Source organism: Lissotriton vulgaris, chromosome 10 (assembly GCF_964263255.1).
Source record: "Lissotriton vulgaris chromosome 10, aLisVul1.2, whole genome shotgun sequence".
NCBI classification, from domain to species: Eukaryota; Metazoa; Chordata; class Amphibia; order Caudata; family Salamandridae; genus Lissotriton; species Lissotriton vulgaris.
In genome coordinates this window covers 137315819-137459997 of record NC_141698.1, presented here as the reverse complement: position 1 = coordinate 137459997, position 144179 = coordinate 137315819, and positions in this window count along the sequence as shown.

The following is a 144179-nucleotide window of genomic DNA, read 5'->3' as shown; positions in this document are numbered from 1 at the left end:
CAGTAGTGAGACAGCACTTTATATGATAAACATGTTGTTTTATTAGACATTCCCATTTGTCAAGTCATGATGATTATCCTGCCTGCTCTGCTAACATATCTCAGCCTCCACATAAAATATTGTGGGAAATCATTGATAAATAGTCTTCTTGCATTTTACTCCCTGTATTCCAGAGGTGTGAAATTTTGTAGGACAACCTCTGCTGTGCAGGTTCACATCTTTGGAGTGACAAGGCAAAAAGTGCACAACTGAAGGGACGGTGGTCCAAAAACATACTATCACACTTACACACAGCACTAACTGGCACAGGTAAACGCAGTGGGGCGGGGCAGGGCGCGGTGAGGGGAACTGACAGACAATGGAATAGGTGTTATTTATTTATTTAATTATACCTATTCCATCGTCTGTTGACTTCCCCCTGCTCCCAGCCCGCCCCTGCCTGACCGGGCTTACTAGTGTCGGCAGCCACTGCTTACACAGTTTGTGTTATTTTCAGCTCTGATGGATTAATGCTCTACAAAAAGGCAAGGATCTGCAAAAACTTCATGCAGCTTTCCAAAGCACACCAAAGCCAATGACAGGACCTATTTCATGCTTACAGTGTGATTGACATTGCAGGGCCTTTGTATGCCAGCCATTATGCGTGTCAAGCCACATCTGGCTGTACTACAGGTACTGAGCTGTCAGTCACAGTGTAACCATGAAACGTGGCAGGACAGGAAATGGAATTGGAGTGGAGAAAAGCGCACCAGAAGGCAGCCCCAGTGGGACTTGGAACAAAGTCAGCCTTAAATGCTGGCTTTGTTGTCTTCACTGCCTCCACTGTGTTTACAGTAGCATATGGGTGGTTCACAACTCCAAGAGTCCAGTCGCCAGTGGACCTCAAGTGTATCAGTATTATGTCCTAACACAATACTGAATTTGTAGCAATAAAGGAAGATGCATTACATTTCTTCAAGTACACAAAAAGATATTTACGAGCCCCTTGCCCCGCCGGAGCGCCACTCTTTGTGATGCTCTGGTGGCGCAAATGACAAAATCCTATCTATGAGACTACGCAAAGCCACATTGATATAGAGTAAAACAAGGCAGTGCAATGCACTGCGTTGCCTTACTCTGCGCTTGGTAGGCATTTCATGGGCGTTGCGGTGGGTTTTCCCATGCAACACCCATGGATTTTAATATTGTCCCAGAATCACAGGAGCGTGTAATCCTGGGAAAGTGCCAAAACCTTACGCGTCCCGAGGTGAGCCAAGCATGGCTTTTGTTGTGAATACATAGCCTCCACATCCAATATGGCAGCCGCCCACCCAGCACCACAAGATATCCCCTTGAAGAAGTTTCCTTTCAAATAATATATCCCCCAGTGACACAAGTGGATACTGAGTCATTCATCCACTTAGTAAAATCTGGATCACCTCAGGATCATATGCCGGCAAAAATTACTGCTTCTCTTGCCAGCCACCCTTCCCCCCTAGTTTTTCCTCTTTCTAAGTGTTCTTTTGTTGTGATTACATAGCCTCCACATCCTTACTCAAGATCAAACAGCCAAGAATGGCTTTTGGTGTGCTTACATAACCTCCACATCCAAGATGGCAGCCGCCCACCCAGCACCACAAGATATCCCCTTGAAGAAGCTTCCTTTCAAATAATATATCCCCCAGTGGCACAAGTGGATACTGAGTCATTCATCCACTTAGTAAAATCTGGATCACCTCAGGATCATATGCCGGCAAAAATTACTGCTTCTCTTGCCAGCCACCCTTCCCCCTAGTTTTTCCTCTTTCTAAGTGTTCTGCAGCATGCAGCATGCATAGAAAGAGAAATGCGCCTGTTAGGATTGTTTCTGTGATGGAAGGTTTCTCTTTCTGCACAATAAACTTGCCTTAGGTTCTTCTTTTATTTTTTTATCTTATTCAACTAACTTTTCTCGGCATTCAGTTTTTTAACAAAAACATTGTTTATTTGTCTTGAGAACCTCACTTAAACATTATTGCTTTCTTTTTTTGCTGAACTCTGTAATTGTTAAAGCAAATTAAAATAAAAATCTTTCATCTGTTATTGACTCTGTGCTTGTTTAATCAAAATAAACAATGTATTTTTCTTGGTCACATATCTGTCATTTCTTAAGCAAAGTAATCAAAGTATTTTTGCTTTTTGCATGTCTCCGCAATTGTTGAAGCAAACTAAATAAAGTCCTTTTCTTTTAACACAACTCTGTACTTGTTGAAATGAAGTAAATAATTTCTACTCTTTGCACGTGTCTTTAACATATTGGGTATTTTTTTTAAATTAACATTGACCTTCCTTTTCTTTGGATTTCTCTTTTTGTTGAGAACAAGGATCAAGTGCTGGGAACTAGAAGTCCAATGTTCAGACAGAATTCAGGTTCGCACTGACTCTCCTTTTCGGGACTGCAGATACAGGTAAGCTCAACCAAACTGGATCAATGTTCAATTATAGGTGTGTGAGAATTTGAGTAATTTGCTTTCGCGTTAATTGCATAAATAGCGGCAAAATTATGTGTAATTACATGAAATGTAATTCCACAATTTCACTGTATATTTTAGGTTTAAATCATTTTTATTGAAGCAGCACAAAGAAACAGAACATACATTGCATATGAGATGCAGATCTGCAATGGCCAGAAGCGCACGTAAGGCTCGGAAGCCCTCCTGCTGACAGTTCAAATGTAATCTAGCCAGCAGAGTTATACCGGTATAGGCAGTGCTGCAATAAAGGATGAAACTCTCTCCAGAAACCCCCCCCAACCCCCAACTCCCCAGCCCCTCCCACCCCCCTCCCTCCGTCCAGTGCTCAGGTCTATCTTACCCCGTTTCTCCCTGCCCCCACCTTGGATGGGCATCCCATTCGGTGCCGCACTGTATATTTTAGAGCAAAATGTATCCTTGTGTGTGTCATTTTGGGGTTCTAGGATACGTTTAAGCAAAAGCACAGTAAATAATGGAATTGTTCTGTTGTTCCCGGGCCTTCGCTGTACATTTTTACTCTGAATTGCATCATTATGGGTACATTTTTACCCCGAACGGTGGGTAATTGTAAGAAGTGACATAAGAGCATAATTTCAAATTGCACATAGGCAGCGTAATGCCAAATTCTCATAATTACAAGAATTACACTGGTATAATTTAAATTTCACCCAGGCTTACTCAAGATCAAACAGCCAAGCATGGCTTTTGGTGTGCTTACATAGCCTCCACATCCAAGATGGCAGCCGCCCACCCGCACCACAAGATATCCCCTTGAAGAAGTTTCCTTTCAAATAATATATCCCCCAGTGACAGAAGTGGATACTGAGTCATTCATCCACTTAGTAAAATCTGGATCACCTCAGGATCATATGCCGGCAAAAATTACTGCTTCTCTTGCCAGCCACCCTTCCCCCCTCCACTGCACATTTCCTCAATCTCTACCTGCGAGAAGGTTTGGTCCCTTTGGAATGGAAAGCAGCACATGTTATGCCTATCCGAAAGAACACCAAGGCCCCACGAACTGAGTTTTCCAATCACCGTCCATTTTCTCTCCTCCATTTCCTGGGCAAGCTTTTGGAGAAACAGATGAATACTCATCTCTCTAACCATGTCGAACGGACGGGCAGTCTTGATTCATCTCAATCAGGCTTTCGCCCTACACACAGCACAGAATCAGCCCTACTAGAGGTAACCGACAACATCAGGATGAGCCTAGATAGAGGCAACTCAACGATTCTAGTGCTGTTGGATCTGTCTGCCGCGTTAGACATGGTCTCCCACAGGATCTTGCTCAGGCGATTGAAGGAGGTCAGACTTAGAGATTTGGCCCTCAAGTGGTTGATGAGTTTTCTTTCCTCTCGCTCCCAGGCGGTTAACCTTGGTTCATATCGATCAGCCGCAACAGAATTGTCCAAGGGAGTCCCACAGGGGTCTTGTCTGAGTCCAACGTTGTTTAACATCTATGTGGCTCCCTTGTCCAGTCTGTTGAGGAACAGTGGGCTCATGCCTGTTTCTTATGCGGACGATACCCAACCGCTTTTACCTTTTGCAAAGTTTACTCCATCGGTGAAGGTCACCTTCTCCCTGGGAATGAGAAACATCTCTCAGTGGATGAGGAGTAACTTTCTTCAGTGCAATGTGGGGAAGACGGAAATAATGCTTTTCGGGGAAGCTCAACTACTGTGGACCCCCGATTGGTGACCCTCAGACCTAGGCACTCCCCCTGTCCCAAAAACCTGTGTGAAAAACTTAGGTCTAAATAAATGCTCCCTGGCAACCAGGTATATTAGAGGTCGCAAATTATGCCAACCTATGAAGACCTAGAACCGGACCTACTTGATACCTGGGAGAAAGAACTGACAAATAATTCCAGGAATTTGATTAATATTCTGGTAGAAAATGCAGAGAGGAAGAATAAGAAATTGCTTATTGAAATTGAGACAGTTGAGGATAAGATTAAACTACTTAATATACCGGAGGCAACAATGAAGAATTATACGATACTAGATGAGATCTTAGTAGCCTTACAAGAGAAGGAAGGCAAGGAAATTAAAACGGGATGAAAATGACTACCTAACAGGGAGCATATTTACATTTGCACGCCGTTTTGATTACCTTATGAACAAAAATCAACCCCCGAAGAAGAAGGTTGAGACTTCTAGTGTAAGTGATGCGTACTCCTCATCTAGCAATGTTTCTACCAGTGAACGGACTATGATAATATATGATCAAGGATTTATGGATATCTCGCAAACGTATGTTTCTTTGTGGATCATTTTCATCAAATGAATTGCTTAATTTGTCTGTGCTTATTAATGATTTTGAATTGCTTATATTGATGATACTATTTTGACTTTGAATTTGTAATTTAGGTGCTTAGGGAGGATCCTATATTTTGAAAAACGTAGGTGTTCGCCTTGAACAGACCCTCACTATGAAAGAGCATGCTGCCCAGATAGCTGGCTTGTGTTTTCATGAGTTGGGTCTTCTGCGTCGTATCCTTCCTCTGCTTCCTGATTCATCTAAGAAGACGCTAACCCACACGCTTATATTAAGCCACCTGGATTATTGCAATAGTCTTCTGCTGTCTGCTAACGAGGCCACCCTTGACAGGCTACAGGTTGTCCAGAACACGGCCGCACGTCTGATTCTGAATGCACCACCAAGGTCGGCTTCTTGGTCCCTGCTCTGCCAGCTCCACTGGCTCCCGATACGGAAGCGTGTACAGTTCAAGTTTTACTATACCATTCACAAGACTTTGTCCAACTCTGGCCCCAGTTACTTGGCAGATAAATGTATCCCCTACATTCCTCAACGGCTTCTCTGCTCAGAATCTAAACACCTCCTCACAGTGCCTAGAATCAAACGAGCCAGAGAAGGTGGGAAGGCCCTATCTTAATGGGCCCCTGCTACTGGAACAGCTCCCTGTACAGCTAAGACAATGCACGGACCATCACCTCTTCAGGAAACAGCTTAAGACCTTACTGTTTACCTCCGATCGTTAGCTGAGGCCCGATTAGAGCGCAGAGATACCCCTTCGGGGGTCGTTTCTGGTGCTTTATAAATAAATAAATAAAATAAATGCTGTTAATGCTTACACCCACTGAAGCCAAGAGACAAGCTGGTCTTTGCTCTGCTCCTGTATTTCATTGCTCCTTGCTGCTCGGCACCTGAAATTGCTGGGGGTTGCCATTCACTCTGGTTACCCGTCGGGGATTGTGGGCAAGCCGAGAAAGGAGCAGAAGAAGAACTGTACCCGCATTTATTGGGGAGCCAGTTTACCATACAGAGGCGGCAACAGGTGGGCGAAGGTGAACCATCGGCACCCTCCGTAGGGCACCTGAGATGCAGGTGGTAGTATTCGGGGCTAATTGAGGGCTGGGCTAAAGGCCTAATGGACAGTAAAACACTAGGATGCAGGCACCGACCACTGCACAGAAGCGGCTAGTGTTAGACCGGAGAGACTTGTGCTCGCTTAGGTGCTCACTGCTGCCACTCGAACATTAAGCCCTGCATGCATGCAAGACTGTGGCTAGCATTTAATAAAGCCTAAAATGCCCAGATACCCCCCAAGCCCTACTTTACCTAGCCACCAACCCCAAGGGCGGGGGGTGCAAGGAGGCAAACAGTGAAAGGAGGCTAATACATAAGGAATAGGACCAATGAGAAGAGGAGTGCAGGTAAGGGCATGAAACTGTGATCATGTGTAATCTTTTTATCGCTTTACACAGCCTTGCACAGCATTTGGCGCTCTACTGGATGCCTGGCTTGGGCACCTCGAAACCACTTTAGCACAGAGTGAAACAGTGATAGGGCGACTTGTAACCAAGGTTTTCTCTCTCCTTTTGCCTTTCTACACCTTACGATCAAGTATCCTTGGCCCATGTTGGTATAGTCCAATCTTTATTAAGGTCAGGGGACATTTGACGATCAAAGTGGCTGCAGCTTGGAGACTGAAATGCACACTTGAAACTCACTTCCCTTGAAAGTCTGGACCACAAGAGCATCAAGGAAACTAGGGGCAAGAGCTACCTGAGACAAAAGGAGACGGGGAGCTCCCCTATAATAAACTTGACAGTGAAACAGTGTTCGTAAAATCATCTTTAACGGATCCAGAAGAAAAAATGTAGATGCACATATGTTCTCCTGAAGGAATAAGAAAATATTACAATTCCAAAAAGTCCGAATTGCCCTATCACAGGCTTTCCTGCCCATCCGCAATTCCCTTGAGGCTAGAAGATAATCAGCAATATCTCTATCTGTCCCAAGACTTAGTGGCAATTATGGGGGCCGAGGGCCAGGGGGGGCTCACATCTGTATATTTCCAGTGGTGAACTTATTCGACCAACAAGAATGGGCACTCCCAGCTCTCCAGAGCTCTTGGAAGGGCTCCTAAAAAGGTATGCGGTAGCACCTTTAAGTAGTGACCTCAAACTGGCCATCCACCAAGGCACCCATTTGATAGAATTGCATACCAGTCGAGACTTTACAACTAAAAATCAAGCCGCAAAATTGAAGGCTGAAGATTTGTCTAGGAAACCTAGGCCCCTTTCTCCAGAAATCATACTAGTGCCCATTCTAATGTTAAAGTCTGCACTGGGGGGCGGCAGTGGCCAAGGAGGAAATTCCCTTGGAGACCACGGAGCAAACAGCTCACTGCAGATCTAATTGTGTTCTCCTTCAGCCTGACTGGGAAACTGATATAATTGGTTCTCCAAACTCGTTTATAGGTGTGCCTAAGCCAGCCGTGCAACTAGCAGCTTGCAAATCTACATCTTTTGCGAACACCTACAGAGAATTCCAGGACAAATCAGAGGAGCCCTATATAGGGGACGAGGAGATCCTTTATGTAGCGAACCTGTATGTCCCCTATATTCAGCTATCAAATTCTGCTGAACTCACTCAGATGCCTATAAGATCCTTCAACCTCAAGCAGACACCAAGCAGTTATCTCCTCTATTTACAAGGGTACAAATTTCATCCAGCAGTGTACATCCAGTGAGACTCTCTATCTTGCTAAATAAAACTCAAATTCAGACCAAACTAAAAGCAAATACATATTCATAATTCATCACAGGCAGAATACACTGCTGGAGGAAATAACTGGTGCTCTGATGTAGACAATACCCTGACCACGATGAGTCATGCAGTGATAAAGCATGCAGACACACTAGATATGCAAACATTAGTCCTCCAAACACTGGCAAACTACGTTAAAACAATTGAAACATGGCTAGACAATTAGAACTCTATAATAATGAAAGCTCAACAAATAGCGGATAAGCCCTCCAATCCGTGCTTTTGCCAATTTCTGCTAAAAAAGATTGCAGCTTTGCCAGGGTTAATGGCCGATCTAGTGGCGGAGTTGAGTGTAAAGCACATAGAGCTGGTTCTATGTAAAGACATGAGTCGGATCCTGTTGCAGATTTGGCTGCAGAGGACTTTGAAGTTAGAGCCCGCCGCATACAAGCAATGGTCCGGATCCTGTTACAGAGGACATTGAAGTCAGAACCTCGCCATGTACAAGCAATGACCCTCAATATGAATGGCGACCATATGATCAAGAACAGGAAATTCCAAAACCACCAGATTGTATGCTCTTGGAGAAGGATAGAGTGGACTACTCAGTCTTTGAATTATCCAGTCTAATATCAAAACCAGTATCTAACACTAATGTCACTTACCCATAGCCCGGGAACAGCTGGTCTGGCGGGCGTCGACTAGGCTGGCCGGACAGAACAGACCTATTCTTTTGCACATAAGTATGCCTCAGTACTCTGCCCAGCAGGTAAGAACATTGGATCCCCTGGCAACAATCAGGGAAGCTGGTACCTGGCCAAGTAAGGAATTCTTGGACACCCTGCCTGCACCTATTTCACAAGATCCAGAGTTTTAGGAAGTAGAGGCCATGGAGGCCACTCTCATATCTCACCTCGAATACATCTCCCGTGGGAATGAAGACATCCTGAACAGAAGTAATTTACTCAAACTTCTCTCTGTTTTGCCCGGCTTCAATACCATTGAATCTAAAGCTCTGGTCTCCTTCGCATTCATACCATGGAACAAGGATGCTCCAAAGGAAGCAACTAAAGTCATGTTCCATGAGAAAGAAATAGTTAAAAGAGTGCAGTGCCAATGTAAATACTGGCTGAATGGGGCATTAGAATTAGCAAAATAACAAAACCAAAATATACATGGCTCCTAGCCAAAACCAACCATTATCATCACTAGCGGGCCTCCATTCTTTGCTGCCCAAAAGACCCACAAAATCCAGGAGTAGCAGTAGAGCTGATTCTGATCTCAAAGGAACATGCCGCGAAAAAACAGAGCATGCTGGCTGGCATTCAGCATTCATTGAAGACCATCAATCCATAGGGAGGATCATTGAAACGCAAATCAACAAATATGACTCATCTCACCCATGCTCTTGTACTGCAAATCTGCTCATGGAATAATCGAGGCTTAAACATTTAATGGCTGATAAGGATTCATTGGAAGAAATATCCAAAAGGGGCATCATTTGTTTTCACGAAACGTGGCAGCTGGCCACTACAAATTGGGCGGAACATTTTGAATTTGCATCAACAGCTGAACCCTCAGTTAAAGGGGGACATCCCTCTGGTCGAGTCTATATTCTTATACACAAATCAATGGAGCTGGAAGCAAAAGTTCTAGCGAGTGGACTTGAGCATACATTTTTGTACAGGCAACAACCACAAACTACAAGCATTTGCAATGCAATCGGTCTCGCCTTTATGACCTTATATGTATTTAGCTATGCAGCAAATTTGCCTGAGTGCTGTTCTTTAATATGCAGGGAAAGTAAGCACCATACTGCATGACACGCCAGGTATGGGAACACATGGAGAGAAATATTTCCTTTCAGCAGGAAATGGTATAGTCCAAAGCTCTGTTTTTAATTTAAAATCAGGGCCTTGGGTGGTCATATCACTGAAAATACAAGATTTGAAAAAAATATTATTGTCTACTGGTGCTCGTGGAAGACAATTTCTATGGACTGGGATCTAGAGAATGCTAAAGTGATTCTGGTATTTTACTGACCTCTGCTGGTCATTTTCTATCAAGAAAGTTAAATAGAGGGAGTTGCCTGAATTTTTTTTTAAAGTAAAGTCCCTCAGCAGAAAGCAATTCTGGTAAGTGGCTCATTAAGATGTGGGGTGAAAAGCCTCCTACCGACAGTCGGAATCTCCTCTAACGCGTCGGAGCCCTACCGATCGGCTCGGTTGGTTTACATTCCGACCGCCCATTTACGATGTTCGCGATCGGAAGGTAAACTGTGCGGTCATTACGAATCAGTCCCGACTGACTCGCAGAGTTTTCATTTAGGTCAGAACCGCATTGTACACCCCTATGGACAGTGTTTCCGTCCTCAGGATTACAATGTTGGTTTCCAACAGCCTTTCTGCGTCGGCCTGCCCAACATGGAAAGGCTGCCGGAAAGTGACTTTGGGGCCTTCGGCAGGGCCCTCTAGCACCTACGGCCTATGGTTGATGGCCAAGGGTGTACCTACGGGACCCCCCTGTCAAACTCTGCACTATGTGGCAGGCACCATGGGGTGCCTGCGACAGGGTGCAGGGTTTTCCGTACACACCCTGTTTCCCCATAGAAGCCTATGATATGACCGATTGTCGAGCTGAACACGAGCTCCCATAGGAAACAATAGGAATCCAACCAAACAGTGTTTGGTTGCATCGTAATTCTGCATGCGAAACCACCAACCGCGAGTTGGTCGTCCCGATTTCGAGTTGGTGTGAGGCAGAGGGTTTCCACTCAACATCATATTCGGCCCCTTAGTTTCTTTGGGAAAACCTAGTGGGACTTACACATTTAACCACTTGCTAAATCCAGAATTTTGTCTACTTTTCAGGAATCTATAGCTATTTTTGATCCCCCATAGGCTTCACACTGGTTTCCACCACAAACTGGAAGAAGGGTGAGAGCACAAAAAATAGGAAAATGGGCTACCCCATTGAAAAATGCCAAAACTGTGGTAAAAAAAAAAAATCTTTTTTTTATTCCCCTCTGCACGTTCCAGAAAGCTGCGACAATGGTTCCTTTACCACAGCAAATCGTTTGTTGATTCTATTTTTATGAAGAAAAAATACAGATAGTGTTTTCCAGAGCACATTTTTTCTGTTTTTCCCAACAAACTCAAAATGTAGCTTTATTTTGGCAATTTTTGTAGTGAAAAAGGGACACATATTTGGCATAGATAACTAATCTGGACAAAAAGCTATGGAGGCCCAAGAGCAAACTTCCCCAAATAGCCCAAAAAAAGGAATAGCACTGGGGAAGGGGAGAAAGGCCTATCAAGAAAAGGGTTAATTTATCTTTCATTTGTTGTCGAGTTTTTGTATGATTTTTATTGTTCTTGTGTAAGAGGGTGAATGCACGAATGAGTCAGTGAGAGGAAGAATGTATACATGAGTGCAAGGATGAGTGTGAGAATGCATTTATGATGACTCACTGAGTACCTATGGAAAGACTGAAGAACTTTTATTTCTAAGCCAGACCAGACCGATTGAAATTGCCATTATTGTATTATTGATTTAACCCAGTCCGTGTGGTCCCCAAAGCCAGATAAACAACTGCAAAAGAGCTTTACAGTAGAAAATCGTTAAGGAATATATGCTGTTAGGATCCCACGTGACATGCAGATGGAAAGTCCGCCGGGAGCAGCAGCAGCGCGCCTCCACTTTTTTTCAAAGGTTCAAACTGTCGGTTGATGAGAAATTGACTGATATCCTACCTGTCGCTGTTCAGTTCTGAGAGAAAAACATACTTTGATGTCGAGAGAACAAGGCCCGCCTAACCCCCGCTTTGCAAAAATGCGTTCACATTTCTCGCCACGTGAAACTTGATTGATTAACAGTAACAATCATGAAAGGGCTTCATAGCCTCTAAGTGCAAAAAGCAGGATTCATGTGCTCGAGTCCCGGCGTTAATTGCCAGTCCGCTTGATTCATAAAAAGCGACGACGGCTGAGAGGAATAATAACGGGTCAGCAGTTCAATTTCTCGTGTTTGAAAGACAGCGATCAACGCTCAATGTTGCGCCGTCGTGGATGACACCGAACGAAACATTATACTGTAGAACAAGATGGACAGCAAGACTGCGATATTTCTTAAGAAGCTCGATCAAAGGCAAGGGGGGAAATTGCTATTTTTCAAACTGCTGTTGAAATATAAGGACGTTTGAGGAAAAATACGGGAGCTCGTGAAAGGAATGCATTGCTTTTATAGCGCGAACTAGGCCCAAGAGAATTGGAGCGCTTTCCACGACCTCCAATATCTTTACAGAAGGTCCAGTTAATAGTTTGTAATGCGGGGGGGGGGAGAGTAGGGAGCGCTGGGTAGGTGACTTGCCCAGAATCACAAGCAGACGCCGGGGCTCGAAGCTGGCACGCGACTTTCGAAGTCAGCTGTTCTATCCGAAACACCACATCCTCTGCTTGCATTTTTATACAGAACAAGGGGGGTAAGTGTTAAGGAGGAAACGGAGCAGAAAAAGGGTCGCAGAAGACAAAATACAGAGTGCAAGGGGAAAGCAAACTGAAGTTAATATGGGAAAAATAAATATTAAAAGGTTTTGGTAAATAAAGTGAGAGAAAAGACAACACAGGTAACGAACTATAAATTATTTGTATTTGAAATATTTATCTAACGACCATTGTTATAAACAAGTTACAAGATACTTTTGTTTGTTAAAATGGGGCAGCCAAATTGAGAGATTGGTGGCAACGAAGCAATGTTATTTATGGAAAGCGCTCCAATTCTCTTGGGCCTAGTTTGCGCTATAAAAGCAATGAATTCCTTTCACGCGCTCCACTTGGTAGTCTTTTTGAAGCAAGGTGTTAAGGCTTCTCAATTGCTTTCAACTAGAAGGGTAGCCTACAAGCAACTTTGTCCTTCCAGCCAACTACAATTATTGGTACTGTCTCTCCCCTATCTATGTCACCTTCGACCTGACTTCTAACTCTCGCCTCAAAACAAACTTTGTCCATTTTGCACTAATCCTAAAATCGATGCATTTACTCCCAAATGCCACATTGCAACATTGACATCTTAGCTATGTAGCAAGCATAACTTTTACAGTCATTAGTGCGGAAAGGTCCATGTGCAAATCCCATTTATCGTCCTTTGTCGGCTCCTGTCACAGAGTCCGCTCACATTGTCTTTCCTCACAACCACAATAAGCGTGGACGTGCGCGCTTCATTACATTTCGGTACTGTCTCTCCCCTGCCTACCTCACCCTCACTCTTCCTTCTCAACCGTCTCCTCTTACACAACTTTCTCCATTTTGCATTCCTCTTTCTTCCTATCCAACTTTGTCAATTTTTCACTATTTCTTTCTTCTATGGCCCTACTCTACAATGCTACAATGCTACATTGACATGCTATCTTTCTAGCAAATATAACATTTACAGTCAGCCCTGCTCCAATGTAAAACTGTAGCTGTTGCATACGCACACATTTCTGCGTAAAGCTCCATGCGCAAACTCCATTGAGCACCCTGTCTCGCCTCCTGTCATGGCGTAGGCTCATATTGTCATTTTAGCCAAGTACAATTCGCGTGGCCATGCATGCTTGATTATATTTTTGTTATGTTTCTCCCCGGCCGCGGTCACCCTCTCCTGCTTCTCAACCGTTTCCTACCCTCCCAGGCATATTTTTGAAAACTTTAGTAAATCATTTTAAAAAACGATGTTCCTCACTGTGTACAGACAGGCATATAAAAGTTGCACGCATTAAAAGGTCCCAAAAAACCCCCACAATATTTATTGTGAATACTTTTTTAATATGGACGGTCAGTTGTTCATAATGCTTTCTTGATCATATATATGGTAACAAAAATTCTTCTAACACTTCTTTATTGTAACTTTTCAGCATGCTGCACCCTTCTATACAGCAAAGACTAAACACATAGGCAACGTCAATATCTCAAGCCAAACACTTATAAGGTCCCAAAGGGGAGACCTATTGGCTATGCCAATGCTTGTTTTCATGTTGCCTGGGGAGGTGGGGAAAAGCTTCCCCAACCTCCCCAGGCCTATTTTTGAATTTCATTACAATGACGATCGTGCACATGGCGCGCTATCCTCATTGCAATGAAATCGAAACTGAAACTTAGTTTCAGTTTCTCAGTTTCGGTGTTTGTGGGGCTATCTCAGACCCGAGCACCAAAAAAGATGGTAGAGGTATCGTTGGAAAGGGGAGAATCTCCCATTTCAAATGGTACCCTTCCCTAGTGGATCCCTGCTTGGGGATCACCCCAGGAGGGAGATCCCCAAGCAGGGATCTACCCACTAGCACCAGGGAGGAGTGAGCGGCCCCTTGGGCAAGGGCCTTTGCTCCCCCCATATTTGTTTGGTTGCAACAGTCTTTCTGCCCACTAGAAACCAGGGATTTTTTTTATTGACGTTGAAGTGGGGGCTGCCAAAAAAGGGCATGGCAATTCCCCCACCACCCCCCCAGAGAAATGTCAGTCTTTCTGCCCCCTGAAGACACAAATCATTCTAAAATCCAGGGATTTTTTTTATTGACGTTGGGGTGGGGGCTGCCCAAAAAGGGAATGGCAATCCCCCTACCCCCCCAGATAAATGTCAGTCTTTCTGCTCTCCCAGGTGGCAGACGGGGGCAGTAGCCCCCAATATGCCCCAGGGGTAGAAAGCCCACTAGAAACCAGGGATTTTTTTTATTGATGTTGGGGTGGGGGCTGCCCAAAAAGGGCATGTCAATGCCCCCACCCCCCAGAGAAACATCAGACTTTGTCCCCCAGGGGGGCAGAAAGCATTCTAAAATCCAGGGATTTTTTTATTGACCGGGTGGGGGCTGCCCAAAAAGAGCTTGGCAATGCCCCCTCCCCCTCCCCAGATAAATGTCAGTCTTTCTTTCCTGTTCAACAAAGCGAAGTGGAGCTGTTCCTCTGGAAAGGGGACCAACCATCAATCAGTGTTGAGGACGGTGGTGAGGGTTAAGAAAGAAAGTGGAAGTGGGATGGTGGGATCCCGCTTTAGCGGAACTAGGGTCCTCACACACCCAGCAAGCTAGGTGTCATGCTTCATCATATAGACCTGCTCCTCGTTGGACCGGCACTGCAATGTCCAACGGGCACCCGCGAAGGGGCTCTTTATCGGAGATCTTTTGTTCCTTTGCCATATGATGAAGTGTGGGTGTGTGGGCCGTGTGTAAGTGTAGATACTAAGTGGTACAGTGAGTGCGTGCATTGTTAAAATAGGTGGGATATTCCAAGTGCATTCATTTACTCTGGCTGGTAATCCACCTCGTTAAAAACTAGAGTGGCAGATCCCTGTGGTGAGGGTTTTTAGTTGTCATACTGCTCTACTCTCTGGGTCAACATGTTTCTTGCCCTTGTGGTTAGAAATACCGTGGCAATTCTTCAGGACCGAAAAAGTATAAAAGCAGTGGAAGTGTTGGGTGATATCTAACCTGTATGGTGCTATCATGATATGCTACCAATCAGCGTGGGCAGACCCACGCTGTCTGCCCCAGGACCACTGCACCAGCGGTCCAGGGGCAGACAGCGTAGGTAGGTCTGGCGGAGGAGACTCGTGGAGACTCAAGGCACCTACTATTGAGGCGCCTATATTACCTGTCTACCCCTGTTGAGGTCCCTCTCACCAAGAAGAGAGGTACCCTATTTTAACAACTGCATGGCTTACTTGACCTGTAGCAACTACTGATTGGTAGCATATCATGATAGCACCATACAGTGTAGATATCACCCAACACTTCCACTGTTTTTATACTTTTTCGGTCCTGAAGAATTGCCACAGTATTTCTAACCACAAGGGCAAGAAACATGTTGACCCAGAGAGTAGAGCAGTATGACAACTAACAACCCTCACCACAGGGAACTGCCACTCTAGTTTTTAACAAGGTGGATTACCAGCCAGAATAAATGAATGCACTTGGAATATCCAACCTTTTTTAACAATTCACGCACTCACTGCACCACTTAGTATCTACACTTACACACGGCCCACACACCCACACGTCATCAAACGGCAAAGGAACAAAAGATCTCCGATAAAGAGCCCCTTCGCGGGTGCCCGTTGGACATTGCAGCACCGGTCCAACGAGGAGCAGGTCCATATGATGAAGCATGACACCTAGCTTGCTGGGTGTGTGAGGACCCTAGTTCTGCTAAAGCGGGATCCCACCATCCCACTTCCACGTTCTTTCTTATCCCTCACCACTGTCCTCAACACTGATTGATGGTTGGTCCCCTTTCCAGAGGAACAGCTCCACTTCGCTGAACATGTCCCAGGTGGCCACGGACCTTGGACCTCTTTAAAAAGCCCCCCCTCTTTCCCTCCATTTTGTTAAGGAGTCTTTCTTTCCTCCCTGGGGCCCATTAGAAACCAGCGATTATTTTATTGATGTTGGGGTGGGGGCTGCCCAAAATGGGCATGATAGTGCCCCCACCCCAGGAAATTCCAGTCCCCCCCCCGGGGGCATATGGGGGCGGTAGCCCCCAATCTGCCCCCGGGAGGGCAGAAAGCCCATTAGAAATCAGGGATTTTTTTTATTGCTGTCGGGGTAGGGGCAGCCCAAGATGGGCAAGCAAATGCCTCCACCCCCCCCAAAAAATTCAACAGTTTTTCGGCTCCCCCAAGGGCAGATGGGGCAATAGCCCCTGATCTGCCCCCGGGGGGCAGAAAGCCCATTAAGCATCAGGGATTTTTTTTATTCAGTGTTGAGGGCAGCCCTGAATGGGTATGCCAATGCCCACACCTTTTCCAAAAAATGGCACAGTCTTTCTGCCCCCTAAGGGCGGATGGGGGCAGTGGCTCCTGATCTGCCCCCGTGGGGCAGAAAGCCCAGTAGGCGCCATCGATTATGCTGGATTTTTTATGCATGGGGGTGGGGGCTGCCCAGAATGGGCATACCAATACCCCTACCCCCAAAAACATAGCCACAGTCTTTATGCCCCCTTGGGGGCATATCAGGGCGACCCCCCAATTCCCCCCCTCAGGGTGGCAGGAATCCCACTAGGCACAGACTTGTTTTTAGCAATGTGCCTACCTGTGGATCTTGGAAGACTTTGGGGAAAGCGGGCTGGGTTGAATTTTGTGAATTCACACAGATTCCATAACTTTCCACCACAGAAATGCGAGGAAAATATTTATTTTTTATTTTTATTTTTTACAAATTTTGAGGTTTGCAAGGGATTCTGGGTAACAAAACCTGGGGAGAGCCAGACAAGTCACCCCATCCTGGATTCCCCTGGGTGTCTAGATTTCAAAAATGTATAGGTTTGCTAGGTTTCCTGAGGTGTCGGCAGAGCTAGGGTTCAAAATCTACAGCTAGGCACTTCGCAAAAAAGGGTCCCTTTTAACCATGAAAATGTGTAATGTCCACGTTCCGTTGTGGGCCGTTTCCTTTCAAGGGCACTAGCCCTACCAACACAAGTGAGGTACCATTTTTCTCGAAAGACTTTGGGGAATGCGGGTGGGTGGAATTCTGTGGATCCACGCAGATTCCAGAACTTTCCAGCACAGAAATGTGAGGAAAATGTGTTTTTTTTTACAAATGTTTAGGTTTGCAAGGGATTCTGGGTAATAGAACCTGGTGAGAGCCAGTCAAGTCACCCCATCCTGGATTTCCCTGGGTGTCTTGTTTTAAAAAACGTATAGGTTTGCTAGGTTCCCTAGGTGCTGGCAGAGCTAGGGCACAAAATCTACAGCTAGGCGCTTTGCAAAAAAGGGTCAGTTTTCACTGTGAAAATGTGGTGTGTCCACGTTGTGTTTTGGGCTGCTTCCTGTCTTCGGCACTAGGCCTACCCACACAAGTGAGGTACCATTTTTATCTGAAGACTTTGGGGAATGCGGGGTAGGGGGAATTTTGTAGATCCCTGCAGATTCCAGAACTTTCCACCACAGAAATGTAAGGAAAATTTGATTTTTAAACAATTTTTTGGGTTTGCAAGGGATTCTGCGTAATAGAACCTGGTGTGAACCAGTCAGGTCACCCTATCCTGGATTCCCCTGGGTGTCTATTTTATAAAAATGTATAGGTTTGCTAGGTTTTGCTAGGTACTGGAAGAGCTAGGGTTCAAAATCTACAGCTAGGCACTTTATAAAAAGGGTCAGTTTTCACCGTAAAAATAAAGTGTGTCCACGTTGCATTTTGAGACATTTTCTGCTGCGGGCCCCAGACCTACCCACAAAAGTGAGGTATCATTTTTATCAGGAGAGTTAGGGTAACACCGAATTGTAGAGCAACTGTTATTACCTTTTGACCTTCAATGCATTTCTGCCTTCCAAATGAAAGACAATGTATAAAAAAGAAGTCATTTTAAAAAATGACCTATAATTCTCATGCTACTATGGGTACTCACAATTTCGGAAATGTGCAAATATCTACCGTTTCTAAACTCTACATTTTGTTCTAATTTCAGAAATAAATAGGTGTCTTTCATACCGATTTTTCCATGTATATATTTCCCCAAATTAATTGCTATATTGTGGAAAGTGAGCCCATAATTCTATCGATGCCCAGGCTGCTGGCGCAAACCGCCTCTTAGTTCCCATTCTGAATAGTTACCAAATAAAGAGACGGGCGCTGGAAGCAGGAATCAAGAACAGAGTTTATTTCTCATGAGGAGAGCCAGTCATTTCGGACACGAAACACAGTGTCTTTCGGGAGGTGCTCTGCCAAGTGAGCTTGAGACTCTTGCTTTTATACTTTGCAAAACATTTGATGGTACAATCAGGTCAGTATGTCGCAAAAGGAAGACATCCCTATAATCCTCGTGATGATCCTACTCCACATACGTTCACAATGGGGACCCTTGACCTGCTGATAAGAGGGGAGGGCAATCATGCAGCTGAGTGTTTCGTAGGATGTGTGCGCCTGATCATGGCCCAGGGGGTGGGGTGGCTAGGCATACAATAAGGGCAGTAAATGGTATCTCCTGGCTTAGGCGATGGCCTCGGACATGTGTGGTCAGCCGAACTCGGGGGAAGGGGTCATCAAAGGAGTGGTATTCATGCCTGCGTGGACAATCGAGCGTGGAGGGAGAGCTTGTCAATAGAGGGACATTCAGGGAAGGGAAGGAGGTGCTGGTCAGGCGCGGCCGTGACTCTCAAGGACAGGGCTTTGCGGAAGAAGAGGGTTTATGACTTGCTCATATGAGGAGAAGGAGGGGGTCAGGGTGCGTGCAGGGCCAGAGTCGCGCAGAGAGAGAGAGAGAGAGATCTTATGACCTGTACATGAGAGAACAGGGGCAGTCAGATACAACTGGGGGGGGGGGGGCTATGTCAGCTGAGGCGAGGGATGCTTCTTCGAGAGGGAAATGGGGAAGGCCTGGGTCAAGCAGGAGGGTTATCTTTTCACATCAGGATCGCGCAAAGGGAAAAGGGTTTCATGGTCTATACATGGGAGAGGGGGTGCAAGATACGCGCAGGAGGGAAGCTGGGGATTCCACTGGGTAAAAAGGCCATGGTGCCTAGAATGGCTGCACATACGCATAGGGGTACGGGTTCTTACTGGCAGGGTGATACGGTCAATAATTTACAGTATCCATGGTGCCCACAGGGAGAGGAGTGGGAAAGGAAGGGAAATGAGTGCTGTCTATGTACATCAGTTTCGTCAGATTTTACAGTCGCCCCTTTTTACATAGCAGCAATCATTTTTGCAGCTGATGGCATTACAAGTAGACAAGCATTGTTGACGAATTAGCACTTTGTCGATACTAACATGTGGCGTACAATCATAGACAGTCAAGGTGATGGGAAGAACACAGTACATAGGAAATTACTTTTTCGTTGTGTTCCGGGCAATTAAACGCACTACATAGCATAAATCTTTCTGACTTAAAAAATGTGACCAATGAACAGGTTTGACCAGATAGTTGAGAGCGAAATTCAGTTCAATACACAAGATCTCTTCGTCACAGTGTCTTTTATCAGCGAGCCATCACTGGTAGGCTCTAATCCGGGTACTTTCGTTGGCACTGTTGAGCACCGGCGGGGGAGCTATAGGTCCAGCTCGGTTCGATCCTTACGCGTTGCAGGGTGTGGTCAGTCCTCTGCTGTTAGACCACAGTCCTGTTCCCTAAACAGTCCGTTTGGCGGCGCCTTATGCTCGGCACCTATAGTTCTGTGGCAACACCCTCCTCCCATATAATTGCAGCTCTTTCCTTTGGCAGAAAGTCACGTGGGAAGGTGGGTGGATGTGGTTCAAATAGTCGATAGGAGAAAGAGTGAGCGGAGTTGGGTCAGAGTTCCTGGGACACACAAAAAGGGACCAAGGGAGCAAAGGATAACAAGCAGGCAGGCCCATCAATCGGGCCCTAAGAAGGCAGACGGAGACTCCAGGCACACGTGGGTTAGCAGTCGGAGGGCTTCGAGGCGGCCCGTCATTTTTTTTTTTCATTTTCCACGTTGAAATTGCGGTCTCGTCCCGTGCCTTGTTGCTCTGCAGCTCCACCTCTGGTCGATGTCATACGTGTCCCAAGGTCTGCAGTCAGGCTGAACGTCACGTCTGACCCATCTCCTCCGGTGATCGTGAATCTTTGAATAGGTACAAGACAACGTTTTAGAGAAATGGCAGAAGAAGACATCTACGCATATGAATTCCTCCCTCAATTCTCCGCATTTGAGATTTTATGCTCATTGGTCACAGTCAGAGGTCTATTACCAAGCAGTGCATGTGTCAGCATTCCTACTGAGTCTATGGCAGGTTTATTCATTGTCCTATTTATAACTCACATGAGGATAAATGACATTTCCATCAACTGTGCGTTACATCATATTCAATATTACAGAGCGTTTCCCTTCAGGAACAATCATATTTTCAGACAGGGTGGGGGTGCTATCGTCGAGAGTCGGGCAAAACAAGATTTCCTCAAGGGTCAACAGCTACCCATGGTCATTACGTTTATACCCGGGACAGCAGAAGTGGTTCTATCAAAAATGGGGCGGGGATGCTTCGGGCGCTTGCGCTTGGGTGCAAAGGGGTGAGGCAATCTGGGTATTGGGTGTCAATCTAGACGTTGGCGTTCGTCTCTGAAGAACAGACATAGGATGCCATTGACATACAGTTCCCCTATAAATGGCCTGATTTGGGGGACTTTAGTCGTCTTACCTGTCCTTTCCTTCTCAGCCAATTCAAGTTCATTCATTTTGCAGAAAGGAGAGGCAGTAACATGGCGAGATACAATCATTTTAGTTTCGGTCAATTTCGCTGAACACCTTCGCGTTCAAATATGTATCAAATCAGACTGGTGCCGGTGGGGCACAATTTTACCAAAAAGAGGGGGAAAAATAGGGAGACTCTCATAGAGAGTGAGAGTCGTCCGCAATCTAAACGAGCCATTCGGTACACGCATGACATGTAAGGAGAAGGAGAGAGAGAGAGAGAGAGAGAAAGAGAGATAAAAAGGAGTGAAGAGAGAGAGAGACGTGTACGAAAATAGGTCATTTAGTGCGCTCACAACACAGAACGGCAAAGGTCAGGCGACCCGCAGATACAGACAGAGGGGAGACATAAATTCGTACGTTACACACACACAAACTCAGACAGGGAAGACGGCACATATATTACGCATGTACAAGACATTCACGACAAGACAGGAAACAATTGTTAGTCTACAAGATCTGTTTTTATATTTTCTACATATCGTTACTATCCTATTTATCTACGTGCTTAGCTCTTTCTGCCCTTCCCCCCTTTCCCTTCTCGCTTGTCATGCCTGCGAGCGTTCCCAATTACCAATACTCACACCTCGGTTGGTCGATCAGAAATTAACCTGGTTGCGCTAGTTACCCATGGTTGGATCTTAAACCATTTTTCTGTTCCCTCCTGTGGTGGGAAGTTCTCCAGGCTGAGGCAACGGCAAATATTGATCGGGAAAACAGTCGGACAGCTTGGCTATATCTGTAAGAGTGTGAGAAAGGGGGCAGTGCATTTTGAACATCGGCAACATTTCTAACTCCCTAGGCGGGTGGTGCCGTGGCAACCCTTACCCGTATATTTTTCTTTGTCCTCTCCCTACCTAGTAAAAACGTCCAGTTATATTATTTAACGCGTCGTTTCTAGTCAATTTTTTCTTTTTCCCGTCATTCAGTACCTGTCCAGTTTCTATGTCAGTCCATCCTCCCAGTTGCTATGTTCTAAGGAGGAACAGTCATGTTTAAGTCTACGTCTTTAAAAAACTTTTATTTGTCATAAGGACCATGCTCATATTCCTTTCTTCCCCTTCTCATCGGCGGTTCGGTCGTCGTCCATCTATACATCAGCCAGTGTCTCGACATGACCTGCAGAAGGGAGGAGAAAGAAGGGGTGGGGGAGGCAATATTCAAACCTCATCAGCATGCAGTAATCCGGAAATGTTTTTACCTACCACATACTCGACCTATTTCCACGTAGTGCATTTCCCTACCATTACGGCGTTTAAGCCCTAATGGACCAGGAAGGTCAGACAGATAATCATTGATGATCTGTGTATCTACATGAGTTACTTGGTCGTAACCCCTTTCGATCGGGTTCAAGGGTGGCGATCAGGTGGCATTTCTGTGGTGTCGTTTTAGGGCTTCCAAAGCACTTTTCCGGCTGCCTGTGACACATAGCGCGGTTGCTAAATATCGGGTCCTTTTTAACCTTTAACCTTCATCATACTTTCTCGTTGTTCACAGTAGTAATACATTCAAAACTCATTAATGCAACCGCTACAACTATGCTTTCGTTTTCAAAATACTTTTAATAAAAAGTGTTGACACATAAATACAGGCCTACAACCCAGTGGACTAGCCACGGAGCAGATTGGAACTGTACATAAGGAGAACAAAGCTGGTGGCAGTTCATTGCATAAAGTGCGGCAGTGCAATAAAATCGTATTAAACTCCCCTACAGAGCAAGCATGATGCATGTCAGTAATTCATCTTTAACAAATTCATAAATACATTATCCAATGTTCATTCATTACCTTAAATTACACCAATTCATTTTCCAACTCATAATCGGTACCCACCCTTAAGTCAATCCATTGTCCAAGCACATACTCAATATCCTTCATATCTACTTTCATTATCCAAACGTTATATATATCTCGGGGTAAAAAGCTTGCGCAATCAGGGTGCAACAAAGTTCATTAAAAACGTCTCATTTTGTGTCGGCGCCATTTTGGGTGGGGTCGGGCAAGTTCCAGCACAGTCAGAGCATCTCTAGTCTCGCATGGTTGGCCCAGAACTTTCCATTGGCAGTTCAGAAAGTCTCGTGCAATGAGGTTAACAGTCTAACAATATGGACCACGAATCAAAGAATGGGAAGGGCGGCAACAATTTTCCTACCGGGTCATTCTGGTGTTCCTCCGGAACTGAACAAGCCTGTGCCGTGGCGGCATTTTAGCCATTTCCGATCCAAGTCTGGTGCCGGCAGGAGTAGCACCGATGTCGTGGTTCCCAGCGAAGGGGGCGGGGGCACCCATGCAGGGGGTCGGGGGCCCCCCGGCTCTTATAGAATCTTCAAGGTCGAGGAGAGGCGATATGGAGCGAGTGCCCGACCTGGGCAGAAGACCGCTTTTTGAGGTTGACCCTCTTTAAGCAAAGAGTGTTGGGGTGTCGCTGGAAGCCTCCACCTGGAGGGAGGTGGGGGAGGGTCGTTCGCGCCGCCTCCCCCTTCCAGCGACCCCGCGCCGTTCTTCGGCTCCATCGTTTTCGACATTGGCCGTGCCAGCCATTGATGATGGGGGGGGGGGTGGTCGGCGGCTGAGGCAAGACAGCCCCCCCCCTTCCCTTGTTGACATGTGGCGGGACTACCTTCAACTCTCCAGGGAGCTTGGAATGTGGCGGGACTGCCTGTACCTATGCAGGCGACGGCATGCGGCGAATTTGGCATGTGGCGGGACTACTTGATTTGCCGCCGTTCTTGCCTTGGCTTCGGCTTTTGACAAGCAGGCGATGGCATGCGGCGAATTTGAAATGTGGCGGGACTACTTGATTCGCCGCCGTCCTCGCCTTGGCTTCGGCCTTCGACAAAAAGCCGGATCGGGTGAGAGAGAGGGGTGGTCGGTGGCCGAGGCAAGACAGCCCCCTCTCTCCCCGCGGCCTGCAGGGCGGCAGAAGAGAGAAGATGGAGAGGTCCTTGTCATCCTTTGGACCGCCTGCCCAACATCATCTCCTCCTGACCGTGGCCAGGCGACTCCCTCGTGCCTCCAGGCCTCGTCTTCCGGATGGGCATAACCGCGGACCTGTTGCACTTCGGGAGCTTCCGGAATGGGGGTAGGTACCTATTGAGTTGTTTCTATTTCATGTGACCGTTATTTGGGCGGGGCGGGCAATGAGGCAGACATGTTGGGAGCAGGAACAGGCAGTGAAGCCTAGCTACCACGTGGCTATGTTCTGCTATCAAATCTTTTCGCCATTTTACATTTCTTATTACGAACTATTTCTAATGTTTCTTATTTTTGGTGAAGTCAAAAGCTCATCAGGGGGTTACTGACTTAGCCTGATTTCTTTTTATTTTTCTTTCTCTTCCTTAGCGTGTTTCGAGCTAAAGCTTTCTGTTAGTAGGGAACGGTGATCGCTTCATATTTTTATGTGTCCTTTTCACTAGGGGGTACATCTGGACGGACCAGACGAGTCCCCTCCAATAAATGGTCCGGGGTGGAACGAGATTTATCGATCAAAAGGGGAACATATATTCCTTCATTAGGGTATCATCCTGGACAGACCGAGCGATGTACTTCCACTTACTAGGGTAGCCTCCTGGACGGACCAGTCGGTCTATTTTCTACTAAATGGCCCATGAGTAGAGAGCATATGTCCTCCATAAGGGTAGTCTCCTGGGCGGACCATGCGAGCTACCCCACAATTACCAACCAGTGGGGAGTGGGTAGGACTGACGAATTCACAAAGGGGCATAACCTACCCTTTTCTACTTGCAAAGACTAGACAGAGTGTTTCTATTTCACGTTGTTTGCAAATAGAAAATACCTCAAACGAAACAATTCCTGAGACAACAATGTCCAGGCAACCAACCAATCAATGGGGAGAAAAACAGGCATGACGGATTACAACGGGGACAAATGTCTGCATTACCTGCCCTTCGCTATCCATAAAGGGAACAGAATATTCCTATTCGTCTCTGTTTGTGGACAGGGAAGATCTCAAAGAGCAACAATCGATTATTAATCGACTTCAAACAATCAGTGGGGAGAAAGGTAGGCATGACGGATTACAACGGGGACAAAAGTCTGCATTACCTACCCTTCTCTATCTGCAAAGAGGGACGACGTTCCTATTCGCCGCTGTTTGCAAACAGAGAATGTCTCGTTCTCAAAAGAGAACCAATATGTCAAGTAGCCTTCAAAGCTAAATGAACCAATACCAACCAATACAATATCAGTATACAAATACCGATTTCAATACAATCAATCAATCAATCAGGTGGATAGAACCACCCTACCAATCAGGCGTAAAAACACCCTACTTAATCTTACCCGGACCGGACCATACGGACAGTTCTTCGACTCCCTCCTCCAGCGCCCGATCGTTCTCTTACTCCATGTAGCATTCCTGTGGGATTCCAGTCAGGACAATAGGTCACTCAAGAGAGGTCCGTTCAGAATTGGTGAAGTTCTGTCGATCGGCAGCCGGGCTAGGGCCCTCTCAAGGCAGGTATACTCCGATCATTTTAGACGTTCACTTCTTCGTCTGGATCTCTCTTACCGAACCCTATGTCACTGATGGACCCCGCGTTGGGACGCCAATTGTGGAAAGTGAGCCCATAATTCTATCGATGCCCAGGCTGCTGGCGCAAACCGCCTCTTAGTTCCCATTCTGAATAGTTACCAAATAAAGAGACGGGCGCTGGAAGCAGGAATCAAGAACAGAGTTTATTTCTCATGAGGAGAGCCAGTCATTTCGGACACGAAACACAGTGTCTTTCGGGAGGTGCTCTGCCAAGTGAGCTTGAGACTCTTGCTTTTATACTTTGCAAAACATTTGATGGTACAATCAGGTCAGTATGTCGCAAAAGGAAGACATCCCTATAATCCTCGTGATGATCCTACTCCACATACGTTCACAATGGGGACCCTTGACCTGCTGATAAGAGGGGAGGGCAATCATGCAGCTGAGTGTTTCGTAGGATGTGTGCGCCTGATCATGGCCCAGGGGGTGGGGTGGCTAGGCATACAATAAGGGCAGTAAATGGTATCTCCTGGCTTAGGCGATGGCCTCGGACATGTGTGGTCAGCCGAACTCGGGGGAAGGGGTCATCAAAGGAGTGGTATTCATGCCTGCGTGGACAATCGAGCGTGGAGGGAGGGCTTGTCAATAGAGGGGCATTCAGGGAAGGGAAGGAGGTGCTGGTCAGGCGCGGCCGTGACTCTCAAGGACAGGGCTTTGCGGAAGAAGAGGGTTTATGACTTGCTCATATGAGGAGAAGGAGGGGGTCAGGGTGCGTGCAGGGCCAGAGTCGCGCAGAGAGAGAGAGAGAGAGATCTTATGACCTGTACATGAGAGAACAGGGGCAGTCAGATACAACTGGGGGGGGGGGGCTATGTCAGCTGAGGCGAGGGATGCTTCTTCGAGAGGGAAATGGGGAAGGCCTGGGTCAAGCAGGAGGGTTATCTTTTCACATCAGGATCGCGCAAAGGGAAAAGGGTTTCATGGTCTATACATGGGAGAGGGGGTGCAAGATACGCGCAGGAGGGAAGCTGGGGATTCCAATGGGTAAAAAGGCCATGGTGCCTAGAATGGCTGCACATACGCATAGGGGTACGGGTTCTTACTGGCAGGGTGATACGGTCAATAATTTACAGTATCCATGGTGCCCACAGGGAGAGGAGTGGGAAAGGAAGGGAAATGAGTGCTGTCTATGTACATCAGTTTCGTCAGATTTTACAATATACCCGGTACATAATAAAAAATGCATTGCAAAATGCTGCTCAGTTATTAGCTCAGGGTTTGTCTGGTTCTTGGTGAACCTACAAGTCCTATGTATCCCCACAACTAGAAAGGTCCGGCGGATGTAACGGTATATTGCTTTCAAACAGGTGTCAGAATTAAAAAAAGTGACAGGTGAAAACGTTGAAACAATGGCTGTTTTTTTCAACTAATTTTCAATTTGTCCTATATTCAACGGTTAGTTTCTATAAAGAAACCTTGAAGGATCCATTATTGCTTGTATACCCCTTTCTACTATTAAAGCACCATAAAATAGCAAAAATAGGCTATGTCCCAGAAAAATGCCAAAACTGTGTAAAAAATTTTGGTTTTCTAACAAAGGTCTGCTTGTCCCTGAAAGCTGGGAAGATGGTGATTTCAGCACCATAACCCCTTTTTTGATACCATTTGCAGGAAAAAAAGCAGACGCTTTCATCTGTAGCCATTTTTACCCATTTTCCCCCCAAAAAATGTTTTACCTGTATTTTGGCTAATTTCTGGGTCCCTTCCAGGGAAGTCCACAACCCCTGGGTACCTTTAAAATCCCCATGATGTTGGAAAAAAAGGACACAACTTTGGCGTGGATACCTTATGTGGTCAAAAAGTTATCCGGGCCTAAGCACAAACTACCCCAAATAGCCCAAAAAAGGCTTAGCACGGGGGGAAAGGCCTAGCAGCGAAGGGGTTAAGCACTCACATAAGCACGCTGCTCACACACACGTACACTGCTCACTAGGAAGGAACAGAATTGGACAGATGGTTGCATAAAAGGCACAGGTTGATTATCTGGTGCATCTGTCCGCTGATGCCATTCGAAGCTGTTAAGCTACACTGAAGTTTGAATTTCCACCAAGATAATCTAATCTCCTATCATCCAGACTTGAACCAGCACTGCAGGCTCTGACTCTGATATTTGTGAACTTTTTTGGAGAGGAGTCTTGGCATCAAAAAGAGTCCCACTTGCCTTCTTAAAAACATGGTGGGGGTTTTCGCTGTAGTGCAAACATATGGTACAATAAATAAATAATGAAAAACAAAAGAAAGAAAATATGCCAACTACATGTCGAGGGCATGTGCCTCAATAAAAAGTAAAACCTTGCACTAGTCTGCCATCTTGGAATAGTAAAATATTATACAATATGTAGACTACAGTTTCAAGTTGTTGGCATGATTTGCCTGGTGCTCTGCATAAGAAAGTTGTGGCCCAGTACCAATTGCAGCGGTGCTACTTGTACCCTCATTAATCATACTCATTTCATTACTCAATTCGTACTCATTGTAGTTGCAGGTGAGCTGCAGGGGTGAACTAAAGGAGATACCTTCTGAGGTCAGAGCTTTTTTGGATACAGAGTAACACAGAGTGAGCAGACAAAATGCTGTTAATTAGACAACCTGACTAGCCAGCAGGGATGTCGACTTCCTATAACCCGACGCCCAGGACATATTTTATGGGGTCAAGGGCAACAAGTTTTCATGTGTATTTTGTCCTTTGGACAAGTAGGCCCAACCCCCTACAGCACAAACCCTTTGGCCGCCAGTTTGCAGTACCACATTATGGATAAGAAAAGGGGACTGTCTGCAGAAAAGGTAATATTTTTGTCCATATGTTAATGCTGTTCAAACTTGTATTTATGGTTCATTATTTGAAAACCTTTATTATTAGGGTGAGCGCTAAAAGTAATTGTTGTAAGTTCTGACTGCAGTACTGACAGTGGTTCCAGTATAAAAATGTATACACACGTTTTTAAAGTTTAGCAATATGAGGCTATTTATAATGCTCCCAGAATGCTCTCTGCTTTGATGCAAATATTTGCAGAAACTTGAAAGCAAGATTGATGATCCTTTGCTTTCAAAATAAAATGTTAATAAAAAAATTAAAGCAGGAAAAAACAAACATTTTGTTAAACTACTGTAAAATTTCAGGTACCGGTTCTTTGCAGCATCATTTAGTAACATGTATGATGTATGCTAGTTTTTCCCAAAAATATTCATAATGGATAATCAGTGTAACCAGTTTCAATAAGATTATGGGAAACAAAAATAAACAAGCATTTGCAAAGCCAGTAGGTCTGAAATTGGTGATCAGCCTTTTAGTTTTGTCAATGTGTGACTTGTTCTGGCATGAGTTTTGCAAAACCTTATTGGTGTGGGAACTGCCGGGCTCTCACCATTATAAAAAACATTGGCAAAAGCAAAAATAGGTTTTGGTCTTAAAAAGCACACACTGCCATAGTAGTTACTGGCACTGAAAAAACGACTTTGTGGGCCGATATGCTCCTTGTGAAACAGCAGAATGCTGTCACTCACAGTGAAGCCAACCGATACAGAGAGAGAGAGAGACAGAATTTTAATAAACCTAAATGGTCATGGTCAACACCAGACTAAGGGGCGATTACGATTGCGGTTTTCCCGCATACTCCGGGCCGGCGGAAGCCACAGCCGGCCCGTAGGATGTGGGAAAACCGCAGCGGACCCACCAAAGACCCACCGCCACATTAGGATGGCTGGTGGGTCCTGGGTTCCATCCGCAGCTTTTCTGCTGCGGTTGACTTACAACCAATGTTCCCTCTAATTATTTTCCTCTGTGTGCGGCAGAGTAAGGTCTGTGTGCGCTGCAGCCAAGGCTATGTGCGCCAAGGGCCTGACCGCGTGTGTAGACTAGGGCTTTGAGAGGGATGGAAATACTTTGAGATCTTTCAAAGGGGCGTAACCAATGCAATTAAGGGTGTGGCTTAAAGGCAATTACACTAAAAATATGTGCATCGCATAGTGTGCCACCCTACCGATATTTTGCTGCTTCTGTCATTGCATCCAGATATATAATACAAGTAACATTACACCTACAAAAAGCCAAGACTATTGGCTTAGTCAATGGTTGTCTTTTGCATCAAGTTGTAAATAATATTGAAAATGCTTCCGCTCTTATGGTTGGGGTTGTGGCTAATGCTCAAGCTATCGATTTAGGAGATGGGTTTTTAGTCTCTGGTCAGCCTAACCTCCTGCGATTCTGCAGTTTTATATAGCGCAAACTTTACCCGAAGGTGTCAGAGCGCTTTACATAAGAACCAGTTGCAAAACATAAGGATTTAGGATTACATGCATTACACAAAAGATACAAACAGAAAAAAATGCAAATGTACAAGATGTAAAGTCACACAAGGAAGAGATACAAAGTGAAAGAAAAATTGTGAATGTACAGGTAGTAAAGTCACTCAAGGAAGAGATACAAATGGCTATACTCTAAGAGTCACATAGGAATGGTAGACAGTACAAAGGTATACTGCATATGCTAGTGATTAGAGTTATCTCTATATACACATAGTAAATTTTCTCAGGTCAAGAGCTTTCAATGCGTACCAACACGTATTTGTGTGTAAATAGAATAATTGAAAATGCTGCTCATCACCTCAGACTTAGTTAAAAAAAATCAGTAGCCACTTAAAATCTGAGTTTTACTCACTGAAATAGATCTATATAAATGTACTTGATGGAAACTGTTCGATACTCTATGAGAATATATAAAATCCTACTCAGACACCAGGCAACAGCTAAGTGACAGAAACTCACGATAATATGCCAGTAGAAATCTCAATATGATAAATTTACAACATGCTTTTACTAGGCTTAGTGCTTTGGCTAATTTTGCTAAGCATGCTTTTCATGCTTGCTTGAATAGTGTCTGTGAAAGTAGTGCAAAATCCTCGGTGTGGAATAGGTTCAAAAAGACCCCCCCCCAAAAATTGGACACTGGCAAAGTCGCTGTCAAGTATATTCTTAAAGAATCATGCGTAAATACAAGTGTATACTAAATGCAGAAACGGAATGAAGGTCAACAGGGTACTAGATCAACCTCTTGGCGAACCAAGGAGTATAATAATAAAATCATGTTAAAAAAACTTTCTAACTCGTTATAAGATATACCAAACATTGAAAGCATCTATTCAGAAGTTATATTTCTGAACATTTACAATATCCCTCTTTACAGTGTTGGGTCAGTACCCCAAGAAACCCCTCATTCGCCTAAATGCCGTTCCTGCTTTTCTAATGCTGCCATGGATGACAACATCTGCATTAAGGAATCCAAACGGAGAGACGGTCCTTTGGTTCACGCTCTCCGAAAAGGAATGGAACACTTAACCTCTGGGAACATACTTAATACCGGACAAACCATTTACAGCGTTATATTCAGGAGAAATGGTACAGGTCGCTGCTCGAGTCAACTTCTCACTCGCATCGTGACTTATTCTAGACCACGTCTCGCCTTTCTCCAAGCACGGAAAGCGTCCTAAATCTCCTCTGAAATAATTAAGGAACGCGCGTGGGGAAAAGGAATAGCATAAACAAGCTGCCTGATTTGGTTTCAAGAAGTAGGCATATGTAGGGTAAAAATAAGAAAGAAGCAGCAGCATACGTAGGGGTGGGTGTGCTTTTGTTGGTGAGAGTTGACTGAGGATGCACAGGAAGGGTCTGGAGCTGGTAGTAGGAGAATGGAGCATTGTCTGAATGATCCTTACCAAGCCTCCCGAAGGGTAGCCGGTTCCTCTCTCCCAGCATCAGGTTGAATCTGGGATTGTCCCTCTTAAACCTCTTCCACTGACCGGTGGAGAGGAGGATCTTGGAACCCTCTGCATAGACGCTGCTGTTCTCATCCCGCACTACAAATGTATCCATGGCTCAAGCTTCATTCAGTTCCCTCGGACCGCGGCCACCACTGCAGGATCAGAGGGGAAAGCTCTGCAGCAGCCGCACAACGGAAGTAGTAGAGGCGTGCGGATCCCGAGCCACAGCCATCAGCAGCTATTGCATGGGCCCTACGCTGGCACACCGGCTGCTATTCTCTGCTGGGGCACAGAGTGGCAGCTGCACCCGCTCTGTCATACCAGGCCCAAAAGCACCTGAAGAGTGTGCTTACACGTTGTGCTTTCAGACGCACTTCATTTCTTTTCTACATAGAGAGCAGCAGGGTGCTGATTGTGGGCCATTGTGAAAATATTCCTGTTAACTGCAGCGCATGATGGGCGCTGTAATTAACAGGAATCCTTTCACAATGGCCCACAATCAGCACCCTTCTGCTCTCTATGTAGAAAAGAAATGAAACACGTCTGAAAGCAAAACGTGTAAAGCACACGTTGTGCTTTTGGATTTGCTACATGTCTTTTCTCAATGGCGAGAGGCTGCGGGATGATTGTGAGCATTTGTGAAAGTATTCCTGCTAATTGCAGCGCCTGACTGGCGCTGTGATTAACAGGAATACTTTCACAAAGGACTCTGGCAACGAGTAAATTGCCGTTTTTCGCCGCTCGCGCTTTAAAAGCGGGCGGCAGCGAGAACGTTTGCGCGCTTCACTGGAGGCACTGCGCGCTCCGTGCCTTAAAGGTGCGCGCGAGCGCAGGCGCGCAGGTTAGAGGGAACACTGCTTACAACCGCGGCGGAAAAGCTCTAATATGGTGGTGGTGTCTCACAGACACCGACAGCCATATTAGGATGGGCTTTAAAAAATGCTTTTCCGCGGCGGGTTTTCCGCCGTTGAAAAGCTTGTGGAACCGTTGCGGGCCCCCTGGGTGAAGGGGGTGTGGGGGGTGCACATCGGGCGTTCCTATGGTACCCCCCTGCATTTGTATGCAGAAATCGGCAGGCACCGCACGGTGCTTGCCGCTTTCTGCATACAAATGCAATGTATGCATTTTTACCTTTGCGGCGGGTGCAGCTTGAAGCCGCACCCGCCGCAATGGTAAAAATAGAGGATGTGACCGCCAGGGTGGCGGTCACATCCTAATTGGACAGGAGGCAACTCCGCAGGCCATGCGGAGGTTCCTTTCTCCTCTATGGTCGCCGACGGACTCAAGTCCGTCTGCGATCATAATGGGCCCCTTAATTAGGGGCCCAATTATTAAAGAAAGTCTCAAAAGTGCACCCATGGTATATGTCCTTGCATTAAGTGCAGCTATACGGCTTTCGTGAATTCCCCAAAATTTACAGAAGTAGGACAAGAAATAGCACTCCTAGAAAATATGTGTGAACTGCATTTTAGCATGAGCAAATGTGCATGTGTAGATTTGCTCATGTGAAAATCTGAGTGTTTACAAGTTCACTTTCCCTCCAACCACTTTTTCCCAACTCTGGAAGAAGGTTTAAGTCTGCCATTATCAGGAGTAAATTTCGAATATTTCTCAGTATGGGAAAAGATTAGAGAAGAGTTGTTGAAAACCGTTAAAACATGCAAGTTAGTAAAATGGCCTTCTAACCCTGGAACTATTGCTTAACTACTACCTTCAGCACCAGCATGTAGATCTGCGGAAAAGTGACAACATAAGGGATTGTTAGTATTCAAACACTACTATGGTATGAGCCCTGGCATAATTAGAGAGGCTATATCAAATCTCTTATTTAATGAGATTGCTGCCATAATTTGTTGCCGCACTACATGGCACCAAAGAGACAAGTGGATTTTGTTACAGGACTAGTAGATTTGTGAAGCAACCTGCCCCATGGACAAGTAGATATTTTATCAAATTCCACACCCTTGAGGTAGGGATCAAACATTGGCAACAAAGCCAGTAGCTGGAGAGGACCTATGAATTACAATCTATCTGATAAATAAACAAGTGGGATTTCCCAAGCCCATTTTCGGTAAACAAGATTTTGTAATATTTTTGAGAACGCATAATGCTGGTGAGACAGCTAAAAAACCTTTTGGTCATATCTAAAAAAAACAAGAAATAGATAGAGCATAGAAAGCAAGAGCACAACAGGTACTTGGCTCACACACATACACAATCTTTCCTGAAAGTCACGGAACAGGTGTGCTACTGCAGGGCCCGACAATGCAAGCTTCCTCTGAAGACATTAAACAAATGTGGATCTGCAGTGCCAGTGCAAGCTTCATTCAAAGACATGGAACAAATGTATGCAATTCCCTCACAACCGTAGAACATATACTAATCAAGACAGAAACAATGTTAGCTTCCTCTGCATGCAGAATATGGATAGGATCTTGAGCACCATTAAGCACACACAAAAAGTGCAGCATTTGAAAGCTGTGTAAGTTCCCCTCACACCTCACAGGTACAAGATGGTCTGCAGCAGTGCATGCTAAGATATCCTCACATGCAAAACAGTTATCTCAGTGGCAGCAGTATCTAAGCTTATTTCACACATAGATTACCCAGAATAAAGTAGCGAGGTGGGTGAGGCACTGAAGGCTTGAGCCAGATGCCAGCCTCTTGCTCAGCTTGAGGCTTCTTGAGCCCTCAAGCCCCGAATGAGCTAAGATTTCATGTGGCTTCTGCCTGCTACCTATGCTCTAAGCTCATGCACCAAGAATGAATGACAAAGCATTAAACTTCAGAATTCCTGTCTTGCTCCTATTTGGCATCAATCTTAGACCCAAAATATATAATATGAATACAGAATACCTTGAATCAATCCCTGCTAGGCCACTTGACCAAATTGTATGATTCTGGGAATTATCTTATTTTTTCGTACCTGATATTTTTTCCATTATTGAATATAAGAGAACCTTGAAATATGTGAGAATGTGTGCTGTATAAAAATCCCCCTTGCGTTTGACTTAATGGACAAAAATACTTCTTTGTGTAAAATAATACTACATGTAGGGTGTACATGACAAATGGCTTGTCGCTTAGTTCACAAATGGTATTCTTGGGGTGAAGGGTGGGGGCTTGAATGTTTTTAAGTTCTGTTAAAAAACTTTCACTTTTAATAAGTGCCCCTCAATGCAGTAAAGTAATTGAATGTACAAAGGCAAAACTCTTGTAAAAAATATATTTTTTTGAATTTTAATGATACTTTATCATATTGTGACATAATATTTGTTGCACAATTTCCATGCCAAAGTTCTCATGACTCAGCCCATGGTTGGTCCCTTAGAGCCAAGACCGCCTCTTAGAGCCAAGATAGGCCCTTGTTTTAGTCTGCCCTTTTAATTTGCTGGCTCGTCCACCCCTACTACAGGACTGTGTATAAGAATTACCAGAGTTGACCCTCTCTCTCCACAACTTATTTATCAGATAGATTGTAATTCATAAGCCCTCTCGTTCTGGGGAGCACCATCTTGTTTTCCAAGATTCTGGCAAGATTTCACGATTCTCAAAAAGATAACTATTCCTACTTCTGGTTTTAATAAGGAAGAACTGTACATTTGCGGCCCCAAGAAGCTGTTTTAAAGCTACCTGTGCATTTCTATTATCATAAAATTAAACGTTTACATTTAAAATACTTCATTCGGATAAAAGCGTATCCATAAAAGAACAAATCACATTTCAACATGCAAAGTTCATAATTATATCATAATATCAGATATAACATCAGATACATTAAAACGTTGTTCATAAAGTGCACATCGTATTGCGGGCACACACAGCGGTTTTAAGAAAACCACCTACACAGTAGGCCAGTTCATCATCTTCCAGGAGAAGAATAGATCTATATGCAACTTCAAGGTGGACAGGTGAATTATTTAAAAAAAAAAGTTATTAAAAGTCATTTAGTATACTTTACATAAAACTTACAGAAAAATAAAAAGGGTAATATGGTTTGCCTGCTCTGGCCGTCACACGGGTGGGGCAAAAGATCAAGATTAGCATAAAAACCAAGGGGAAAACAGAGTAAGAATTTCACAGTGCCCACTCTTAAGCGAAAAAGGAGTCCCCTCTCCCAACGACCTATAGGTTTTGTAAGGTAGCTAGTCAGCTTGTGAGAAATATTCTTGATTGACATAAAAGCAACTACAGATGGTTTCTTAGACTCCCTATCTAGTCTTGCCTTTCTATAACGTGCCTAAAGTGCAGTTCGAACTTCTTTTTTGATAAAGGTGTCTATCTCAATTGGGCTTGCAAAAATATAGTTCACCCTGCTTAGACTTAAATGCACCTCAGCTTGCCACGGGATGTCCAATCCCTTTTCACATTTAAGGCAATCTCCTATAATCTCTCGTGTAAGGTTCGCAGCTGGATTTCTCCAGCTGGCTAGGCAGAATAGGGTTGGACGTGCCTGTATATAGTATTCAATGTCATGTAAGTTCAGGTCGCTATGGCAAGCATATTGGGACGTGGAGATGGGTGCACCTAAAAATTTCCGACAGAACCTTTTTTCTTCATGCTGGATACTGCAGCTCGTTAGGATGCCCCAGACCTCTGCACCATAGGTTGCCATGGGGATACATTGAGAGAAAATAAATAAATGGATAAAACCGCTCCGTCATCCTAGGTTGTGGTAGGCTAAGAACCGAGTTAATACCTTTGGAGAACTTATTCCTACAGTATGCCATGTGGTCAGACCAGGAACCATTAGCAGCAAAGACTAGCCACAAATAGGGGAAAGTGCTAGTGCATTGCAGACTTTGATTTCCTATGGAAATGAAGTTTAAAAGATGCTTCCTCGGTCCACAAGCCTTAATAAAAGATTTTTTTATATTAGTGCTTAGATCTAAGGTGGTCATAAAATTGGCAAAACCCCATAATAAAAGGCGTAGAGCATTAGGTGTGTGGCCCATTAATACTTCATCATCGGCGTATAATAGAGTGGGGAGTATATTGCCATTAACTCTGGGGACATCATTGGTTAGATCGATCAGTGTTTTGTGTAAATTATTGATATATATATATAATGAAGAGTAGGGGGGCTAGAACCCCTCTGCCAACCCTGATGTTACTAGAGACCTCGTCCCCTATATCAATCCTAAACCGAGCTCTCGATCCTTTGGCGAATATGCTAAGAAATGTACTAATGCAAAAACAACAGTTGATGGACAGAATGCAGAACAATGTCATACATTCCCCCCAGTACAGAGATCTGGGCCTAAATCCATCGTTTTTTTGCTCACCATGCCGTTCCAGTTTGAACCCAGCCATATGCAAATCAGTCTTGACCCTGTGCCCCATGGGAACAGTCCAGCCCGAACTGCCAAGCCAGTTTCTCTCTGGACTGAAAACAAGCATCCAAGGACCGGTTTCGGGCTTTCAGCCCTCATCAGCCTAAATAGCTTGATTCCAGTGGCATAGAGAGCACGGGACTCACGTCTGAGCATACCCGTCCCACTCTGGGTGACAAATGCAAAAACAACAGTTGAAGGACAGAATGCAGAACAATGTCATACATTCCCCCCAGTACAGAGATCTGGGCCTAAATCCATTGTTTTTTTGCTCACCATTCCATTCCAGTTTGAACTCAGCCATATGCAAATCAGTTTTGACCCTGTGCCCCCTGGCTGAAGACGGCTGATAGCCAGAAACCGGTCCTAGGATGCTTGATTCCGGTCCAGGAAAGATATGGCTTGGCAGTTCAGGCTGGACTGTTCCCATGAGGCACAGGGTCAAGGCTGAAATGCAAATGGCCATGTCTGAACTGGGGTGGTGTGGAGAGCAAAAAAACGATGGATTTAGGCCTAGATCTCTGTACTGGGGTGAATGTATGACATTGTTCTGCATTCTGTCCATCAATTGGTATTTTTGCATTTGTCACCCCGAGTAGGATGGGTATGCTCAGACGTGAGTCCCATGCTCTCCACACCACTGGAGTCAAGCTATCCTGGCTGAAGACGGCTGATAGCCAGAAACCGGTCCTAGGATGCTTGATTCCGGTCCAGGAAAGACATGGCTTGGCAGTTCGGGATGGACTGCTCCAATGAGGCACTGGGTCAAGGCTGATTTGCATATGGCCATGTCTGTACTGGGGTGGTGTGGAGAGCAAAAAAACTATGGATTTTGGCCCAGATCTCTGTACTGGGTTGAATGTATGACATTGTTCTGCATTCTGTCCAACAATTGTTTTTTTTGCATTTGTCAACCCAAGTGGGATGGGTATGCTCAGACGTGAGTCCCATGCTCTCCACACCACTGGAGTCAAGCTATCCTGGCTGAAGATGGCTGATAGCCAGAAACCGGTCCTAGGATGCTTGATTCCGGTCCAGGAAAGACAAGGCTTGGCAGTTCGGGCTGGACTGTTCCCATGAGGCACAGTGTCAAGGCTGATTTGCATATGGCCATGTCTGAACTGGGGTGGTGTGGAGAGCAATAAAACAATGGATTTAGGTCCAGATCTCTGTACTGGGGTGAATGTATGACATTGTTCTGCATTCTGTCCATCAATTGATATTTTGCATGTGTCACCCCGAGTGGGATGGGCATGCTCAGACGTGAGTCCCATGCTCTCCACACCACTGGAGTCAAGCTATCCTGGCTGAAGACGGCTGATAGCCAAAAACCGGTCCTAGGATGCTTGATTCCGGTCCAGGAAAGACATGGCTTGGCAGTTCAGGCTGGACTGTTCCCATGAGGCACAGGGTCAAGGCTGATTTGCATATGGCCATGTCTGAACTGGGGTGGTGTGGAGAGCAAAAAAACGATGGATGTATGCCCAGATCTCTGTACTGGGGTGAATGTATGAAATTGTTCTGCATTCTGTCCATCAGTTGTTATTTTTGCATTTGTCACCCCGAGTGGGATGGGTATGCTCAGACGTGAGTCCCATGCTCTGCACACCACTGTAGTCAAGCTACCCTCGCTGAAGACGGCTGATAGCCAGAAACCGGTCCTAGGATGATTGATTCCGGTCCAGGAAAGACATGGCTTGGCAGTTGGGGCTGGACTGTTCCCATGAGGCACTGGGTCAAGGCTGATTTGCATATGGCCATGTCTGAACTGGGGTCGTGTGGAGAGCAAAAAAACAATGGATTTATGCCCAGATCTCTGTACTGGGGTGAATGTATGACATTGTTCTGCATTCTGTCCATCAGTTGTTATTTTTGCATTTGTCACCCCGAGTGGGATGGGTATGCTCAGACGTGAGTCCCATGCTCTCCACACCACTGGAGTCAAGCTATCCTGGCTGAAGACGGCTGATAGCCAGAAACCGGTTCTAGGATGCTTGATTCCGGTCCAGGAAAGACATGGCTTGGCAGTTAGGGCTGGACTGTTCCCATGAGACACAGGGTCAAGGCTGATTTGCATATGGTCATGTCTGAACTGGGGTGGTGTGGAGAGCAAAAAAACGATGAATTTAAGGCCCAGATCTCTGTACTGGGGTGAATGTATGACATTGTTCTGCATTCTGTCCATCAATTGTTATTTTTGCATTTGTCACCCTGAGTGGGATGGGTATGCTCAGACGTGAGTCCCATGCTCTCCACACCACTGGAGTCAAGGTATCCTGGCTGAAGATGGATGATAGCCAGAAACCGGTCCTAGGATGCTTGATTCCGGTCCAGGAAAGACATGGCTTGGCAGTTCAGGCTGGACTGTTCCCATGAGGCACTGGGTCAAGGCTGATTTGCATATGGCCATGTCTTAACTGGGGTGGTGTGGAGAGCAAAAAAACGATGGATTTAGGCTCAGATCTCTGTACTGGGGTGAATGTATGACATTGTTCTGCATTCTGTCCATCAATTGTTATTTTTGCATTTGTCACCCTGAGTGGGATGGGTATGCTCAGACGTGAGTCCCATGCTCTCCACACCACTGGAGTCAAGGTATCCTGGCTGAAGATGGATGATAGCCAGAAACCGGTCCTAGGATGCTTGATTCCGGTCCAGGAAAGACATGGCTTGGCAGTTCAGGCTGGACTGTTCCCATGAGGCACTGGGTCAAGGCTGATTTGCATATGGCCATGTCTTAACTGGGGTGGTGTGGAGAGCAAAAAAACGATGGATTTAGGCTCAGATCTCTGTACTGGGGTGAATGTATGACATTGTTCTGCATTCTGTCCATCAATTGTTATTTTTGCAAGAAATGTAATAAAGCCTGATGTCAGACCCATAAAAGCCAAATACCTAGGTAACCTCTGTGCGGTGGTGTGTTTCCCAATATTTAAATTGATGTTTAAACATTGCTCGATCGTGCCTACTTTACTCCTAAAACCTAATTTGCATGGTTGTATAATAAGGCTGTCTTCAGACCAAGTTTTGATCTTATTATATAAAACCCTCCCTAAAATGTTCAAAGTGTTGTAAATCAGGGAGATGGGTCTGTAACAGCTGGGTTGGGAGCGGTCACTCTCTTTAAAAATTGGGACAATGATGCTAGTTGACTAGATAGTGGGGCATGGGTTAAATTGTTAAAAACATTCAGCAAGAGTGGAGCCCAAAAATCGGGTTTGTGCTTAATAAGGTCAATAGGTAACCCATCAAGGCCGGAAAACATCCTGATCAACTACTCTGGAACACCGAGTTCTGGAGTCACGCAAACGGAACAACAACTTGCCCAAACAACAGCTCAGCCTTAACCATGCATGTGAATGGTTAGGCTGAGTTGGACAGGGCGGAATTCGGAGGAGTGTCGCAGAGGAACAGGCAAGGGGGATTAAGTTTTTGGGTTGGGGAGTTTAGGGTTAGATTTTAGGGGTTGGGGTTAGTTTTTAGGGGGTATGGGTGTTCGTATTTATTTAAAAGGTGAGTGAATTAATTTATACGGCATGGAGATCAATTTAAAGAGGTGGGGTGATTCTGATTTTTTTTTTCGGTAGTGGGAAATTAGTTTTATGGGGTTGAGTACGGTTATTAAGGGGTGTCTGGGTGAAAGTGTTTGTTAATAGGGTGGGGGAATTAGAAATTAGGGTTTAAGGGGGATAGTGTATAATTTAAGAGTAGGGGAATTAGTTAGTTGAGGGCGGAGGTTTGGGGTTAGTATGCAGAGGTTGGGGGGTTTGAGGTTAGTTTTAAGGGGTTGGTGTTTGGGGTTAATTTTAAGGGGGAGAAGGTGATCGAGATTGTTTTAAGGGTGTGTTGGTAATCGTGTATATTTTTAGGGTGGGGGAAATAAGTTTAGTGTGTTTGGGTAATTGTGTTTATTTTTAGGGTGGGGTAATTAGTTTTTAAGGTGAGGAGGGATCGGGGAACTAGATGGAAAGCATTGTTTTTAACACGCATTCCTTTACCACGAAAAATCATGGTAAAGGAATGCATGATAAAAAATATCTTGGTTTAGACGAGGTCGTGGTTGCGACCTCATTGTTAAGGAAGTCGTGCTTGGCAAACTCGTAGTTAGAACATAAAACCATCAGGGCCAGGGGCTTTATTGCCTGGGCTCTGAAGTATAGCTTCCTCGACTTCGGGTAGGGATATTAATACCCCTGTGGGTGCTTGAAGCCCAAACAGGTCTTCTTCATATGTAGGAGCTGTATACATATTTGAGAAATTAGCCACCCAGCTCTCGCTGGTTATGTTACAGCTGATCTGTGTTAGGGATTGTCCCATTGCTCTCATGTCCTTAATGGTAGTCCAATTTTTTTCCCATTCTTAAGGCTGGCAGCGATGGCAATAGCAGCCCATCGGTCATTTAATATTTTGTCCTACCTGTGGGATATGACCAGCTTGGATTTCTGTCTGAGCTACTTCATTAAAAAGGAGCACATTGGGTTAGTTGATAGGGCCTTCCGTTGTTGTCTATTAAGTGCTAAACACTCTCTATTAAACCATCTGGATCCGTGTTGCTTAACGGCAGCAGGTTTTAATAGCACAGAGTTTACAACCTCACAAAGTTTAGCAAATGCGCTGATAACCTCAGGATTGGGTTTCCGTCCGGACAAACAACAGTAAAAAAGTTCCAGGTTTTCTCTGACCACCATGTGGTACAGATAGGTGCTATTAATCCCTAACCACACTAGTCTTAATTTGTCTGTTGAGGATACCACATCCCTAGCAATACATATTATTTTATATGCGAGCTCATTGTCAGTTTAAGTACTACTTGGATCAGGTTGTGGTCGCCGTGGTGTGTCGGTGAACGACCGCAGCTTTCACTAAAAAGTCTTCGAGGGCATGGTAAATAAAAACATAATCGATGGTGGTTGCACTACCCCTTCCTCTGAATGTTGGGTCGGGTGGGTTGTTATCATTAGTTACGGTGGCAATGTCCATTACATTACACAAAGAGTGGTTCCGCAATAATACTTTAACTCCATGCCCCTGAGGGAGATTTGTCCTCTGCTCTTTAGCCTTAGGGCCACAGCGTCTTCACTGGGGACCTTAGCATTACAGTCTCCACCCAGACAGATACCGGCTTTTGTGTTGGAGCTATGGCAATTTTTTAAGGTGGCAACAAAGTGAAATACATTAGTAAAATTTATGTTAGGGGAATTATAAAAATTGTTGTTATACAAATTAAGTAAATAAATAGATACCCGACTTTTGTATAATAAAGCTTGGAATTTGTCGCTATAGGGATGCAGGACCTTAAAGCTGCCCCCTGCAGCAATGATATCCAAATAGAGAGACCGCCAGATGGTTGACCAGATTTAGGAATTGGGGCCAGGACATTAAAGCATTCAAACCCTTCAAGATATATATCTTTTGTAGCCCATGTTTCTTGGAACATCAAAATGTCCTGCTGTCTAACCAATTCCAGCCAATCTGCTAGATCTATTTTTGATTGTAGGCTACGACGTTCCAGCTGAGCATATTCAGATCTGGATTGACACAAGCCTTGGGGATAGTTGTAGTGATGTGATCGTATAACTCAAAACAAACAGCGCTCAAATAATACATTTTGCCAATTCCAGCACTCTGTCTTAAGTAAGTTTATGTTCTTTTACTAACCACCATCATCTGTCCTCCACCGTCGGACAGAATGCAGTGATTACTGTCACTGTCTTGTCTTTTAGCCATGCAGTAGAATTAGCATAACTTCTTTTTTGACCTCTGCTGACAGCATGCTACCAGGCCGAATAGTGTACTCTGTCTTTACAAAGGGTGAGCATGCTCACTGCTTGCCACTTGATGCATGTACAGAGAGACCTGAGCAGTGCACCCGCAAGTGGTTCAGTGGATTCTGCTGCACAGAGTCTCACTCCTAAAGCTGAGAGAATTCAGGTAAGGCTAACAGCAAGCTCCTGATGCTGTAAGAGAGTCTGTGTCCTAGTAGGCATTGGTGGTGGAACATCTTTCCAGACTGGGGATGCTGCCATCAATTGCCATCAAACTTACATCACTGAATTCACAGGAATTCTGAAAAATCCAAGCATCAGACAGAGGACAAATGCTTCAAGTAAGCCATGCCCATTGAGCAGGTGTAGTGCTAGAGACACTCTTGTGGTCTGACACCACGTGATGACATTTGGCTACCATTATTTTCATTGTCTTTTGACCCTAGCCTGAATGTACGACGTCCTGCATATGCCTTGTTTCTCTTGAAGATTTCTTCTCATAGGTTTGAAGTGGGAGCTGTCAGTAGAACAACCTTGCCAAGAACAGAACATGTGGGATTTGCATTTGAAAGCATGAGAGAGAGAGAGGGGTTTGGAATGTACTTTTTGGTCTCTAAGTGCAGTGTTATGAGCAGTGGTGCACACATGTGCATTGTGTTGTACATTGAGAGCTGAAGTATGTGATGCTATAAGCAGTGATGCACAAATATGCATTATGTTGTACATTGAGAGATGATGCTGTAGGCAGTGGTGCACAAATGTGTGAAGTATTAGGAAGTTCTTACTATTGGCTTTGACATGGCCTCATGTCATCCTGAATTCTTACTCTACCTTTCTTGAGCTTTCCTGCGCGCACAGACAGGCCCCCAGAATGTTTGCAAGTTGCTTGGGTTAATCACTGGAACATGTGAGAATGTAGAGGGAGCGTGGGAACTCCTTTTGCCCTGGAATGCTTGCATGGAAACTGGCCAGTTCTAGTAAGTTTGCTTGGCGCAGAGGGAAAGACTTGCGGACCTTCTAGTGTGTTTTGAGACTATAAAGCTGAGGGTTGTTGACTTAGAAACCGGGATTTTCGAATCCGAATGGGGACGGACTCGTCTACTTCAGTACAGCAGAACCCTGGTTGCTGAGGCTCTTATCCCTGGCTGATGAATCCCCCGGTCTGGAGTGGACTAAGATGTAGTGTTTGCACCAGGTGAAATGTTTGAGTTTTGATTATTGCCATTGTGATGTGTGGCCAGTGGCTGTGGTCATTTGAGGTGTTTTCTTTGTGATGTGTGAGGGAGTCAGAGTGCACATCCAAAGTAATCATTTGATGTATTTAGTGTATATATCTTTCTGATTTCTTGCAGGACGTCCAGTATTATTTGCTGCTTATTTATTCATCATTATTATTCATGAATTTAACCGTTGCATTTACCAAGTGTGTTATTATTGCTTGCGTATAAATATATATCTTCATATACATTTGAATGTTATTTATTTGACATTTGGGAAAGTCTTTCTGTTAAAGAGTATTGCATAAATAAAACCCCAAGCCTCATTCTAAAAAGAGAGTCTATGATGTCTTTCATTTTCTAAAGTGAAACCACTTTTCTATGTGGTGTTGTGTTTTATGTATGTTTTGTTGTGTGTTAGAAGAAAACTACAGCCTACAGCTTTTCTTTTCACACCAGCAAGATCGTCAGTGTTCACTTTATAAAATCCTCACACTTTTCAGTAAGAGAAAGAAAACACTAAAATCCAATGTTAAAAGAATAAGGAGTCATTTTTCAGAAGATTAGACTGACATTTGACCTCTGTGTTAGAACTCACAGCAAATGCAACAAGATGAAAACAAATTTTAGTCATCTTATTAATGCTCATTCCCCTTTGTAACTCCAGCATGGTTATTTTAGTGTCAGTGGCTCAAAGGACTATTGTAGTCGGGCCCCCTTCCAACTCTTGGCCCCCATGCATTGCACTGGCTTCACCCTTGGTAGCTAATATCAAAAGCCCATAAGGCAGCTAGGAGCTACTAGAGTCCCAAAATCAGGACTCATCCAAGGTAATCAGCAGAAAAACCACCACTGTAGCTAAGACCCAGAACACACCGCAGACCTGAAAGGACAGGATAATCAAAGAAGGGCACAAACTCCAAAAGAGGGACAAACCAGAAGCACCTATCCATTGTAAAAGGCCCCCACATACAAGAGGTGAGGTGTTAAAGGAGCAAGAAGCAAAATGGTAAGATAAAAAAGCCTACATCATACTGCACATCCTGAGACAAACAGCAACAAGAGGAGGAAGCAAGAACTAGCCAGAGTGCCCAAAAAGGCAAAGTCCCAAAGTCCAGGGAAGTCATAGTGCTCCCAAATACCCAACCTCAAGGAAGAAACGCGAAACCCCGGCATAATCCGGCTAGAGAATCAGGAGCAGGGAAAGATAGGACGTAGCAGCCAGTAAAGCAACACCTTTTGTGAGAAATTGAGTTGTCTTTTATGCCTTTGTTGCAGGGGGTTTCAATGACTGCCAGAGCCTGTGTTTTAGGCGTAATGAGTAATGTGGTTGTTTCTTCTTTCATCGTAACACATACTGGGCAGATTCATTGATGGCCAGCTTTCCACTAGCTAGAAAAAGCTTAGTTGCTCCCTTTAAACACACAGCTAACACCGTATGTGTCAGCATTCCCTGCACCAGTGCCATCCAAATGGAAAAACAAAAAGGTGAGGGTGGAATGCTTGAATTGATTGCAGCAACTGGTAATTACTTGGGACCGCTTTCCAATCTATCAATTTTTTGGCCAGCAAGCTGCCTCAAACAGGAACCAGCTGTATGCGAATCAGCATTGGCCCTCTCCAATAGGAACAGTCCAGTCTCAACTACCAGACCAGGTCCCCTCTGTACTGGAACCATGATGATCTGCAAATGGCCAGTTCCAGTCAGAAGTGGCTGTTCAGCATTAGCAAACAGAAAACAAAATAGCTGCAGATGCTGAAGAGCATCTGCGAAAAAGTAGCCCCAACTTTCTCGAGGTACAATTGTGCATGCGTAATCGCAAATGAAAATGTAGGCATCATGACGTTATGGTGACCCAGTATAATTATATATGTGCACATGCACACGCACAGACGTGCTACCACACAAGCGTGTTCTTACATCATGACCCAGCAGCCATTTTTTCTCATTTACCTTTCCAATATATTGAACGCCCGTCTTGGAGTGGCAAATAAAACATATTTAATGCATGTGAAAGCTGATTTAGGGAGATGATCAGCTCAGTAGCAAATTGCAGCTACTAGATCCTAATAAAAAGTGAAAACAATTGAATAAAAAAATGCAGAGATGTCAGAGAGCACTAGACGAGCCGCAGCGGGTAATAAAAAAAGGAGAGCAGGAATGGGAAGGATGAAATAGATGAGGTGTGTGGGGGCAACAAGTACAGTCTTTGAGGGACGGGATTGTGATGGATGAAGCAGCACTCAGGGGTGATGAGAGAGAGCAAGGAAATGCATGCACGTCTGTGGAGTGCTGAACTCAAAAGAAAAGAAATAGAAGTCCCTTGCCTGAATATAAGTACTAGAAGGATACAAGTTATCCGGTCAAAATATGGTAAAGGAGCGATTCTCCAGGGGAAGGACAAACACAAGAAAAAGAAGGACAGGTGTTGAGTAAGAAGCAAGCAAAAAAGACTGACAAGAAAGCTTGACAAGAAAACTAACCAATGATAAGCACTGTGGTACCCAAGTATTGGCATTGTACACAATAGTCCTTTTAATAACACAAAGCTACATCTGTGGCTAGGTGATATATATTGAACACCTGGCTGGTCTCAGAAGCAACATATGAAATACAACATCTGACCACCATTTAGTAGTGCCATCTGTCTTGCATGTAAGACATTAATAATGAAAAATATGCTCTATGACCCATACAGTGAGGAAAGAACTTCTCAACCCCTAATAAACACAGATATGAAGTTGATAACTACACTTGGCTCTTTGGTTTACAGGCGGGCATATCCTTGCAGTGTTTTTCAGCAAGTCGCCTTCATGTTGCATGGACATTTCTAGTCTGTTTCACTTGTTGTGCCATATTTATGTAGTGAGCACAGATGTTCCACCTAGTGCAAGGACAGGGGTCAGGGGGACAGGGGTCCATAATATGTATTTTGCCAGGACACCATGGTCTGATCAGGATCCTCAGCGGATGCAGAAGGGCTTACCAAAACATAGGACTATGAGCCACAGTTGGCGATGATCACAAAAGAAAATGATAGCCTCAGAAAGTATGGTGTAAGGAGAGAGGTGTAAGAATCTGAGCCTTTGCTATCCTTTCGAGGGAATTATATGGTTCATCTTGTACATGGATTCGAGCACAAAAGTCATAGCATTATATATACACTGATGAGCAGTAACTCAACCATAAAGCCAGGAATTATGATGAGTCACTGACCCAGTAGTACAGGTAGAAGGGCCAATTGACCTGCTGGGATCAAGAAGATTATTTGAGTTAGCACAAATTGAAAAAGTTTATTTTATCAGAACCAGAGTCGGACTGGCCTGCACAGTAGCTAGGCAGTCGCAGTTAGATTTGACTGAAAGGTCAGTTTGTTTACTGTTTTTTTGGGCTGTTTATGCGACATTTTATGTTCTGCTGGGCCATTTTTTACTGTTAATTTACCTGATATTAAAACAAATATTGCCTGCAGCAAGCTCAAATCCACATAGTCTTCCATACCCTGCAACACACATACAAAGTGCCTCTGCCCAGGCAGAACTCAGTGCAGGTAGGGGCTCGAGCCTCAGCTCCTGCCTAGGTCGAACCCTCTGTTTTTGCCCTCTTGCCCCGCTGCCTCTATTGTTGGGCTTTTCTCTTTTTCCATTTTGTACCTTGTTTATTGCCTTGCTGTGCCCTTTTTTATTTAAAGTGCCTTGTTGTGCCTACTTTTTTATTTACTGTGCCCTGCTTGCTATTGTGCCGTTCCACCCCCTCTGCCTGTTTTTCTCACTTCCCACTTCCCCACCCGCCGCTGCTGGCCCTGCTGCCCCTCCCCTCCGCTATTTCCCACTCCTGCCTCCCAGCTGTGCCTCCCTCCCCCTCCCCTATTTATGCCAGCCGTTGTGCGGCCGCGCCGCTTGCACGCTAAAGACGCGCCTTAGGCAAGCTCGTCTGCGCCCGTCCGCGACCCGAACGTGGCCAGCGCTAGGAACCCTGGATCTCTGATCATCCAACGCTATGATACCACCACCCTCCTCAACCCCGGAAGACTCAGGGAATGCCAACAGGCCTCGCTGAACATGACCCACTGCCAGTTCTCCTGCCTCCACTGCTGCCAGACCCTCACCGCCACCCTGGCCTCCAACACCACCAGCGCCGGCAACACCATAAAATGCATCCTCCTCAACGTACGCTCCTTACACAATCACTCCACGGAAATCTGGAACCTACTTGACTCCCTCTCGCCCGACATCGCCTTCTTCACAGAAACCTGGACCAACGCATCCTCCGCCCCCGACATCAATACCGCCATCCCGGACGGATACAAGAACTAGAGGAAAGACCGCCCAACCACCCTGGAGTGTGCTTCGCCATCGCCCTGAGGAGCACCCTTCGCCTCACCACCTCCAGCAAAACCTTCCCCTCTGCCGAACACCTGCACTTCCAGATCTAGACCACTCCCAAAGCCACACTGAAGAACCCTCATCTACAGGCCCCCCGGCCCCCGAGTACCCTTTGTCACCACCAACACCGACTTCATCGCCCCCCACGCCATCGCGCCAAAAAACTACATACTCATTGGAGACCTGAACTTCCACCTCTACAACCCCAGCAACCTCAACTCCCCCACCTACGGCTGTCAGGTACTCTAGTTACGACCTGCTTAGGCTAAAACCATCTCGGCTCCCATGTCACTTTAAAATCTCCCCGGAGGATCTCTCTCACCCTCTATGCTGCGGGTGTTCCCTTGAGGGCTCTGGGGGCTCCAGCCTCCCTCCGTCACCCCACCCATCGGGACACTACATTAACAAAAGAGGCAGTACTGTGAGAGAAGACGGCTTCCTCATTAAGGCTCGCTCGCTAATCAAGCATAATATCGCTTTCAAGGATTTTGTGCTGGATAGAAAGCCCTCGTGGGTATTTGCCACTGAAACGTGGGCAAAGGATTCTTCTGGCCCAGACCTTGTTGAGGCAGTTCCAGAGCGCTATTTTTTGGCCCGGCTGGATAGAATAGGTCGGGTAGGAGGAGGGCTGGCTATCCTCTATAAAGATAGCTTTCATTGTCACACCTTACCTTTATCGGATCCTCAGGATAACTTCCAGGCCCTGTATTTCTCTCTAAAGGGCGTTTACGAAACCTCATTTAATGGGATCCGGATCTACCGTCCCCCCGGCCCCAGAGATGATTTTGGACAACAGCTACTTCACATCCTTGAACCCTATTTTGGCCGTGAACATCTAACGGTCTTGGGAGATTTGAACTATCACTTAGAGAAGTTGGAGGCTAGTGATGCTCTCTCCCTGCTGGATGCCTTGTCCGCCTGTGGGCTGAATCAGCTTGTGAGAGACGCCACCCATCAAGCGGGCCATACGCTCAATGGGGTCTTCTCCAATGATGGCAGGTTGGTTGTAAAGGACCCCCTTCCCCTCTCGTGGTCGGATCACTTTGCTGTACCGATTGAAGTGACCTGTCTGATTGTTGTCAGGAACGAAAAGGTCCCGAGTAAAATGGAATCACGGAGGAATTTAAAAAATATCTCTAATAGCTCCCTTGCCCCCTGGATTTCCAGTATGTCCACCTCCCAAGAGGAAGACGTTCATCTGGTGGTCTCGCAGTTTGAAAAGGCCGTTACTATGGCATTTGACGAACTGGCCCCTGCCCGCTCGCGTTATTCGGCGAGGAAAAAACCGTCGGCTCCGTGGTTCTCTGAGCACCTAAGACTCCTTAGACAGGGAGTCAGGAGACAGGAGCGTCTCTGGCATACCAGCTGGGATCTAAGGGACAAAGAGGCGCATAAGATCTTATTGAGGGGCTACAAGGTGGAGGTAATAAGGGTGAAACAGGAATATTTCACGGCTCTCACCATTTCACTTTCCTCCCCGAAAGAGCTCTTCAAGATTGTTGACTCTCTGACATCCCTGCAGATCCCGGACCCTGTTATTGCCTCTCAGCAACTCTGTAACAACATAGCTCTTTTCTTTCAGACTAAGATTGCTGATATTTACTCAGCTTTAGCGCTGCAGAGGACTCTAACTACTGAGCCCTCTGCCCCCTCTGTTTCCGCACCAGTTCCTGCTGAGAACTCCTCCTTGGGGCGCCTGGCCTCCTTTCCTCCTCTTTCTCTTCAGGAATTAGAGAACCTCCTGAATAAAACTGGGTCTGGCTCCCCATTAGATGCCTGTCCACTTAAGATCCTCAAGCAGTGCAGGGAATCTCTCCTGCCCCCTATTGTTGAGATCATGAACAGGGCTATGAGGGACGGCATCTTTCCTCAGCAATGGAAGAGGGCAGTGGTAAAGCCGTTGCTCAAGAAACCATCTCTCGACCCTGGGGTATTAAAGAACTTCCCCCCTATTTCACTGCTCCCTGCTCCTGCGATGATGCTGGAAATCCATCTGAATAAGCATCTCGCGGGCTCCGTGGAAAGCTCTGGTCAGTTGGATTACTCGCAGCATGGCTTCAGGAGGGAACATAGCACCGAGTCGGCCCTCACCATAGTGCTGGATAATATCCGCACACAAGCTGATGGGGGCCAGACCCCCACCTGATCCTGCTAGACCTCACGGCTGCCTTGGACACCCTTTCTCCCTTGGTCTTAACATCACGCCTGAGGGAGATTGGGGTTGAGGGGTCTGCCCTGTGTTTGCTGACCTCTTTCCTCGACCAGAGAGAGCAGAGGGTGAAGCTGGGGGATTTTCTATCTCCATCCCTGTCTGTGCATTGTGGGGTCACTCAGGGGTCGGCATTAAGTCCGACCCTTTTCAACATCTATGTGACCCCTCTTGCCAGACTGATTAGATCTTTCGGGATAGAGGTAGTCTCCTACGCCGACGACACCCAGATCCTCGTCTCTCTCTCCCAGCCGGCCAGCTCGGCTGCCTCCAATTTTAGATCTTGCATGGAGGCAGTCGCTCAATTGATGATCCACAATTCATTCAAATTAAATGGGGAGAAGACGGAGGTCATGGTGTTCGGAGGAAAAGAAGAGATATGGTCGGTGAACTGGTGGCCGGACTCACTGGGAGCTTGTCCTGTCCCTGCTACATTAGCTAAAAACCTAGGAGTCCTGATTGATCCTACCCTCAGCATGCGTCAACAGGTCAATAGAACAGTTTCAACCTGCTGGGGCATAATCTATGTACTGAGGAAGATTAGACACTATCTCTCTCAGCAGGCGAGAAAACAAGTTGTGGTTGCCCTCATTGGCTCCCGTCTGGACTATTGCAATGCGCTGTATGTGGGACTAAACAAGGGTCTGCTGCAGCGCTTGCAAATGTCCAGAACGCGGTGGCCAAATTTGTATTAGATCTGCCCAGATGTGCCTCGGCCACCTCCGCCAGAAAATCGCTACACTGGCTCCCCATCGAAGATCGGATCCTCTTTAAAACTATGTGCATGACCTAGGGGGCCGTGGCCAGAGGCAGTTCTACTGGGATCGGATCCATCCTGTCTCCCTATAGCCCCTCCAGGAACTTGCGCTCTGCCAACAAATTTCTGTTATCAGTCCCCCGCACCCGTAGAGCTAAATGGGGTGGCAAAGCCTTCTCCACTCTGGCACCTAAGTGGTGGAATATTCTTCCAGTGGAACTTAAGTCCCTTCCCACCATGCAGTCATTTAGAAAGGCTCTGAAAACTCGGCTTTTCGCGAAGTCATACTTGTAGTTGTGTTCTGCCTTTTTTGTTTTGATTTGTTTTTGTTAGGCGCCTTGATGCCTTCGGGTTTAAGTTGCGCATTATACATTTTATTTCATTCATTCATTCATTCATTCATTCATTCATTCATTCATTCATTCATTCATTCATTCACCCTTTGTGACAACCTCGCCAGCATCGGACTCTTCAACACACCACATCAAGTGAAGTAGTGTGGCTCACTGGTTAGAGGCAGCAGACCCGAGAGCAGAGGACGGCCCGGGACCAGGGTTCGATTCCCGGCGCGGCAGGTTTCTGGACCAGGGTCAGCGGACTCGATAATTCTCTCGCCTCGGTGCCCACTCTGATCAGCGATCACACTCGGCAACTCTGGGCATTAGCTTGCCTCATCTTCACTTACGGCCCCACCAGACCGCCGGGGATGCCTGGTCTCACCCTAGAGATACCCATTAAGGGACCATCTCTCAGGGAAGCCAGGAAGGGTTTCGCAGCGGTCGAAGCGCCTTGGGACCCTACGGGTAAGTAGTGCGCTATATAAATGCCTATACATTTACATTTACATTTACATTTACATCAACACACCAACCCACAGAGCAGGACACACCCTCAACCCCATCTTCGCGGCAGGAAACAGCGTTCACTTCAGCCACACAATACAACCGCCATGAATGGACCACCATTGCCTACACTTCACAGTCGATAAACCCAAGGCACCCAAACCAGCCGCACGCCCACCACGAAGAAACTGGAACAAGGTAACCGACGAGCAACTTAACTCTGCCGTCACCCGAGACAACCACACCTGGGCATCCCACGCAAACAACGCAGCCAGTGAACTCCACACCTGGATCTCCTACTGCGCCGACGAGCTCGCCCCGCTACGCAACCCAACATACCACTCTCCAAGAAGCCAGGTGCTCCTATAGACGCCTGGAGAAGAACTGGAGAAACACCAAGACAACCGAAAACCACACCACCTACAAGGACGCAATGATGAACTACCACAACCAAATCAGAGCCAGGAGGAACTAGATCCACAAAATCCTCGCCAACTCCACAAACTCCAAAGAAATTTTCAGCGTCAAGAATTCGCCAACCCACGCAGCGAAGCCACAGACATCACCTCTTCTTAAGACCTCTGTGACAAGCTTGGAGCCTACTTTCACCTCAAGATCAAAAACCTCTACGACGACTTCGCCGATCATTCACCACGCGCTACAGATTGCTCACCGCCCCCAGAGACACCAGCCAGCCCACCATCTCCAACTGGACATCACGGCCGAAGGCACCGCCTCGACCATGAAAGGCATCCACTCAGGGCCCCCACCGACCCCTGCCCCCCTCACATCTACCACAGAGCCACAGCCACAATCGCACCCGACCTACAACACACCAATCAACGCCAGCTTCAAAACAGGTACCTTCCCAGGCAACTGGAAGCACACAGAAGTCAGACCTCTGCTCAAGAAGCCCACAGCTAACCCCACCTACCTCATAACTATCGGCCGATCTTGCTCCTCCCCTTTGCAGCCAGAGTCACAGAGAAAACAGTCAACAGGGAACTGACACGATTCATCTAAGATAAAGCCGTCCTCGACCCATCCCAATCCAGATTCCGAAGCAACCACAGCACAGAGACCACCCTACTCACCGCCACAGATGGCATCCGCACCCTCCTGGACCAAGGCCAATCCACAGCCCTCATCCTACTCGACCTATCAGAGGCCTTCGACACCGTCTCCCACCACACACTAGCAACCAGACTACACGATGCAGGCTTTCAAGGAACAGCCCTGGACTGGATCCGATCAATCCTCACCGAAAGAAGCCAAAGGATCAGGCTACCACCCTTCCTCTCTGACCCCGCAATAATCACCTGCGGAGTGCCACAGGGGGCCTCACTAAGCACAACCCTCTTCAACATCTACATGGCCCCCCCTTGCAGCCATCATCCAACAATACGGCCTAAACATCGTATCCTACGCTGACAACACCCAACTCATCCTCTCCCTCACCAAAGACCCCACCCCCACCAAACTCAACTGCAGAAAGGAATGCAAGAGGTCACAGCCTGGATGATCAACAGCTGCCTGAAGCTCAATGCGGAGAAGACAGAAGTCCTCATCCTCGGTATCACCCCCTCAGCATGGGACAGCACCTGGTGGCCGACCGCCCTCGGAAGCCCGCCTACCCCCGCAGACTACTCCAAGAACCTTTGCATCGTACTCAACTCATAACTCACCATGAACCGACAGGTCAATGCTGTCATCTCCTGCTGCTTCAACACCCTACGCATCCTCCACACGTCCTTCAAATGGATCCCACCTGAGTCAAGGAAGATAGTCACGCACTTATCACCAGCAGACTAGACAATGTAAATGCACTCTACGCCGGCATCAACAAGTCCCTACCCTGCAAACACCAGACAATACAGAACACTGCTTCCAGACTTGTTCTCTGCATCCTCTGGCACCAACACATCAGCCAGCACCTATGAAGACTCCACTGACTCCCTGTGGAGAAAAGAGTCACCTTTAAAATCCTCACTCATGCCTACACAACTACGGATCCGAAATACCTCAACGACAGAGTCAACTTCCACGTACTGAAAGGAAACCTCCGATCTTCCAACCTCGCACTGGCCGAAACCCCGCACATCCACAGAGCCAGAGCAGGCAGAAGATCCTTCTCCCAGATGAGCCCCCATCCCTGAACACCTTCAGGAAGACCCTAAATACTGGCTCTTCAGCTAGACAGATCTATGGAACCCCCCTCAGTGCCTTGACACCCTTGCAGGAGAGTAGCGCGCTTACAATTTCCCTGACTGATTGATTGATTGATTAAATGTTCAAAACTGCCCAACTTGGAAACATTGGCAACCATTTTAGCTAGCTAAATTTCTGATGGGGCCACTTTTATTTTGGTACAAGGGCCTATTTTCTGTCCCAGTCTGACCCTAATCAGAAGTGTAATGTTTTATTTTCTGTGCCATTAGCATCACCTCTGTAACAACCAGTTGCTGCACTGTGTTCAGGATGTCCGGCTCTCTTATTGTCTTGATTTTGGAACAGAAGGCATGGACTCTTGTCATCAGCACACTTTATGTGGATGAGTGGTTATGCACTTCATACAATGACCATCCCAGACCATCCAAGGAGTCTGCCTCTAGCTAAGCCTTTTGTTCCTATAGATCAAATACTGTCTCTCTCCTCTCATCATTACCTGCCTATGTTAGGACGGAGCCACGTATCTTCCCCTTCCTCTCATCTCTTCATCCAGGGAAGCAGCTAGCCTAACACCCCCTCCTCCCTCCCCCACTCTGACTATCTGTCAAACTGGTCTCTGCCTCATATTACTTCACCCCCTAGTATTGTGACATCTACCTTTTCCTCCTACCTGGTCAGGGTCTATGTAGAATAAAGAGCCTCGTTGTTCAAACCAGCTGGTAAAGGCCAGGTTATACAACCTAGAGGTCAGAACCCCCAAGTACAACTGCTACCAACTTGAGAAGCGATGATGCATCACTAAGAACCACATCGACAGAGCTGCTCACAACACAGCCCTCTGCAACTACCTCCTGTGCATCAAGTAAGCCAAGAGAGCATCCGTCATTGCCTGCTTTGATACAGCATCAACCACACGAAGGAAGTCTTCAAAATAGTCAAGGAATTCCATAACCTGACAGCCACAGAGAACACCATCCACCCCTCCCAAAAACTCTCTGATACCTTCTCGGACTGCTTCAACAGCAAGATTGCCACCATCTACAATAACTTCGACCCCCAACCCACCACTCTCAGCCTCGACAACTTCAAACAACCAGCGAACACCAGCCAAATGATCATCTCCTGGTCTCCGCTTACCACTAAGACCACCGCAGCCATCATGTTGGTTCTCCACTTGGGGCTCCCATCGACCCCTGCTCCCACCATCTCTTCAACTTCATAACCAACGCATTAAGCACGGAACTCATCAGCATCTTCAATGCCTCCATCTCCAGAGCAACCTTCTCGAACAGATCCTAACATGCAGAGGTCAGACCCCCTCCTAAAGAAACTCTCTGCTGACCCCAGCTATCTCAAAAATTACTGACCCATCTCCCTGCTCCTCTACCCAGCCAAAGTACTTGAGAAAGCCGTCAAGAAACTGGTCACTGAATACCTGGAACAAAACCAGCTACTCGACGCCTCACAATCAAATTGCGTGCCAACCACAACACTCATCAACAGACTCTACAACATCATCATACAGCAAAATGCCCTCAAGTGGATTGCCTCCTTCCTTACTGGATGCACCCAGAGCATTCAACTTTCTACCTTCACCTCCATTTCCCAAGGACATAATTTGCGGCGTACCCTAAGAATCCGCACTGGGCCCCACCCTGTTCATCATCTACATGACTCCCCCTCGTAGACATCATCAGATCCCATGGACTCAACATAGTCTCCTATGCAGAGGACACATAATTAATCCTGTCACTCACGAGGACCCCTCCAACACCAAAACCAACTTCTGCAATGCTATGACCAACATAACCAAATGAATGAGAGTCAACTGCCTCAAACTGAACTCCAACAAAACGGAATTACTGATTTTCAGGATGAACACTTTCACATGGGACCACAGCTGGTGGCCCGCAGAACTCAGACCATCACCCACACCTACAGACCATCACGCAACATTGGCACCATCCTCAACAGCCAAATGATCATGAAATGACAAGTCAACGCAGTCGCCTGCTCCTGCTTGCACACCTTCGCATGCCCCACAGAATCTTTAGATAGATCTCAATTAACACCAGAAAAACCATCACACAGGCCCTCCTCACCAGTTGCCTCGACTACGGCAACACTCTCTACATTGGAATTTCTACCCAGCTTCTCAAAAGATTCCAGACTATATGGAACATTGCAGCTAGGCTCATCCTGGGCCTCTCCAAATGGACCCACATCACCCCACCTCAGAAACCTCCACTGGTTCCCCATCCAGAAGAGATGTTGGTTCAAGATCTTCAAACACACCTACAAAGATCTAAATGATCAAGAACCATCCTACATCAACCACCAACCTAACTTCCATCTGCCCGCAAGACACCTGTGCTCCTCCTCACTCGCCCTCACCCCCCACCCCCCCTGCATACATCGCAGCAACATCAGGGGCCGTTCTTTCTCCTACGTCACAACCAAGACCTGGAACATCCTGCCCCCCACCCCTGAACAGCACCCTCCTTGGCTGACTTCAGAAAGAAACTCAAGAACTGGGTTTTCGACTGAGACATTGCACATTCAGCACCCAGATACCACCAGGGCTGACAGTTCTGTGCTTTACAATGCTTATTGATTGATTTATTGAAATAGGAAAGATGCTTCTGTATTGCACTCTGCTTTACCCTTGTCATAGCTTATGGAAAAGATAGGCTTTGGTTTCAGAGACAATACAGTGCTTAATTTGAGCCAATGCTTGCAGGTGGGCCCACTTGCACTCTTTTTGAGAACCTGGGCATAGTTTTAATCTGAGTTTGACCAAGAACAAGGAAGAGAAACGCAGCAAAGTGTGAAAGGAGGAGGAAGAGAAAAACAATAAGAAAGCGGACAAAGCAGTGACGAAAAAGAACATGAAAGAATGTGATAAAGGAGCAGGAAGAGTATGTTGGTGGAAGAAAGAGGCATGAGGTGACCTATAGCATTGGCGTCTGCAATCCTGCCATTCGGCAGCATTGCCTGCGGACCTCTGAGTAAAATTTGGGCCCGGAACTTATTCTTTTAAGAATTAGGCACTGTTACAGATAAAGCCAGACTACTAACGCGATCGTAGATGTACTGTTTATTTTGTGTAATTGACATGATATGCATGTCATTGGATATCAAATAAAAAGGGTTTCATGATAGGTTGCCGGAATACAGGTTTCAAATACAATCATCGCAGGGGATGGTGGTCGACCATAACATTTTATACTCTTCTGCAGAAAACACAACAAGGAGCAGGCATCAAGGAAGTTAACTGCGGGTTGTAACATATATTTCTTTTCTTTTATTTCAGCCATTTAGAGTGTAAATCTTGCACAAAGTGTACTGGAGAACTGCACTAAAGTTACATAATTCAAACCCAGCCAAAGTACTTGAGAAAGCCATCAACCAACATCCCATCAAAACAAGCTCTATCAGCCCCTTTTACATTAGCTATTCAAACAGAGCATCCATGTAAGTGCAACAATTGAGAAGAACTGACAAAACAGATTGTTGAACTGTTTCCTAAGCATAAAAAAATTCTGATTTATTCTGATCTCCAAAAGTGTAGTGCAAGTTGTGCTCCTTGCTGCTGTCTCTATGCATCGAGGGCCTCATTTACTATTTTTTGGCGTAGGGTAGGGCGGCAAGCCTTCCAGCTGTGCTGCCATATGTCAAAATAAAAGGGCAGGAATGCACTGTATTTATGAGATACAGCGCATTTCTGTCCACTTTTACTGAGCTGGTGCACAAATGATTGCTGAGCACCAATGTAGACACCCATGCACCATGGCGCAAGGGTGCCTGCGTTGAAATCAGGATGTTTTCTGCAGGAAGGAGCACCTTCCTTCACAACTGTCATGCCACCCCTGGGGGGTGAGAGAGCGCAATTTGAATAAAAAGCATATCTGTACCATAATCATAAGTATACCGCATAAATGTAGAAGCTGTAACGTGAATTAGCATTTGTAGTATAAAGTTAGCCGATGTAACATGAATAATAGGAAATGTATTTGTATTCACTTTAGAAAATGCTTTAAATTAGAAGGCCCGTATACGTAGTGGGCTAAAATAGAAATGTATAGAAATGCTTACGAATAGAAGAACGTGCAAAACAGAATTCATGTACGTGTATAATTCTAAATGGAGAAGCGGCGAGAAATGTAAAGTGAAGAAATGTGCAGAGCATATATAGCATAATATAACGAACAAGATATAAAATGTATTCTATGTAAAATATATTCACTTATAAGCAAACGATTTGCTAAATGCGGTTATATATAAATGTGTGTTAAAGGTTATACTGTGTAGAAGAGTTTGTAGGAATGTTAGAAGAGTTGGGTCATGTGTGATTTTAACCTGACTGACCAAGGGTTCGCAGGAGTGTAGTCCGCTGTATGTAATTTAGTGGGCTCACAGGAGTCGTGAATAGCTTTGATCTGTACGTGCGAGCCAAGAGTCAAAGGTCTTGTTAAATTTCAAGTGACAATGCTAGACGAAGTTTATGGCCTAAGTGAGATAAGAGACGTTTGGAATTTGGGTCTTGTTTAGAAATGACCGTTCACAGGACCAAATGAGGTTAAGAACATAGCCGTAAAGAATAGAGTTCTGATGAGGTGATAGACTTTGCTCTGAAAGTGTCAACTGGAATGTCAATGAAGTCACCAGCACGAAGACGAAGATGGCGTCTAAGAAGAAAGGTCAACTTAACGGACGACGCGAAGAGACGAAGCTATGGAAAGACCTAGAGAATGACATCATATGTATGTGTATGTGGTGGGCGTCAGGGGGTGTTCCATCCATACGGTGATTGTGTATTTAGGGACAGCACCCAGGGGAGAAGTTAGCTCAGAGCAGATGGCCTGAAGACAAAGCACAAGAGCTCAGCGCAGAACAGAGAGATCAGAGCGCAAGAGAGCAGTAGGCCGAGGACCCTTAGAGAGCGGATGGGTAGGCAGAAAGGGTACTGCTTCTCGACATAAGTTACCTTTAGAGGCTAAGAGAGTTTGAACTTCTTTGGAAGTCAAACTGCTGACACCTTTTTAGGGTAATAGAAACTTGCGAAGTAGGGATGTCACCTAGCATAGAGTAGGGACAGATTTAACTTGTATTCTTTTCTTTCTTTAGATGACGCAACGGAACCACTTAGTATCTATGCTTTTTAATCTGCTGATTCTTGAATTGACTTTGATTGTATTCTTTTGTAGACTGAGGTTCTTTAGGGAATTTATGTTCCTTCTAGTTCCTGTATACTTATTGAATCTTATCCTGAGAGGATTGTATTTGCAACTTATCTTGATTTTATATTAAACCTTTTAAACTTTATCAGTCGTAAGTGGTTCTTCAGAGTTGCGTCAGTTTATGGGGTTGATCTAACCTATGTGGGGTTTGTCTTTTACTCAATGACAGAAAATAATCGATCCAAATAGACGAATGAGATAGATATCAAAGTAGTCAGAAAGGGTATCAAAATCTCATTCCCCGCAGTTGGTAGCAGAGGATGGTTTTCTTCTTGAGGAAGACAACCTAGGTCAGGTCTAGATTACCCCAAGGTCCCTAGTCATCGACGACCAGAAGAAGAATCCCTGCCGAAGAAGGTGCTGACGGTGCGTCGAGAGAAAAGCAGCAGAGTCGGTCGAGAGTGAGTATAAGGGTCATGCGTTGCCAGATTGCGGTGTTTTATGTTGTACCTGTGTTGTAATGTCAAGCGGAGTTGAATGCCTGTAGTGTGATTTAGGAAGGTTGTGAGCGCGCGCAACCGGATAAAATCTTAAGTCCAGAGAGGGCTTAAGTGGTTCGGGTGTATCGAACACCCAGAGTAATTTGTCTACCATTTTAAAGGGGGTCATGAGGTACCATTGATCGCCCGCAGACCGATGATAGGGGGAGTGTTTGAGTGAGTGTATGAGTAACGGACGCTGGTCGTACGTTTACTGTGTGTAAGTAACCTATCAGTTAAGGCGAGCGTCTGAAGTGAGAGGAAGACGTCTCGTCAGTTGAGGTGACAATTACAGTTAGACTGTGGCCGTACAGTCAGAGAAAAGTGATCGCTTGGACGGAAGTAGTCATTTTTCGGCGTATGAATGAGACGTATGCAAGACCGCGAGGCAAGCTGAGAAAGGAAGGGAACTGCTGCAGAGGGGACGAGTGACGTCAGCGTAGAGCCGCGCTGAGATTGGCCGGTTAGCATAGAACCGCGCTGGGATAGGCTGATTAGCGAGAGCCGCACAGGGATTGGTGGTTTGTCATCGGGACGTAAACAAGGAAGAGAATTAATAAGGAAAATCGTAGATTACTGAAAATGAAGTGTTTTAAGCGTTTGAGGGCGATCTTTAAGAGAGATAGAAGAAACTTATATGCAGGAGAAGAAGCTCCACCAGAAGGCACACCAGCTTATCATATGGCAGTGAACGTAGGCTTACACTCGATACTATGGATCTCCGAGTGGAATAAGCTAACAGAAGGGAATAAGGAACTGACGTTTCCGAGATACGGGACGTTTAAGCTGGAAGTATTGAACCAATTGAAAGCAGTAATGCTTGCAACGAGACCTCTACCGAGGCCAACACAGTTCAAAGCCCTTAGTGCATGGTTTAGAGCAGCACACGAAAAGAGCGTGAGTAGACGCCAAGAAAGAGTGAGACGATCGGTAAAAGCAGTGCAGGATGCCAAATGGGATGACGAAGCTAAAAAGTGGAGAGTACAGAAGATAGAAGCAGATAAACTGTTCACAATGCTAGAGACTACGGGAGAAAAGAAACCTCTAGAAGAAGATGAGGATAGCGAACCAGACGAGGATCTGATAGAGAGACTATTAACAGATAGACCACCTCCGTACAACAGAGAAGCCGAAAGTCCCAAACTACAGCAAGGGGACGGAGCTAGGTGGGGGGAATATAAATCGCTCCCCACATCAGAGTGGGACCCCAAGAAAGGTGAGGAAGTATCTCAATCTAGTCCGGTACAGAGAGTAGTAGGAAGATTCGTGGTCCAGAAGGTGCCCGAAACGGAGCATGCAAGGTCGTATCAATTGCCGGATGCTCTACAAGTACCTGTTACCATAGGTCCTATAGTGTCAATCTACAACCCAGAGAGAGCCCAGCAGGAGGAACAGGCACGATGGGACAGGGAAAGGGCAGAGATGGAGATTAGGAATAATACGATCAATTCCCAAAGGCAGTTACTAGCACCAAAGAGTCGGAGTACCCCATTAGATTCAGCAACGGGTCCCTGGATAGAACAAGGGGGTCAAAGAGGACAGATGGATTTGAGGGGACCGAAACCGAAATCCTATAAGGAATTAAGGGAGTATTTGAAAGAATGGGATGCTGCTGAAGAGGCTCAGAATAAAAGATTAGAAACAGGAGCAGAATGGAGAGACCAGGATAACAGGATCCTCTCTCACTGCGGAGCTGGCGAAAGCAGCCCGGAGTGGGAAAGAGGGAGTCAAGGAAGTCAAGGAAATACTTGCCATACCACCAGTGGCAGTAGACAAGAGTGCGATGACAGGAGCGCAGGGTGTGGGGGAGTGCCTCGCCCCATCCTTAGTGAGGGGGAACGAAGGACGCAGGAGTACCGAGATAGTTTCAGGTGCACTCACCATGCCCCGGGCGAAAATGTGCGACATTGGAGTCACGAGAGTATAGGGAGTCGCGAAGTGTCTCGCCATACATCCGGCGATCACGGACGAGATCGCGGGAACATGGAGGACCGTGAAGGATCTTATCGGTTATTGAGCGACACCAGACAGCAAGGGAGTTGCAGTGCTTTAGAACAGAACGGGGGATCCTATCTCGCACCTAAAGAGTCCGAACCGAAAAGACAGGATGCAGCAATGGGGAATAGATCATTGTTCCACGATACCCCAAGGGAGGATGGAAAAGCTTGGGATCTAGAGAGGTGGGAACAAAGAGAAGCAAGAAGAACTCCTCATAACTCACCTGTGCTCAGACGTAGGACTCGTGGTGGGGGTGAGAGGGATGTAAAAGAACCACCTAGGAGTGAGCTACTGAGAGCTGAGATAAAAGCAAAACGGCTTGATGTAATGAGTTTGAAATCAGACTTGGATGAAATCATAGACGGCACATTGCCGATGGAAAGGATAGAGCTGTATGATCATGATGAAATACTGTTTATGTCTAAGGACGTTACTCGGAAAGCAAGGTCAGCTCATGAAAAATTATCTGAATTGGCAGACAGGTATATGATAGACATGTCATGGACTAAAGCTTTGCAGGGTAACCATAGACTAACTTGCACGGATCAGGATCTAGATGAGCGTAGAACGATCGCGCTGAAAGTGCACATAAAGGAACTAATCCTGAGTATTAGAGTATGGAGGGATTTGGATAAATGGGAGGAAAGATGGTCCAAGAGGGGATCCGCCAGAAGGAGTACACTTACGAGGTCCCCGGATGGAGAGCTAATGCGAATGGAAGCTTTCCCTTTGCGAGAAATCGCGAACGGAAACTACGTGCATGTGCCCTGGAGTTAGGGGGGATTTAGCGGCATTTACCAATTCCTTTCCAAAGCTAAGAGAGAACCCCGTTGAGTGGTATAAGCAGGTAGAGAGATTCGTGAAGATCTCTAAGGTGCTGTGGATCGATTTGAACACCTTGTTCGATATCGTAGTACCCGGAGATTTGTGGACGGCATGTAAACTTAGTATCGAATGGCCCGCTTGTGAGCCTCCGAGGGATGCCCGGACAAACGGTCCATCAGATAGAGTCATGGAAAAGTACGAGAGAGTAATAGCATGGTTAAAAGAGAAAGTGCCGGTGCAAGACATAGACTGGGTTAAGATAGATCGAACAACTCAGGAACCTAAAGAGACCGTTCACGAGTTCTATGAGAGATTGCTGAAAGCATTCAAACAGTACAGTGGGTTGGATGTAATGGACCCCAAAGACATAGGACAGTTTGTGTCGAAGTTTGTCCTAGGATTAAGACCAGACATAAGCCTGATGATTCAACAGCATTTGATTTGTTGGCAAAACAAACCTTTAGATGAGATTCTGAGGTATGCAAGGTACTGTAGCGATGAAATAGACTCGAAGGCAAAGAAACTCAAGGAAAAGCTAATGTTGGTGCAGATGCAATCAGCTGGAAAGGGTGGACAGAGGCAACAGGGAACAGGAACGCCAGGAAAGAAACAGAATAATCAAAGCAGAGATGAGGAAGAAAGACCGAGACCGAGGATAGACATTGCGACATTGAAAAAGACAACGAGGTGCCATCAGTGTAACGAGGTAGGACATTGGAGACGCGAGTGTCCTTATAATGTCGAGACGGGCGAATTAGAACAGGAGGAGGAAGAGGTACAGAACAACGTGGTTAAGGGAGCTGCAGTCCCGAAGGGAAAGTTTGTCAAAGGGGGGACTCAGACTCCTCGAGCCCCGTTTCCTCAACCGCCTCGTATCACTAACGGAGGGAAAACCTATAGACAAATGCCATTGTTCGTAGGTGGAGAAGAATGCTACTACGTTGATCCTCTTACAGGGCAACGAGTGAATAGGGAAGAAGACTGTACTCTAGGAGCAGCCCTGGAGGTAGATCAGAGAGGACCATACGTAGAAGCTGAAGTAGCTGGATGTCCTACGACCTTTTTGGTGGATACGGGGGCCACTCGATCCACTTTGAGATCAGCGGTAGTCCCAGGTCTGCCAATGTCGGGAGAGACGATTCAGGTGGTAGGAGTCGCAAATAGGAGGATGACGAATCCTCTGACCGAACCAGTGTCAGTGAAGATAGGGAACTACAGTGACGAACATCAGTTTGTGATTTGTGATTCTAGCCCTGTGTGTTTGTTGGGAAGAGATTTGTTGTGTAAATTAAATTGCACAATATATTGCACACCTGAAGGAGTAGAAGTGCAGACTAACGATGATGATGCAGATTTCAAGGTTGTAAACTCGCAGGAATGTGTGGAACTATATCCTACCTTAACAGTGGAGGAGCTTCCACAGGATTTGAAGGAGACAGTGTCAGCTGAGGTGTGGGATTTTACTGGAGAAGAAATAGGACTGATCAAAGGAGTAGAACCAGTAAAGATCATGGTAAAGCCTAATGCCGAGTATCCAAGAACACCACAGTATAAGTTGACACCGGAGACGATTGCAGGGATAAAGCCTGTGATCGAGTCCATGATTAAACAGGGAATACTGAAGGAAATCGTGGGAAGTCCATGTAATTCCCCGATTATGGGTTTGCAGAAGCCTAGTGGGAAATACAGAATAGTGCAGGACCTTCGAAAGATCAATAATATCGTTGTTTCATGTTGTCCAGTGGTACCGAATCCATCAGTGATATTGTTTCAGATACCGTTCCAAGCTGAATGGTTCACCGTGATAGACTTATGCCAGGCTTTCTTTTCGATTCCTTTAGATGAAGATAGCCAGTATCTTTTCGCTTTTAAACTGGAAAATCACGTTTTAACATGGTGTCGTATTCCCCAGGGGTATACAGAAAGCCCATCGATTTTTAACCAGCTGTTGAAGAAAAATCTTGAAAGTCTAGTGCTGCCCAAGAACTCAGTTCTGGTCCAGTACATAGACGACCTCCTAGTTGCGTCAGAAACTGAGGAAGCTTGCAAGACAGACACCATTACCTTACTAAATCACTTGGCCGAGAACGGACACAAGGTGTCTCCAAGTAAATTGCAGTATTGTCTGACCGAAGTGCAATACTTGGGCCATAGGATTGAAAAGGGAAAACGGAAGGTGTCTCCAGACAGAATAGAGGCGATCATGAAAATGAATGCGCCTAAAACACAAAGAGAAGTCAGGATGTTTCTAGGCATGGTCGGTTATTGTCGGCAGTGGATAGCCAACTTTTCACTGAAGACAAAACCGTTACTACAACTGACGCACAAAGGAGTGAGTAATCCGGTACCATGGGACAAAGATTGTTTGATGGCATTTTTGCAGCTGAGGGAGGACTTGTGTCGTGCCCCGGCTTTGGGAATGCCTGACTATGAGAAGCCATTCTTGCTTTACTGCTGCGAGAGAGAAGGTTGCGCTTTAGCAGTTTTGGCCCAGATACACGGCAATGCGCGTAGGCCAGTTGCTTACTTTTCGGCTACATTAGATCCAGTAGCCGCAGCGTTGCCCGGATGTCTCAAATCCGTAGCTGCAACAGGTGTCAGCATTGAGAGGTGTGAAAGTGTGGTGATGGGACATCAGTTAGTGGTGTACGTACCGCATTCTGTGGAATTGTTAATGACCAGGACCAAGACTCAGCATCTGACGAATAGCAGGCTCACACGCTACGAGCAAGTCATATTGGCTGCCGAGAATGTGACCCTGAAGAGATGCTCTGTTTTGAATCCTGCTACTTTGATGCCACTTCCAAGTGAGATTGATGATGAAATTTGTACAGATCATGACTGCCTTGATGTGACTGAACTATGCACCAAACCGAGACCAGATATCGTAGATGAGCCATTGACTGACCCCGATGAAATATTCTTTGTCGATGGTTCATGCGTAAGAGACGATATTGGTCAGCTGAGAGCAGCATATGCAGTTTGTACAATTACCAGAGTTGTGGAAGCCGCCTGCCTGGAAGGAGTACATTCCGCTCAGGTAGCCGAAATTATTGCTTTGACGCGTGCCTGTTTAGCAGGTAACAAAATTCGAGTCACCATATACACCGATAGCCAGTATGGTTTCGGGGTAGTTCATGACTATGGGCAGTTGTGGTCTCAAAGAGGTTACATGACCTCCTCGGGTTCTCCTATTAGGAATGGAGAATTCGTGAGATTATTGTTAGAGGCATTGCAAGGACCAACAGCTATCGCGGTCAAATGTGCCGCGCACACAAAGAATGTAGACTTTGTGTCGCAGGGCAACCGATACGCAGATGAAGTAGCACGTTACTGTGCTGAACAGGGATATTCTCACACCAATGTAAAAGTGGGGGGAATACAGGAAAGAACTGATTTGACTATGTTATTAGACACTGTGGATACGTGGGATGAACTGAAATGTGTTCAGGAAAATGCACCAGATGATGAGAAAAAGGGCTGGGAAACAGCAGGTTGTACTAAAAGTGAAATGAATTTCTGGATTTCTGCAGATGGGAGAGCAGTTTTACCAAATGAACTTGTTAGTCCAATGGCAAGGAAACTGCATGGATCAGCACACATAGGTAGAGATGCTATGGTGAGAGTATTCAGACAAACGTGGTTTAATCCGAAGTTTAGGGTAGCGGCAGAAGCAGTATGTCAGCGTTGTGCGACCTGTCAGCAACTAAACGTAGGAAAGAGAACACCAGTCACGTTGAGTCACATAGGAAGGTCTGGGGGGCCTTTCAATAGAATGCAGCTGGATTTTATTGAAATGCCCAAATGCAATCGACTCAGATACGTCTTAGTGATTGTCTGTATATTTTCTAGATGGGTTGAAGCTTATCCTACACGTAGATGCGATACACTTACAGTAGCAAAATTGTTGCTTAGAGAGTTAATACCGAGGTTTGGGGTGCCATCCTCCTTGGAATCGGACAGAGGAACTCATTTTAACAGCGAAATAGTGAAGATGCTATGTTCAGCTTTGAGTATCGATCAGAAGCTCCATTGCAGTTATCGACCAGAAGCTTCAGGGATTGTAGAGCAAATCAACAGTACAATCAAGTCCAGACTTGCCAAAGTTTGTTCATCGACATCCCTGAGTTGGCCTGATGCACTTCCATTGGTTCTTATGAGCATACGTAGCACACCAGATAGAAGGACAGGTCTCTCTCCACACGAGGTGCTAATGGGGAGAGCTATGAGACTGCCATCGGTTCCGACTGCAGCGTTGTTGAACATCACAGACGATTTGATCTTGGACTACTGCAAGGGACTATCTGATGCCATTCATTCTGTGTCCCTCCAGGTCCAGGCTGCAGAGGTTCCGTCAGCTCAAGACCTGTGCCATGACCTGTGTCCAGGGGATTGGGTCCTTGTAAAGAAACACGTCAGGAAGAATTGTCTAGACGTGCGCTGGCGAGGACCATTCCAAGTCATACTAGTTACAAACACTGCAGTAAAGTGTGGAGGCTTGCCCAACTGGATACACGCCTCACACAGCCGAAGAGTGCCAACACCTCTGGAAGAAACAGCTCCTCTCTCGGATGAAAATCCAGCAGAAAACGGAGAAGTCACAGAGGGGGAAAGCCAAGCTGTAGAGGTAATCGAAGAGGCTGAACCTGTGTCGGAGCAGGCCGACGATGGTCAAGACACCAGTGAGATCGAAGCTGTCTCAGAAGAGGAAAGTAGCTGGGAATTCGAGTCAGACACCGATCAAGCTATAAGTGATCAAGAAACGAGTCCAAGAACAAGGAGCAGGAGGACAAGGAATGGAGAAGCTAGTTGGTCAGAAAGAAGGAGAAGGTCAACCTTGAGAGCAAATCCAGAAAGTACCCTTGTCCCGATCGCTGAAGATTCAGAGCAAGAAGAAGAAACTACGGATTCAGGTTCCGAGAGTCCAAGAAGATCAAGAAGGGTACGTGTGCCCTGCAGAAGATACGCCACCCCAGAGTGGACTTATCTAGCAGATGTCTTGGGGACAGAAATCTGGGAGAGTGAGAGAAGTGAAAGTCATCGCTCTCGATCCATTTGTGGCAGTGGAGATATGGATGTTGACGCCTGGACTCGAGACTGAGGGGTTACTGACTTTCACACTTCCCATACCCCCTTACCTAAGTCGGATCAAAGATCTAGTGCTAAATCGATTAGAGTTTCCGACTTTTGGTCATCAAATTCCAGAACAAGAAGAAAAAGTTATTCGTTTGGAACTATTGGAACTTGTTATTAAAGCTGCAGGTACGAGAATAATTATAGATGCATAAAGACTTTTGTGTTTAAGTTATAAAGAAGAAGATAACCTAGCGCCGAGTGGAAAGAAGAATAAAATTAGGGATTACATTTAGAGGACGGAGAAGGGTTAGGGTTGTCTGTTGCTGAAAAAGACATTGTTGCGAAAAAGAGACTTTTGTTGATGAAGAGTGTTTCACAGACTGAGAAATCGAATAAAGCAAAATAAAGACTTGAAAGAAAACTTTTCTTCGAAAAAGAAAGAGCTACGCTGTTTGATAACGTGGAGAACGGCAACCCAAACCGAAAATCCAAATGCATAATAGGTACACTAATAGCAGTAGTAATTTTTCTCATTATTACAGTAGCGACCATATCATACATAGTAGGACATACAAGCGTAAAGGAGACAACAGATGTAAAGCCTGTAACGACTTTGAAACCTGCTCTTGTTGGGAAGAAGGAGGAGAGCAATGTAATTCGTGAAAAGGCGTTACTGGCAAATGAAGCTCGTAGATTACATGTAGACGAGTCACAGGGAAATTTTAGGTCAAATGCATATGCCAAATTATTGTACGAGTATATCGATGCCATGGAGGCCAAAGATTGCTATGTTTGTATGCAATTGCCGGCTTCTGTAGATGAAGGTATCAGATATCATCATCTCCCACTGACTTATGGGATAACATGTAGTTTACTGCTCAGTATATTTTATGGTAGAGAAGGGTTCGAGTACTACTTTTCAAATTATGATTCGGTACTGCCTGAAGTCCCGAATTATAAACAAATGAATAAGTGGGACTATTACAAAAAGGAGGATAGATTAGCCAAATCTTTCTTCCTTGGGATACACTAGATACTTCATATGCACGCAGAAATAATCTGACTTGCAAAGTGTCAGAGATTGAGAAGAAATTCATAGGACAAGTAGATGACAGATACAGAAGACAGAAGATTCTAAAAATGTCAGGACAGTGGAAAACAGATTGGACCGAAGAAGAGAAGGCACATAAAAAGAAAGGTAGCAATGGTCCAATAGCTTTGGATAGGACGCAGAAAGGAAAGTTATGTTTAACTCGAAGCAAGACATATTATGAGAATGTATTTGTAGGTGAAGTAAATTGTGAACATGCTTTTAGGTTAGAGTACTATACGAAAGATTTTATGAAAGAGATGCAAGCTATTCCTAATGTATATTTTGTATGTGGAAGAAATGCCTATGTAAGACTGCCTGACAATTGGTATGGTTCGTGTTACTTGGCAATTGTCTTCCCCAAAATATATCATGCAAAGGATTTAGCGATCATAGAAGGAAAGGCTTCGACAAGAACGAAAAGAGAAGTAGGAGATGCAGAAGTAGTTGGAGACATATTTGGAGCAATGTTTCCTATGTTAGGTTTAATACTTAACGATGTTAAGATCAGGAGACTATCTACAGTTGTAGATAGATTATCTGCAAGTACTGCAAGGTCATTGATGCTAGTAGAAGGAGAGATGCAGTCGATTAGAGCAATGGTTCTTCAGAACCGTCTTGCTTTAGATGTTCTGCTAGCAAAAGAGGGCGGAGTCTGCAAGGCTCTGAAGGTCCAAGAATGTTGTACTTACATTCCTGATAATTCAAAACCACTTGAGAAAGTCATACATAACATTACGCAGATACATCAAGAAATCGAAGATTTAACAAAAGTAAATGTTTGGGAAAAAGTAGGTCAAGGAGTGGGTAAGGTTGGAGATTGGTTTGCCAATCTTGGTAAAAGCATTGTATGGTATATATTGAAACCTGTATTAATAGTATTAATTTGCATAATTACATTGTTGGGGTTAGTGAAACTGTACAGATGGTATAGGACGAACCGGTTACAAAGATCCATGAGAGAGCAAGAGAGGAGATTAGCTGCTTTACAAGACCAACAGTATAAAAGTTTAAGAGCTCTCGAAACGATAAAAAGAGGGAATCTTGTAACTAGTTCTGTGTAATGCAACATTCAAATTGCATTTTAGTGATGACCCCTAGAGGTCATCAAAGGGGGGAACTGAGAGAGCGCAATTTGAATAAAAAGCATATCTGTCCATAATCATAAGTATACCGCATAAATGTAGAAGCTGTAACGTGAATTAGCATTTGTAGTATAAAGTTAGCCGATGTAACATGAATAATAGGAAATGTATTTGTATTCACTTTAGAAAATGCTTTAAATTAGAAGGCCCGTATACGTAGTGGGCTAAAATAGAAATGTATAGAAATGCTTACGAATAGAAGAACGTGCAAAACAGAATTCATGTACGTGTATAATTCTAAATGGAGAAGCGGCGAGAAATGTAAAGTGAAGAAATGTGCAGAGCATATATAGCATAATATAACGAACAAGATATAAAATGTATTCTATGTAAAATATATTCACTTATAAGCAAACGATTTGCTAAATGCGGTTATATATAAATGTGTGTTAAAGGTTATACTGTGTAGAAGAGTTTGTAGGAATGTTAGAAGAGTTGGGTAATGTGTGATTTTAACCTGACTGACCAAGGGTTCGCAGGAGTGTAGTCCGCTGTATGTAATTTAGTGGGCTCACAGGAGTCGTGAATAGCTTTGATCTGTACGTGCGAGCCAAGAGTCAAAGGTCTTGTTAAATTTCAAGTGACAATGCTAGACGAAGTTTATGGCCTAAGTGAGATAAGAGACGTTTGGAATTTGGGTCTTGTTTAGAAATGACCGTTCACAGGACCAAATGAGGTTAAGAACATAGCCGTAAAGAATAGAGTTCTGATGAGGTGATAGACTTTGCTCTGAAAGTGTCAACTGGAATGTCAATGAAGTCACCAGCACGAAGACGAAGATGGCGTCTAAGAAGAAAGGTCAACTTAACGGACGACGCGAAGAGACGAAGCTATGGAAAGACCTAGAGAATGACATCATATGTATGTGTATGTGGTGGGCGTCAGGGGGCGTTCCATCCATACGGTGATTGTGTATTTAGGGACAGCACCCAGGGGAGAAGTTAGCTCAGAGCAGATGGCCTGAAGACAAAGCACAAGAGCTCAGCGCAGAACAGAGAGATCAGAGCGCAAGAGAGCAGTAGGCCGAGGACCCTTAGAGAGCGGACTTTGATTGTATTCTTTTGTAGACTGAGGTTCTTTAGGGAATTTATGTTCCTTCTAGTTCCTGTATACTTATTGAATCTTATCCTGAGAGGATTGTATTTGCAACTTATCTTGATTTTATATTAAACCTTTTAAACTTTATCAGTCGTAAGTGGTTCTTCAGAGTTGCGTCAGTTTATGGGGTTGATCTAACCTATGTGGGGTTTGTCTTTTACTCAATGACAGAAAATAATCGATCCAAATAGACGAATGAGATAGATATCAAAGTAGTCAGAAAGGGTATCAAAATCTCATTCCCCGCAGTGGACATAGGCTTTTGGCGCATTCCGAGGTTTACAGCACGCTGTACATCTGGGAATGTGTCAAATGCAATGGTTGTTACATGTGAACATCCACCATAATGCCCATAGCATGCCTCCCTTTAGCAGGGCGAGGTAACGCAGCCTTTTGCGCTGCGTTGCCTCACACCATTTCTGCAAGGCCATGAAAAGCCATGCAGGATGGCTTTAAATGACCTCGTAGATATGGCTTTACAGTGTGAAACGCCAGAGTGATGTTCTGGCGGCACACAGGGTCTGTAAATGAGCCCATGAGCGAGCATGTGTGTTTTCCATTGCACCCCCAGCCTTTCCTACCCTTACTGTTTCATTCCACCCTCATTCAGTCCTTGAGTGTTAGGTACTAAGCACTGCTGTGGCTCAATGCCGCTCTCACTTTCTTCCCTTCTTTGCCTCTCGCTCCCCTGTTCCAGCTTTCACTTTACTTCCCTCAGCTTACACACACTTTCCTAAACCTTTCCCACCACCTGTTTTTCGTCCACTCTCTCCCTTTACTCCTTCCCTTCTGAATGCAGGCCATCTCGATTGCCAACGACTGATGCTTTTAAAATTGCTGATATTGGCAAAGCCAATAGCAGGAACCAGCCATCTTAAAAGACTATTTTGCATGCTTTTTTCATGGTTGCCATGTTGCTAGATACAAGGTGGTGACCATCTTGAAAGCATAGAACACAATATTTTCTTATACTCTAGACAGTTTCCATGTTGCATAACGCAACCACCTACCTGCCTTCTCTAAAGTATAATAATGTTTTCATACTGTCAATATGTGTCATGTCACATTCAGTCCTTTTTGGCCTCTATACTGGAAGTGCTGATGCCGTGATAGCCGGGCCCTGTGAATCACGCATTTAGAGGACCTAGTAAAGGTAGAAGCAGACATTTGGTCTGACCTTGAAACAGACCAGACTACAGTTGGTTCTGGAGAGACCCATGTAATCAAGTATGGTTTTCCCTTTTCTTATTTTTTCACACTTTGTAGCAGAGTGACACTAAGATGGTCTTGATGAATGCCACAAACCTTTTGGTGTTCCGGGCAGAAACATGTTGACCTGAGCAGGTAGGGAACATCTTTATCCCTGTCGCTCACACTGTTTTTTAACACTGTCCATTGAGATACTCATTAAACAAGTTTTTCCCTTTTGAGGCAGTTTTAACTCACCTTTTTGACTTTAAATTTTGCACTCTGCCCCTCACTCACTGCAAACATTGGAGTGTAAAACACCTCATGCTCCTCTCCTGAGGGAGAGTTGTAGCCCACACAGTGCACCTTGCGGGCACTGTGTTCAAGAGGGAACCCAATGATGAAGCATTTCACCTACGGGTGAGTGAGGGTTCTCGTCTTTAGAAAGCAAATGCCCTTTTTTGTTTGTTTATTAGGACATTCACATTCACATGCTAGGATGTGATACCATCTGGTTGCCTTTTGTGTGTATTATATTATGTCACATTCAGTCACACAAGTTGGTGACCATCTTCAAAGTACAAAAACATTATCTATACTTTCAAGATAATAGCAACCACCTTGAAACTAAAAGTAATAGACTTTGCCTGTACTGGCCCTTTTTTTATAAGCCAGGCAAAGCCAAAAATGGTGGCTACAAACCATTGGTAAAGCAAGACCAATTCTCTTTGCCAATGGATATTTGGAATATGTGGAAGGAGGATGGATAAACTGCATGACCTGTGGGACAGAAAACAAGAGAGAGAGCCATCGAGAGATAACAGTGGCCTGTGGACCATTCCCACACCGCACAACCTTCCCTTGCTTCCACACAATATTCTGTTTGTTAAGCAGTTACTACCCCCTAGGTATTCGACAAAGAGAAAACATTGTGCAGAGACCCGAATTATGGAATTGTGTAGCTCTGCGATATTCACATAATTAATAATTTGCCACATAATCCCTCATCGGCCACTTAATCTGCTGATTTTTACCCAAAAAATGTGTTTCTAGCTAAAACGGTTTAAAATTTACTAGAAATGCAGTGACACTTGTTGCCCCTTAGCGGAAGGCCCTTTGCACAGCTGGACTTGTAACCTTTCGGTTGCTTATTGCTATATTTGGGTGTTAAACTTGTATAAACGAGGAGTAACCAATGCCCAGACAGTGTTATCAAATTTGAAAATGACAAAAGAGGGAAGTATTACTGTTACAAAAGGTGGCTCACTATGCCGCATAATTTGCCTTTTCCTGCTGCATAATTTACTCAATGCTGCCATATAATTTGGCACTCTCCTGACACATAATTCCAGTGGTCCTGTTCATAACCTTATTCTTTTACTTATTTGCCCATTGTATTATAAAGGCAATCGTTTAACCTCTTTCTCACACACATTCCCTCCCCTCTCCTCTCCTCTCCTCCCCTCCCCTCTCCTCTCCTTCCCTAGCTCTCACTTTCATTCCCTTTCCAATCTCTCACTCTCACACACTTTCTTTCTCTCTTCTGATTTTTCTGTCTCTCCTTTTCTGTCCCTCTCTTTCTATCTCTGCATCTCACCCTATCTTTCTTTCTGTCTTTATGTGTCACAAATGATTCTTGTTATGACAAAGTCGAGTCCCCAAAGCCAATGCAGTTGGACCGTCGCAATGGCTATTGTCAAAGATGAGAGGAAATGACACCCCACCCCACCCACATTTTTAAAAGGACTGTTGTGACAGCTTGTCTCAGGCAAAAATCCATGAAACCAGAAAGTACTCCCCAAGCCGATCAATGTCTCACTGATCGTCCAAACAAGCAATCATCAGTCCACTTATTTGTCAGGCGGTGCCCGTTACATTTTTAGAGGATCATTTTCATTGGTTACTAAGGCAACCAACTCCTTAAAGAAACGTTAGACTCTGATGCATGACTGTTTTTACTGCATTCTCTTGCTCTTGGCATAGCTCTTTTTGTGTGGAATATAAAACTCATAAGCAATTGGCAGACATATTCCTTTACAACCCTCCTGACACCGCTATACAATGAAGTGCTCAAGGGTGCATATATTTATTATAGGAATAGGTACACAACGTCTATAGGTTTGGAATCACATCATCTGTAGATTTATCCTTGAAAATCTTAATGTTAGTAGCCTTTACTATGTATCTCTCAAGACTTGAAAAATGTGTCATATCGCTTTCCTTCCATATTTGTGATTCGTATATCCTTGTTTATAAGATGTATTGGCTGTTTAAATGATTACAGGTATATTTGTTTCCTTAACAAAAAGATGCATTATATTGATTTTGGTTGTGAATATTGTTTTGCATGTTATTAATCCTGTGATGCAATTTTTTGATAACTCATTTCCTGTACTTTGACAGACTTGATTGTAGTGTAGTTCCTAGTTTCCCACTAGGCCCTGCGCATTGGAATAACATAAACAGTAGTATCGACGTGGAACTGCGGATATTCCAGGCCTCCACTGACTATGCTAAACTTAATTGGGTTGTGTTACCAACTAGCTCAGAGGTCACTGGAAACTTTCTTCTCTGCATAGGAAGTGATCAGCTTCCCTGGCACAGACAAGAAGGGATTCAGTTTTCCAACAACCGTGCAACATGACAACTTTGCTCCTCAGATCAAGAGTCGATCTCTAGGGTCGTGTGAAACAATAGACATAGATTTCACTCAGTCAGTCTAGTGCAGTTTACTTTCACGGTATGTAGAGAATAGAGAGACGGGCGTGTAAAAATAAAGGGTTAACATTTATTGAACAGTCTTTCTTCTCGTACAAGAGAAATGTATTGCCACAATTGCAATAACTGTTATTATAAAAAGTACGTACAGTAAGATAAGTATTGCGAAATAGAACTGTAAAAGCATTGATATGGTTTCTTAGCCATACAATGGTTTAAAAGTAATAAAACATATATACAGTCATATATACATTAGGCTAACATACTCAACTGGTGCTTCTAACTAAACCTACCCCAGTGTGCCTGACCTAAGCCTAACACGTGAGAAGGGGAGTAAGTAAGTAGCTTAAGTTAAGTTGGTTTTGCCAAGGTTTGTTTCAAGAATTCTCGTCTAAGGGTTTAGTCAACACCATACCTCTGAATAGAATGATGGAGGATTGGTATCTCCTTCAGGGGTCTCTCTCGATATCCCAGTCACCCGCGAGGGTAAACCGGAAGCGCCGGGACTGGATTTCTCTGCACGAGAAAGGCAGCGGCTCTCTTCAGCGCGTCGAGGAAGGAGGCGGGGGACAGCGTCCGCGGGCAGCTGGAATCTGCTGGATGTCTTCGCAGAGGACGGCTGTTCAGCTCCTTAAGCGTACTGCACCATAGTTCGCGCTGTAGCGGCGATAATGGTAATCAGCAGCTTCACCACCACTGGATAGCAGGCTGCAGCGACAGAGTGCTAGATTTACCAACACAGGGTCATGCAGGCAGCTGGCATCAGCAACAGGCAACGAACTCGCAGCTCGTATCTCTCTCGCTCCCATTGCTTAAGGCAACGTTGGTAATATTTATACCTGACAGGTGCCGGGTTTGACGCAAGTTTGCTGGACATAAGACGTCAATTAAAGATGTCACTAGGAAGTGACAGTTATCAGTTGCTCATTAGAGTTCCATTACTAATCAAAACATAGCAAGCGGGGATTTCCAGGTTTGCTAAGTTTTTATCTTGTTGAAGAACTCGGAGTGTTATCTAGGAATATCAGATAGTGACTGCTGCTCTGTCATTGCACTAATTGGTCGCAAAGGAAGTAGCAGAGAGTCATGCTGGAATGTGGCTCTGTTCGTGTGAGGCCAGAGATGACTTTTCAGAAAATCGCACTTGAACGGTTATGCCAATATAGGGAATAAATGGGTTTATAGCCGAATAGGGGCATAAGGTCACAGTATCGATCAGGAACCTAGATAAGCACGCAACACCCACTCCACGGGTAATGTCCATCAAAATTACTAAAACTAAGCAATTAGATGCATGTGTAACATTGCCCACCCCAAAATACATGAATGCATTCGAAATAGGCGTACTTGTAATACATGGAATTTAGGTACTGTACGTTTTTTAAAGCATAGTAATCATTCAAAAATTATTGCATATGAAATCAATGAACGATTATGCATAAAGAATTACACATGAAGTATCTCTGACAGAAGAAATGCGAGATAAATCATCACATAAAATGCATTGTAATAACATGTGTGCTAGAGGCTGGTGTTATGTTGTTATGTCTCTAGATGTGCTTAGAAATAGAAGTGTGAAGCTTCTGTTCTCTAAGAATAGTTTTTACGTTAAGCAAAGAATTGTTCGTGCCAAAAAAAAGGTCAATATTAGAAAAAATTGTCCAATTCAAAAAAAATATATATATATTTCCAAAGCTCCTGGCAGTTTTTGTTGATCAAAACTGAAGGCCGAATTCAGAGTTCATGGGAACGCTGTGTGTCGGAAAGCTTCTAAAAGTTATTGTTTCTCTGTGGGTGAGAACATCGTATCAGACAGGCTCTCAAAGAATTGGTCTACAAATTCAGGTGATAGTTCAACCAAATTAGATAGCGCTGTAACTTGGCAGGTGTGAGAATGATTGCTGTCATCGATGGCAGGACCAGCAATGCTCACAGAACGTTGTACCTGGATGATGTTGCTTTTGTCACTCGCTCCACTGTTACCACTTGGCTGTAGTACAGGAGTCTCCACGAATGCCGTCATCAGGATTGGTAGCCGCTGGGGACAACACAATGCGTGAGCCGTTATTGGACTGAGCAAAGTATCGACGTCCATTGGTACTACTGATGGAAGTGAAAGACAGATGTCCAACACGCATTCATCGCCGCAAAGCATACACCTTAGCACAGGTAAAATGCAATTTTGCCATATCGGTCTGAATGAAAGGAACCAGGTCATGTTTAGATCTCTCAGCCTGGCCAATCCGAGGACGTCAGTTATCCTGTCCCTGTAGCGCATTGCTAGGATTGTCTCTTCCATTCCCATGGGAGCTATGTCTGAGCCGAGGCTTGCCATAACGTAGCAGGAGGGTCAAAAATAGAATCCCTGCAACGAGTCCCAAAAATAGTGGTATGCCGCCAAAAATGGAGTGCACAAAATTAGGAAAGATTCCCAAAATTGCCTGGAAGGGTGTTAGCAGTCCCGTAAAGACTGTCTTAAATATGCCTGGGATGCTTGTAGCACTAGACATGTTAAGGAGTTGGCTGAACATTTCTACGAAATGCACGGGGCAATTTGTTGATAAAAGGTCATGGACTTCAGTAGCCGTCCTTGCGACTAGAAGATCATACGTCTCTTTAGATGACGTTATAGGCACTGTTATAGGCACTGTTGTCTGTAAAAGCACAGATTTCATTTTGCTTAATGTATCAATTCGTATAGAATAGAGATTCAGACGAGGCCAGAGGGGAGTCACTATGTCTGGAGGCCCGCTCGGAAACAATGCTTGCATACAGCATTTTGACCGTAACTTGTACTAGATAACTTGTCCCTGGCGCGAGGCCACAACACCTGTGATCCGTTCTAAGAATGTAACTCCCGTTTGCGAGTTGCATAAAGAAGGGCTCTATCTGAGTTGCAGGTGTGACTAGCTGGTGGCATGAAAGGTTGTTTGAATTTCCATCACATGCTCCGTGTAAATTAATACCCTGACACAAAAGTATACCGCTTAGTGAATGTTTACAGTTCTCACCACTAAGAAATACATTTTTGTCGCTGTCACTATAGCAAGAATGAGTGTATGGTAATTTCCATATGGATTTTACATATCCTTTACCCAATTGTTCATACTGGCCAGCAGGTATGTACTCAAGGCACTTATGAAATCGGAAAGTTGTTATCGGAATTGTGATAATTCCGTGTATTATCCATTCAATGACAGGACTCTCTGACATTGTCAATGGTAATTTCTCGAGTTTCTCGATGCTCAAGATTGTATAGTCTGCTCCTTTCTGTGCCAAACTGATCTGTTTATCAGTAAGGTTAAAACTGGAAAATAATGACGTTGTGTTGATTAAACGCCAAGGCACATAGCCTGAACGAAGATTTTGCAGCGTCCAGCCTAATTCTATAATAGAGCGCAATTGAGACTGGCCATGTTGTAACATTAGCAAATCTCTGTCTATCACATCAAAGGCAGAGGATACAATATTGTCCAATGAATATATTCTGGAAGACAGAGTCGTTAACCCATTGTCTACCACAGAAAGTGATTTCTCCAAATTAATACGATCAATTTCTCGTATTTTTTCAGCAGTTTCAATTTGCTTTACTTTCCAAGCCTCGTTGTAAGCAGCATAGATACTGGTCGCTATGAAACGCTTTTGACGCTGTTTGCGTGGTCCAAGAATGAAATCGCGCAAATCAGCACCATCTTTTAATAAAGACAAGTGTTGCTTAATTTCAGCCAGTGTGGATGTAGTTAGCCATTCTAGGCAGAGTTTCCCTACACTGTATGTTGTTATAATCCCTGGATGTTGTCTCTGGGAATATCTTGAGTCTAATCTGGTCAGTTTTAAACCCTGTGTTTTGTTCAGGAATCTATCTTGACAGTTATTTGTGTCTGTAGGCCAGATTAACCATTTTTTCCAATCAGGATGTGTTCTGTTGAAATGTAAAATTTTTGTTACGTCTAATTCAATATCTGTGGTTGCATTCTCAGCTATTGGCTTTGGTATAGACGGTGTTTTAAGGTCTTTGTTCTTAGCTAGGCCAAGACAAGATGTTTGGTGTATTGTGTCATTTAAAAATAACATTTGTTCTGGTATCATGCAGGTTCTAAATAGTGCTTCTATGCCTTGCACCTGCCAATCTTTTGTACCCCAAATTGTTTTCGTTTCAATATTATTTTTCCAATAATCAAAACCAAATGTCATCATTTTGTCATAAAATGCTTCTGAGTATATCAATTTAGAATTTGTCAGCATTGTTTTCATTCCTGTTTTTTCTAACAGTTTGTAATAAAACGTTTCTGCATCACTTGTGTTAAACCCTGAGAAGTATTTGAATTTCTCAAAAAATGCTTTAGAACTGCTTTTAGGTGGTGTAGAACAATGTTCCCATTGATTATACATAAAAACATTTCTAGGCTGTGCAGATTTATGCAAGTAATGATCCCCATAATGGGTGTAACAGAATAACTGCTCATAACTAGATGAACCTTGTAAATAATCATGATCTGTGAATCTAGCTGACATTACTAAATCAGACATCATGTCATTAATACTGTTAAAGTCCCAATCATCAGAGAATGTACTTGGTGTCACAAAGTCACTTAAGGAAACCTTTAGTTGATGAGGATACTTCAGGATTTCGACCGGACCATAGATCTCATAGTCTGTTTTCTCCCATACTACCCCACCAGGTATTGGAATTGCTGTGACATTTACTGTTGACAGTTCTCTTTTCTTCACGTGAGATGATCTGTGTGGTTTCAGGACTAGGTTGATGTTCTGACTTGCTGTGTCCATTGTAATATATTTTCCTTCAATGAATTTTCCCAAACACAGTACCATGATGAGCCAAAGCAGGAGGAAAAATACACCTAGACCGAACCAGAACTCTAGCCAAGGGGAAACAAGGTAGATTTTCTTCAGTTGATGAAAGAGCTCCGTTGCTTTTTCTTTAAAAGACTTTTTTGTTTCTGGCATCACTTCGGGATCGTTTAAATCTTCAGAGAAGTTGTCGAAGTTGATGAAATAACCAGAGGCAGTTCTGTCAATTGATGGGATTGTTCTTTCAATCTGTCTCTCGGTAGCACATTCTGATGCCACATCATTGTAGACTGGTGTTGTTTCTTGACGAACTGTTTCAATCTGTGTTTCAAGAGGCACGAGTTCCATGGCATTATTGCATAGTCCTTCATTGTGCACTGCAGGCTGATCGAATGTGATGAGTCTTTCAGTTTGAACCTCTTGGATTGTTGCAAGTTTGGGTATTCTGTTGTTTCTTGGGAGTCCACTGGGCCTACTGTTGATTATAGGCCACATGCTTGTGGTTTTACCAGATCGATAGACACGACTCTGTTCTCCTTTTTACCAGCAAGGGGCGGTAGCACAACTGATCTTGTTCCGGTGACTGCCAAGACAGGTACTGCTTTTCTGTAAGAAGGCCCAAATTCCTTCTTAACCGCGATCTTTTCTCTGACTAGATCCCCAATCTTTGGAATCCAGACAGGCCTTGCTGGGGCTGTTGCGGGTGGTGCCTCGTCAGTGGTACTTGGCTGTTGCTTTAACTTTATGTTGCTTAATGATTTTCTTGTTTCATTCAGTTCCTGTAAAACAGCCAAACGATCCTTTACATCAAAGTGCGTTGTTTCTTCTTGTACCACTGACATCTGACTATCGAGGTCCTGAACGCGCATTCTAATTCCGAACAATAGTTCGTATGGGCTGAAACCTTTTAGAGAATTTCTTGGCATGTTATTAAGACTAGTCTGGACACTTATTAAATGTTTGACCCACCCAGCGCCTGAACCTAATACCTTCGCTGTTATAGATTGCTTTATGTCACGGTTTTTTCTTTCTACCACACTATTCCCTTCGGGATGCGACGAACAAGAATACCGCAACCCAATTCCCATGCTGGCCATGGCCTCCTTATAAGCTCGAGAGCTAAAAGCAGGACCCTGGTCAGAATGGAACGTGGTAATTGCGTATGTGCCGATAAAGACTCGCAAATCTTTTATAACAGTTCTAGGCGTCAGCCGAGTGCCGGAGGACTTATTTTTAAAGTGCTTTTCGTCTTAACTAATTAATAGGACACAGGTTGGGGTGCAGGCAGCGTTACGCTCTTTCTGACTGGTAGCCGGTAGCAAGGTTCGCTACTGCGATCCCTATTGCAGTTTTCACATTTGTTTGCATATATTTGGTGTTCTACACTCATTCCCGGCCACCAGAATACTGATTGTAATTCAGTCAGTGATTCCTTGATCTCTCTGTGCCTTAGACCCAAACCCATGTGTGCGTCTGCTATTAAAAATATTCTCCTGTTCGTGTTTGGAATTACTCTATCCCCCACTCCAGGGATTCGAGCAAAAGGAACGGAGTTTGCATCGATTATGTATGCATAATTGAGTGGATAGTTTACGGGTAGTGCTGCACAGTCGCCTTTTACGGTCGTTTTTACTGCCAGCATGGTTTCCCCGTCTATGTATTTATCTGTACGCTTTTTTGTGGCTACGGAAGCCGGGTTAGTTGCTTCCGCGGTGGCTGTATTAGCCAATGAATTCCCTGCAACGTGAACGCCATCACGTTGAAGACTCTGTGCGTGAATCACGTGAGTCTTTTGTAGTTCTTTACTTAAAAGAGCTACCTCGTTCCAGAGCTTTTTATGCTTTATTGTGGCACCTGTGTCATCTTTGTAATTGTTTTCGATCCAACTCTGCAGTTTATTGTTGTAAGAGTTGACGCAAAAATGAGAATCGCACACTATAAGTGTGGGGAATTCGCGTTCTGCATTTTCGAGCGCCATCTTTAAACATCTGATTTCAGTTCTTTGAGCCGAACAGTATTTTACTGATTCAGTTTTTGTTATTTTCGGTTTGATTTTACCGCACAGCCAACGACATTTAATGATCGCACATGCTGCATCGTAGGATTTTCTCTCTACGTTGAAATGCTGTACAGAGCTATCTGTATAGATTATACAGGCATATAATGGGAGAGGCAGAATTTCGATTGGCAGAGGATATTCTTCTTCATACTCTAAATCATTCAGTTCTTCGTATTGCGGGGCGAAATAGTATTTCACGTCTTCCGCTCCTAGAGAATCTATGCACTGTATCCATTTTGGATCCAGTGACACTGTAGGCAGGTTTACTGGGCTGAATAGCGCTTCGAAGGCGGATTCCGCTGTGAGGATGTTAATCCTTTTGCCGTGTGCTAGTTCTCTTTCATTTGCTAATGCGATTTGCACTGCGTTCACAGTTCTTTCTGTGTGACTGAATGTTTTTTCTGCTTGTGTGTACAAGTGAGATTTAATTGAAATTGGTACCTTTTCTCCCTCATTAGAGGTTAGGTATGTGAATCCGCATCTTCCTGGGATGACTCGGATTACAAGATCACGTGTGTTGTCACGTGTATCTAATTTTGTTTTTGCTAACATGTCTGTTTGCAGTGATCTCAAAATTTCTGTGTGTTTTTGAGTCCAATTGATTTGTTTAAAATCAGGTTTAATTAGTTCGTAGAGAGGTTTAACCCTCTCTGCGTAATTTAGAATGTAAGTTCTTCCGAAATTCAGAAAACCTAGAATGGATTGTAAATTCTTCAGTGTTTTTGGAGCTTGGAGTACAGCGCACTTCTCTAAGAAGTTGTCCGCTAGGCTTTTCCCTTCACTTGATAATTCGTACCCTAAAAACAGTACTGTCAGATGGGCAATTCGGGACTTTTTAAAGTTGAATTTGTAACCCTCTGCTGCGAACTCAAGTATAATGGTGTTCACTCTTTTCAAGTGAGTATCCAAGTCGTCGTCTGTGAGATAAATATCATCTACGTAAGATAATGCTTCATCATCATAGATTTGTAGTAACTCTGTTACCCTAGCTGAGAATAGTCCTGGGCTGTTCTTGAACCCCTGTGGGAGTCGACAGAATTTTTTCTGCGACCCAAATGCGGAGAAAGCGGTCAAATATCTGCTTTCTGGTGCAATGTTTTGACAAAAGAAACCATTAGAAATGTCTAATGTCGTTTTATATTTTTTCCTAACTATGTTATTCATTAGGGCTGCACTATGCGAGTTTTGTACTGCAAAGGTTTTGCAACATGTATTAAGGTGTCTGTAGTCCAAAACTAGACGATATGAATTGTCTGGCTTGGAGACAGGAAACAAAGGATTGTTCATTTGAGAGGTGCATGTTTCAATCACCCCCTGGTACTCAAGTTGATCTAAGATCTCCCTGACTTGTTTTTTAGCTTCTTGCTTTATGGGATACTGCCGTTGGGCAGTTGGTTCACTTTTTAGCTGGATTTTGTGAGGCGGTGAATCCTCATCCCATCCTACATGATTTCTATACAATGCAGGTGCCTGGGCTACTGCCCATTTCCTTGCATATGTATACTTTTTGTGAATCGGAATGTGATTCGAGAAGGCAGGCATAATCACTTCTTCGCCACGAGGGCACTCCCTGACAAACTCTGGGGGCCAATCTTTTTCAGCTAACAGAATATCATAGCCTTTTGAGAGCTTATCCCAAAATAGACCCTTAATTTTCCTAGTCTTATCACCCTCTATACGCAATGTTATTTCGTATATTTTATGGGGCTCGCTAAGTCTGGTGTCGGCAGTTTCAACCTGAATGTATTCATTCGTGTCCACTGTCTCCAGATGACTCATCAAGTTCTTGCGTGCTATACTGATTTCTGTTGCACTGTCCAACATTGTCAATGCCCACTCCCCGTTTTTCAACTGTGTCCTCAGTATTCTCGGCATGGTTGATTACTCTAATACTGGCTACCTTCTTTTTAGGAAATTGAGATTTTTTACTCTGAGCAGGTTCCTTGTCTTTGGACTTGGTGTGCTCTCCTGGGTCTGACCGTCCTCTTCTTTCCGAATTCTGTGGAAAAGATCGAGAGGGACGTGTATCATTACTTTGATATCTATCAGGTTTTTTCAGATTATCCCTATTTCTCAGGTTATATCTTTTCTCAGAGGGCTCCCTCTGGGGAGACTGGCGTTCTCGAGTCGGAGTTCTTTCCCTCCGTCGAGGAGACGTTCCTCTGGACTGGAAAACTTTTTCCTTGGGAGTGGATTGTTTATTTCCATCCCAGCTCTTTTTAGGAGTGTTTAAATTATTTTTAATAAATAATTTTTCAGGATTTTCGAGCAGTTGGGGCTTAACTGGTTTTCCACCCAAGCTGTCTCTACCTAATTCTTCATAGCATTTTTCTATGATTTTTGCAAGCTCAACAGGATCTTTTATATCTGTTTCCCTCAACTTCTGGCGAATCGCCACAGATGCTGCTTCTCCCTTTATGTTGGCTAATAATATAGCCGTGACCTGCTTGAAGTCTTTCAGTAATTTCATACCTAGATTTAAAGCGGGCTCTGGACCGAATTCATTTTGAATCTGTTTTAGCACTTCTGGTATTACCGCCATAGACGGAACACCGTGTGTTTTTGTGTAAATGGAAGCAAAGACTGTACCCCAAGTGTCGCAGTCCTCCACGTGTGGTGCGATTCCCATAGGAAGGCAGATGGTCAAGATTCTGTGTTTCTCAATAGGGGTAGTATCAGGAAATACTGCCTCTATTTGAGTGATTTTCTGGGCTAACCAGAAAGGAATTTGTTCCCGTTTTACGGGTGTTTTACCAAGACATGACTGTATGTTCTGTGGTGTAATTTTATTTGTGTTCCCCTGATGAAGGGTCAGCTGTGGTGTATTAACAGCTGGCTGGACTGTTGCAGTCCGCATTACATATTGGACTAATTGCCTATGTATTTTTATTAATGTGTTGAGCTGTGCTAACAGCTCTTCCTTAGACATTTTTGCAATGTCAGGATGTGGTGTGTAGCTGGCTAGAACCGGCCACGTGGCTCCTGGACTACCTAGTGGACCGAGCCTAGTTATGTGATCATTGTGTTTTAGGGCGCCATTAAACCAGAGCAGGTGCTCTTGAAATTTAAGTGGAATTTCAATCTCCTCGAAAGGAGCGTACTCTCCCGGAGGTTCCTCTATTTTGTAATAGTGAAACTCTTGTGTTGTAGCGTTTGCCGCTGGAAAGTTTATCCATGAATAGAATACCTCTGTCTGCCGATACTCGTGAGCCTCTATCACGAAAATTACTGTACCACCCTGAGGTGTCAGTCCGTTTTCTATAAGTTTTAACGTTATAGATCTTCTTAAGTGAACCGGGATGATAATAGCATCCGGGTCTGCTTGTTCGGGACCTTGCTGAGTCGCGTCTACTGCGGCCCCAGAGGTTCCGTTTTCTACTGACATTTCAAAAAATGCAGGTTTGCAGAGTAGGTCTCCAAGGAGACAAAGATTAGATGCACAATATTTTGGAACACTGTATCCTTCAACGTTGAATAAACCAGAGCTTTACATAGGAATCTCTTCCTACTAAGGTCGGGCGGATTTTAACCTTTCACCCACTCCAGACGTCTATTGGAGTTCTTACGGGAGAAAGGGGTCTGTGAAATATGCACGACTGAGTTACTCTACAAGTCTTGCGTTAGTTTATCGCCTTACCAAACGTTGGGCGCCATGTAGTGTAGTTCCTAGTTTCCCACTAGGCCCTGCGCATTGGAATAACATAAACAGTAGTATCGACGTGGAACTGCGGATATTCCAGGCCTCCACTGACTATGCTAAACTTAATTGGGTTGTGTTACCAACTAGCTCAGAGGTCACTGGAAACTTTCTTCTCTGCATAGGAAGTGATCAGCTTCCCTGGCACAGACAAGAAGGGATTCAGTTTTCCAACAACCGTGCAACATGACAACTTTGCTCCTCAGATCAAGAGTCGATCTCTAGGGTCGTGTGAAACAATAGACATAGATTTCACTCAGTCAGTCTAGTGCAGTTTACTTTCACGGTATGTAGAGAATAGAGAGACGGGCGTGTATGAATAAAGGGTTAACATTTATTGAACAGTCTTTCTTCTCGTACAAGAGAAATGTATTGCCACAATTGCAATAACTGTTATTATAAAAAGTACGTACAGTAAGATAAGTATTGCGAAATAGAACTGTAAAAGCATTGATATGGTTTCTTAGCCATACAATGGTTTAAAAGTAATAAAACATATATACAGTCATATATACATTAGGCTAACATACTCAACTGGTGCTTCTAACTAAACCTACCCCAGTGTGCCTGACCTAAGCCTAACACGTGAGAAGGGGAGTAAGTAAGTAGCTTAAGTTAAGTTGGTTTTGCCAAGGTTTGTTTCAAGAATTCTCGTCTAAGGGTTTAGTCAACACCATACCTCTGAATAGAATGATGGAGGATTGGTATCTCCTTCAGGGGTCTCTCGATATCCCAGTCACCCGCGAGGGTAAACCGGAAGCGCCGGGACTGGATTTCTCTGCACGAGAAAGGCAGCGGCTCTCTTCAGCGCGTCGAGGAAGGAGGCGGGGGACAGCGTCCGCGGGCAGCTGGAATCTGCTGGATGTCTTCGCAGAGGACGGCTGTTCAGCTCCTTAAGCGTACTGCACCATAGTTCGCGCTGTAGTGGCGATAATGGTAATCAGCAGCTTCACCACCACAGGATAGCAGGCTGCAGCGACAGAGTGCTAGATTTACCAACACAGGGTCATGCAGGCAGCTGGCATCAGCAACAGGCAACGAACTCGCAGCTCGTATCTCTCTCGCTCCCATTGCTTAAGGCAACGTTGGTAATATTTATACCTGAGAGGTGCTGGGTTTGACGCAAGTTTGCTGGACATAAGACGTCAATTAAAGATGTCACTAGGAAGTGACAGTTATCAGTTGCTCATTAGAGTTCCATTACTAATCAAAACATAGCAAGCGGGGATTTCCAGGTTTGCTAAGTTTTTATCTTGTTGAAGAACTCGGAGTGTTATCTAGGAATATCAGATAGTGACTGCTGCTCTATCATTGCACTAATTGGTCGCAAAGGAAGTAGCAGAGAGTCATGCTGGAATGTGGCTCTGTTCGTGTGAAGCCAGAGATGACTTTTCAGAAAATCGCACTTGAACGGTTATGCCAATATAGGGAATAAATGGGTTTATAGCCGAATAGGGGCATAAGGTCACAGTATCGATCAGGAACCTAGATAAGCACGCAACATGATGTATTCCTCATTAGGACAATATCCTATTGTCTTTCCATCCTCTTCATGTTTTCACCTCCTTCGGTTTTCTCCTCAAGATATAGGAATCCGATGTATGAACATTTTGCAAATTGCTAACCAGTGGTAAACCGGTTTGCAAATTCAAAAACAGTCGGATGCTATTTTCCAGGCCTAAAAAAAAAAGTTTGCGAATTCTGCATAGCGAACCAATCAAATTGCAAATTGCAAAATGAGCCACAAAAATAGCAATTACCTAGTGTAGTAAAATGCCCCTTTTTGCATGGTTGGCCCCCACATTTTGCCTAATGTTGATGTACTTTGACTGAGTGTACCCGGGGTTCCTGCCAACCAGGTACACAGGGCCAATGTTCTTGCCCTAAACTGTACGGTTGAAAAACCCAATTGGCAATTTTCTGGCCACGTGTAAGTCCCTCGTAAAAGGTACCATAGGTACCAAGGGCACAGTGATCAGGGAAGACCTCCAAGGACTGCAGGACTTATTGTGCCACCCTTAGAGGTCCTGTACCTTTACACCCACAAACTGCAATTGCAGGCTGCATGTGTTGGTGCAGAACAAAGTGAAGAGTCGTAATGGCACACATCTCCTGTGTGCCATGCCTACAACCACTGCCCTTGCATAGGCAAGCCACCCCTCTAGCTTGATGCACTATCCCAGTGGTGAGGGTACAGGTGCTTGAGCCCTGTTCCCCTACAGTGTCTAAGTAAATTCTTAGCCATTGTAAGTGCAGTAATGCCATAAAGAGTACATGGTGCTGGGAGTTTCTCATTACGAATTCCACAACACCATAATCGCTTTACTGAAAACTGGGTAGTTTAGTATCAAACTTCCAAGCACATTGAACCCAAACTGATGCCAATCAATCAATCATCGAATTTGTATAGCACGCTACTCACCCGTAAGGGTCTCAAGGCACGGAGGAGAGGGGGGTCGCTACTGCTCGAACAGCCAGGTCTTGAGTTGTTTCCTGAAGGAGAGAAGATGGTCTTGGGTCAGCAGAAGGTGAGTGGGGAGGGAGTTCCATGTCTTGGCTGCCAGGTAGGAGAAGGATCTTCCTCCGATGGTGGATTTCCGAAATCGTGGGATGGAGGCGAGGGCGAGGCTGGCGGAGCAGAGTTGGCGGGTGGGTGTGTAGAATGTGAGGCGGCTGTTGAGGTACTTCGGGCCCGTGTCGTGGAGAGCCTTGTGTGCGTGGGTGAGGAGTCTGAACGTGATCCTCTTGTTGACGGGGAGCCAGTGAGGGTCTTTCAGGTGGGCAGAGATGTGGCTGCGGCAAGGGATGTCCAGGATGAGTCGTACTGCGGCGTTCTGAATGCACTGGAGTCTTTTCTGGAGTTTGGCTGTGGTTCCTGCGTAGAGGGTATTCCCGTAGTCCAGACGGCTGGTGACGAGGGCCTAGGTGACCGTCTTCCTGGTTTCGGTGGGGATCCATCGGAAGATCTTTCGGAGCATGCTTAGGGCGTTGAAGCAGGATGATGAGACGGCGTTCACTTGCTTGGTCATAGTGGGGGAGGAGTCCAGGATGAAGCCCAGGTTGCGTGCGTGGTCCGTTGGTTTGGGTGCGCTGCCAGTGTAGGATGTAATGAAAAATGCACTCAGAGAGCATCTTAGAGATGCCCCCTGAAAAATTACCGAATTCTAGTGTCCTGGCTGAGTGGCTGCTCTTCAGCTGCCACCACCAGGCATGTTTCTGGATCCCTGGGTCAGGAAGCTGCAGCTCTCGGGGTCCTGAAAAAAAGCACATCCTGGGACAAGGTGCCAAGCCTCCTCCCCCAGGATGGACAGGGTCCACAAAGGGGAAGCTTTAAAGGCCTGCTGCCTCTGTAAGCTACCCCAGCCCTCTATTATGCCACCCTCCCACTAGAGGGTAGCATAATAGGGGGTGAACCAACCCTAAGGAAGGGACCCATTGTTCCCAACCTGTACCTAGCTATAACACCCCTAGATTCACTATTTAGGGGCAACCTCTGTGCACACTATACCTTACTTTGGTATAGTATATGCAGAGCCACCTTCCTACACCTAGGGGCCCATTATGATGCCGTAGGGAAAAGGCATCTGTCCGCCGTGCTTGCGGCAAAAATCCCCCTGCATGACCCTTGGCATCCCCATTGATCAAATCATGATGCAATGCACGGTAAATCCTACCACGGAGGAGGGAACACACAAATGACCGTCAGCCATGTCCGGAAAAGATGCAAATCCGACTGCCGCATACGAGGAAAGCAGTTCAAGGGACTAAAAAGGCTGCTCCTGCCGCGGAATGACAACATGGCCAATTATGATGAAACCGCAGAGCTGGAGGTTGGGGCATTGTGTTATTTAGAAAACATGGGACCCCTATCAGCAATCTAGCCATAACATAGGGAATAAAACTAGTGTAAGAAGGTTATAGCTAGAAAACATTTTAAACCATTTCTATACCAAAGAATACCCCTCTATGTCTAAGATAAAGACATGTGTATGACAAGCACCCTACAAAAACATGATAAGCATAAAAAACTTTTATTGATAAGTTTATTTATTTATTTTTTTAGAATATTTTTCTGAATTGTATAAAGTTCATACTAAAATAGACGAAACAATGATTCGTTTATGCATTTGGGAATCAGATTAGTCGTTACATGTAAATAAATTCATCAACAATCATAAGTATTTACAAATCCATGTGATAGACGAAAACGTTGACTCAGGCAGTGCGGCAGATGTCTACAACGCGCGTTTCGGCATACATGCCTTCATCAGGTAGCCGTCCACTACTCTACAAAACACATGATATCAATGTCAATAATACAGTAAGAGTGCCTATCTATTACATAAAAAAGTGATAAATGCAGGTATTCAATAGAAAATAATATCACATATATATACTTGCACCATAGGTAACCTGACAAATTATAAAGTTGTCTAATCAAATAACCTTCTATATAGTAATACATAGCTTCACACAATGAATAAGAGAAAAAGATAATTCAGACATATATACAACTATATACATATTTAGTAAAAAAATACTTTCTTATCTACATATATTTACATCAGAATCTAAAATGTCCTATTAGTAATGACTAGATCGTATTGTACATCTCCGGGCCTATGTAAAGATCAACATAATCTGTGTGGGAAATCAATTAATCTATAACCTTATATGCAACTGCAAAACCGTTCATATATAAATATAAGTGCTCTTACCATGAAACTGATGATAAACAGTGATATACTGCGGTTTCAGCTCAATCTGTATATCAAGGTAGATAGAACAGAGCTATGTATAAATGCAAGGAAATATTATCTGGGGAAGAGAAAAGGCCTATTGTTAGATTCAACTTTAAAAGGTCTTAATGTATGGTCGATAACTTATGCATAATGGTAACACAACATGTACCTGTAGAAGTTTAAAAATGAAATATAGAAAATATTTTTCCCGGGGGATATCAATTTCAGGCCTAATCTGACCATAGCACATAACAATTTGTTCCCTCTTATACGTTGTCTACGTTTTTGCCCATTATCTTTCATTCCTCTAGTAGATATGAACAAGCTTTTTCCCTAAGTGCGTATAGAACATATATGTTATTCAGAATTGTTCTGTATAGTGACGCTATACTCGTGCATATTCGAGAGTATAGCCTTTGAGAGCATAAAATTAAATCGCAATGATTATAATTGTAACTCATTCTGAATGATGGGACACTACTAATACTTTAGTAACAATTCATAAGTGAAAAGAATTATTTAAGACCACTTACTAAATATGATTGCTTTCAAAGGTATATGCCCTTGGGCTCGTGATAGAGACAAACAACCGGCCCATATATGTTCAATACAAATAGTAATGATGGAGACTCCTCCTAGATAAAATATAGTAAGCATAGAAAGAAATATATTGTAAAAACCGTAAATATGTTATACTATGGGGGAGGGAATTGCTGAAATATTAAGGGCAGCGTGTACTACTTACACATAAGGGTCCTAGATGGCCAGCGGCATCAACATATGAAGTTTATTTAAAGAAGCGACTCGAAATGATCGAATTTCATTACCTAAAATGGATGCACAAGAAATATACCTAAATATAATGTATAATACTGTGTCACAACATAACAGGCCGAAATAGATGGAATATACAGAATTCATGGTTATTTACCTAATTTGTTTACAAATTAAGTCTTAACGGTCTGGTGGTTACCGCAAAGGATCACATGTTACTGTTGAGGGCTGCCGTTTTAAAATCCTTCAAAAGTATTCTCCTGAAAGAGACCAGGAGTCATCTGTTAGCTATATATACCGTTGTTGGTTTTCGGAGAAAGAACGATAAGGGGCCGTGTAAGGGGGGGCCGCTATTATTCGCATTTACCTTAGATGTCGGAAAGACGATGCAGGCAGCCTTACGTCGGGATGTTCCTGGCTCACAATGGACTCAACAAAAAACGGTTCGAACCGAACAACGCAATAGCGTACTCTTTATATATGGGCAGGAAGTACGTAATGGCCAATGCCAGGATCTGAGATGGATTCAAAAAGAAGGGAGTGAAGTTAACCATTGTGCGGCTTGTAAATAAAGAAAGCCCGCTAGTTAGTCTAGTCACGAGGCTAAATGGTTTTGGATCACGTGTAGAAATACACCTGTGCAAATCGAAAAGAGTCAAGACGGCTTTAAATTCAAATGTCAGGATACACCCGCAAACACTGAAACAAAGCCGGCAGCCGTATATGCATGGTGATATATGGATAGAATTGTTAATTAGAATTGTGGTATAAGCTCTCCTTATGATTTTAAATTACTGAGTTCGGACATGTGTGTACAACATGTCGAGATGTAATATATCAGTTGTCATGTCGTACCGAGTCTCACTTAAAATGCAGGAGTCTGTATTCCATCGCGATATATCAGAACTCTGATGGTGCACTATACAGAGATTTAAACACTCACTATATGGTTGTGTGGTTTCGGGTGAATGAAAGGGAGTGTACACCTGCCCAAATAGATGATCCTTAAGTGGGTTAGGGGGATAGAGGATTTTTGAAGGTTGAAGCCACAGTATATCATGTACAAAAAGCCTATAGAATCAGATACTGACCTATGTATATGATTACATTAACAATAAGCATTCCATGAAATAGGTTTCCAATAAAGATGTGAATGTTATAGTACATATATATGTATACAGTTTCTTGACTGATTATTCACACTTACATTCATAATCGAGTATATTTCTGTATATCCACTAGGCAGTTGGATATATACATTTCATATTAAACATCCACAGATACGATGCGCATAAAGGGCATAGCAGTTCTGAACTGGTAAGGATTCATATTAATTGAGATGTTTAACACTGAACAGAAAGAGATTAGATGATTGCATTTTCCCAAGGTATTTCTTGATTTAGGCCATTTTGAACTGTGTCTAACAGAAAAATATAGAAAACTTCACGTTTCTTCCTTAGTTTATCGATAATAATTCCTTCCTTATGAACCATTTTCTCCAATATAAACCACTTTATATGTTCAGGTGAGTGTCCTAGAAAATGTGATACCATTGGAGAATTGATTTTAGAGGTACTTATTGCAGACCTATGTTCTGTTAGTCTGGTATTCAGGGAACGGGAGGCCTCTCCCACATATCCTTTATTGCATGGGCAGATTAGTAAGTAGATGATGTTTTTTGTTTTACAATTACTCATGCATTTACTTACAAATTTTTGTCCATGGTATTGCAATTCTTTAGCTTCAATGGCCAAAGGGCATACTATACAAGTACCACATTTAAAATTTCCTACCACTGGTGTCATGTCAGAGAGGCTGACCTGAATGGGCTCCTTAATTTTATTAGGCATGCGAGATCGGACGATCAAATCTTTTAGATTTCTGTTTTTTCTGTATGCGAACATTGGCTTCCTAATGTGTTCTTCTTTGCTGTTATTCACATTTAGTAAATGCCAGCATGAACAGATAATTTGTCTGATCTGTTCATTTAAAATTGAATGGCGTGTGACAAATACCAGATCGTCTTTTCTCGTTTTGATGGAGCCTGATAAGGTGTGTTGCCGGTCATAGAATCTTGCCCGTTTATAGGCCTCCCAAACCAGCCGGTGCGGGTAGTCTCTTTGAATGAATTTCTCTTTCATTTCTTTAGCTCTCAAATCATAGTCTTCGAGTTTGGTACAGTTTCTTCGGAGACGAAGAAACTGTCCGAAGGGGATGCTGCTTTTTTGATTGGTCGAGTGAAAACGATTAAAATGTAACAAAGTGTTACGGGCCGTATGCTTAGTGTATAAGTCTACAAATAACTGTCTCCCATCATGTTTTATGGTTATGTGATGTCCAAGAACTCCACTTGCACATTGCTGATTTGGGGCGTGAACTTTAAGTTCTCATCACATAGATTTAACCATGAGATAAACTCAAGGAGAATGTCCTCATTGTCATCCGAAATGAAAACAGTGTCATCAATGTACCTTGACCAACAAAAAAAGGATTAAAAAAATGGGGCCACCTCATTGAATATGTATTGTTGTTCAAAGAGTGCGACGTATATGTTGGCTATGGTGGGCGCAAGAGGCGCCAATGCTGACTCCCTTAGTCTGTTGGAATAGGTCGCCACGGAACTCAAATACATTTTCTTCAAGTATGATCGTTAGACATTCAATAATGAAGTCATGATCACATTCAATTTCATATAGATGGAGCATTGTGTACTGATTTCCTTGCTCGTGCATAGAGCCAAATTAATGGGGGTAGTAACAAACAGAACAGCGATGCATAAAGTGTGTCTACACTTGACGCTTGGAAGAAACACCTGGAGGACATCATATGTGTAGACACACCCACATACCACTAAATAAAACCAACCCCTTCCTTGACCAGCATACTTTGCACAGCAGAAGCCGACACAGAGAGACAGGACACCATATACGCACAGCACAACATCAGATACACCCATCTCCACACAACACCTCTCCCCACCCACACACCTGCCACACTTCACATAACTGCACCACCCCCTGCACCCTGCACCTTTCTCATCTTTGCACCATGGCTAAAAGGAAAATTCCCAAATTCACTGACACTGAGTTGAAAGTGATGGTAGACAAGATAATAAGGGTAGAATCAGATTTGCATGGAAGCCTGGTCCAATACATCCTACATTTGAGCAAAACCTAGATGTAGACAATGACCCACAACAAAGTCTATACTGTAGGGACCACCCTATGCACACTGCATGACATCAAAAACTGGTGGGTCGACCTCAAGGCCTGGGTCAAGCACCAGGCCCACAGGAACCACGAGGCGGCCGATAGAACTGGTGGCAGCCCTCACATACCACCAGTAACCTGCACTGAATGGGAGGAGAAAATGCTTGCCATACTGCATCCCGAGAGTCTCACAGGAATCGAGGGGGGAGAGGAGGCTGGTAAGTACTAACAAAATAACTAAATTCCACTGTAATGCACTGTTGAGCACAACAAGTGAGCCTCAATTGGCAGACAAAATCAAACTCATGTACATTGCACGCTGTCAACATGAATGTCTCATAAGGCTAGCATTTCCTTTCTCTGCCACACTTAACGGGTAGGTAGCCATCTTACTCTGGAGTGGGTTGTTGGGACCTGACAGCAAGAATGACAACCCCCACAAGGCCCTCTGTCTTCTCTCCCAAACAGCAGGGAGCTATCTGACCAGCGCATCCTGCATATGTGAGCCAACTCTGTAAAGCTGCAGAAGTTGCAGCCAGTGCATACACAGAAAATACCATTGAGAGTTCACATGAATCAGTATCATTGATGATGAAGTCAAATGTAACTGCAAAGCACAACCTCCAGCCTTCACTGTCCCCAACACCACCACGACTCCCACAACAGCTGCAACAACAAAGCTGACCCCTGTATCATCGACCTGTGTGGCAGCCACCTCCACCATTACCACTGCTGCCTCGAACACTGTCCCTGTGCCAGTTGCAGTCAACACCACCAGGCAGCCTCAAGATGCTGGGGACAGTGTGCGGCTGCAGCGCCACGCGCCGCCACAGGTCCGTGGCAGCAGGGCATGTGGGAGGACAACTGGGAGACAATCACAGGAGAGGACAATGAGACAGAGGCCCAGGCCACCGTGTAACCTGTCCTTGGGGCATATTAGCAGAACCGGGGACAGATGGGCCAGGTCCTTGACGAACTGCGTGAACTCCGCCTACTGCAAAGGTCCATGGACACTCATTTGGGACAAATTGCAGAGTACATGGGCCAGCTTGTGAGTGTCCTGAGGGACATGCATACAGCACAAATAACCTGCGCCCCGTGGGCAAGCTGTATGATAGTCACCACACCTCAGCAGCGGCCACAGGGAGGGGTGAGTCACATCACAGCGAATCGTCGGACACCTCCGAGCATGCAGCATGTTCCCCACAGGCCAAACGGTGTAGGGGGCATCTGAAAAAGTCTCAGGGAGGATCACGTGGCAAAGCACCGTGCCGTAGCAGTTCTCGGAGCCAATGTTGATGTGTCAGTGTCACACCGAGCATTGAATTTTTTGTAAATCAGATCCCACATTGCCACAAGGAAGGGAGTGCACTGTTGGATTATGGAATCCCACCATTGTGTTTTCTACCCAAACCATTCAACTACCATCACTTTCCACTTCAACCCTCACCTGTCACTCATTTACAAATAAACACAAATCACACCTGTAGGCCTTTAAAGAGGAATATTTTTAATAGTAAGTAGCATGTCAACTCACATTGCAATGTATCATGAGAAGTGAATTCGACAATCCATGGACAGAGTAGAGGAACCTGGAACGACAAAAGGAGAAGACAGTGATTTGACATATGATGGTAGTACAGGAAAAGCACTGCCCTAGGCAAACACTTTACAAGATGCATAACAGTTAACACAGGCCAACACCATCAACACGGACAAAAGGGGGATGGTAGTACACAACTTCACCTCCCAGCACAGTTCACCCTTCAGCATCCTGGTAAACGCACTGCAGTTGAAATTCTTACTTGTCTTTCCACGGAAGTGAGTCGCCATGGCTGGATTCAGGTCAGTGCTGTTAATCACTAGACACATGTGTGTCGCGTTATCATCCTACATCAGTAGGGGTTAGATACATTATGATCAATGTCTACTGAGGGAGCGGCCACAATCTACTCCGGTCTCTGTACCACTCCCTAACCAACTCAGGTGAAACACTTCAGTCCAATGACAAATAAGCATTCTGACTGAACTGCATTTACCTGATTGCTAAGGGATGAACTGTGCTGGGAGGTGAAGCAGTGTGCTCCCATCCCCTAACAACAATCAACATAGATAAGATGGAAGTTGTCCCAGATTACATAGTGCAGACCAATGATATCCTTAGCAGTGTGCCCACAAGAGCCAGCATCACAACACATCCTGTAATGTGGACGATAGTGACACTGCTGCATTCACACACTCAAGTACTGTTTCACAGGGCATTTCATATGACATGTGCAATTCATGTGTGTTGAACCACATGAACACCAGTCCATGACAACGCACCCATGCTAAATCTATGTACCAAAGGAAGTTAGCTTCCCCTGAATGAGCACAGCTGCTGCGGGTCACAGGGTTGGTTTTACGTGTTTAGGAACTGTTGCATAACGTGTTCCTTGCTGTAGCAATGTTCCCCTCACTCCTCCGTATATGATTGTGGATATTCATTTGTGGCCTCACATACCCATAGCAAGAGCATACTTCAATCAGTGTGCAGGCACAATGGGCTTCTGTCTGGACTAGTAGTTGTCCCACATCAGCCCGAAGACCTTTGAATTCCAGGTGTCTCGACCGTCCTGAGCGATTCAGTCACTGCTGAACACGGCACTCCCACATTTTTCTCGGGGAACTGACACACAAATTATTGACAGCGTCTGACACTGAAGGCTGTTGCACACTTTTTTCAAACATTTGGGCTCTGGCCTTGTCCCTTCGTTTCATGCAATTGCTGGAGTCCTACCGGTTGTCATTCCTCCAATTTGTACACTGCATTTTGTGTTTTCAGATCATCACTTTGGCTGTACAGTTGAGCGCTGGTTCTGAGATTGCTCTCACGCCAAGTCAGACTGTCCTGTGGTCCAGGTCGACCCGGGTCAGTTGCAACTGTACTGTGACTGCATGCAGCTTCTCTTAGAATGTGTCCCATTAGCTGTGCTACGCATCAATTATAGGATTCCCTTCAACTATGCCTATTTCACCTGATTGCGACCTGTTTTCTCCTGTTGCAGATGCCCCTATCAGTGGTCCATGGATGTCTGCCTTTCCAACATATCCCTGGCTGGCCTGGATCATGAGCAGTGGGTGAGTCCTTTGTTGGTCCATGACCAGGACTGCTTCGGTGATACACATTTATGGAATGCATTTCAATGTGTCAGACAGGCTGACAGCTGCGCCTGTGCATTTGCGCAATGGCTCCTGTGCCATGCCTACATCGAACCTCTCCCAGGTCGCCATGAGATGCTCCTTTCAACCTTGTGGTACGAGGAACACATCTGTTCCTTCATACTGCTGGATTGGATGGTGGTCCTTTTGCTGAAGATGATTTGGATCATCATTTGGAATTTGATGGTGAGAATTCAATATCCGTTTGCCTTTTTTACACCTACTGACAGGAATTGTCATTCAGCTCTCTGACTTTTGCCATGTCTGCATTCGCTTTGACTCTGCTGACCTCTGCAGTCTGTTTCGCTTGGTACCACAGAACTAAGCATGGTAAGGCTGTCATATAACCGTCATGGGCATTGTCGACTGGCATGAGCCCGGCTTACATTATGCATCTGTAGTGCATGAATATTACATGGCGTAGTATTTTGCACGTACCTTAGTATATGTCAGTCACATGAGAAGTGTCCTCAGAGCTTGTACTCTGCGAGATCCCAGAAAACTGGCTGAAAAAACTGTCCGTGGGTGGAGGACATTGTCCGTTGTCATTCTGTTCTGGTCAGGCCTTAGCACCCCGACTCAACAAAGTGTCACAGCTGCAAGACGAAACAGGTGCCTTTTAGATGTCATGGGAAGGCGGGCTAGTTGCCTCACAATTAGAGAGTGATCTATCCAGTGATGAGAGCAGCACAGCACATGTGAGGTACATTTCACCATGTATAGGCTGAGGAATGGGGTCTGCTGACAAAGCCCAGAGACCAGGGACAGCCCATTAAACTCCTTCCTGCAAAGGGTGGCGGGATATGCTTGTGAGTCTCCGTCCATAGGGTTTGTTGATGTGACATATTGCTTCATGTGATATGGATGTGTCACTTTGGTAACTGTATTGTACTCATGCATTCTCAGCTTGTTGTGGCATGTATGTTGCATGTTTTGACACTGTAGTAAAAAGTGCACATATCAAAGCGTTTCTTGTCTTCAACTTATCTACTTGTGTACAAGCACCTGAATACCTCTGAGTGAATAGGAGAGCTAGTGGGGCACTATAGCAATTGGTTCATGTAATTCTGGGTGCTTCTGGGTGCTCAGTCCCTGCCTGGCCAAGTTCTCTGATCCTGCGCATAGCCCTGTATGTGTACAAAATTCCAGCAACAAATCTCAAATCTGTGAGATAACTGCCAGGCACGCAGACACAGTCATAGTCGCTCATTGTTCACTTACACTCAATGGATGTAGTTGAAGATAAGCTGTTGACGCTGGTCAAGGCCTTCTTCCTCACCACTGTCATCGTCACTGGGCATGTGTGGGTTGGGTGCGGGGGCTACTGCTGTTCATCATCGTACAAAATCAGAGGGATTCTGCTGCTCAAGGTCAGGTTGTGTAGCATGAAGCAGTCGACTACAGTCTGGCATGCCTTCTGTGGTGAGTACATAAGTACACCACCAGTCTTGTCCAGGCACCTAAATCTTGACTTCAGCAGTCCAAAAGTGTGCTCCACCACACGATGTGTCCTCCCATGTGCATCATTGTATTGGACTTCCCCCGGCGCTGTTGGATTCCGCTGTGGGGACAGCAACCACAGATGATTTGGATACCCAGAGTCATCTAGTCGTGAGACAAATGGGTAAACAGTGTAATCTGAATATGTGAGGAAAGCATCATGTCACACATACATCACACTCATTAACACAGCCCACTCACCAACAAGCCAGGCCGCTCAGGCTGCAGATTGGCCATCAATTGGGTATGGTGCTGTTCGCAAGAAGTGGGAGTCATGTGCCAACCCAGGAAACTTTGGACACACATGTCAGATGATCTGATCCGCCTGGCATACCACTTGCACATTGATGGAGTGGTAGTGTTTGCGGTTTCTATAGATGTGTTCACTTGCTTGTGGTGAAACTAGGGCAATGTGGGTGCCATCAATGGCTCCCACAACATTGGAATGCCTCCCAGGTCAAAGAACTCCCCCTTCACAGCTGCCAATTCATCCCTCCTCCGGAGGTGAACATGTCTGTCCTTGTAAAGCATCAATGCTGACAGTACGTCACGCAACTCCATGCTGAACATGGCCTGTGACATCCCACTGGCATTGGCCACAGCTTACTGGAAAGGACCAGTAGCGAAGAAATGCAGTGCAGCCATAACCTTCAGTGTAGCAGACAATTCAGTCTGATATATTATTTTGGGCTTCAAATGAGGATCCACATTGGCACATAGGTTCCGTAGTGTGCCGGGATCCCAACAGAATTTCCTGAAGATTTCGATGCCCTCCATCGTCGTCCGGTCAGGGACAGTGCGAAAGATGGGTGGTCTCCTCCTACGTATGTCAGGGTACATAGGCATGGGCTGAGGTATAGATGAGATGTGGTGTACAGCTTACCCAGAGACTCACACAACCACAGCATTGACAGGACTCATGGTCAAGTGAAATGCACAAGTGACATGCATTCAGACATTGTTTTTCATCACTCACTCGACACACTGACAGTACGGCATCCAAAGAGGTTGATGTGTATGGCATATAGTACACCGCTACATCAAGGATGAGCTGCCCTGTGGTTTGATGGCACAGCACTTGTGTTTCCCAGCATAAGTGCTGAGTTGCATGTAGTTGCTGTCACTGCACGAGCATAAGCTTTAGTCCCACAATACGCAACAACATTATGGGATGAGAGCAGAGCGTGTCATCTGGACAACGCAACATGGATATTCAGCACAGTGGACAGACCCATGTGGACACTATAGGGCCAGTCCTGCGTGAGTGTGTGTGGAATTTGCATAATAGACATTGCAATGTTCACCTGCAGGAGGCACAAATGCCCTTGGATTGTGTATACATGCCCACATGGCTGACAGTTATGTTGGGCAGAGCTATGTTTGTTTGTTCCACATGTGTACTCCTATGACGTGTGTGGAAACATTTCCAGGCAATGGCAGCTAGGCACACTGCACGCCACAACAGTACATATGTTGGGAGTGCTAGGGATTACAAGTATGTCTGATTTGCAGACAATGGACAGCTCTGATTGTCTGCCTGTGTCACTGGCCCATCACAAGTCAACCCCTGGCGAATAGACGCCAGTCTTATGTCAAGGGATATTCAGGCGATGTTCACAGGTTGAATGTTTCATTACACAACATTGGTACAGTGAGAGTGACCTTTGTCCTTTTTTACTCCTTCCCTCATTTCAGTCCATGCTGGCCATGAGGCATGACTATGTATGTAATTGCACTCCCCTTTTCTTGGACATTCCATGTGTGTGAAGACTTGACTCAAAGGTCACACTCTGTCATACCTTCACAGGGTAGTGACCAGCTGGTCACTGTTCTAGTTGTTCTGATGTACCAGCCACTCCCAGAGGGCTGCCTTACCCTCCACCCCAGAGCTACCAAGCACAGGCATCACTGGACATGTGACCCTGCCAACAAATGGGCTGGATGCACCTACCCTGGGCCAGTTCTCCAATACTAGTACGGTGTCTGTGTGGTGACTTTAAATGCATGGGTGCCTCATGCCCCACAACATTACACATGGTGTGCAACAATCACTTTGGGCGAATGAGTTGTGATGTGTGATGCAATTTGCATGGCGACTATGCTAATGCAGAATGTGATTGCATGCTCATTAGCTGTCATCCGCAGCGATGACACGCATTGGCCCCAATTGAATGTTGCATGATTGGGGTCGAAGCTTCCAGGCCACCTCGGTGTGGCACACTATGCGTATGAACCATCAGGCAATGTGAGCCTTCGGCAGCGTTCATTGTTTGATATTGTGGTGTGCGTGCTCTACAACTGCAGGGCTCGGCATTGGCCCCATTTGCTTTTAGGGACACCGAGGGTCACTCATGTGGATTGGGTGGGCCTCGAACTTTGCTTTTGGCAGGTGGCCACATTCATCTTGGTGCCACAAGGCTTGCTGGGAGATGTAGTTCCTAAGGGGTTGCATGCATGGAGATGGTTGGTACATACCTCTGCTGTTGAACGCGGCGACGTCTTGTCTGCTGGAGGTGCATCAAGTAGAGCTGCGGAAAGGCCTGTAGCACCGGATCCATGGCGGCTCCGGTGTTTTAGATGGGTGTGTATCGGCTTTTCATCTCCATTGTTGCGATTCTGCCAACCATGACGTGGTGGATTTTACACGGCAGTGGGAAGTGCTGTTTGCAACATCGTAATCTGGTTGGCGGACGGAACGTGTTTGCGCATTGGCGGTATTGCTCTATTGGCTCCGTCCACCACCCTTGCATAGGCAAAAAAGCATGTGGAGCCTGAAACCCTGCAACGGAAGGAAAATAGCCTCTGTTTGACCATTGTAATTTGGTGGTCGTAATGACCACACCTGGAGCGGGAAAATTAACGTTTTCTGCCACCGCCACCAGCACGGATGGGCATCCGTCTGTCATCGTAATGAGCACCCTAGTTCCAATCTGAAAATGTAAATTATGATACATTCATAATTTGCAGAGTCACTAAATGGATTTTGCATTTACAAATTACCACCAAGTATAATAAGGTGGAAACCAACTGCAAACTATAAAAGCTGTGCAAGAAAATAGGTAGAGACACGCATCCACTCACAAACGAGTAAGCCCAATGCTAATCACCAACTACACTTCTTCAGTTACTATGCAACCAAAACATATAATTACATTTTAAAAGAAAAACATTCTAACAATAAAAGCTCAATATTAGTCTATTTTAAATGTTGCATTAACCTTTTATATCTTAAAAGAATTAAGGGCCTTAATATGATGGCAGTGGGACTGCCACCATTAGGCCGTCAGTGGGGGTCCCACTGCCATTGATCCGACCTCCTTATTAAGATCCATGCTGTCGGTTCTCAGCTGGCGGGGGAAAGACAGCTGCATCTGACAGGATCAAGGATTCCATCAATGCAGTGGTCGGACTCCTATTTGCTAAAATGGGGTGGTGCCTGCTCAGGTACCACCATAGGGATTAGGATGTACCTTTCCACCGGCCCTTTTATGGCAGTTAACCCGTCATGAAAAGGCATGCGGACAGTGAATTTAACCCCTGCCCCTTCGCTTTGGGCTCAACATCCCTACATAATGTAGCAGGCACCACATGATGCTGTACTGTGGCATGTGCTGCAGGCCTCAGTACCCGCTACAATGGAAAGTATACACATTGCGACCGCCGTGAAGGCGGGAGCCTCGTAATGCGGGCAGCAGGACTGCCGAATTCAAGACGAGCAGTCCTGCTTCCGCGACAGAAAGTCCAACTGGCATCGTAATCAGGCCCAAAGTTGCTGGTAATTTTTCTGTACACCACATTTATTAATTTTAACTGTAAAGTTAAGTTAATAATAATGTAAGATTTTATTCTATTATTCCAACTTGGTGGTCATTTCTAAATGTGGTGGGCAGAGTAGCCCCGGCCAGACGGACAGGAATTCCTCTGCCAGGCCAACAGGATTACTCATTTGCCAAAAATGTAAACTGGCCCTTAGTCTTCACACAATGTTCGTTTGTACTGTAGGTGGACCGAAAAATTGAGTGAACCCTGATATTTCTGGATCCTCAAGTAGATTTCCTCATGACTTAACTGCAAGGATAGGGAGTTCTAGAAGGAGAATGGCACTTTCCTAAACCACTAGCATTTGGCAAGTTTAATCGCAAGCAGGTTCAGGCTGAAATTGCCAGAAGTCCTTTGCAATGTAGGCATACAGGTACTTGGTGAAAAGCTGTAAAATAGCTGCTTCTTCGCTGCATGTCGAGAAGCATTGGAAACATCCGTACTTTTGCGACAATTGGCTATCTGGTGTAACTATTCGGAGATACCATTGTCACTGGACCAGAGAACACCTCAAAACCTTTGGACTTCCATCCGAAGTGGCGTTACAGTTTAGCACCATTATCACCACCCTCTTGTATTGATAAGGTGGCCATTGAGAAGAAGCAGGCTCCAAAACAGTCTTCTTGCTCATGGTCTCTTAAGCCTTAAGATGGTGAAAGAACTCAACAGGCGTTTAAACTTTTTAAAATATGCAAGTTCCCATCAACATCTCACTGGAAGGGGTATAATGGAAGTTGATTTTCCTCTCCTGGCACACCTTGGGTTAGGTTGTAGACAGGAAGTCACAATGGAGGCATAGTTCAAGTTCAAGTTCTGGCATTTGTAAAGCGCACTACTCACCCAGAGGGTCTCAAGGCGCTAGGGAAAGGGGTTCATTATTTGTCGAAAAGCCAGGTTTTAAGTTCTTTTCTGAATGAGATGTGGTTCTGAGTAAGGCGGAGGTGGGTGGGGAGTGAGTTCCAGGTCTTGGCAGCCAGGAAGGAGAAGGATCTGCCACCCATGGTGGATTTCCGGATGCGCGGGACTGCGGCGAGGGCATGCTTGGACAATCTAAGTTGGCGGGTGGGTTTGTAGAAGGACAGTCGAGTGTTGAGGCATAGAGAGGTAGCGGTAGATATGTTGAAATGTGAGGTAGTGAGAGAAGTATAGAGAGATCCCAACTTCACAGAGAAAGTGATGTGTTCTGTGGGGAAGAGAAAGGTAGAAATAGAAGTGTGGAGGACAGATGAAAAAGATGTGTAGAGAGGAAATGTGAAGTAGATAGTCTGCTGTGAGGCAGATAAATAGAAGTGCGGTAGATAAAGAAGTAGAGAGCAAGAGAAAAAGGTATGTAGAGAGAAGTGCAATAGAGGGAATTTAGGCAGAAAATTGAGATGAGCAAAGACGAGGTAAGGTAGCGCACTAATGGTGAAGTAAATTGAGAGGACAAGTATGGAGAGCAAGGTGGAGTAAGTCAAATGAGGTATTGAGATATATTAGGTAGATACAGGTGAGGTAGAGAATAGGGAGGTAGGTAGAAAGCTCAGAGGGAAGTGGAGAGAGATGGGATCCAGAGAAATGGAGACAGGGTTAACAGTTGAGGGAAAGAGGGAGATGAGTTGTAGAGAGGGATGGTGCAGATGGGGAAAGGACACCGGTAAGTGAGATGGAAACAAAGCATTGAAGTGCAAAGAGAGTGGTCAGGTGAGAGAGAGGTAGAGATGCAGAGCTTGGCCCAAACAGTATAAGAGACAGCGAGGTTAGACTTATAGAGGTGTATCAGTAAGAGGTGAATTAAAAGAGAGGTAAGATGGGCATCAGAGAGTTAGAGAGAACTAAGATCGCCTGTGAACTGGTAGGTGTCTGAAGATGGCAGAAATATGTTGAGGAAAATAGATAGAGAGAAGTATAGATATAAGAGAGATGGAGAAAATGTAAGGAACGAGAACTCAGATAGAAAGATGTTTTTTTTAATTTTGTTGTTGCCTTATGCCTAGGAGAATGAAAGTAAAGATTACCAGTTCTATGAGGTTTTCATGCCCAGCTGTCAAATTACAAAATAATCTCTTTTATGCACACTGGTGTTATAGAAAGACTTCTGAATGTCCTATTCACATTACCACCAGGTTCATTGAAAATGGGGGACCTGAGCATTTGCCTGTTTTGTCCATGCCTTAAAACTACTTTGACATGGTGCCTGGGCATATGAGTCTGTGTTCTCCAATTATACATCAATTTCTTGCTATTTTGTTTTAGTACAAGCTGAAAAGACAAAGACTAAACCTGTAGAGAAGGTAAATCTACAATACCCCAAAGTCCTGGGTCAAACTGACTAATGTACATGATACTGGTGCATTTCTAGTCCAGTATAGGGTTTGAACAGAAAGTTCTCCCTATTTGTTGCTGCACATAGCTGTTTAATAAGAGCATTTTCCTTCACATTTTGTATTTAATTTTTATTGTTTCTAAGCATTGAATATCATATTAGGCCTTTTGTACATAGTTTGTCGCTTCATTGATATACTTTTTTATTTCTTTTTTGGGAGATTATTCGACTGTTTTTCCCTCCAAGCTGCTAAGCTCATTTTGAGTTTGCATTCAGCCTTCACCAGGGCGGCTACACGTGCTTGTTCATGATCGAACATAGTTGCACTTCTCAACAATCGTATTAGTTTCAAATTATTACAAATTCATACCATAGATGTTGAACATGCCCAGTCTGAGACCTGCCTTTCTTCAGTTCAGGTTGCTTTTGTGCATACATCCTTCGCTAACTTGCGTCATGCTGTAGGAATACCTTCTCTTTTAGAGGACAGTTACGTCTACCAGTGCATTTCTGCCTGAAAACACTATTGATCACTAACTCCTGGTTATTGTTTTTTTATATCCAGTTTACAATTGATATAATGAGTACACCATTACATTTGTTTTCACAGGAAGACGTGGAAGCAGATGTTGGTGTCAGTGAAGAAGTTTTCGAGGGAAATCTTAGACAATTTATAAGTAATTCCTTAGAATTTGCCTTCTCGGTCCCAATGTCCAATTTGAAAGTGTTATAATGAGGGCACCTATACATTTGTTTTCCCTGGAACATGTGGAAGCAGATAGTGATGTCCATGAAGAGGTTTTTAAGTGAGACGTCATATCAATTATAAGTAATTCAGTGCAATCTACTTTCTCAGTCTCAGTGGGGCTTTATTGCTCAAGGTATTTATATAAATGTCAAAGACATTATTGAGGAGCAGATCCAGCCAGCTGATAGCAGCTGGTCTTTCTATATACAGGAAAGGCCTGAATGTTCTCAATACAAATATGTGGTGGAGTTTCCAAGAAAACAATAAAAATAATTGTTTAAACACCAGAGTACATCTAAGCACTTTAATTCTGGTTTAGCCTATCCTGCTGTTGTGTTGAATTCCAACTCTATCAGACAGGGATCCGAGAGAACACTTCTCACAGTTGATCTTGACTGCCAGCCAGAAAGCAGACCTTATTCCAAAGATGAAGGCTTACATTCTAGAAAGAGATCTCATACAACTTTGATCAAAAGAATGATGAATAACATGTCAAATGCAAACTGCATCATACTTCGAAATTTACCAACGTGGATACTTCTCCGTCACACATTGTAATAATTTGTATCAAAATGTTTGGAACCTTTTGTTTTAAACAATCTTTATTTTTTCACTCTTTATCAACCTAATAGTCCACAATACCCCATGTAGTGAATTACATACGGGCAAGGATATGAGCTGCACTAGAAAACAACAGTTTGGAGCCGATTGAAGACATAGCTCCCTTGATTTAGGATTAGATCTTCCTGACTACTCCATCTATTGATAAAAGATAGTAGGGTTTTTCAGAAACTATGGCAAGGACACAAAAAAAGGAATAGATCACGCTTGGGCCTCCTGCCAAGATGAGTTTCTCAACAATATGGGTCCTATTGCAAAGAGTTCTGAAATGGTGGAACAAGCCAGTGAGGGTCATGCAGCAATTAATTGGACTGGACTATCAAACTGGGCTCAGCATGCTTTCTGCTTATTCGCATTTCAAATGCTGCTAGCATGCCGAAAAGGATTACAACTAAATTCTATCCACATTTGTCTGAATTACCCTCTTTCAGAAGTAGATCCTTAAGCCCGGGGGTTTCCTCTTTGAATACATTTACTTTGATTGATTAAGCACAGTATCTTTACAACAGGGTTTCAGCCCGCCTGTTTTGTCCAGGACTGGCAATAAAGGAGGCCAATCTGCTGGATGCTTCTAGTTCTATAACAGGTCCAAGATTTAAAACAATAAAGGATTCTTTACCTATCAAGTGCGCAAACCAACCTTTTCCCCTCAAAGACACAGACATTTTCGCAATCAATTTTCCAATGGGCAACCAAGAGACTGCATTTCTAATAGTGAGTGTTTTACCAGTTTTGCCAATTGTAGAGGGTGGCATTGCTTCATTCCCAAAAAATGGGGAACCTATGTCTTTGGATCCTTGAATATTACAAACAATGACAGTCGATCACAACCTTTTTTTTGGTGCTACAGTTGAAACATCTTTTCCAAGGTCTTTTCTTCTTTCTCAAAAGTGGAAACTAATAGTTAAGCTAGAAATTCACAGTCTTCTTTCGAAAGGCAGATGTAGAAATCTCCAAACTATAAGAAAAACATTTCCTCATCAATTTATTTCTTGTAAGAGAAACAACTCCACCCAGCTATAAACCTGAGGCAACTGAATGCATTTATTTTATACCACCACTTCAAGTTGGAAACTACCCCACATCTCAGAGATCGCCTGCAGTATCAAGACTGGCTAGTCCACCTAGTTCTAAAGGACACGTACTTCCAGTTCCATTTACCATCAACACAGAAAGTTTCTCCAATTTCATAAACAGGAGAGTCACTGCTTTACTTTTTGGTCTCTCTTTGGCTCCTTCATATTTCATCAGATTACTAAAATTACTCAAAGGCTGATATACTTAGACAACATGTTAACAATAACACAACATATAATTCAGATTCAGTCCCATCTTCAATCTCTCTTCTAAAAAGGTTAAATGATTGTTGGAAACCAGAAACAGTTTAAATCTTTTCTTACTGCAGTACAGTCTTTAAAAATACAGGGTTTCATTGTGAACATCACATCTTGTACTTTATATCGTCCAGATTACAAAATATAGAAAGAGCTTTTCTACCTTCAATTCTGTTCTCTCCTATCGCTATCAAATTGCAAGGGTAGGAGATGTATTGCCTTCTTTTATCCAAGCAGAATTTCTGAGTCCTCTCCATTACAGCAGCCTCTATAAACTCAAAATCTCAGAAAGGTCTTAGTTATGCAGATTTTTTCCTTTTTACATAGACACCAAAGAAGAATTAAATTAGTGACTGGAACACATTCATATTTGGAGCTGCAGAATCATTTTCAATTCTGCCCCAGATCTGCTTTTAGAATCATATTCCTGTTTGTCCAGATGGGGTACTTGTTATGGAAAGTTTTTGAATGAAGCTGTCTGGCCACACAGGAGTCACATCTGCACATAAATTGTTCACAGCTGCTTGCAGGCTCCTTTGCGATTTGGGATTTTATGAAAAACGTCTCCTAGGAATGGACAATCTTACACAGTAGAATATATCAATCATATAGGAAACATTCACAGGTTCTAGCAAATTTGGCAAAAGAGTTATGGTAATCTTGTCTCCTTCACCACAATTACCACATTTCAGTGACAGTAGAATATCTTCCCAGTCACCGCAACATCGTGGTAGATATATATTGCTGCCACTTAATGGTGTACAGTGAATGGAAGCATTAAAGATGGGACTGTCAATGTCTACAAAGGTTCTGGGACTGCTTCACTTCCAGACTGAACAATCACCTTTCTCTCTTTTACAGATGGAGGCCAGATTCTCCTGACTCAGCAAGAGATGCCTTCCACCAATTCTGGAATCAGGTTCTCCTTTATGAATTTCCTCCTTGATGTTGTTCCAAGAGAATTGATGTCATTGATAATAATGACTACATTTGGCCTTTCCAAATTTAGCATCCCGATTTCTTTCAAATGCCAGTGGATATTCAACTTCATCTTCCCCACTTGACAATCTGCTTCAAGAATCAAAGGTAAAGCTGAGCAATTTTTACCTTATTTTGGAACTGTTTTAAATTGGGCTTTTATTCCAAATGTGTGCAGGGGAAATCATTGTTACTGTGATTTGAATTTGACTGATAGCACTGTGAATCGTTGCTTACCTGTCCTCTCTGCTGGACAGTCCGTACCTTGCCACGCGGGACTACCTGAGAGCTGATTGGTCAGGGGGGAAACCAATCAGCAACCAGGTTGGATGTAGGCTGCAGAAGGGGGTGTTTGACACGCCTACTTAAGGTTAAACATGGCGCCACCGTGCCGCGTGCCGGTAATGATGAGCTACGTTTACCCCATTTTGGAACTGTTTAAAATTGGGTTTTTATTCTGAATCTGTGCGGGGGAAATCATTGTTACTGTGATTTATATTTGACTATTAGTACTTTGAATCAGGGTGTAGTGTAGTTTCTATATTCCCAATAGGCTCTGCGCATTGGAATATTATATCCTATAGATTAGACGTAGGACTGAGGTCGACTAGGTCTCTATCGAATATATTAAACTTAATAGTGCGTGCCAGCTAGCTCAGAGGTCACTAGAAACTTTCTCAAACTCACAAGAAGAGATTAGTTTCTGACAACCGCATAAACATGACAACTTTGTTTCTGAAGAGTTAGAAATATCTCTAGAGTCACGGAAACAATAGATAAGTATTTCACTCAGTCAATCATACATGCTTCATTTCTATAGAGTTGCAGAGAAATAGTGAGACGGGCGTTTTCAATAAAAAGGTTTATTGAACAGTCTTCTTCCTCATACAAGAGAAGTGAACTGCTACAATCGTTAAGCAGACTGCCAAGTATAATGCAGACAGCGAGAATAGCATTATTAAATAATACTGTAATAGCATTGTATGGTTTCTAAGCCATCTAAAAATACATACATAAATACACAGGCTAAAATACTCAACTGGTGCTTCTAAATACTCCTACCCCAATGTACCTAACCTAAGTCTAGTACGCGGGAAGAAGTAAGTATTGTATAGCATAGGTTTTCGTTTTCTTTGCCAAGAATCTATCCAAGATTTTCTCTAGGTTCTAATCAGCTCCATACCTTAATTTAGAATGAAGGAGGTCTGGTATCTCAGTCTCGAGACTCGATTTCCAACACCCCGCAAGGGGAGCTTGGAAACACTGGAGCTGGATTCTTGGCGAGAGAAAGGCAGCCTCTCGATCAGTGAGTCAGCTGGAGGGTCATCTTCCTTGGGCACTTGCTGTAGCGAGCTGCGTCGGGCAAGTAGAAAGTCGAACTGCTCCGAACCACCGTGTCTTGCTAGAGCAAGTGAAGGTATATTTATACCTTGAAGGTGTCTAGGAATGCCATAGTTTAACGTAAGGTTGGGCATAATAACGTCAGGAAAGAAACCCTAGGGAATAGTCGTTCTTTGCAAAGTGCATGAGTTCTTGGACAAATCAATATTCAAGCAAGGGGAAGGTCCCTGACTGCTTAAGCCGATTTTCCAAAAAATCGTTGTGACGTTAGGTACGAGTGGAAGTAGCCATGCCTGTATTTGGTCTGCATGGATTATGTCTAAATAAGGGCTTGATATCTATGCCTATATTAGGGCAATATAAATTGTACCTCTATAAGGGCATGAATTGGGAAAATTCACTCGGAGCCTAAAACGCCACACAACACCCACTCCACTTTTTTATTTACGACATTACTAAGTTCTAAACACATAAGATCTAGGTAACACCTCCACCCTGATCCTGCTGGATTTGAGTGCGGCGTTCGACACGGTCTCCCACAAGATACTACTCGAGCGTCATCGGGAGATCGGAGTCGAAGATGGGGCTTTGGCTTGGTTCGCGTCATTTCTATCTGACCGTTCCTCCCAGATTCACGCCCCTCCGTACTCCTCCAGCAGGTTCCCTCTCGAGTGCAGTGTTCCTCAGGGCTCGGCGCTTAGCCCTACGCTGTTTAATGTGTACGTCCGCCCACTGGCCATGCTGGCAAGGGAACGTAAGATCAAAATGATTTCTTATGCAGACGATACGCAACTTATCTTCACTTTCCCTAAGGGCACCATACCTGATTATGCCAAATTCCAGGAAGATGTCCTGGCCATCTCTGACTGGATGACGGACAACTACCTTTAGCTCAATTCCTCCAAAACGGAGGTGCTCTGGCTAGGAGGCGACATGCAGAAGTGGGACCATCAATGGTGGCCCCCTTCGATGGGCCTTCCCCCTACTCCTAAAGTGACCGTCAAAAACGTAGGGGTCTTAATGGACAACTCCTTGTCCTTTGAATCTCATGCTAAAAGGGTTGCAGGTACCTGCTTTGGCCGCCTACGCTGCATTAAGCCCATCTTTGGCTTTTCCGAGCCGCCCACTCGCCAAGTCATTGTCCAGTCCTTGGTCCTTTTCCATCTAGACTACTGTAAGGGTCTTTTATTGGGTGCTAATATGGCTGTCATTAAGAGTCTCCAGCGGGCCCAGAATGCGGTGGCCCGTATCCTCTTTGCCCTACCTAAGCATTGCCATACCTCTCACCTCCTATGTCGACTCCACTGGCTGCCGGTGAAACAAAGAATTGAATTTAAGACCTTCTGTCTCACCCATACATTCTTCACGGCCAGGGCCCTCGTATATTGCAGGACCTCTGTACCTCTTCCGTAGCCACTCGGGCCTTACGCTCTGCTGATCTCCATCTTGCTCGCACTATTAGAGTACGTAAGAGCAGGATGGGTGGCCGTTCCTTTAGGTCCCTTGCCCCGGCCCTGTGGAACTCCATCCCCACGGAGGCACGCACCATTCAAAATCACTGGCACTTACAGAAATACATCAAAACCTGGTTGTTCGCCTCCACATAGGGGGTCGATATTTAGGCTGCGTTACAGTACCCACTCCCTTGCCCTGTCCCTCTGGTTGACGGTCCACTAGCGCTGGGACGCCCCGTTGCTGGGGCAGCCATGCGCTTTATAAGTATTCTTAACATAACATAACATAACATAAAATATATCTAAACATGATGTGTTAAAACCCCACCCAAAATACATAAAAAATCTACTTGAAATGGTTGTACACGAAAAGAGCATTTGTTCTGTACGCATTTAAAAGCAATGCTTCATTCAAAGCGTATAGGTGACATTTGAAAAGCGCTGTCCGAATGACTTTTATGAAATGGCTCTTAAAATACAGAAGAAAAGTCAAGGCCATTTGATGACAGAATATAAAAATAGTTTGAGTGTGGACACGGTCAAATATTGTCTCTGGGAAGTAATCAAAGAATTCATGTTCTTTATGAATAGTTCTACTTTAAGCAGATTACTTTGTGCCAAATAAAAGTATAATTTTGGAAAAAAGTCTGATCATAGAAAAAAAGAGTCCTAAAGTTAGAAGTTTGTTTTGAAAAGTGATGGTCGAAAAAAAAAAAAAAAAAAAAAAAAGAAAAGTGATGGTCGAATTCAGAGTCTCACAGAACACTGTGTGCTGATTCTAAAAGGCAGTGTCATTGTTTGGAGAAAACATCAAATCTTCTAAGATGGTAAAAAATGTGTCTACTTTTGTAAGTGAAAGTTGGACTACCTTGTTAAGCAGATCAACCGCACATAGATGAGAAGCATCGCCGTCAGTCGCATTAGCAAGGTTCGAAGTAGATGGTACCTGTGTTCCTGTTGCGCCACGTATTTCACCGTCTGCATTTTGCGTCGGTGAGAACTCAATGAATGCCATCATCAGGATTGGTAGCCGCTGGGGACAACACAGTGCATGAGACGTTACAGGTTCAAGCAAAGTATCAACTTCCGTTGGCAGGACTGATGGGAGTGTCCTACAGACGTCAAGCACGCATTCTTCTCCACATAGCAGCCACCGTAGAACAAGTAAGGTGCAATCTTGCCAGATTGGTCGGAATGATAGAAACCATACGGTATTCAAATCTCCTAAAAAGAACCGATGTGTGAAGGGTCAAGGGGAATATTTATCGACCTGTCTGCTCATACCCCTAATATCAAGATACATGTCAAACAATAGGAGCAGACCAGGTCTGGAAAAATGGTGTGTAGCTATACAGGCATCCGTGAAACAGCTAGGTGCATGCGTAAACTATTACTGTTGAGTCGCAACGGCTAGAACAAGTCCCATCCGCAGCGGAATGCAAATTATTCGCGCAGGTGTGTCTTTCTACATGTTTCTGTGGAATTGTGTGGTTGCATGTGGTTACTCTGTACTGTTGTAATTAGAACAAAAAATTTTTTTTCTTTGTCACTTGATAGGAGGAAGATATGTCTCCCCCTCCCAGTGGATATTGGAACATTACGTCCCTGGTAGATATGTAACTTTTACTAAGTACAATTCTGTTATTCCTCTTTCACCCACTTCTTTCCAGTTGCAGTAGTTATTCCATTCCATGGGTCCTGAAGAAAGCCGGGGCAATTCCCCTTAGGCTGAAACATGTCGACCGCCCTGCAAAACGCCACTGAGTCGCTTCAGTGTTAAACTACTCTGCGTGTTTTTAATGTTTGGCACATAAGACTTCTCTTTGCACATTCTTTGAGTCTTAGTAGTCATTTTTATTCATCACTGTCACTTGAGCACTGCACTTTCACAAATTTATTGTCTGAGGAACAACAAATCTAGAGTTTTGACAACTTATCCCGGCATAAACATGGTCGGGCTCTGAATGTCTAGCAATTCCCACATGACGATATTCCACCAAAAGGGTGGGCGGATGGGACTTGTTCTAGCCGTTGCGACTCAACAGTAATAGTTTACGCATGCACCTAGCTGTTTCACGGATGCCTGTATAGCTACACACCATTTTTCCAGACCTGGTCTGCTCCTATTGTTTGACATATTCAAATCTCTTAAACAAGTCAATCCCAGTATTTGTATCATGCGGTCACGACACTTCATTGCCAGGAGGACGTTCTCCAAGGTGATCTGGGGGTCAATGGTGACTTGGCTTGCCATATCGGAGCAGAAGGAGCAAAAATAGTATCCCTGCTATGTGTCCCAAAACGAGAGGCAGGCCGCCAAACACAGAGTGCACGAAGTTTGGAAATATGCCTAGGACTGCTTCAAAGGGTGCTAACAGTCTCGAAAAAACTGTCTTAAATACATGTACAATACCACTCGTATCAGACATGTTTAAGATATGACCTAACATTTCTGAGAAATTTATATAGCAGTTTATGGATAAAAGGGCATGTATCTCTGCAGAAATCCTTGCAACTTGCAGATCATACGTCTCTTTGGCCGAGATCAGTGGCACAGATTTTTGTAAAAGAATGGCTTTCATTCTGCTTAAAGTATCAATTCGTACACAAGAGATGTTCAGTGAAGGCCATAATGGCGACTCCCCGTCTGTCTTAGTTTCAGGAAACAATTCTTGCATACCACAAGTGACCCTGGCTGACACAGTTACGAGATAGGGGGTTCCTGGCAACATGCCACAGCAGCTGTGATCATTCAACATAATGTAACTTCCATTAGAAAGCTGCCTAAAAATTGGATCAATCACTGCAGCTGGAGAACCTTGCAGGTGACAGGATAAGCTGTTTGAAGAACCATCGTAGGCCCCGTGTAAATGAATACCCTGACATAAGAGTGAACCGCTTAGTGCATTTTTGCAATTTGTACCACTAGGAAACACTTCTTTTCTCCCACTCCAACATTTGTGTTTATAAAGTAAATCCCAGGATGTCTTGATGTATTCTTTACCCAACCTTTCATATGCGCCTGCTGGTATATGTTTTAAACAATACTGAAAATGGAATATCATAACAGGCAGAGTGATTGTACTGTGTATTATCCATTCTGTTGCTGGTCTCTCAGAAACAGTTAATGGTAATCTTTCCAGTTTTTCAATGCTCAGCACCGTATAGTCTGCTCCCCTTTGTGCCAAAGTGATTTGTTTATCTGTAAGGTTAAATTCAGAAAAAAAATGACGTGGTGTTGATTAGACGCCAAGGCACATGGCCAGAACGAAGGTTTTGTAACGTCCAGCCCTAAAGCATTATAGAACGTAATTGTGACTGACCATGTTGTAACATGACCAAGTCCTGTTCCATTATGCCTATGGCAGAGGATACTATGCTGTCCAAAGAATATATTCTGGATGACAGAGTCGTTAAGCCATTGTCAACTACAGAGAGAGATTTCACTAAATTAATACAATCAATTTCTTGTATTCATTCTGCAGTCTCTGCTTGCATTGTTTTCCATGCTTCATTATAAATGGCATAGATACCAGCGTATATAAAACATTTATGACGCAGTTTAGGAGGTCCTTGTAATAAGTCCCTTAAATCAACGCCATCTTTAAGTAAAGATAAGTGTTGTTTTACTACTTTTAGTGTAGATTTTTGTAGCCACTCAAGGCACAGTTTTCCAACACTGTATGATGTTACTATCCCCGGATGTTGTCTCTGGACATATCTTGGATCTGGCCTAGTGAATGTGAACCCTTGTGTCTTTTTCCGGAATCTATCTTGACATTTGTTTGTGCCTGTGGGCCAGATTAACCATTTTTTCCAATCAGGATTTGTTCTGTTGTTAAATAAAATAGTATTTATGTCAACCACCCCCTCTGTAGTGTTTTTACTATCAGGTGTAGGTGTAGGTATGGACGGTTTGTTGAAATCCTTTATCTTAGCTAAACCCAGACAAGATGTCTGTTGGACAGTGTCATTTAAAGACAGTATTTGGTCTGGTGTGATGCAGGCTCCAAATAAAGCTTCTAAGCCCTGCACCTGCCAGTCTTTTGTAACCCCAGACAGTTTTTGTCTCAATGTTGTCTTTCCAAAAGTCGAAACCTAAAGAAGACAGCTGAGCATTAGAGGCCGCAGCATAAATTTGCTTTGTATTTGTCAACATACTTTTCATTCCTGTTCTATTAACATTTTTAAAGTAAAAGGATTCTGGATTTGAAACATTGAAACCTGAAAAGTATGGAAATTTGTCATAAAAGGTTTTTGAGCTACCCTTCGGCGGCGTAGGACAATGTTCCCATTGGTTATAAGTAAATACATTTCTAGGTTTTGCAGATTTATGCAAGAAATGATGACCATACTGAATATAACAGTACATTTGTTCATAATCCAATGAACCTTCTAAGTATTCATAATTAGTACATTTTACAGACATTTCTCAGCCTGACATCATATTATTAACAGTATCAAAGTCCCAATCATCAGAAAAGGTGCTGGGTGAAACAAAGTCACTCAAGGAAACCTTGAATTGGTGTGGAATCTTCAACAGCTCAGGCGGGTCAAGAATGGCATATTCAGTTCTGTCCCAAGCTGTACCACCTGGTATAGGAACGGCTGTGATGTTCACTGCTGACAAGTCTCTTTGTTCACTATGGGGTGATTTGTGTGGCATGAGGAGTAGGTTGACGTTCCTTCTTACTGTGCCCTTTGTACTATATTTCCCATTGATCAGCATTCCCAAAGTAAATTCCAGAGTCAACCAAAGTAGAAGAAAAAGTACACCTAAGACAATCCATATTTCAACCCATGGCGAAACCAGATATGTTTTTTCAGTTGGTGAAAGAGTTCTGTTGCGTATTCTTTAAAAGTTATTTTAGCTGGCATTGTTTCAGGTTTGCTTGAACCCTCTGAAAACGTATCAAAGTTAATAAAATAGCCAGAGGCAGTTATGTCAATTGTAGGGATTGCTTCAGGATTCCAGGAAATCACTGGAACCACTTGATCACTTGTCATATTAGTAAACTCGGATGCTATTTCATTGTAGACAGGCGTTTCTTGACAAACTGTTATTTGGGTCTCAAGAGGCACGATTTCCATGGCTTTGTTGCGTAGTCCTTCATTTCGCACTGCAGATTCTTCAAAGGTGATGAGTCTCTCAGTTTGAACCTCTTGGATTGTAGCCAGATTTGGGCATCTGCTACATCTTTGGAGTCCACTTGGCCTACTACTTATGATCGGCCACATGATGTGGTTTCACCAGGTCGATGCACACAAACCTGTTCTCTTGTTTACCAGCAAGGGGAGGCAGCATTACTGTTCTTGATCCGTGGATTGCTAGGACAGGTACTGGTTGTCTGTACGAAGGCCCAAATTCCTTCTTGTCCACGATCTTTTCTCTGACTAGATCCCCAATCTTTGGAATCCAGGCAGGCCTTGTGGGACGGGTGATTTCTTTTCAGTGGTCGTTGGCTTCAGGAACACCTTGCTTTGGTTTTTTCTTATTTCATTGAAGTCCTGCAAAACAGCCAAACAGTCTTTGATATCAAAAGGTTTTTGTTCTACCACTGAAGTGTGATGATCAAGGTCCTGGACAATCATTCTAGTTCCAAAAAGGATTTCATATGGAGTGATTCCCCCTAGAGAACTTCTTGGCAGGTTGTTAAGACTACATTGGACACTTAGATGTTTGACCCACCCGTCACCCTAGCCTAGTACCCTAGCTGTTATAGATTGCTTTATGTCCTGGTTTTTTCTCTCTATAACCGAATTTCCCTCAGGATGGAATTAACTAGAATACTGCAAATCAACGCCCAGATTGGCCATGGCCTCCTTGTAAGCTTTTGAGCTAAATGCAGGACCCTGGTCAGAATGTAGCGTGCCGACTGCGTATGTGCCGATAAAGACTTGCAAATCTTTTATAACAGTTCGAGCGTCAGCCGAGCGCTGAGGCCACATCCAAATAAATCTTATCTTAATCTTTGCGGAAACGCATTTGTCCATAGGGACGCCTGCATGTAGATAGTCTAATGCTGTCTAACAATGGTGTCTGTACTGGCCTGGCTATACTGTAGTCAGGTATCTGGTGGCGTTCTCTGCTGCAATCTCAGTTGCAGTCATGGCAATTGATTGCAAAAGTGTGAATGTGACCATTCATCCCTGGCCACCAGTACCTCTCTTTTAATTCTAGTATAGATTTAGAGATCCCCTTATGTATCAGACCCTCTCCTATATGTGCTTTGTGTATCAAAGCTACTCTACGTTTCCTGTTTGGAATTACTCTATCCCCCACTCCAGGGATTTGAGCAAAAGGAATGGAGTTGGCATCAATTATGTATGAATATTTGAGTGGATCGTTTTGAGGTAATGCTGCACTGCTGCCTTTGCTTGTTGCATTGACAGTTAGCATATTTTCGCTACTAATTTACGTTTTTTGAATGAGTGATTGCAGCTACGAAAGCCGTTTGCACAGCTACCTTCGCAGCTTTATCACCAATGAATTCCCTGCAACGTGAACGCCATTACGTTGATGATTCAGTGTATGTATCTCGTGAGCTTTTTGTAGTTCTTTTCGTAACTGAACTACTTGTTCCCAAAGCAACTTATGCTTGATTGTGCCACCTTTTGCATCTTTGAAACCGTTTTCATTCCAGTTCTGCAAGTATTCATTATAAGATTGAACGCAATGATAGGAATCGCACACTATGAGTGTGGGGAATTCGCGAACAGTAGTTTCAAGCGCCATCTTGCATGCTTGTAGTTCAGCTCGCTGAGCTGTACAATCTCTGAGAGATTGCGTTTTTGTGACCATAGGTCGGAATTTACCTTCGCGCCAGCGACCTTTAACGATCGCGCACGCAGCACTATAATCTTGTTTACACCTAATTGTGGGTTGTGCTGATCCGTCTGTATAAATTATACATTCATATTGTTCTAGAGGCAGAATCTCAGTGGGCAAAGGACATTCTTGTTCGTATGGTAGAAATTCTTGTGTTTTCAAATAGGGGTCAAAAACGTATTCAACGTCTGTTGCAGCAAGAGAATTAACCCATTGTATCCATCTCGATGTAAAGCCTTTGCATTCGGAATGCTCGCTTTTGTCACTGCCTCTAAGGCAGGTATAGGAGTAATGACCATTATGCGCTTACCCTGTGCGAGGGCTCCCTCTTTTGCTACTGCAGTTTGAACCGCTGTCAGAATTTTTTCTGTAGAAGTGAATTTCATTTCAGCTTGTGTGTACAAGTGTGATTTATAAGCTATTGGTACTTTTTCTCCTTCATTAAAGGTTTAGTACGTGAATCAGCATCTTCCTGGAATGATTTGGATCACTAGGTTGCGTATGTTTACGCGTGTTTGTACATGTGCTGTTGCTAACATGTCTGTTTGCACTGAACGTAAATTTTTTGTGTGTTTTTGAGTCCAATTAACTGTTTTGAAATCAGGTTTTATTAATTCGTAGAGAGGTTTAACCCTTTCTGCTTAATTTAGAATGTAAGTTCTTCCGAAATTTAGGAAACCTAGAATCGACTGTAAGTTTTTCAGCATTTTTAGAGGTTGGAGCAGCACACACTTCTCTAGAAAGTTTGCTGCTAGGCTTTTGCCTTCACTTGATAATTCATATCCTAAAAACAGGACGCTGAGGTGGCAATTCGAGATTTTTTTAAATTGAATTTATACCCCTCAGAGGCGAAACCCAATATTATGGTGTTCACCCTGTTCAAGTGCCTATCCAAGACATTGTCTGTTAGATAGATGTCATCGACATCTGATAATGCTTTATCATCATACGTTTGTAGTAACTCTGTTACTCTGGCTGAAAATAAGCCTGGACTATTCTTGAATCCCTGGGGGAGACGACAGAATTGATGCTGTGTCCCCATCATTGAGAAAGCGGTCAAATACCTACTTTCAGGTGCAATGTTTTGACAGAAGAAACTGTTAGAAATATCTAATGTTGTTTTATATTTTTTACGCACAATGTTATTCATTAGTACTGCACTGTGTGCATTTTGTACTGCAAACGTTTTGCAACAAGAGTTTAAATGTCTGTAATCCAAAACTAGACGATAAGTATTGTCTGGTTTGGAGACAGGAAACAAAGGATTGTTCATTGATGAGGTGCATGTTTCAATCACCCCTTGGTATGCAAGTTGATCTAATATCTCCCTGACTTGTTGTTTAGCTTCTTGCTTAACTGGGTACTGCCTTTGTGCAGTTGGTTGAGTTTTTAACTGGATTTTATGTTGAGGAGAGTCCTCATCCCATCCTACATGATTTTTGTATAATGCAGGAGCCTGGGTTACTGCCCATTTCCTTGCATATGTATATTTTTTATGAATTGGAATATGATTGGAGAAGGCTGGCATATTGATGTCTTTGCCATGTGTGCACTCCCTGACAAATTCAGGTGGCCAGTCTTGTTCAGCTAGAGGAATGTCATAACCCTTAGAGAGCTTCTCCCAAAAGAGTACTCTTATTTTTCTTATATTACCCCCTTCATATAACTTATGTGGGACACTAACCCTGGCATCTGCAGTTTCAACTTGGATGTACTCATTCAAGTCCACTGTCTCCAGATGATCCTTCAAGATCTTGCGAGCTACAGTTACTTCTGCTGCGCTGTCCAACATTGTCTGAGCCCACTCTCTGTTCTTGAGTTGTGCCCTCAAGATCCTTGGTATGTCTGATTTTTAGACCTGCTACCTTCTTTTTAGTGAACTGGGTTTTCTTATTTTTTGGAATGTGTTGATCGTCTTTGGACTTCACGCGCTCTTCCTTTTGTTCTGACCGTCCTCTTCTTTCGGATTTCTGTGATGAAGTCTGAAAGGTACGAGAGGAACGTGTATCAGCAGCTTGATATCGGTCAGGTTTTTTCAAATGATGCCTATTCCTGAGGTTATACCTCCTTTCAATGGGCTCTTTTTGAGGAGACCTTCCTCGGGATTGAGAACGCTTCTCTTTAGAAGTTTGTTTAGTGTTCTCCCACTTCTTTTTAGGAAGAGTGAGAGTGTTTTAATAAAGACCTTTTCAGGACTTTCGGTCAGTTGGGGTTTCACAGGTTTACCACCCAAATTGTCTCTACCTAGAGCTTCATATGATTTCTCGATTATTCTGGCTAGTTCCTGTGGTTGCTCAGTTACACCAAATTCTCTTAGCTTTTGGCAGATCGCCACGGATGCTGCTTCACCTTTAATTTTAGCTAATATTATGGTTGAGACTTGTTTGAAATATTTCTGTAATTTCATACCTAGATTTAAAGCAGGCTCTGCCCCGTATTCATTTTGAATCTGTTTCAGGACGTCTGGTTTACCTCCATAGATGGAACACCATGTGTTTTTGTGTAGATTGCAGCAAAGACTGTACCCCAAGTGTCGCAGTCCTCCAGGTGTGGTGCGATCCCCATTGGTAAACAGATTATTAAAATCCTGTGTTTCTCATGAGGGGTAGTATCAGGAAATACTGCCTTGATTTGAGTAATTTTTTGAGCTATCCAGAATGGAATTTGTTCCCTTTTTGCAGGTAATTTACCAATGACTGATTGTATAGTCTGTGGTGTTATTTTATTTGTGTTCCCCTGGTAAGGGGTGTGTTGTGGAATCCTTATAGGAGGTTGGACTGTTAGAGTCCTCATGAAATATTGAACCAATTGTCTATGTATTTTTATTAGTTGTTTTAGCTTAACTAATAGTTCTGTACCCGACATTTCTTCAATGGTAGGATGTGTTGTATAGCTGGCTAATACCGGCCATGTTGCTCCTGGTCTACCTAGTGGACCGAGCCTGGTAATGAGATTTTGATGTTGTAGGGTGCCTTTAAACCAGAGTGCATGCTCTTGGGAAGTTAGTGGAATTTCAATATCCTCGAAAGGAACATATTCCGTCGGAGGTTCCTCTTCTTTGTAGAAGTGAAATACATGTATTACTGGATTTGCTTCAGGGAAGATAATCCATGAATAGAATACCTCTGTCTGACGATATTCATGTGCCTCTATCACAAAAATTACCCTACCACCTCTTGATGATAGGTCATTTGTTATAAGTTTTATAGTGATGGCTTTCCTTAAATTTTCAGGGATGATTATAGCATCCGGGTCGGTCTATTGGAAACCTGTAACGTCAAAGCCTGGTAGGGCTGCATCTGCTGCAGCTCCACCGGTTGCATTGTTGTCGCCGTTAACCGACATTGTTTAATGAAAGTTGGTGAGCAAGTTTCAAGGAAACAAAGATAAGGTGCATAATATTTTGGAACACTGTATCCTTCAACTTTGAACAAACCAAAAACTAATACATAGGATTTTGGTCCTACTCAGTTATGGTGGATATTTGATCCTTTTACCCACTCCAGACGTCTATTGGAGTATTTTACGGGAAAAAGGGGTCTCTGAGAAAAGCACGACTGAGTTACTTTAGTATCTAGAGTTAAATTAGTGCCTTACCAAACGTTGGGCGCCATGTAGTGTAGTTCCTATATTCCCAATAGGCTCTGCGCATTGGAATAATATATCCTATAGATTAGATGTAGGACTGAGGTCGACTAGGTCTCTATCGAATATAGTAAACCTAATAGTGAGTGCCAGCTAGCTCAGAGGTCACTAGAAACTTTCTCGGATTCACAAGAAGGATTAGTTTCTGACAACCGCATAAACATGACAACTTTGTTTCCCAAGAGTAAGAATTATCTCTAGAGTCGCGGAAACAATAGACAAGTATTTCACTCAGTCAATCGTACATGCTTCGTTTCTACAGAGTTGCAGAGAAATATTGAGATGGGGGTTTTCAATAAAAAAGGTTTATTGAACAGTCTTCTTCCCCATACAAAAGAAGTGAACTGCTACAGTCGTTAAGCAGACTGCAAAGTATAATGCGTACAGAGAAAATAGTATTATGAAATAATACTGTAATAGCATTGTATGGTTTCTAAGCCATATAAAAATACATACATAAATACACAGGCTAAAATACTCAACTGGTGCTTCTAAATACGCCTACCCCAATGTACCTAACCTAAGTCTAGTACGCGGGAAGAAGTAAGTATTGTGTAGCATAGGTTTTAGTTTTCTTTGCCAAGAATTTATCCAAGGTTTTCTCCAGGTTCTAATCAGCTCCATACCTTAGTTTAAATGAAGGAGGTCTGGTATCTCAGTCTCGGGACTCGATTTCCCAACACCCCGCAAAGGGAGCTTGGAAACACTGGAGCTGGATTCTCGGGGAGAGAAAGGCAGCCTCTTGATCAGTGCATCAGCTGGAGGGTCGGCTTCCTTCGGCACTTGCTGTAGAGAGCTGCATCGGGCAAGTAGATAGTCGAACTGCTCCGAACCACCGTGTCTTGCTAGAGCAAGTGAAGGTATATTTATACATTTAAGGTGTCTAGGAATGCCATATTTTGATGTAAAGTCGGGCATAATGGAGAACAACAATGACAACAACACCACCACCCTGCCGGACAACCTAGCCAACCTCGGACTCAAGCAACTGGTGAACACCCCCCACCCACTACGCTGGACACAAGCTCGACCCAGTATTCTCCTCCCGCAAGTACATCTCCTTCAGCCACTCCATCGGCCTCCACTGGACAGACCACAGCTGCGTCCACTTCAGCTTCAGAAGGACCATGACCCACCACCACCCGCAACAGGCTCCCCACAGGAGCTGGAACAAGATAACCACTGACTAGCTCACCACATCACTGAACCAGAACCTGCCCGCCAGATCAACGGACCCCAACCAAGCAGCCAACAACCTCACACAGTGGATCACCAACTGCGCCGACAACCTCACACCCCTGAAAAACCCTCCCAGCAGGCCCGGCAGCAGGAGAGCCTCCTGGTTCAGCGACGACCTCAAAAGCTCCAAGAAGAACTGCCGTACCCTCGAGAAAGCCTGGCGGAAAAACCCGACTACAGACAACACGACCGCCCTCAAGCACGCCACCCGCAAACACCACCAGCTGATCCACACCACCAAGAAGACAGCATTCAAGGATTGACTAGACAACAACGCACACAACAGCAAGGTACTCTTCAACATCGTCAAAGAGCTCGCCAACCCCAGTGTCGGAAACAACAACATCACCCCCTCACAAGACCTATGCGACTCACTCGCCTCGTTCTTCCACAGCAAGATTACAAACATACACAACAGCTTCGGCGCCACCTTCCGCGCCTGGACCCCGGTCAGCACGGAAGACACCATCCACACAATGAACACCATCCACTCAGGATCTCCAACCAACCCATGCCCCCACCACGTCTTCAACAAGGCCGACTCCATCATCGCACCCCAACTCCGGGACATCTACTGCTCCTTCAACACCGCCACCTTCCCGGAGTGCTGGAAGCATGCCGAACTCAGCGCCCTCCTGAAGAAACCATCAGCAGACCCCACTGACCTCAAGAACTACCGTCCCATCTCGCTCCTCCCGTTTCCGGCCAAAGTCATCGAGAAGACCGTCAACAAACAGCTTGCTGCCTTCCTCGAGACAAACGGATCCCTCGACCACTCACAGTCCGGCTTCCGAGCCAATCACAGCACCCAGACCGCCCTCATCGCAGCCACTGACGACAACCGAGCCCTGCTCGACAACCGGGAAACAACGGCCCTCATCCTCCTGGACCTCTCCGCAGCGTTCGACACTGTCTGCCACCGCACCCTAGTGCAACACCTCAGCAACATCGGAATCCAAGAGAAAGCACTGAAGTGGATCATCTCGTTCCTCGCCGGAAGAACCCAGAGAGTCCGACTCCCCCCGTTCAGATCTAAGGCCACCGAAGTCATCTGCGGCGTACCACAAGGATCATCACTCAGCCCCACCCTCTTCATCGTCTACATGAGCCCCCTCGCAGCCATCGCATGCCATCACAACCTCAACATCATCTCCTACGCCGACGACACCCAGCTGATCCTCTCCCTCACCAACGACCCAGCCATCGCCAGAACCAACCTACACGAAGGGATGAAAGACGTAGCCGAGTGGATGATGAACAGCCGCCTGAAGCTGAACTCAGACAAGACGGAAGTCCTCATTATTGGATCATCACCCTCTGCCTGGGACGACTCCTGGTGGCCCCCTGCCCTGGGCAGCGCTCCCAAACCAACAGACCATGTACGCAACCTGGGCTTCATCCTAGACTCCTCCCTCTCGATGACCAGACAAGTCATCGCCGTCTCATCATCATGTTTCAACATCCTACGCATGCTCCGAAAGATCTTCCGTTGGATCCCCACCAAAACCAGGTAGACGGTCACCCAGGCACTCGTCACCAGCCGGCCGGACTATGGAAACACCCTCTACACTGGAACCACGCCAAACTGCAGAAAAGACTCCAACGCATCCAGAACGCCACCACACGACTCATCCTGGACATCCCCCGACACAGCCACATTTCTGGACACCTGAGAGACCTGCACTGGCTCCCCGTCAGCAAGAGAATCACGTTCCGACTCCTCAACCACACACACAAGGCCCTTCACGACCTGGGCCCCAGGTACCTCAACAACCACCTGACCTTCTACACCCCGACCCGCCAGCTACGATCGACCAGCCACGCTCTTGCCGCCAATCCACGCATTTGAAGAGCCACCATGGGAGGAAGATCCTTCTCCTACCTGGCAGCCAAGACTTGGAACTTCCTCCCCATCCACCTCCGTCTTACCCAAGACCACCTCGCCTTCAGGAAGCAACTCAAGACCTGGCTGTTCGAGCAGTAGCGGACCCCTCTCCCCAAGCGCCTTGAGACCCTCCGGGTGAGTAGCGCGCTATACAAATTTATTGATTCATTGATTGATAATAACGTCAGGAAAGAACCCCTAGGGAATAGTCGTTCTTTGCAAAGTACATGAGTTCTTGCACAAATCAATATTCAAGCAAGGGTAAGGTCCCTGACTGCTTAAGCCGATTTTCCAAGAAATTGTTGTGACATTTGGTACGAGTGGAAGTAGCCATGCCTGTATTTGGTCTGCATGGGTTATGTCTAAATAAGGGCTTGATATCTATGCCTATATTAGGGCAATATAAATTGTACCTATATAAGGACATGAATCTGGAAAATTCACTCGGAGCCTAAAACGCCACACAACAAGGGCTTACCTGTCACTCTGCTCGGCAGTCCGTAGCTTGCCACGCGGAACTAGCTGCAAGCTGATCAGGGGGAAAACCAATCAGCAACCTGGTTGGACGTATGCTGTGGAAGGGGCTGTTTAACAGGCCTACTTAAGGTGAAGCATGGCGCGTCTGTGGCAGTAATGCTGAGCAATTTTAACATTTTAGAACTGTTTTAAATTGGGCTTTTAATCGGAATTCATGCGGAGGGAAATCATTGTTACTCTGATTTGAATTTGCCTGTTAGCATTTTGAATCGGGGTTTACCTGTCCGCTCTGCTTGGCAGTCCGTAACGTGCCACGCAGGACTAGCTGAGAGCTGATTGGCAAGGGGGAAAACCAATTAGCAACCTGGTTGGACGTAGGCTAGGTAAGGGGCTGTTTGACACGCCTACTTAAGGTGAAGCATGGTGCATCCGCGCTTGTAATGCTGAGCGATTTTTATCAAATTTTGAAACTGTTTAAAATTGGGTTTTTATTCTAAATTTGTACCAGGGGGAAATCATTGTTACTGTGATTTGAATTTGACTGTTAGCACTTTGAATTTGGGTTTACCTGTCCTCTCTGCTCAGCAGTCTGTGGCTTGCCACACCTACTTAAGGTGAAGCATGGCTCGTCTGCGCCGGTAATGCTGAGCGATTTTTACCACATTTTGGAACTGTTTTAAATTGGGCTTTTATTCTGAATTTGTGCGGGGAGAATCATTGGTACTGTGATTTGAATTTGACTGTTATCACTTGTCATGTGGGAATAGCTAAGTGGTCAGGGGGAAAACCAATCAGCAACCTGGTTGGACGTAGGCTGTGGAAGGGGCTGTTTGATACACCTACTTAAGGTGAGGCGTGGAGCGTCCGCTCAGTGGGCGCGCAGGTGGCATGCCAACTGCAAGCCCGTCTGCGCTCGTCCGCATCCGGCCGGGGCCAGGGGCCCAGTTACTCTGCCCCCCATCATCTATTCCAGGAAATAACTGCTGGGTTATAACCAAGGGAGGCAGAAGATGTCCCTTCCAAATACAAGGGTATTCAAAGAATTAGGCATACTGGTAGCTGTAAGGATGTGGCGTGACCACTCACCTGAAATCTCAGGATGTATGCAGGGGCGATGAACGATGTATGCTTCCAATACCTCTTCTAACACCTCTCAGTGCTATGATAAAACACAATCCACTGGCAGGGCCTTGCGAAGGGAAGGGGAATGGATGCGAAAGAAGAAAAGAAAAAAAACACTGCTTCGTCACTCAATCTGGTCCGGCCGGGTACCACGTCTTGGGTCTCTAAGAAATCTATAGCGTTTATCATGCGATGCTCTGGAAAAGAAACAATGGGGATGAGTACTGATGCACTTCTCCGTACTCAAACACATGCACAAAATGGCATAGAACATAGAATATATAAAGATAAATAAAATGTAATCACCTATTTCAGGGATAACTGCAAGCCCTTAATATCTCTGTCCACAGGATTTGCAATGAGGAGTTCACTATGCGCACTTAAGAAATAACTGTTTGTGCTAACTCAAATTATACCGATTCATTGGTGGAACATAATGCCTGTTTTTCTGTTTCCACTGTCTAATGTTCAAGAACAATACCGTTTTGAAGAAAAACGTAAATTAAGGCTAAACAAAATAAAAAAGAACTCAAAACGCTATGGCATCATTCATCTGTGCACTCAGAAAACAAGAGACAAAATATCAATAACACTTTGTATCAGAGAAATCCTAATAGCATATCATCATACAATATATAAATTCTAAAGAGTTCAGTTTAACATGTTCAATAGTAAAAGCTCAATAAAGTGTCCAAGGGCCAGATGTAGGTGTCCATTTACCGACCGGTAACGGCCGATTTTGACCATTACCGACCGGTAAATGGTCATTCCTGATGTAGGTGCCCTATTTTACCGATTCGGTAACTTAACCGAATCGGTAAATTTACCGAATCGGTAAAATACCGAATCAGTATTTTTACCGATTCAGTAAATTGGAGATGTAGGTGGGACTCTTCTGAGTCCCACAGGCCTTACCGAATCGGTATTTTACCACCCAATCCAATTGGGTGGTAAAATACTGAATCCAGGTGTGCATGCACATGTGTGCATGCACACCTGTGCCATGTGACAGACAGACGTGCCCTTAGGGCATGTCTGTGTGCCACATGTCAAACATGCCTGAATTCGGGGTGCTAGAGGGTGTCAAAATGACACCCCCTGCACCCTTGCAAAAATCGGTAATTACCGAATCGGAAATGACCGATTCGGTAATGACCATTGATTCCTATGGGCTTCAGTACCCATAGGATTCAATGGGCATTACCGATTCTGAATTACCTACATTTCCCCCCCTCTAATTTACCACTTCTTAAATACCGATTCGGTATGATTCGGTATTTTAGAAGTGGTAAATTAGAATTACCTACATCCGGCCCCAAGCTTCTTAGTTGTCAGTTCTTGAAAGTCTTGTTAGTGAAGAGTTAAATAAAGTAAGGAAACAGTTCAACATGTCACTAATAAATCTCTGTGAAATATCCAGGCTTCTTAGTTTTCAGTTCTTGAAAGTCTTATGAGCTAAGAGTTAAATAAAATAAGGAAATAGTCTCCTTAAGTGCAAATCTTTTTAAATGTCACAGATTAATCATAAGTAAACTTCAAGTTTGAGTTCAAATGGACAATGACATTAAGAAATGAAGAAATGCTGACTCATCCCTTGAGGCCACTCTGCAGATAAAGAGAGGAGTCTCCTTGCTGGCTGATGACAGCTGCTGGAACAGAAACCTCTTGGAATGCTGAAAGTAAGCCAAGCAAGGGTAAGTGCAAGGCTTGTCTATTTATAGGCAAAGGGACAGGTGTGTGCAAACACAAGGCAAAACCCACCCCTCCACATGCTGGAACACAAGGCTTGCCACAGGGAAAGAGCAATGCAGAAAACAACAAGCATTGCTACCTACAATAAACAAGCACTGTTAAAACCAAGGACATTTAGGCTGCGCATAAACACTACTCCTGCAGGCGAATGAAAAAGCAGCATTTATGGGGCCGGGAAATACACATGGGCAGCCAAGGAGCTGCCCATGTGAAAGTCTGTGACTATAGCATGCTTGTTTCTGGAATTCCATGCCATTATATAATTTATACCTCACTCGGGTTCGAGTGAAAAACATTCAGATATGCTTAATGGGCGGGGTTGCCATGGTAACACCCGGGAGACACTACACCTCCCAGCAGCCCCTTCCTTGATTACCCATGAGCACGCACACACTTCCGAGCGTGTATGAAGGGGCGTATGCGGAAGAGGCTGATTTATTGATGGAGATGGCGTGCGTTTGCTACCCTACGCGAAGTTCCAGGAGCAGGCACTATTCGTGTGGACGTCCATCGGAACAGTAAGGAGTCGGGTGGAATTATCTAGGCTATTTGGTAACGCGTTGAGAAAACGTTCTTTAGGATTTTACATATAAAGGGAGAGAACCTTCGGTGGGATGCTGGAAATGAACTCTATGGCGCCCTTGGGTAACATTACGAATAGTTTTCCTCTCTCTTCTTTCTGAACACAGGTTGTGTTCTTTGGAGTCCTCCCTGTTTTTGATCGATTCGGATCCCTTCACTCCATCTATTTGCCTGATTAAGGTAAGGTGGATAATAGTACTGGGACGTATAGACGTCCTGATGAAGACTGGGGTGACCTGCTTATTAGAGGCACAGTAAGACAGTTGGCACTAGCAGTCTAAGGAGGGGTGTTTTGGGGAACTTTACATTCTCTGTAAACACTGACCATCCTTCACAATTTTAATCCTGGTCGTGGAACCTATGATAAAGGTTCTAAAGGTATCCATGAGCCAGTTTTAAAGAACTTTCTTATGCTGCACTTTTTCTATCACGATACCCAGTCACAGGGTGATATTCACAGTGTTATCACTGTTCTGTCACGTTGTGTTGTCTGGTGTATATTTCTGTTTCCCCTCCCCTATGCTCCGTCCTGTGCGTTGCTACGCCAGGGCGTTTTGTAAGCAGACCTGATGATGAAGCATGTCACACACATCTGTGTGTGAGTGAGGGCAGTTTTCAAAACATATTAGTTTTGTCAATATACACTTATGCTCTTGTTTACGTCAGTTGTTTTCTTTCTCCCTAGCCCTCTATGTGTTTACATGTTACTTCAGGGGGTTCGGGGTTGTGGAGAATTTTTTTGACCCACTCCCCTCTTGTGTGATTTGCAACGAGTTTAGTAACCACCTTAATAAACAACTAATGAGATAAATACAAGCTCTACCCTGTCAACTCATAAGTTAGATCAGTCCGATCTCCGGGTGATATACCTTAATACTCGCTCCCTAGTAAAACACCAGTCTGACATTTTCTACCTCCTGTAGTCCTAATCCCTGGACATATTGTTACTAACAGGGACATGGCTCTCGGAGAAGTCCTCACCAGACATGCTCTCGGCAATTCCCAATCTGTGTTATATTCGGTTAACTAACAGGACCACCTGGAAGAAGGAGGGGGGCATTGCAGCCATTATTAAGAAAAATTGTCAATTTGTTAAAATGACGCCTCTAGCTTTACCCATGGTGGAGAACTTGGTCATCCACCTGGAGTCCTCAACTTTGTCCCTTACATTGGTACTGTTATATAGACCTCCTAAGTACATGCAGGAATTCTCTCAGGCCCTTGCAGAATCAATTGCACCTCTAATTATAGATAAGACTAGTGTAATTCTGATAGGAGACTTTAATTACTGGGCTAATGAGGAAAAAGCGGGGCAGCAAGTTAAGGATCTTACTGCGGCCCTCAGCAATTTAAACCTGGAACAACTAGTAAACATCCCAACTCCCCTGAAAGGACACATCATGGATCAGATTCGGACCACCAGATTCCTGGTGAGGGACTTGTTCATAGCTCCATGTGATTGATCTGAGCATCATCTGATTTCCTTTTCTTTGATTCTGCCAAAGAGTAGTAGCCCCCACACCGGACCGGCCATTATTGCAAGAAATTGGTCTCGGGTCAACCTCTAGGCCTTCTGACAGGAACTAAGAAGGTCCTTGCCTGGACCTAAGGAGTATATTGAGGTTTTTTAGCATGATATCATGAGCTGGCTGAGGGAGGCCAACAATGATCATGCTCCACTCCATAGAACTAGACCATCAAGAACACATGAGTCTAATAAATGGTTTTCGGATGATCTGAAACTAGCTGAACTAAAGCTCCGACAAGCAGAGAAGAAATTGCGGTCTCAGTACTCGCCATACCATAAAATTAAGTATATTCAACATCTGAATACTTATAAAACCCTCCTAAGGCAAACCAAAGTAAGCTTTTTTACAAATAAAATCATGAACGCCTCTAATTAATCTAAAGAGATATTTAAGATTGTCTCTGACCTATTTAACCCAGGCAGAGTTAACCTCTCGGTCACTCCTACCCAAAATGAATGTCTGACATAATATCGACAGACAAAATATCTACATACAAAAATATCGACACAAAAATATCGAAATCAAAAATATCGGAGCTATATCTTTATAAAGGTAAGTACAAAAATATCGGAAATAAAATATCGTAGTACAAAAATATCGAAATTAAAAATATAGTTTTTTTAAATGTATTAATAATAATGTAAAATAATTTAAAAATACATATAATTTTACAAATATTAAATAAAAACAGTAAAACATATTTAAACAATAATAAGTAATACATATACATTTAAAATAAATTAAACAGTCTACATATAAATTAATAAATATACTTACTCCACATATTGCAACAGTAGGAAAAGCGTTGGATAGCGTAAGGGTAAAAATGACTATTCCTACTCCAGAGGGTGCAACAGTAGGGAAAATGTTGGATAGCGTAAGGGTAAAAATTACTATTCCCACTCCAGAGGGTGCAACAGTAGGGAAAGCATTGGATAGCGTAGGGGTAAAAATTACTATTCCCACTCCAGAGGGTGCAACAGTAGGGAAAGCATTGGATAGCATGGGGGTAAAAATTACTTCACACACTACTCCCCCTTTAACACACAACACAGTACACATACAAAAAAACACAATTAATATAAATATCAATTAATCAATTAATAACAATTAATATTATTAAATTGATGTAATTTTAATTGAACTAATTAACACATATTAATTACCAATTAATTAACAATAAATACCAATAAAGAAATACAATCTCTTCAATTATTTACATTTTATTATATGACACCCTATTACCCTATAAACACACAACCCACTACACATAAAAAATTCATATCATTTAATCACTTAATAATTATTAATTACCAATTAATTATTAATTAATAATAACAAAAATGTAATATATTAGCACATCAACTCTAACTAATTTAATTAAATGATTAATATTATTTTATTACTAATTAATTATTAATTAACAATACAAAAAATTACTTTTATTAGCACATTAACTCTAACTATTGAAAATAACTAATTAATATTAATTAATTACCAATTATTTATTAATTACCAATAACAAAAAAATCAATATATTTGCACAATAACTGTAATTAATGTAATTAACTAATTAATATTAATTAATTACCACTTAATTATTAAATAACAATAAATTAAATATATTAGCACATTAACTCTAATTAATTTAACTAACTAATTAATATTAATTAATTACCAATTAAATATTATTTAAAATATTTAAATATATAAATTAAGTAATTAATATTAAATTACTTCCCACCCTATTCCCCTATAAACCCACAACCCGCTCTGATACTAAAACGCAAAATGTAAACTAAATTACTAATTATCAAACATACATTTAATAACATATTTAACAAACATATAAACAACATAATAAAATACATAACACTAAACATAATTTCGATATTAGTAAATGTCGATATTAGTAACATACATAACATAAAAACGATATTCTGTCTGTCGATATTTTGGACATCGATATTCTATACCATCGAAATTTAAACTTCGATATTATTGTATATCGATATTTAAATTTCGATATTTTGTGTCCCTACCACCCAAAATATGTGTGACTCTCTCAGCGCATTCTTTGTTAATATATTCGAGGTTATTAAAAATAGCATTCCTCTCGACCCCTCACACAATAGCTTACCATCCGGCGATGGGAATAGCCACACGATCTCTTGCTTCCCTCACATATTGCAAGAAGATCTAGGGAATTTACAGACAAAAGTCAAGTCAGGTTCACCAACCGATATCTGCCCCCGAAGGTCCTGAGGGCGGTTTTCCCGCTTTGTGACCTGGTAATGTTACTACTTAACCAGTCTATCAATTCTGGGTTGGTTCCCAGATCGTTTAAGAGAGCGATTATTGTTCCTATCCTAAAGAAAGCGGGAGCAGGACCTACAGATATAAAAAACTATCTCCCGCTTTCCCTCTTGCCATATCTGGCAAAATCTTTGAGGCTCATGTACCTTGCTATCTTTGCTCCTTTATAGAAGAGTCAGTGTTCATGGACTCAAGTCAGGCGTGATTTAGGCCGGCACACTCCACAGTGGCAGTGATTGTGTCAGTCGTAGATGACATGCAGAAAGAATCTGATAACAGCAATACTCAAGCCTTGGTGCTACTGGACCTGTCTGAGGCTTTTGACACAGACTACCATATCATTATGGCTGACCGGGTCAGAACCGCAGGTTTCCAGGATTCACCTTTGAACTAGATCATTTTTTTTTTGAGTGAGAGATCACAATCAATTAGACTACCCCCCCTTTGTTTCATCTGAGGTACAACTGAATTGTGGGGTTCCACCGGGTTCCTCTCTTTCTCCTCACCTTTTTAATATCTATATCTGCCCCTCGACCAATTCCCTTAAGAACAAAGAAATCAACATTTTTAATTATGCTGATGATGTGCAATTACTATTCACGTTTAACAATAGACCCCCTTCTAGACAACAATTTCAGGACACCATGTTGTTTATACAGGATTGGATGACCAGTAATCAGTTGAAGTTGAAATTGAAATCCGGCAAAATGGAAATTGTTATCACAAAAAGTTAGGTGGACTATTTTACCCCCTCATTTTGGCACAGTGAGATGGGTCCCCCTCCCTACCCTAAAAAGGCGGTAAAAAGCTTCGGGCCATCATTGATGAGGAATTATAATTTAAGCAGCAGGTAGGAGCGGTGACCTCGGTAAGCTTCTGGCAACTAATGCGCATAAAAAAGATTAAGAAATTCCTCACTAGGGAGGCTCTGATCCAAGTAATAATAGCTCTAGTCATGTCCAGAATTGACTATACCAATTCTCTTTACTTGGGTCTTCCCAAAGTCCTGTTGCACAGACTCTAGCTAATCCAGAAAAAGACGACCCGATTGATATGAAATCTGCCCAAATATGTCAACATCACCCAAGTGACAAAGGACCTTCAGTGGCTGCCAGTCGCACAGAGAACAATAATCAAGGTGTGCTGTACGGTCTTTAAGGCCTTATATCTGAATTGCCCTGCCTTCGTTAAATCGCGAATCATCAAACGTTGCCCTACCAGAGAACTGAGATCCAGCCCCCTATATTATTTGGAGGTGCCCCCTTGCAAAAAACTTAGGACTGGAGGGCATAGATTCTCTGTCACCACCCCTCGAGCATGGAATACTCTGCCAATGGATCATTCTCAGGTCCACTTCCAACTACACGAGATTTAGGCAACTCCTGAAGACATGGCTATTCAAACCGGCTTACCACTAACAGTGGAACAAGTCCGTATCAGCAACCCAGTGCCAAGAGACCATCTGGTGAACGTGTGCTCTAGAAATTTCCCTTAACATAACATAACATAACATAACATAACATAACATAACATAACATAACATAACATAACATAACAAAGAGCAATATCACAAACTGATTGTTTTGAGAAATCTACTGCTTGTGGCATAGAAGGTGCCATGCCATCGAGGATTATCTCATGTTATGCATAATCATATTTCAGCACCAAGATGGCCACGGGAAAACGTGCGCTTTATAAATACACATGTTTTGTTATGGTATAATACCTGCCCTTGTGCTCATAATAACATTTGGACTTTCCCTTTATTAAAACTCGGAAAATCCTCATTATCAAATTTGTATATACCTGCATTTACTAACAGAGTGTCAAATGTATTTGCTGTTTTTATACAACCATTAACCACGAGGTTCCTGTGAGTTATACGTCTCTTAGTTACCCCTGGTCAGAAACATTTCACCAAGGGTAGCTATCTATGCCCCCAGTTCTGCACAGAGGCTTGACATTACTCCTCTGTTAGATCATAAAGATATAGGGGAAACATTTTAGCTCCCTCCTAACAATCCACTCTGGACAGAAAAATAAAAGAAATAGCAACAAAGTGACAATGTATCAAGGAAACAAGATCAAGGCCTGATAAACAGTGGTACAGCTGTTTTCCAGCCTGGTCTTTCTTTATTATCTAGGATAGATACCTGTGTTACATGAGTAAAAAGTCTATGTCCTGAAAACGTTGCCAGGTGAAATTCCAAGTGCGCTGAAAAATGATGTTGTTTACTGTATAAAGATTAAGTGTACAGGCTGGGCAAATGCTGCTCGGGAAGTTTGCGGAGGAGGAAAGGAGCAAGGAAATGCAACTTGGCATCAGCTGTGGGAGCTGGAGTAGTTTGACTCTTATGTCCCATAATCTGTCCTACTGTGGGACGCAGAACTGGGCCAAGTACAAGCACTTCAGCACTTGAGTCTCAGTAGTTGCAATGGTGGGCAGTCATAAGCCTCTCATGGGGGACTGTCAGGGTGCTGAAACGTATAACTCAACAACCTCCTAGCAGTGCAATAAATGATTGCCAGTTTAGTGTATAACTTTAGTAAAATAAAAGTGATTTAATCTGCACACTTAAAACTTAATCCTCTAGAATAGGTAACAGGCAAAAATAATACATTGGCATTTGGGGTACTAAATCTTGGATTCTGCCCCACCTTACCCCCCTCTCCCAGGTGCTCCCCTCTGGGAATTCTAGGCAGGTCTCCACTGGGGGTTTAGAGTTTCTATTGGGTGTATATTAGGCTGCCGTGCCTATCTTCCTTTCGACCAGTACTCAAAAAGTTTCACTTTAAGCACATTCTAACCACAGCTCAGAAATCAGAGTTCTTTCCCGGCAGCACTCGCATCTTTCTTTGCTCCTGCTTCTGGGATAAGACATGCCAGCTGGATGTATGGCCCACAATCCAGAGGAGGGCCACAGTAGAACAATTGCAGCGGCCATCGTCTGACATCCTCACAGACGGGCGCTGAGTTTGGATGGGTGGAGATTTGTGGCAGTAGACCTGCTTCTGAGTTTCAGTGAGGTGCATTGGATGGGGCCACTAAGGTCAGGGGTAACAGGAGCACAAAGGTACCTGCAACAGAATCTTGGTTGCAGCACAATCCTTGGTGGCATTGGCACAATTAGCTTTTGGCACAGTTCTTGGTTGCAGACACATAGTCTGTCAGGATCCGACTTTGTGCGCCTGCTATACTCTCTGAGTCAAGGGAAAAGCCCAGGAACTACATGTCTCAGTAGGCCTGATGGGAGGAGCCACATAGTTCTTGAAGTAGAATCTCACGTTAGCCTGCGTGCGTAATTCTGATAGTGAGGAACGACGTTTCTCGTGGCTACAGGCATTGAAACCTTTTTCGTACGGAGAAGCAGGGAGCAACGGTTGCTGTTTCCCACAGCCTCCTGCTGGTTCGCTGGAGGAGCAGTTCGTTTACTGTTTACCGACTCATAGTTTGGAAATAAGACTGGAGTTTGCAGGTCCTCCTCTGAAGACAACGGAAGAGGCTTTTCGCTGGTTGGTGTTTCGGCGAGTGGAGCCGCTTCGCCTCCGGCTTGGATTGGTTTACAACGGATGTGGTGCTTCGGCGAGTGGAGCCACTTCACCTCCGGCTTGGATTGGGTTACAACAGCTGTTGAAACCATTTGGCTGCTCAGGCCCGAGTGGTCATTTATTTGGGAGACAGCGCTGGGCAGGACCAGACTTCCGGAGAGGAGTTGCCCAGGAAGGTACTGTTTGTGGGCGCACTGCTATTGACGCCAATTAACTTTGTGTTTGAACTTGCAGAGTGTGGGAGTCAAGACACCTACATGTACTATTTGGTATTGGTAGATAGAACAAAAGTTGATGCAGCCTTATCCTTATGGAACTCCTGGGAACAAGGAGTTGGATTTCGCTTCTTACCCACCTATGATGACATAATAAATAGGGTGGTGACACTTCTTTATGACTTTCCTTTTGGCTGATTCTTTTCTTTTTCTGGGAAATCGACATCTAGGGTATGTATGCGTAAGGGAGGCAGTTAATACAAGTGAAGGTAGGTTGAATGTTGTGTTAACCTGTGTGCTTTGTGTTTTAGGGATATCCTCCTCCAGTTGTGAGCAGTATCATTACTGGATAGGCAGTTGGATAAAGGAGCACCGCGGCAGGTGGAGCCAGTTTCATAGGTAACAGTCCCATTAGTGAGATTGTGTGAGAGTAGCAAGGAAAAGTAGACATGTGTTAATCGATGTGTTTTCTGTTTGCAGGTATCCTTTTCCCCACTGTTCCTACCCTAATACCCTTTCCCTGGCTTGATCGCCTCAATACTCGGTACCTTTTATGGTAGAGTCGGTGATATTGAGATGTGGACCCCTTTGAGCATCGCCCGAATTCCGAGGAGTTCCTGTGAACATTACACAGTCCACCTTCCACAGCTCCTCTCTACAGCAGAGACGATCACTGTCAGCGATTATCATCTGAGATCACGAGGACAGAGAGGTTGTGCCCACTATGCTCATGACAAGCAGATTGCAGTCTTCCTTCTTCTGACAAATCCACACATCACCGGGAGTCAAGCTGCTTCTGGAGCTCCCTGAACAGTCACTCCTTCTGCAAGGTTGGCTGATCTTTCCCTCTCTCCTCAAGCAGGTTGGCTCATATGCTCTCCAGGTTGTAGGAACAGCTTCTGCCACTAATGCAAGACATCAGTTTCCCCCTCAATTCGTGGACACTGGTTTTCAGGCAAATGCCAGATCTAGTTGCACAGCAGTCCAAAGACTACTCTGCAGAGAACTCCTTTCCTTGATCAAATAGAACTTAGAACTGGAAGATCAAGTGCATCAGCGGCTCTCACTTTTGTACACTCAAAGCAGACAGGCAATGTGTCCTTCCCAGGCTGCTACGTAGCCTTTATGTAAAGTGACACTGATCACAACAGGGTAGTCTCCAGCCTGGACTACCCACAAGATAGGCACAAAGAGGGGGGACCTTTTGGACTGCACCTATTTATCAACAGCCAAAGTGAACAGTGATCAGACAAAAGGCTGGCCTTACCCAAGGGGGTTCCTTTTACTTTAACAACAAAGACTACAGTCCCACTATCGAAAGGAGCCTTGTGTACCTTGTCTCCATCCCAGTGTATAGGTCTCCTCCCTCCAGCTTCAGAAATTTCAGCAGTACACTTCCACTATCTGAAACAACCTAACCTCGGTTTTGTGCACAGGAACAGGCCAGGGGCTTCCGGAATGGAGCTCACAGGCCACTATTACTCTGGCTTGAATATTTGTGCAACACAGGCCACATATACAAGAAACTCAACATTCATTTTGGATGTTAGTGCTAAGATCAGGGTTACAACATAGAAGTGGAATTTCACACAAGCAGTCAAGAAGGCCTGGTCACAACTATTAATTTGTGTAAACAAATAGGAGGACCCCACTCTAATTCATAAAGGACGGTGGGGAAAGTAATTTTCAGAAAAGAACAGACGTCCAGAGTCGGTGGACAGTGAGGATGGTGTCTTATTTTAGTGTTGGACAAATGGGCATCACCATTATAGTCTATGATAATTATCAATACACGAGGGGCATGATTACCATGGAAAAGGCAAAAAATTACACACTTATTGAGAAGGCAAAAGGCACACACTTATATAGTTGTTTGTCCCTTTCAGGAAAATTATGTATATGCTAGTTTGTAGAGTAGACACGGGAAAGTGACAGATTCTTAAAAAGTTAATTCAGTTATCTTGAACCACTACTGTGCATCTGGTTACAACACTACGACAAGTATTAAACAGATTTTTTTGATTAAAAGCATTTCACCACATGTGTTTGGTAACAGCATATACATTTTATTACACTTTACAAAATAATAAAAAACACTTTAAAAACATTTAGCAATAAACATGATCATCACAGTGTCTTGGATAAAATGTCACAGAATCAAAAGGTCGACGCGGCGTTTCGGCTTTCTCCAGTACACCTTCATCAGGACTGATTCTAAACAATTAAAATCATAAAACACAAAGTTACCAAACAGATAATAGTGTCTGTTACATTATTCATCTGTCTATTGTTGCATTTCGTCATCCCGATCTAAAATACTCTACTACTTCTCATGGTCTACACACATATCTATTGAATTACACTGCACATTGTGTGTCTCTTTTATACAAATCACATGTTCTTCTTCTTGACAGGTCTCATTAGTACATATATACTACCCTCTCTTTTGCCTTCCCCTTGGACATGTGTACATCCATCATGGTATCCCCAAATTTCCATCACTAAAAATTAGTACCTCCTGTGATTGAATGCGTACCTTGTTGATCCAAATGGATTTATTATCCACATGGATGGAACTAGTTGGTTCCACGGGGAGTCCTTTTTTGAAAATTTGGACCGCTGGTGGATTTGGCTTTGCTAGTGGTTATTCGCAAAGTTGCTCTGTCTCTAAATAAAGACATACAGATACCAACAAGAATTTTTTATTATATGCATGATAATTTTCATGTTTGGGCTGTTGTAGCTTATATATAATATAATATTATAGGCTAGCTCCAAAATGAAAAAACAGGATGCCAGATTCTTGCAGTCTGCACTCAGGACAGGGGAACAGGTCTGTAAGCAATGCGGTGTTCATTCTCACCCCCCAAAAATTCCTTTTGTTTAACATTATGCAAGCTGTAAACAATGTAAACTAAAAATAATGTATTTTCATACCAGTAACGAGATAAAGTTATAAAACGTCTTGCTGGAGAGAAATGTAATTAAGTCTACTTTATAAAACACAGGTTCTTCAGCAACTGTCACATATCCAGGAACCCAAATCTCCAGAGCAAACATCTGGGATCAGTGATACTTGAACAACGTTTCTTAGGGTGGTGTTACCATCCATGTTATATCCTTGAAGTCATAGTGATTGGGAACATTTTAAGAACCACACAAAGAACAAAGATAGCAAATGACCCATGACCGTTCAGCAGAGAGTGATAAAGTTGTGGTATTTAGCTGGTGGCACATTTTGGAGCACATTGTCCCAAATATATTACTATAGCCTGGCCTTGCAGCACACTGGCATTTTTAGAAAGCCCATTTTCACTGAAATGACCACAAATTATCACATTCACATGCAGTTTTACTTAAATTATATGGAACAGAAACAATAATGTTTAGAAATCTGGATTCAGCAAATATTTATCATTTGCACATCACCAAATGTCTTGATTTGTTTTGATCCTTTATTTCCATCACACTTTTGGATTACAAGCAAATGTGCTTCATTTATGCTTTCGTAACTGCTGATAGGTTTAAAAATATTTGTACAGTTCATTTACAGGAATTTAAACGTTTAAATGTATTAGAAAAAATTAACACCCTCCCTACAGCATTTCCATCAACACTCCCTGTACTCTTACAAGATTGCTGAAGAGTTAACTTTACAAAATCCTCTAACTTTGCTGTCAGCAAAAGAAGAAAAATAAACACCAATCTCCATGTTAAAAGAATAAGCTACAACTTGTTACTAGATATAGGGCCTGGTTTAGATTTCCGCGGACGGGTTACTCCGCCACAACAGTGAAGGGTGTCTTGTATGCCAAAATATCATTCTCATAGGATATAATGGGATTTATATTTCGGCGGACGGGATATCCGTCACCATCGTGATGGAGTAAGCCGTCTGCCAAAATCTATATCAGGCCCTTAGCCGGACATTTGACCTGTCTTTGAATGCACAGCCAATGTGTTTAGATAAAATATAATGTAAAGGCATCTGTATTGCTCATTCATCTTCCGAACTCCAACTTGGCTAATTCTGGGGTGGTGCAGCCCCCCCAGAACCCCTACTTACAACGTATATGTCTGAAATTCCGAGAGGGAACCCACTGATGCAGTAATGACAGCACATGAATGTAAAACAACACATATCTCCCTTCATTATAACCAAAAATTGTAATAATAGAGAAGGAACTAACATAGTATGAAACATAAAGTGGAAGAAGTTTTCAACAACCTGACAGACAGCCTACAAGTAGAAGATTTCATAAAAGTTATTGAGAAAAAGAAATTGAAAACACTTGCACAGATTTATTCACTGACATTTTCATACAGATAGGCAGGTCTTTTACATATTCTCATACTCCACAGTATCCTCAGTACAAGAACATTTATTTTACCCATATTAAGATTCTCCTTTGTAGGACACATTTCACCATTTCTGGATACATCAGAATCAAAAACCACTACTTCGGTCATCATTCCTAATAGCAATTTTAACCGCATCGCTGCTGCGGCGATTTTTGCGCTGTGCGGCTTTTTTCGATTTACCGCGTTAAATGACGAGCTCAGCTCGTCATCAGCACACGCCACCCATGGCTGATGACGAGCTGAGCTCGTCATCAGCAGCAAAGGGGTTAAACACCTTCATGACCCTCCTTTGAACCTTGCTAAACGGAGACCACTGAGCCCAACCAACTAAAGCTCTTATCTTCATACCCTCACCTACATGAACATCAATATCATTGACATGTTTCCTTCAATCAAAATTATTCCCGGGCAGATTTTCAGTTATGCTGGAGGAGTAATTGGAGTAATTTTGGTAATTCCACATTATTCTTTGAGACAGAATTCCCGATAATTACACAATCACTTCTGCTTGCATAATTTGGGGGGGAAAACCCACAGCGAGAGCACATTAAGCTAGCACGAATGGCTGCTCACATTCACTATTTGTGTCCTGTTGCATTTAGCACTTTTTTTTAGAGCAAAATGCACCCTTAAGTCCACTTTGGATGTGAGGGCGCATTTTGCACTTAAAAATAGCATTAAGTCCTAGGAGTAAATTGGGGAAAAATCCTACCCCAAGAGCATATTTTGTTTTGTTGCATTTAGCGCTCTTTCTTACCACAAAATGCACCTTTGTGTCCATTTTGGATGTGAGGAGGCATTTTTGTGCTAAGGAATAGGCTAAACGCAAAATGAATCTTCTTGCGTAATTCCTCTTAATCTTGCAGAATTCTAGGGTAATTCCTCATGATTACGCTACATAGAATTATGTGAGTTACACCCACACCTAGTTAAAATACTCTTTTCTTTTATGTTGTAATTCAGTCTCACATTTCCTCCACACAGCCACATCATTGTACGTCACACCTTTTTCCCCAATCCATCCATACTGGACTCAAAACTGTACTGGGAGTTCTACCTTTAAAGAGCTCAAATAGACTTAACAGTGCTGGAATGAACAGCCATCCGATCCTCTGCTATAGCACTTTTGTTAAATCAAGACTATTAACTTTAGCTAACTCTGAACACTCTTTTAGTGTTTTATTTATTCTCTCAACAGCACCATTCATTCATTTCAGGGTGATAAATTTAACTTTTCTTATAAAAAATGTCACAAGAAGCAAAGCAGTTCTCCTTTTCATTTGAACAAAACTATGGTCCATTGTCTGAGAGTACACACTTGGAGAAACTCTATTTTAAACATCACCCCAAAAAATGGAATAACGCCTAAAGAAGTGATGTCTTGCACACAAGGAACTTCCACCGACTTAGAGTATAAATCCATCAGTACCAGTAAGTAGAGTGTATGATGTTCACATCTAATCAGTGCATCTATGTCAATAGCAACCTCCTCCTACAAATGATCAGGAGGTTGCCTACAAACAATGGCTACTTGCAGAGAGGGTAAAATCTTATCATTATTCTTAAAATCCAAAAACACACAGACAGACCTTTCCACTTTCCACATGAATATCCTTACCTGGCCACCACAAATCAGCTTGCAACCTTTCCTTGGTTTTATCAATTCTTAGGTGACCAAGAAGAACTTATGCCACCAATCTACATTTCAAATCATAAGGAAGAACGAAACGAGGATTTGTTAGAAATGGGATTTCTAGTTGGCTAAGGCTTGCGCCAAAGCCAGGCACAAACCACCACTCTAGTCAGGGCAAGGGAGTTACACACTGATGATAACCTCTGCTCACCATCTAGGTAGCTTGGCACGGGCAGTCAGACTTATCCTGGAGGCAATGTGTAAAGCGTTTGCGCAACACACACACACACACTGCAGCAACACACTAGGCACACCACAAAAGAAACTCCACACAAGGTCATATCAAATAGCCTTTGTATTGTCATAAACACATTAGAAACATAATCACATAATATACACTGTGTAATCTGGCACTAGGCAATATTCACAGGGGATACAGAACCAGGCCAATCGGGCCACGGTCAAAACCATCAGAACATGTAAGTAAATATAAACCACAACCAGTAACTACTGGCCCCAGAAGGATCAGCATTATCATATTAGTATTAACCCACATTAGGCCCAAACCTCATTAGCATAAACACATTACGCAATGGGCCTCACCAGCACAAACACATTATGCTAATAGGTACCACCCCGATACATCATAGCATGACATTAGGCATTAGCATAAACACATTATGCAACACTCTTGGTGAAGGAATCACATTTGGCAATAATCAAATCAGGCATAAACACATTACGAAATCATTGTAGTGCCTTGTGCCCTACCCATCACCAAAATGGACCCCAGGCCAACTGGCCTCTCATAGGTGGCCCCAGTGCCCTCTGTCCACAATGTCAGGGTTCGGCTGTAACTGCAGTAACATCAACAGTGCACAATGGTGCAGGCCTAAATGCTGCAGCTGTCCACTAATTGCTGGGCAGCTGTGAAACTCCCTGTAGGCATGGGCACTTTGGGTGCCCTCTAAACAAATATGCCCACTCGTTGCAGCTGCCTGCGCTCTCGCAGGGCAACTGGGCTTGCCAATCGCCTCTGGCACCACCGTGCCTTCTGGACTCCTACTGGGGCTTTAAAAACAATGTGCCCCACGTTGGAGTGGCCCGCAATGGCGGTTCTGCTCAGGTGCCAATTCTACAGGTGGCATTCTCGGTTTGTGGCACCAGGAGGAGCCCGGTGAATGGGGCTCTCCCAGGGAGCACTGTTGGTGCCAAGTTGGTGCCATTACCTCAGCGGAACCACGCAGGTAATGGCACCAACTTGGCCCCAACAGTGCTCCCTGGGAGAGCCCCATTCACCGGGCTCCACCTGGTGCCACAAACAGAGAATTCCACCTGGAGAATCAGCACTCACCGTGCCTGAGGAGTGCTAACACTGCGTGCCCTGCAGCCCCCACTCACCGGGGCTTTGGCTTGGTGACTCTGCTCCTCCTGGACGTCTCCCAGTCAGCCCTCGTCACTCACCGGCTCTTCAGGACTCCTCAGGCCTTCTCTTGTGGCTCCAGCATGGGCGCCTTCTCTCGTGACGCTGCCACCGGATCTGCCCACAGTCAGGCAGGCATTTTTCTGACTTCCGGCTTTGCTGGGCAGCCTGCACCGCTGAAGGAAGCGAGTCGGCAATTCCTCCCGACCGCAGGGCCCAAGGCGGTGATCCCTCTTCTAAACAAGTTGGCACCCGCTTCCGTAAGCATAACAGCGGGATGGGCATCCGTTGTTTACAACAATGGTAATTGCGGGGCGGCTCCCGCTAGAAACACCGAATGCGGGGTGGGCACCCGCTCCAAAGGCACTGCTGCGGGATGGGCTCGCACTCAGTGTTTGAGCATAAATCAGCGGGGTAGGCTCCCACAAAACAGCATCATAGGCGCGGGGTAGGCTCCCGCTCTCCTCAACAAAGCGCAGAGTGGGCTCCTGCTTTACAAGT